The 125,873-nt window shown below is 42.5% G+C and overlaps 1 long non-coding RNA gene across 1 annotated transcript; it reads right to left on the minus strand.

Moving 5' to 3' along the window:
• Positions 1–37,202: 37,202 nt before the first annotated feature.
• Positions 37,203–99,060, minus strand: LOC103888168. The gene is made up of 7 exons (XR_002515257.2): positions 98,298–99,060; positions 94,748–94,885; positions 92,915–93,091; positions 84,347–84,627; positions 42,159–42,291; positions 39,258–39,402; positions 37,203–39,172 (listed from the first exon to the last, which is right to left on the minus strand). It is a non-coding gene; the product is annotated as an uncharacterized LOC103888168 (long non-coding RNA).
• Between the last annotated feature and the right edge of the window lie 26,813 nt (positions 99,061–125,873).

The raw sequence follows: 125,873 nt of genomic DNA on the forward strand, positions 1-125,873 counted from the left end.
CTTTACTGTTTTGAGTAAGTCTTTTCCTATAAAAAGGAGAGACGTTAATTGAAACACGGAATCTCTTCCCAAATGACTAGAGTCACACAAATGCTTGACTATTTTCCACTGATTAGCATGTGGTAACAACAGTTTGTTGCCATTGATAAGCCAGCCAGAGGATGTTTAATTAAACTCTGACCTTTAGCCCATTCTTTTTCCTCTTTACTATATCTAGGGTCTGTCACTGAGGTGGCTGAGGGCACTAACATGCCAGTAAGTCCTATTGGCTCCTTTAGCACTGCTGCATCAGCAGCTGCATCTGCAAAGGAGTTTCCCTTAGCCGCGCCAGTCTCCTCTTTGATATCCTCTACAATGGGTTATAGCTACTTCCTTGGGCAGCAAAACAGCATCCAATATGCTCTGAATTTCTATGTAATGTTTTACAGGGGAACCCTTAGCAGTCAGGAGTCCCCATTCCTTCCAGATAATAGCATGAGCAGAAGTACCAGAAAGGCATACTTAGAATCAGTGTAAATGGTAATTCTTCGGTCCTTTCCCAATTGCAGGGCTCTAATAAGAGCTATTAATTCTGCCTTTTGAGCTGAGGTAGAAGCTGCTAAGGCCTGAGATTCAATTACCCCATGTTGACTGACAATAGCCCCAGCTTTCCAGTTTCCCTGGTGCACAAAGTTACTTCCATCTGTAAACCGTTCTACCTCAGGATTATCTAGAGGCTCATCCTTTAAATCCAGATGGCTGGAGTAAACTAGCTCTATAATTTGTATACAAGAATGATCTAGGGTGCTGGTTCAGGTAAATAGGTAGCTGGATTCAGTCTGGCATACTTTAAGAATTATATAAGGATGTTTAGCAACAAAGCCTGATATTTATTCACAGAAAAGGAGAAGGAGAAATTTCTGTCTGCCTTGTGGTTTATGAAAGATACTACTGTTTGCAGCTGAGTTAACAAATCCCTTCCCAACAAGGTATGGAGCATTCAGGAGAAAACCAAAGTCCCTGATGAGCAGCTTAAAGGATTCATAAAACGGCATCTATGGGATTGTCTATCTATCCCCATGATTATACCTTTTTGGGGTGACAAAGGCCCATTATAATGGGTCAAAACAGAGTAAGCAGTCCAGAAAGGAGTTAATATTCTTACCTGCCCCGTCAAGGGTTACCCACGGCTTCTCTGGAGATATGGCTAGTTGTTCAATGGGAGCTTCAGTGGAAGGTCTCAGGCCCCGTCACCCTTGGGCTTGCCTGACTATTTCGGCCATCATTGGTTCAGGTCCCAGTGACTCCCTTCAGAACCCTAGGGAATTCCTCTTCCTATGGTCAGTTTTCTTACAGTGTGCACACTGATTTATGCCCAAGGCACGGTGACTCAGACTCCCAGCTTTGGGCTTCCCACCTTTCAGCTTCACTTGTCCAGGCCAAGAGCCAGGAGGGCAGCCCCACGTGGGAAGTAAGCTTGAGGCTGCAGTCAAGAGTAGCACCTTGTGGGAGTCCCTTCTTGCTCTTTCTGCTTCCTCTGCTTTGTCCCTGTTATTAAAAACTAAAGATGTCATATCAAAAAGCTGTCCATAGGAGTTCGGGGACCTATAGCTGGTCTTTGTAGTTTCCTATGGATATCAGGGGCGGACTGGGTTATAAAATGTACTCCCAGAGGGTTTGTCCTTGCTTTGAAGCAGGATCAGTGTTAGTATATTTCCTGATTGCCTCAACTAAATGCCCTTGAAAAAAAGGTGGATCCTCATCTTTGCCCTGAGAAACATCCTTAACCTTTTCATAGTTAATGGGATTTTTCATACATTTCTTCATCCCTTCCTACAAACAAGTGACCATATAATTCTCCTCCCCAAGTCCTCATTGGCCTTTGATAGTTTCACTCTGGATCTTGATCTGGAACTGCCATACCTCCTGCCTGATATATATTATAGTTCAGATTGTGAGCCAATACCTCATCTGCATGAGTCCCAGCTGTCCCCAAAATGCATTGTTTCTCTTCCACCGTACATCACAGAGAACACAAAACATGCAGATCTTGCCAAGTTAAACTATCGGTCAGAGTTAATTTCTCAAACTCATCTGTGAATTTTCCTGGATCTTCAGAGAAATGACCAAACTTCTCTTTACATAGAGCCAAATCAGACATAGAAAACAGAGCATGTACTCTCACAGTGCCTTCTTCTCCATCTGCCACCTCCCTAAGTGAACAAAGATTTCCCTTTGGAGGCTGATAGGAGGCTTCACTATGAGTAGTACTTGCTGGGCTAAGTTCCTCAGGGAGTGGTGGGTATAGAGTGGACTAGACAGGTAAGGAGGAGGGGACAAAGTGTTCTCAGTTGAACTTTCAGGTGGACTGGAGAGAGAAAGGACCTCCACATCCGAACCATCAGAGCTGACAGAAGGAGGGTCTACTCCACCCAAAACTGCCTGCTGAATGGCCGACGGGGTGGGGGGTGGGGGGGTGGGGAGGGGTGCATTAAAGAATCATCTGGTATATCTAGCTCTTTTTCTTCTTTTCCTTCTTTTCCTCTCATCAAACATGATTCACATTATCCAAATAACATAAGTGAGTCGAGCCATGAATCACAGATAAACCACAACATGGACTTCGACAAAAATGTCAAATAAGGCAAAGGAAATGAAGAGGATTTAGATGAGAATGAGCAGAGCAAGCAGGTTCTGGGCAATAGCGGCAGTGTGGATTGAACAAGCAAAGCCAGTTTGCCCAAATCCAAGAAAGGAAAGTTTTTTAGTGTGCAAAAAAAACAGCAAGGAGAAAAGTCCGCTGATTTCCATCCTAGTGCTTCTCTATCACACCTCGTCAGGGTAGCGACAACCAAACATAACCACATCTATTTAATATTGCTTATAACTGTTAAATACCAAATCTCAATCAGTAATTTTAGGGACAGAGCCTTCAATGCTTTTTGCTCCCAGTGTTTCACAAGTAAACAGACAGAAATCAGGAGGTACACAGGAGAAAAGTAAGTTAAAATCCCTAAGACCAGTTAAATAAAGTCTCCTGAAAATGACAGCAAAACAGACAGCAACCAAGAAATTGATTCATGCAGCAAGGAGAACAAGGCAGATTAATACAAAGAGCATAGCCTGCGGTGCCAAACTCATTCTTAGCTGAGAGGGACTTTACTGAGAGGGGCCTACAGCCCCCTAAATCTTAGAAGGGACTTTAACCCTCCTAAGTCGGGCCTCTAACCCAAGGTGGTCAAGTGTCCTTGCCTTTCATTAAGAGGGGCCTCTAACCCACTCTGGCTTAGGAGAGACTCTAATTCCCCCATTTGGGCCTCTAATCCAATCCCATTCTTTACCCAAGTACCCCACCACTTGCTCAAAGTTGTCCAATCAGTGCTACAGTCTATATCCTTAGGGTTGGGGAGTTTCTTCAGTATTGTCCATTCCATGGTTTGCCAGAAATGTGTTACAGGACCCCAACGCTTATCTAAAAGTAGTGTTTGGAAAGGAGATTTCCACACTATAGTCCCTTCTGTTGTCGCCAGAAAGATGTTATAGGAAAGAGGTCCTGATCCAGGCCCCAAGAGAGGGTTTTTGGATATTGCACAAGAAAGAATTCAGGGCAAGTCTGCATTGCAAAGTAAAAACAAGTTTGTTAAGGAAATGAAGTGGTGAAAGTACAGCTACTCCGTAGACAGTGTAGGACGTTCCTGAAAGTAAGAGGAGGAATGCATCCACCCTAGGTACAATGCTCGTATATATGGGGAGATGTGTTCTGCTACAAGGGTTTGTGATAAAGGATTAATTTTCTTAATTACTATATTTTGCAAGAATCAATATTATTATCTTCAAAGTGAAATTAGGAATGCCTTTGTTCTCCAGATATTGGGATATCTGGACACTCCCAAGTCTGGGTCTGTTTAGTAAACATTATTAATTTGTTCCCTTAACCATAAACATCTAGAGGCTAGGAATGCCTAACTTTCTGAGAATGAAGTCCAGCAAGGCCCAGCCTCACTTTCCTAGCCATCACTCAAGATGCAGTTGCTTTGGTTCAAATGCCTCTGACAGTATTAAGGTGATATTGGCTTCATAGAATGATTTAGGGAGGGTTCCCTCTTTCTCTATCTTCTGGAATTGTGTCAATAAGATTGGTACCAATTCTTTGAATGTCCAGTAGAATTCTGCTGTGAACTTGTCTGATCCTGAACTATTTTTGTTGTTGGTAATTTTTCAATTACCATTTCAATCTCTCTGCTTGTTATTGATCTGTTCAGGATATCTAATTATTTCTGATTTAAGCTAAGAGGGTTGTATCTTTCCAGGAATTTATCCATCTCTTCTAGATTTTCTAGTTTGTGCACATAAAGGTGTTCACAGTAGCCTTGAATGATCATTTGTATTTCTGTGGTGTCACTTGTAATATCTCCTGTTTCATTTCTTACTGAGCTTATTTGGATTTTATCTCTTATTTTCTTGGTTAATCTTGCTAATGGTCTATCAGTTTTACTCATCTTTTCAAATAACCGCTTTTTGTTTCATTTATCTTTTGTATTTTTTCTTTGTTTCAATTTCATTTTGCTCTGATATTGGTTATTTCCTTTCTTCTGCTGGGTTTGGGCTTGCTTTTTTCTTGTTTCTCTAGTTCCTTGAGGTGTGACCTTAAATTGTCTGTTTGTGTTCTTTCAGACTTTCTGATATAGGCATTTAGGGCTATGAACTTTCCACTTAGCACTGCCTTTGCTGTGTCCCAGAGGTTTTTGATAGGTTGTATCACTATTGTTATTAAGTTTGAAGAATTTTTTAATTCCATTTTTATTTCATTTTTGACTCAACGATCATTCAGGATCAGGTTATTTAATTTCCATGTATTAAATGTTGTATAAAATATTTAATATTCTGTGTATTAATTGCATGGTCTTGAAGGTTCCTTTTGGAGTTGATTTCCAGTTTTATTCCACTGTGGTCTGAGAGAGTGCTTGTTATAATTTCAATTTTCTTAAATTTATTGAGGCTCATATGGTCTGTCTTGGAGAAAGTTCCATACACTGTTGAATGGAATGTATAATTGGTGGTTGGTGGATGGAATGTTCTGTATATATCTATTAAGTCCATTTGTTCCAGGGTATAGTTTAAATCCACTGTTTCTTTATTGACTTTCTGTCCTGATGACCTGTCTAGTGCTGTCAGTGGAATATTGAAGTTCCCCACTATTATTGTGTTACTGTCTATCTCATTTCTCAGGTCTATTAGTAACTGTTACATAAATTTGGGAACTCCAGTGTTAGGTGCATATATGGTTAGGATTGTGATATTTTCCTGTTGGACAAGGCCTTTCATCAATATGTAATGTCCCTCTTGGTCTTTTTCAGCTGCTGTTGCTTTAAAGTCTAATTTTACTGAAATAAGAAGAGCTACTCCTGCTCAGTTTTGGTGTCCATTTGCCTGAAATGTCTTTTTCCACCCCTTTACCTTAAGTTTGTGCAAGTCATTATGTGTTGGGTGAGTCTCTTGAAGGCAGCAGATAGTTGGTTGGTGAATTCTTATCCATTCCACAATTCTATATCTTTTAAGTGGAACATTTAGGCCATTTACATTCAATGTTAGTATTGAGATGTAAGGTACCATTCCATTCATCGTGCTATTTGTTGCTGTTATACATTGGTTTTTTGTTTTTGTTTTTTAAATCGTATTTTTGTTTTATAGGTCCTATGAGATTTATGCTTTAAAGAGGTTCTGTTTTGATGTGTTTCCAGGATTTGTTTCAAGATTTAGAGCTCCTTTAACATTTCTTGTAGTGGTGGCTTGGTAGTGGCAAATTTTCTCAGCATTTGTTTGTCTGAAAAAGACTGTCTTTCCTTCATATATGAAGCTTAGTTTCACTTATTGCAAAATTCTTGGCTGATAATTGTTTTATGTGAGGTGACTGAAGATAGGACTCCAGTCCCTTCTAGCTTGTAGGGTTTCTGCTGAGACATCTGCTGTTAATCCAATATGTTTCCTTTATAGTTTACTTGGTGCTTTTGTCTCACAGCTCTTAAGAGTCTTTCCTTTGTCTTAACTTTAGATAACCTGATGACAGTATTCCCAGGTGATGACCTTTTTGTGATGAATTTCCCAGGTGTTCTTTGTGCTTCTTGTATTTGAATGTCCAGGTCTCTAGCAAGGTTGAGGAAGTTTTCCTCAATTATTCCCCCAAATATATTTTCCAAACTTTTAGATTCCTCTTCTTCCTCAGGAAAACCAATTATTCTTAGGTTTAATTGTTTAATATAATCCCAGACTTCTTGGAGGCTTTGTTTGCATTTGCTTATTCTTTTTTCTCCGTCTTTGTTGGATTGGGATAATTCAATGACCTTGTCTTTGAGCTCTGAATTTCTTTTTTCTTTTTGTTCAATTCTATTGCTGAGACTTTCCAGGGCATTTTGCATTTCTGTAAGTGTGTCTATTATTTCCTGAAGTTTTGATTGTTTTTTATTTATGCCATCTATTTTCTTGAATATTTCTCCCTTCACTTCTTGTATCATTTTTTGGATGTGCTTACACTGGGCTTCACCTTTCTCTGGTGCCTCCCTGATTAGCTTAATAACTAACCTCCTGAATTATTTTTCTGGTAAATCAGGGATTTCTTCTTGGTTTGGGTCCAGTACTGGTGAGCTAGTGTGATTTTTTGGAGGTGCTAAAGAACCTTGTTTGTCATATTACTAGAGTTGGTTTTCTGATTCCTTCTCATTTGGGTAAGCTCTGTCAGAGGGAAAGTCTAGAGCTGAAGGCTGTTCTTCTGTTTCTTTTGTCCCACAGGGATTCCCTTGATGTAGTACTCTTTGTGGCTTCCTGAGAGCCCAGCTGTAGTGATTGTTATCTCTCTTCTGGATCTAGCCACCCTGAAAGTCTACCCAGGCTCCAGCCTGGTACTGGGGGTTGTCTGCAGAGTCCTGTGATGTGAACCATCTTTGGGTCTGTCAGCCATGGATAACAGCACAGTATTTAGGGTGTCTCCTGGGTTCTGCAGGAGCAATCAACTTCCTTCAGGGGGTCTGTGAGTCCTCTCAGGTTTTCTGATTTATTCCTCCAGTCTTACTGGAGCAAAAATTCATGATGCGAGCCTCCCCCTGCTTCTCTGTCCGTCCAAGTTGGAGTTGCAATCTAGTCCTGCTTCCCGTCCACCATGATCTCTAGTTTTTACATATAACATTGGTCAAAGCTCCAACTTCATTCTTCTGCACATGGATATCCAGTTTTCCTAGTATCATTTGTTAAATGCCTTCAACAAATGATAATAATTCTGCATTGAATAGTTTTGGCAACCTTGTCAAAAATCATTTAACCTTATATATGGGGTTATATATTCCTGGGCTCTCTTTTCTGTTCCATTGAGCTATATGTCTGTGTTTATGCCAGTACCACAGTTTTGATTACTGTAGCTTTGTAATGTATTTTAAAAATCAAGAAGTGTGAGACTTTCAACTTGGGTCCTTTTCAAAATTGTTTTTGGCTATTTGGAACCCCTAGAGATTCCATGTGAATTTTAGGACAGATTTTTCTACTTCTGCAAAAGATGCCATTGTGATTTTGATAAGGATTACATTAAGGCTGTAGATTGTTTTGTATAGTGTTGTCATTTTAATAATATTAAGTCTTCTAATTCATGAACATAAATATCTTTCTTTTCATTTATGTCTTCTTTAATTTCTTTCAGCAAATTTTTATCATTTTCTTTCATTTGTTTGTTTGTTTGTTTTTTGAGATGGATCTTGTTCTGTCACCCAGGCTGGAATGCAGTGGCACCATCTTGGCTCACTGCAACCTTGACCTCCCAGGTTCAAGCGACTCTCCTGCCTCAGCCTCCTGAGTAGCTGTGATTACAGGCACATGTCACCACACTTGGCTAATTTTTGTATTTTTAGTAGAGACAGGGTTTCACCATGTTAGCCAGTCTGGTCTTGAACTCCTGACCTCAGGTGATCCGCCCACCTCAGCCTCCCAACGTGCTGGGATTACAAGTGTGAGCCACTTGCCCAGCCAACTTTTTATCATTTTCGGTGTAGAAGTCTTTCACTCTTTGGTTAAACTAATTCCTAAGTATTTTATTATATTTGGTGCTATTGTAAATGGAATTGGTTCTTTTAATTTTATTTTTGAATTGTTCATTGTTAGTGTATGAAAATGCAATTAATTCTTGCATATTGGTTTTGTATTCTGTAACTTTGTTGAATTTGTTTATTAGTTTTAAGACTTTTCGTGGAACCTTCAGTGCTTTCTACATATAAGTTCATGTCATCTACAAACAGAGATATTTTAATTTTTTCCTTTCCTGTTTGGAGCCTTTTGTTTGTTTTCCTTGCCTAATTGCTCTGGCCAGAGCTGCCAATACTACGTTGAATAGAAGGGGTGAACGTGGGCATCCTTTCCTTATTCATGGTCTTCAAGGAATTTGTCAGCCTCCTACCACTGAGTATGATCCTAGCTGTGGATTTTTTATATATACCTTTATATTGTTGAGGTAGTTACCTTGAGTGTGTTTTTTTAATCATAAAAGGATGTTGACTTTTGTCAAATACTTTTTCTAAATCAATTGAAATGATCCTGTGGATTTTTTTTCTTTATTCTGTTAATGTGGTATATATTACACTGACCAACTTTTTTATTCTAATAATATATCATATTTAGCCCAATTGTATCCAAATACCATCCCAAATATTATCATTTTAACATGCAATCAATATAAAAAATGTTGAAATCATTTGCATTCTTTTTCACTCCAACTTGAGAATACCTTTATATTCACGTATATTTTCTTGCTTTTTAAAAATGGCTTAAGCTCATTGGAGAAACAAAGCAAAATAAAGACAGATCCACACTGACCCATTTTTGCATATTGAACCATCCCTGCATTCCAGGAATAAACCACATTTTGTCATGGTATATAAACCTTTTAGTATGCCGCTGCATTTAGTTTGTCAGTGTTTTGTTGAGGATTTTTACATTAAAGTTTATCATGTATATTGGTCTGTACTTTTCTTTTATTGTAATGTCTTTATTTGGCTTGGTATCAGTCAACACCAGCCTCACAGAATTAGGTAGGAAGTGTTCCCACCTCTTCAATTTTTTGGCAGAGTTTGAGAAGGATTAATGTTAGTTCTTTAAATGCTTAAGAGAATTCACCAAAGAAGCCATCAGGTCCAGGGCTTTTCTTTGTCAGGAGGTTTTTGATTACTAATTCAGTCTGTTTACTAACTACAGGCCTATTCAGATTTTCAGTTTCTTCATGATTCAGATTTGGTAGGCTTTGTGTCTCTAATTTGTCACTTCGTCTAGGTTATTTAATTTGTGGGCATACAGTTGTTCATAGTGCTCTCTTATAATCTCCTTTATTTCTGCGGACCAGTTAGTAATGTCCCCACTTCCATTCCTGATTTTAGTTATTTGAGTCTTCTATCTTCTTTCTTAGCCAATCTAGCTAAATGTTTATCAATTTTGTTAACCTTTTGGAAGAGTGAACTTTTGGGGTTTTTTTAATCTCTATTATTTTTCTCTTCTCTAATTTATTATCTCTGCTTTAATCTTTATGATTTTCTTTCATCTGCTAACTTTGGGTTTAATTTGGGCTTTTTAGTTTCTTAGTTGTAAAGTTCGTTTGTTGACTTGAGATCTTTCCTCTTTTTTAATATGTTCACAGCTTCATTTATTTATTTATTTTTTTGAGATGGAGTCTCGCTCTCTCACCCAGGCTGGAGTACAGTGGCATGATCTCAGCTCACTACAACCTCTGCCTCTCAGGTTCAAGCAATTCTCCTGCCTCAGCCTCCCAAGTGGCTGGGACTACAGGCATGAGTCACCATGCCCAGCCAACTTTTTGTATTTTTAGTAGAGACGGGGTTTCACCACGTTGGTCAGGCTGGTCTCAAACTCCTCACTTTAGGCTATCCACCTGCCTTGGCCTCTAAAAGTGCTAGGATTATAGGCGTGAGCCACCACCTCTGGCCTAATGTGTTCACAGCTTTAAATCACTACTTTTACTGAATCCCATAAGTTTTGGTATGTTGTGTTTCTATTTTCATTCATCTTTAAGTATTTTCTAATTTCTTCTGTGATTCCTTCTTTGATCCTTTAATTGTGTAAGAGTGGCTTGTTTAATTTCCATGAATTTGTGAACTTTACAGTTTTTCTTCTGTTATTGATGTCTAAATTGACCCCATCATGGTTGCAGATGATAGTTTGATATATCTGTTTCTTAAAATCCACCGAAATTTCCTGCCTCAGCCTCCCGAGTAACTGGGACCACAGGCACCCGCCACCATGTCTAGCTAATTTTTTTTTGTATTTTTAGTAGAGATGGGATTTCACCTTGTTAGCCAGGATGGTCTCCATCTTCTGACCTCGTGATGTGCCTGCCTCAGCCTCCCAAAGTGCTGGGATTACAGATGTGAGCCACCACGCCCAGCCAGGAGAACCGGGGAAGCTAAGTTTGCAGTGAGCCGAGATGGCGCCACTGCGCTCCAGCCTGGGTGACAGAGCGAAACTCCATCTCAAAAAAAAAAGAAAAAAAAATCCACTGAAATTTGATTTGTGGCCTGACATAAGGTCTGTCCTGGAGACTGTCCCATGTTCACTTGAGAGGAAGTTGTTCTGTTGTTGCTGAGTAGAGTGTTCTGTATATATCTATTAGATCTAGTTGCTTTACTGTGTTGGTCAAGTCCTCTGTGTCTTTACTTATCTTCTTTCTGGCTTTTCTGTCAATTGCTGAGATTGAGTTTTGGAGTCTCCAATTATCACTGTGAGGTTAACTAAGTAATATTTGTGATGAATGTTTATAAGTAGCAATTTGTCACAGAACAACATAGAATGAGTCAGGGATGGGGAGCAGGTTACCTTCTCAGAAGAGAAGATAACACATACAAAGGAACTGAAGTATGGACTCATAGAGAATAGGTGTGTATGTTGTAGCAAGAGAAGTGCTCCTGGGATAAGTAAGCAGGGCTAGTCAGATGGTAAAATGTCTTGCACGCCATGCTAAGGAGTTGGAATATTGCCCTGAAGGCAGTGGATGTCCATGAGCTTATAACAATAACATGGTCAGGGTTTCATTTTAGAAAGATGATTATGATTCCAAGAGGGAGAACAAGTTGAAAAAGTGATGCAGGAAACAGGTATAGGAGACAAGACCACTGGCATTATCCAGCTAAGGAAAGATGTGGGCCTGGACTAAGGGTGACAATGGGGTGGAAGGTTAGGTTTTCCAGATAGGAAGTGAATGATCACCTTTAGCAGGTGCAAGACAGAGAAGAAACAATAATTTCTTCTACCTTAGAAATCTTAATGCAACCACAGCGAACCCCAGAAAAACAATCAAAGTGGATTTAAGCAGAGCATCCCACAAGAGGAAAATTATTCCTCTCAGGGAGCCTGAAGAAGCCTCCACACTAGGCACCTGTGGAATATGCATCAATTGTGTTTGTGCTAATCCCAGGGATCTTGGAAAGCAATACAGATTACTGGTGTCCTGTTAGGTCAGAGAGGCCTCCTGTACGTCTTTCCTTCTCCTGTCTTTCCCCTCAGCCCCATCTTTCATTGTATTCCTAGGAGACAACTGTTTTCCTTCTCTCATCTTCTTCCCCCTTCCTGGGCTGCCCCAGGCTGACTGACAAGGGAGCCTTCAACCGTCATGCACATGAAGCCGAAATTTAAGTCCCTGCACAACGCTTACCCAAGCTCCTCCAAAAAAACTTGTCTTTGCATGTTCATAGTAGACAATAAGCTGTTTGTTTTGGCTAACACACACACACACCAAAAAATGCTGATGGAACCAAGCACGCAACACTATATGGCAGGTTTATTGCCCTAAGTTTTAAGGTCAGTATGAAGCTGGGTTGGAGAGGACAAGGAGAAAGAACAAAATTGGTTTTCTTTATCATTTTAGGAGAGGACTTATTATTTGGGTATTTTTATATGCCTGACATTCCCATGGTGACAACAGAGCAGTTATTAGGGGAGAAAATGCCACAAATGAAAAAATAAAATGCATCAATATATGGAATCGTGTTGCTTTTCATGAACATCTCAAGGTGACTTCTTTCATGCAGTCTCATATGAGTAAAACTATGTTGATTTTCGAAATTTTCGTATTATTTTTATCTAGCCCATTCCTATGTAGTTCAAAAAAGTGATGACTATTAGACAATAATTTAGAATCTGATTGACACTATAGCCTGGCCAGTATTTTGTGAAGGGTTCTGCTGTGACGTATTGCTGAAACTTGTTAACCTGCCTGTATTTCATTTCTCTGTTGATTTTACTGACTCAGGGTTGACTGTAAGATATTAACAAGCAAAATTTTTCCAAAAATTAGCTTATCTTATGAGACTCAAAAAGCCAATCTATTGATAGAAAGACCTTTCATAATTTATTAAAAGTTTAGGTTTATAGGTTTTTTTGAAGAAAGGAATATGCTTTTATTATCACTTCCAGCCTGTTGCTGGAAGTAGGCTGGTAAAAAGATTATTGTCTAACAGGAGGCCTCAGGGAGCCCTATCAGATACCAACAGGTGATGCTCACATGTCCCCAGCACTGAGCTCATGTTACAGCATTCTCTCCTCTGGTCTTTTCAGTCACCCTGTGATGTAGGTACTGTGATTATTGCCCCATGCAGGTAAGGAAACTAAGGCACAGACAGTCGAAGTTATACAAGTTCACAAAGCAAAGACGTGGAGGAGCTGGGATCCATGCTCAGTGTTGAAAAGTTGGAGTTCTGGCTTTTTAACTATTTTGCTGCACAATGCCCAGAAAGACACCAGGAGCTGTAAAAGACACCAGGAGCTGTAAACTGCACATCCCTCAGGAAGAGTTCATGGCATGGGTATCACAAGCCTATTTTAGGCCATACTGCCTGCTCCTTGACCTTAAGGTTTTAAAAATACAGTTGGGGAATGGGGGAGAAACACTCCCAAAGAAAGCAACCAAGGCAATTACATGCTAAACACATAGCATTCAACTCTATGTGAGTAAATCAAATCCTTGCTTCTAGGCTTTCTGTCACTGATTTTGTCTTAAGTCCTACAATTTGTTCTCTCAATCTGCTGAGCACTGCTCTTTCTTATCAAGGCTACAAAGACAAACTTCTGCCCAGTCCCCAGTCAAGTGATCACAAAAAGCAGGTTAATGGGGGCCTCTGAAGCAGTGAGAATTTCTGGTTTTGGAAGTCAATCCAGAGGTGTCTTGGTCGGAAAAAAAGATACAAACTGTAAAAATAAAACTGCTTGGGTCATCAGATCCATTTTAGTGTGTCACTGCCAGCTTTAAATATATATATATATATATATAATACAAGTGAAAATTGTTTCAAGAACTTTTAATTTCAATTACAAATTACACATTAAAATGTGTATACCGGGTCATATTGTAAAATGTATTTTTTGTATAACTTGTGGTCAATAACATTTGAAAGACATTGTTCTTAAAAAGCAAACCATTGCCCCCAAGTTGGGACATCTCTGGTCTTTTTATCCCAGTGGGGTTCTTCACAGTGTGCATCTGTGCACATCACACCAAACAAGATGTATAGAACACCTGCAGTAATAGGGGTCAGGGGAGCTGCAGGAGGCCACCTAGAGACTGCGATAGAGTCTTTATGGTGCCACTTTTTCTAATAAAGACTTGAGTCTAGAAAGCTCTGAAGGCTCGAAAGGTATTTATTCACAAACAGGAATGTGGGATGAAATGTGTCAGACAAGTCAAGCCTTGTGAGTGCCTCTGAATCTGGTTTGCTGATGACATTCAGATTATCTACACTGATGTGGCTGCCCCTCCTGATGGGCCATAACCTGGTGCACAGGAATCCCCACACTAATATTTCTCACCATCAGCTCCCGGGTCCCCCCTAGTCAACAACTGCTCTGGTCCGAGACCTCTCATCTGCTGGACCAATCAAAGTCCATCACAGCAGCTCCTCCGATGCTTCCTCCACCTCCACAGTATTTTTTCCCCAACAAGTTGGGTTCCTTCTTCCAAATTCTTCCCAAATTCCACAACTTCACCAAATCTTACTTGAGCAACCCAGCTTCATGCCAATCCCTGCCTCATCATCCTTCCATCATGTCTTTCTCACCCTCACAGCCTCCACATGTCCTCACAGTCAGTGCTTATGGGATGTTTGTGCCTGTGCTTGCCCATCCAACTGTTTGCACGTCTGTGCCTCCCTGCACCTTTCTGGGCTTGGACCACATGCCCAGGGTACGGTCAGCCCCTACCAGGGCAAGGAGCACAATGGGCATGTGTTTCACAACCCCATAGGCTGCACAGCATTTGGCATGTGCTCAGATGCAGCCTGGCTACTCCCAATGTGCCTGGCTACTCCCATCTGCCAAGAAGGTAGCTCTTCTAGCTCAGAGAGATGAAAAATCCTTGGAAAATGGAGTCTGCACTAAGCCAGGCTGTTCTGAGAAGCTAGTGTCTGCATCACATACATTCAGACTTAAAGTACTTCTCTAGAGGTATTCTTTGACTTAAACCACCTAGCTGCTTCTATTGCCTTGACAGCTAGGCTGAACCACCCACTTTAGCAGGTGCTTCTTTGCTGGCCCGTTACTACCATCTATTGGCTCCTGGAGGAAACAAGAATGAGCCACATGTCTGAGGATAAGTGCTTCCATCTGAATTCCCAAAAGGCTTTCAGGGGTTGGAAAATGATCACCCGAGAAGCCACCAGGTAGGGGATTCGGTGCTTGCAGAATGCTTTTGCCATCCTGGCTCTGTCTTCCTGCCCCTCATCAAAGTTGGCTCAGGGAGTTCAAATATAGAACCGACATTTGTTTTAAAAACATAAAGATAGGTAAGCCCTACCCAATAAAAATTGACATAGAGAGGTGAACTACCCCACATTCAGAGAAAAACTACTATTCCAGGCCCACCTTCCCAAGCACCTTGCTTCTGCAGAATTTTTATCCACAAGGCATCTATTAGGTTACCTACCTTTGCCAGGGCCTAAAATCCGGCCCCTTAGCAAAACAAAAACCACATCTAGATGTTTCTAAGATGAAAGATAATCATGTCTCTTTACATAGTATTAGCATAAGGGTGGCCACTGAAGCAGAATTTCACATGATAAACTAAGCTATCTTTGGAAAACACAAGTATTTCCCAAAGTAGAATGTAGACTGTCACAACCCACCAAAAGTGGAAATTTTTGTATTCAAATTTCCTGGCTATGAGCTCAGACCACCGCCACTATGAAACAAAGTCTGGCTAGAATGGACTGCAGGGAGTGAAATTGATGCTGATTTTCTCAGGAGGCCAGGGTTTAAAGTTGGGCTTTCCCTGGTTCCAATTCATTGTCTGCCATTGCTCCAGGAAGAACATAGCCCAATTGCTCCTAATTTTGAAAAACATCAGAGCTGACCATTTGCCACAAGAAGTTAATTTTCAAGAAAAGAGAGGCAAACTCTTTCAGTTGCTTATTGCTGCATAAAAAACCACCTCAAAATGTAGCAGCTTGAAACAATTTATTATTAAACTAAAACAAGTTATTAAAGCTACACCATGTCAGCCGTGGCCACTCCTGTGTTCAGCTGGGTGGGGCTAGAGCCCCCCAGACAGCCTCTGTCAGGTGTCTGCACCTGGATGCTGCTGCATGTGGCTGCTTCCTCCACGTAATGACGCGTCCTCCAGGGCCTCTTCCCATTGCATCACCCTACCAAGATAGCATGGATGTTCTTACAGGACGGCAGCCCACTTCCAGGAGGGCAAACACAGAAACTCCCAGATCTCTCAACCGTCAGGCCTGGAACTGACACAGTGTCACTTCTGCTTCATTCTACTGATCAAAGCAAGTCACAGACCAGCGCAGATTCAAGGGAGCAGGAAGCAGATTCCACTTGTCAACAGGAAGAGTGATAAAAGCCTATGTGGAGGGGAGGACTGTAGGCACCACCTCTAAGACAAGCTAACACAGACCTTGACAGAAGAGAGAACCAGATTGGCCCCATTCTTCCACTCTCTATATGGAGGATCAATGGCTTTATCCATACAATGGCATTAACAATGACTACTTGGAGCATTGTTCAGATCCAAGGAGATAATGACAGTTAATGTTAGGCAGATGGCATACGCTTGTGGCTCTCCAAGTGTAGCCAATTCCCATGAAACGTTGGGCTCCACCAGGAGCCTGTGAAGACCAAACCTAAGAGGAGGTGCCATTTTGGAAGCATTCAGGTTCAAAGCTGGCTCCAAACCACACCCTGCTGTGAGTTTGCCAGGGAATTTTCATGCTTTGGTTGACTTTTCTCACCTTCATTTTCTTCTCCGACCCATCTAAAAAGGCTCCAGATTTTTTTCTTTTGAAATCAAAGATTCAGAGGAGACTAGCTTCTCACTTGCAATAAGGAAGCTACCATACCGAAGGGCACCCTGAGACCAGCACACAACAGGCCAGTGAGGCCATGCATGCAGGACACGGAGCCTGCTGGCCCTCCTACAAGCAGCTCCACTTTTATCCATTTTATGTATTAGGGTTGTTCAACAAAAAATCGGATGTGTGGTTGGAATCCCTGGTTTATTACAAAGTGCCACCTTGGCTAGCAGAATATTAGCAGACTGGAATACCAGATAGCCAAGTTTTGATGGGGACGAGAGAGATTTATACTTTAAGAAAAGTGGGCAAAGAGAAGATGCATGACTGAGGGAAGAGGGCATGCATAAAGTGAGCATCTTGGGAGGCAGCATTCAAGAGACGAACAGAGTATGAGTGTGTAACGGATGCATACAAAAGAGCCTTAACAAAGGAGGAAATCCTGCCTTCAACAACGTGAAGAAACCTGGAGGACACCATGCTAAGTGAAATAAGCCAGATACAGAAGGAAAATTACTGCATGATACCACTTTCATGAGGAATCTAAAATAATTAAACGCGTAGAAGCAAAGAGTAGAATGATGGTTGCCAGGAGCTGAGGGGAGGAGAAAAGAGAAAGGTATTAGTCAAAGGGCACAAGGTTTTGGTTATAAAGATGAGTAAGTCCTAGAGAGTTGCTGTACATCAGAGTGTCCATAGCCAGCAATACTGTATTATGGACTTAAAAATTCGTTAAGAGGATAGATCTTGTGTTACATGTTCTTATCACAAAAAAAATAAATAAAAAGGGGACAAGGACACTTTGGGAGGTGACAGATATGCTTATGGCCTTGATTGTGGTGATGGTTTCACCTTGTGTACTTATCTCCACACATAACAAGTTGCATGTATTAAATATGTACAGCCTTGTACCCATGAAAATTAAAACTAAAAACTTTTAATAATATATATACAGATTATTGTATGTTAATCATCCCTCAAAAAAGTGTTGTTTGTTTGAGTTTTTTAAGAGAGAGATGAAGCAGAGTTGGAGAGTGCTGTGACCTCTGAGCCAGTCTCTGCCAGGCCTGCCACATCTCCCACCGGGAACTGTCCCCGTGCTTATTCTTGCCTTCCAGAATCACTGCATCAGGTCATTCTCCCTGGAAGTGCTGGGGCGTTACCCCTAGTGAGACACTCAGCAACGGACAGGCAGGAGTGGTGGTGAATACTGCAGCTTTCTGAGCCCGCCTTCTTATCTCTGGGGGTGGAGGGAGAATCCCCTAGTTTGTCCCGTTTGTCCTCACCTCCACTACTTGTCCACTTGACTACCGGTTTTAACCCATCCTAGCCACTCTTTCCATAGAGAGGGAGACAAAAATGAACGGAATTATTCAATGCCCTTGTAACTGCAAAGGGCAGAAACCAAACTTATATTAGCTCAAAGAAATAGGAGATTTATTGCTCACTTAACTAAAACTTCCAGCAGTCCTCTAGCTTCAGGCACGATGGGAGTCAGGAGCTCAAATGATGCCATCTCCATCTCTCAGTTCTGCTTCCTTAGAGGGGTTGTATCCTTAGAGGACTGAGATTGATACCCACAGTGCCAGGATTAGTGGTCTCAGTGCAAGGACGACTCTTCTTCCTTGATGGTTCTAGTATAAGTCTAGGATGCAGTTCTCACGAATCTGGCCTAATAATGGGCCAACCCTAAATCTATCATGGTTGCAGAGCAGCAGGGATGCTCTGGTTGGCCAACACCGATTTGTGTATGCACTGCAGGATTTAAGCAACATTGGCTCCACACAAAACACATAGAGGAAGGTTATTTTCTTATTATTATTATTATTATACTTTAAGTTCTAGGGTACATGTGCACAACATGCAGGTTTGCTACACAGGCATACATGTGCCATGTTGGTTTGCTGCACCCATCAACTCATTATTTACATTAGTTATTTCTCCTAATGCTATCCCTCCCCCTTCCCGCCACCACCCAACAGGCCCCAGTGTGTGATGTTCCCCTCCCTGTGTCCATGTGTTCTCATTGTTCAACACCCACTTATGAGTGAGAACATGCAGTGTTTGGTTTTCTGTCCTTGTGATAGTTTGCTGAGAATGATGGTTTCCACCTTCATCCATGTCCCTGCAAAGGACATGAACTCATCCTTTTTTATGGCTGCATAGTATTCCATGATGTATATGTGCCACATTTTCTTTATCCAGTCTATTATTGATGGACATTTGGGTTAGTTCCAAGTCTTTGCTATTATGAATAGTGCCACAATAAACATACCTGTGCATGTGTCTTTATAGTAGCATGATTTATAATCCTTTGGGTATATACTCAGTAATGGGATTGCTCGGCCAAATGATATTTTTAGTTCTAGATCCTTGAGGAATCGCCACACTGTCTTCCACAATGGTTGAACTAATTTACTCTCCCACTAACAGTGTAAAAGCGTTCCTATTTCTCTACATCCCTTCCAGCATTTGTTGTCTCCTGACTTTTAAATGATAGCCATTCTAACTGGCGTGAGATGGTATTTCATTGTGGTTTTGATTTGCATTTGTCTGATGACCAGTGATGATGAGCATCTTTTCTTATGTTGGCTGCATAAATGTCTTCTTTTGAGAAGTGTCTGTTCATATCCTTTGCCCACTTTTTGATGGGGTTGTTTGTTTTTTTCTTGTAAATTTGTCTAAGTTCTTTGTAGATTCTGGATATTAGCCCTTTGTCAGATGGATAGCTTGCAAAACTTTTCTCCCAATCTGTAGGTTGCCTGTTCATTCTGATAATAGTTTCTTTTGCTGTGCAGAAGCTCTTTAGTTTAATTAGATCCCATTTGTCTATTTTGGCTTTTGTTGCCATTGCTTTTGGTGTTTTAGTCATGAAGTCTTTGCCTATGCCTGTGTCCTGAATGGTACTGCCTAGGTTTTCTTCCAGAGTTTTTATGGTTTTAGGTCTTACATTTAAGTCTTTAGTCCATCTTGAATTAATTTTTGTATAGGGTGTAAGGAAGGGATCCAGTTTCAGCTTTCTACATATGGCTAGCCAGTTTTCCCAACACCATTTATTAAATAGGGAATCCTTTCCCCATTGCTTGCTTTTGTCAGGTTTGTCAAAGATCAGATGGTTGTAGATGTGTGGTGTTATTTCTGAGGCCTCTGTTCTATTCCATTAGTCTATATATCTATTTTGGTACCAGTACCACGTTGTTTTGGTTACTGTAGCCTTGTAGTATAGTTTGAAGTCAGGTTTCATGATGCCTCCAGCTTTGTTTTTTTTTGTTTATGATTGCCTTGGCTATGCAGGCTATTTTTTGGTTCCATATGAACTTTAAAGTAGTTTTTTCCAGTTCTGTGAAGAAAGTCAGTGGTAGCTTGATAGGGATACCATTAAATCTATACATTACCTTGGGCAATATGGCCATTTTCACTATATTGATTCTTTCTATCCATGAGCATGGAATGTTCTTCCATTTGTTCGTATCCTCTTTTATTTCGTTGAGAAGTGGTTTGTAGCTCTCCTTGAAGAGATCCTTCACATCCCTTGTAAGTTGGATTCCTAGCTATTTTATTCTCTTTGTAGTAATTGTGAATGGGAATTCACTCATGATTTGGCTCTCTGTCTGTTATTTGTGTATATGAATGCTTGTGATTTTTGCACATTGATTTTGTATCCTGGGACTTTGCTGAAGTTGCTTATCAGCTTAAGGAGATTTTGGGCTGAGACAATGGGATTTTCTAAATATACAATCATGTCATCTGCAGAGACAATTTGACTTCTTCTTTTCCTAATCGAATACCCTTTACTTCTTTCTCTTGCCTGATTGCCCTGGCCAGAACTGAGGAAGGTGATTTTCTGAAGGAAATTCCAGGTACTGTCACCAGAACAAGAGGAAGATGGAGTTTGGTTGGGAAAAAACAACAGTTACCCACCTCAAGAACTAACAATGCTGAATATATATCATGGTTCTGCCACCTGCCAGGCTCTATTTATATGCTGTCATTAAATCCTCAGAGGTAGACATGATCCCCAATCCCCCCATTTTATAAAGCGGAATACTAAGGTCAAAGAGGTGAAACCACTTGCCCAGTGCTGCACCATTAGAAGGGATGATTCGACCCGCGTCCACATTAGAAGTTATTTGCTTCTCTTCCTGAAATTCCTGCCTCTACATTCTGTTGGATTTGGGTATGACAAGCTGGCCCACAAGTCTAGCTTTGTAGTTTGGTGATCATGCACTTCTCTGTCTGTTGGTCAAAGCTGGCATCCAAGAGTAAGTAGCCTGAGAGGCTTCACTAGTGCCTCCAGCTTCACATCCCTATTTCCCAGAATTCAAGAGGCAGATTCCTGGCTCTCCTAGCTCGTGACTGTGGGGATTTCTAATTCTTTTTTTTTTTTTTTAGATGGAGTCTCGCTCTGTCACCCAGGCTGGAGTGCAGTGGCGTGATCTCAGCTCACTGCATCCTCCGTCTCCCGGGTTCCAGTGATTCTCGTGCCTCAGCCTCCCAAGTAGCTGGGATTACAGAATGCGCCACCACACTCAGCCAATTTTTGTATTTTTAGTAGAGACAGCGTTTCACCATGTTGGCCAGGCTGGTCTCAAACTCCTGACCTCAGGTGATCTGCCCACCTCTGCCTCCCAAAGTGCTGAGATTACAGGCATAAGCCACTGTGTCCAGCAGGTTTTTCTAATTCTCAGCCTTATTGCAGAAGAGAAAAGAGGTGTTGCTTCCTCGACTTGACCTGCAGCTCAGTTTGTTTTTCACTTTTCTGGTATAATCTGGGCAACAACTCTGATACTTCATGCATGTCTGTTCTGTTCCACATATGAATGCCCTTGGCATGCCTGTCTGTCATCCACCAATCTGGAGACACTGGGGAACAGTTCAGAGCCCCTTGAGGCCCTTGCCTTCCTACTGACTATCTCCATTTTCAGGAGAAGGGCAGCAAAGGAAGAAATTATGAGTAAGAAATCCACCGCATATCTTCAGCCAGGACCCAGCAAGAGCCCCCGAGAAGGGAAAGTTACTACCCAAAGCCCGAGTAGCCAGAGCACTTCTGAACCATTTTTTGAACACAGGACACTTTTGGTAAAGCCCTTGAATCCCTTCTCAGAATGCTTGTAAGCACATTAAGTAAAATACACAGGAGTACAGAGGAAACCAGTTATACTGAACTATAATTATCAAAATATCTTACAACAAATTTATGATATGCTAATATCTGTGATTATTAATTGGCACACTAAATAGCAGGATCTAGCTGTATGTCTAATCGTTAACATGATTTCGAAGTCACGATGAGTATAAAGAATGTTTTGAAATACCTACAAAACTGTAATGTAATATGAAAATATCTATGGCTTCTATTGATGACAGTCACAGGTACTACTAACACTGCCATGAGTTGTTGTCCACAGAATTGAAGGAAATGCTAAGTTGTACATCACTTTCCATGACAATAAATGTGCAATTATATTTCTTATTCAAGTTTACAAATCTCTTGAATTCTACTCCCAGAATTTTGAGGGACTCTCAGCGGACCCCAGGCAAAGAATCAAATGACATTCTAGAGTGTCTGGCATTAACAGCATCCATGTATGTGTGTCTACAGCCACCCTCTTGGCAACCCTGTGAGTATTTTCATCTCCATTCTTCAGCTCAGGAAACCAAGGCTGGAAAAGGCTAAACCATGGGAAGGCACAGGAGTGAGTGTACCCAGCTCTGGAGCCCATGCCCTTCCTGTTTTCCTGCTTCTGTCTAAGCAGCCTCATCTTGGTGAAGCCAGTTTGTCATGCCTTGTCTCCAGGAAGAGGGGCGATGAAGTGGAAAGTCCACACCCCCAACGGCAGGAACAAAACAAGCAACCCTGCAGCAATTTCTGCTTCTCACTTCCCATGAGCCATTCTCAGAGATGGAGAGAAAAGTGACTACACATGCAAGCCCTTTAGAGGGGAAATAAACATGTGAAAAATTCCACTCAACAAGGCCTGCAGTTAAATTGTGCCACCTCATGTGTAAACCCAAGCCTCCTGGGAGTTAATGCATTTGGGGCTCGTTAATATCAGCATGAGCAGGGTCCAAGGAGCACTGCTGAGGCCCTGCACACTTACGATGTGAAGAACTGCGTCTTGCCTGCACAAGGCATGCGGGCTCCTGAAGGCTGGGCCTTTGGAAATGAAGCATCAGGCTCAAGTCCTGCCATCAGCCTCCCCATAGCCATTGAATGCAGGGAAAGGTAAAACTGCAGCCTCCTGGCCAAGGCCCAGCTCCGGAAATTGCTTTTTACCTACTGGGACTCCACATGCCTTTTCACTTTGCTGGCCTCTGTCCCAGCAGCCAGTGCAATGAACATCTGCCAGCCATTGAGTCCACCTCACTGGCACCCAGGGCCTCGTCTCACATCTCAGCGATTCCTCATGGACAATACTCTCAGTCTGCATGGAACAGAGCAGACCTCTGGGTTGGGAAGGCCCACTGCAGAGATAAACTGGAAATAAAGACTTAACTCAGGCTGTAACAGAGGTATCTAGAGTTCCTGTCAGCTCTGTTGGAGTGTGAGGTTGACAACTCAGCTACCAGGCTTACCCAGCTTAGCTGAAATCTGTTCCAGAGGTGGACTATGCCATCCAGGCTCAATTCTCCTGTGCAATAGCATCCCCGGGGTCGAAGCAAATTGAGAGCAGATTTCATTCAGTTTGAAGCCTTTAAAGGGACTTTGGTTTTTTATTAATCTGAATCTCCTCATGAGGAAACAATCAGACAAATCCAAAATGAGGGACATTCCAAAAATAACAGCCTGGGGTTTTCAAAATTGTCAGTGTCATGGGGGAAGAAAGGGCTGAGGAACTGTTCTAGAATAGAGGAAGCTAAAGAGATAAGTCAGCAAATGCAATGTGTGAACCTGGGCTAGATCCTGGAGCAAAAATACAGGAAAACAGTTATAAAGGACACATACTGGACATTTGGGGAAATTTGAATATACACCATATTAGGTAATAATGTTGTTCCAATGCAAAATTTCCTGATTTTGATGTAGGCAAAGATCCTTGGTCTTAGAGCATCTGCAGATCAAAGGTTATGTGTGCATAACTGCATCTCAAATGGGTTCAGAAAAGATTAGAGAGAGAGAGAGAAACAAAGATAGATAGATGATAGATGGATAGATAGATAGATAGATAGATAGATAGATAGATAGATAAGCACAAATTGAGCAAAATGTTAACAATTGGTGAATCTAGATGAGGAGTAAATGGGTATCTATTGTACTATTTTGCAACTTTCTATAGGTTTAAAAATTTTCAAAACAAAAATGTGAAAGGAAACTCTTTAGAAAAGGAAGAAGGAAAAATAAATTTTGTACTTCCAAATAATGTAATGTAGTAGTTACCTTCCAGGGAAGGTAAGTGAATGGAATCAGGGAGATACATACAGTTAATTTCAACAGCTTTAGTAATGTACACTTTCTTAAGGTGGATGGTGGGTTCAATGTTTATTTTAATACAATGCTTCATCAATACATATGAAACATATTAGAGTCTTTCATATGTATCAATTATTACATAGAAATACATATTTTACCAAATAATTACCTTGCAAAAATGTTTTCATTAATATTTTTCTTTTTTCTTTCTTTTTTTTTTTTTTTTTTTTGGAAACAGGGTCTCACTGTCACCCAGACTGGAGTTCAATGAGCTGTGATCGTGCAGTGGCATAATCACTACTCACTGCAGCCTTGACCTCCGGGATCAAAGAATCCTCACACCTCTGCCTCCCAAGTAGCTGGGACCATAGGTGCATGCCATCATACTAAGCTAATTTTTAATTTTTCTGTAGAGATTGGGGTCTCACTACATTGTCCAAGCTGGTCTCAAACTCCTGGGCTCAAGCCATCCTCCCACCTTGGCCTCCCAAAATGTTGAGATTATAGGTGTGAGCCACTGCACCCAGTCAATATTTCTTTATATTTTTTATTTATTTGTCCTCAGAGGTAGATCAATGAAAGTGTTTTTTGAGGAGGTCCCGAAATTCCATGTGTCTTGTTATTGGCCAAAAAAGCCCACCTCAGCTGGTAGAAGGATAGAGGGTCTTTATTTATAACAACAGAACTGCTTGGCTGTTGATGGCTTGCTGATGCTTGTTGGTGCTTGTTGGTGCTTGTTGCCAAAGATTTTCAGGACCGCCTTCCGAAGTGATCACCAGCTCCCTGCTTTGATGGTTGGTTCACTGCTGGCAGGGACGAAGAGCACTTCTTTTGGCCTTAGGAGTTTTGCCCTGACTCTTTTTTCCCTACAGCCACCCCCACCCCATTGCCACCCCCAATGCCTAAAGTTGGTTAAGGGTGGCAGGCAAGTGCTGGAACCACAGGTGGAGAGGGGGATCCCCCAGGTGTGTGATTTCTCCCAGCAACTTGCTATTAATGGAAACAAAGCCTGGGGAGCCGCCAGACACAAAACCATGTAACAATGGCCACACCAAGAGTACAAACCAGACGGAGCAGCCCCTGCCTAGACCTGTCCACTGTCTTCCCAACACATCTCAAATGAACATCAGTCTCCTTGTTGTGACCTTTAAGGCCCAGAAGGGCCCCTCTAAGCCTCTGTATCCTCATCTTCTACAACATCCTCTCCCTACCTTTTGCTCACAGTGTGGCGGCTGCGCTGCTTTTCTCTGCCCCTCATACGCACACACCTCAATACCCCTTGAGGATTTTGCATTTGCTCTTCCCATCTCCTGGGATGCTTTTCCCCACAATCCTCACATGGCTGATTCTTCTGGTTGTTCAGGTCTCAGTGCCAATATCACCTCCTCAGAAAGCCTCTTCTTGACCCCTTAGTATGAGACAGCCCCATCTTACAGGTACTTGCTTATTTTTTGCATAGTATTTTTTCTATAGTTGTCTGGTTTACTTATTAACTTCTTTATTTTTCATTTCCCACCAGTGGGATATAATGGCTTGTTCGTTGCTGAAGCCCCAGCACGCAGCCAGTGACATCCTAAGGACCTCATTCACACATCCACTCATGTGTGACTTAGGCAGTTATTCTCCCTGCCAGCTTCAGTTTCTTGCTCCGTAGAAAAAGTCCTAACACCTACAGCACCATATCAATGTGAAGAGAATATACATCAAGGGCAGGTACCACCATAGCTACCGTGCACCTGCTACTGGGTGAGCGCTCTATAAATGCTGGTTTCCTTCCTGTCTCTCAGCTCCTTACAAAGCAGTTTTGACCTATGCCGTACCATTTGCCCTTTGTCAAACCTTTTAGTTAAGCTGTGTTAAACCTTTTGCGGTAGCTAGGGAAGCAATTGTTACCCCTATTCCCTAGATGAGGAAATGAAAACTCAGAGAGATGAAATTACACAGAATCACACAGTCAGGGGTAACATGGGCTATTCTTGAACCCAGTCTTCCTGTTTCAAAATTTTGAACCCGTGTTCCTTACACTCCCTCACAATACAATGTGGTAACTTATGGACACACAAAGATAGAAATGAGACATGATGATGATGATGATAGGAGGTATTCACCAGCTTTCCAGATGCGGGAGAGAGAGACGGGGAAGTGCGGCCCTCCTTCGCACATGTTTGTAGAGCTTGCTCTACTTACAGCCAGACCTTCCTTTCTCAGTTGTTGTGGCCCCTGGAGTCTGATTAGGAGAATGGACTTTTGTCCTAGAGCCCTTTTGTCTAGAGCCCTTGCTGGTCTGAACCAGGGGAGATGATCCCCGACACGTCCTTAGGAGCCCACAATTCTAAAAGAGCATCCAGAACAGTCTCTGCATCTCCAGACCTCAGCACCAGGGATGAGCTCAGACAGGTCCAGTTTCCCTACCCACCAGGAGATCAGGTTGCTGCCAGATGTTCCCAGGTTAGAAATGACTGACTTCCTCATTGTCATTGTTCATTGAACAAAGATGTGTTGCCTTGGTCTATCGGCACCATTGCTTCCACATGGATTATCTCTAATCTTTCTCCAAGAGCTGAAGATTTGCCTCATCTCCAAGACCAGAAAGCTTCTTCTTTTCCCAGCCATGGGAATGGACAGGATCCCCAAATCTGGCCTCAACCATCATACATGCCTGGGCATAACCTCTCCTGCTGATGTTACCAAAACACTAGGGTTTTGGTCTAGGTCCCATTGCTTGCAGCACAGAAAGCCAATCACTGAAATGAGTATTGCCGAGAAAGAAGGCTTTAATTCAGTGCTGCAGCTGAGGAAATGGGAAATCAATCTCAAATCCATCTCCTCAACTGACTTAAATTAGGGGTTTATATAGCAGGGAAGAAATGTAACTATGTGTGGGAAAATAGGTATTAGGGAGGGTAGGGGAAAGGAATTGGTCCACAGGAAGCAGGTGGCCGGTTAGGCAGTCATGACAGGTGGGGAGGTCTGGCATCTCATTGTCCAGATGCAGTAATCTGATGAGTTTCAGGTCCTTGATATAATCTAGGAGGCCTGATTATTGGTTTCCTGAGAAATAAACTCAGGTAAGACATATGTAACTTTCTCAAGTTTTAAGACTGGGAGAGTCAATTTCTATGTTTGTTCAAAAGAAACCATAAACATTAGTTATATGGGACAATTGGGCCAGTGTCGATGTGAGCAATTCCTGGAAAGCCACAAGTAAGTAAGAGGGGAGCACAGGTGCAAGTAATTAAATGATGTGTACCAGGGACTCAGTTTTGCTGCTCTGACTCAAACACCAACTCTGTGCATAGCAAGCTCTATGGCAGTAACATCAGCTCACAATGATGCTGATGACATGTGTAACACTAGCCTTTACTCCGCACTTCAGCTGTGCCAGGCGTGATACACATTTGCCCCTGTGCACACTCACCCAGATAAAATCGAGGCTTAGAGAGATTAAATGACTAGCCCAGAGTTGAAAGAACTTTTAAAACTTCTACTAGTTTCTATTTTTAGCAAATTTACAAATACATACTGTTTAAAGAGCCTAACAATTCAAATTTTGTTATAAAATATCATTGCCCTTAATCATCAGCCCCCGTCTCGGATCTTAGCTGATTGTTTTGGCATAGGCTGCCTTTGCTTGAATAATATGTTTTTATTGCCACATCTTGACTTTTACATCACCCCTCTGTACACACACGCCACTTTCCCATAACCCTGGCTTCTCCCAACATAATTATTTCAAAATTTGTAGTTAGAGACAAATCATCAGTGTTTGAATTATTATGAATATGTAAATACTCCTCAGAGCTTATTATGATTTAAGTTTTGTAGTTATTAATACTCCAAAGTTAATAATTGTTTTCTTTTGATTTGCTTAGATTTCTGTGTATTTATCATTCATTCAATCACAAATGCTATCAATTGTCTAAATTTCTTCATAATGCATGAGGCTTTCTATTGATTTTAATTTCCTAAGGAAATCTCCCCAGGAGCCTTCAGAGGGGCTCTAAATTGTCCTGATTTCTATTTCTATGTCACCCACAGAGAAAATGAAAAGAATGGCATGCCCAGAAGTTGAGCAGTGTACATCCTGCACAGCCAAATGCAACAGGTCTTTTCCAGAGTCTGCTGCCACTCAGTTACCCCCTGTGTTGAATCTTCTCATTCCTATACCTTTTGTCTTCCTCTTTTTGGATTTACTCTGCAATTTTGATGGAACACATTCTTGAATAGCTTTTGGAGACCTTGCTTATATGCAAATGTCTTTTATCTACTCTCAGTCGATTGGCGGTGGTTCAGCTGGGAGTAGAATTCTAGTTGGAGATCATTTTTCTTCATTAGTTTGAAAGCATGCTTCATTGCCTTCTAGGTGGCATAGAGAACTTCAAAGCCTTCCTAATTCTAGGTTCTTTATGAGCCTCTCTAGATATAGATATAGATATAGATATAGATAGATATATAGATATACCTCTTCTTTTTGACCCCAGTGGTGATGTGCCTTGTCATGGGCCTATTATCACCCATTATGATAGAAACTTGGGGGACCCTTCCAATCTGAAAACTTATGTACTAAAAAACTTGGAAAGTTTTTTGAATTTTTACCATTTATTCTTTTATCCCATAAGTTTTCTTTACTCCTATTTCTGCAACTTCTGTTAATCAGATGTTGGGTCTCTTGGACTCGTTCTCTAATTTTCTTTTCTCTTCTAGTTTTCATCTCTTTTTCTTTTTGCTCTGTTTTTTGTAAGAATACCTCAACTTTATCTGGAAACTTATTCTGAGGTTTTCTTTGCTGCTCTGTTATTTTCATTTCCAAGAGTTATTTGCATTCTCTGAATGTTTTTTGTAACATCTTGTTCTCTTTTGATTATTGCAGTTTATTTTCTTATCTCCCTAAAGCAGGGGCCCCCAATCCCTGGGCTGCAAACCAGGGGCCATAAGCCAGGTCCATGGCCTGTTAGGAACCAGGCTACGCAGCAGAAGGTGAGAGGCTGGTGAATGAGGATTACTGCCTGAGCTCCACCTCCCATCAGATCACCAGCAGCATTAGATTTTCATAGGAGTGTGAACCCTATTGTGAACTGCATATGCAAGGGATCTAGGTTGTGTACCCCTTAGGAGAATCGAAAGCCTGATGATCTGAGGTGGAACAGTTTCATCCCAAAACCATCCCCACCCCCAACCTCCTCAACCCCCATCATGGAAAAATTGTCTTCCATGAAACCAATCTAAGAAAGATTGGGGACCACTGTCGTAAAGTATTAATAGTCTGTTTCTGGAGTGTCTTCTTCCTATTCTATGCTGCTTCTGTCTGATTACTTTCACCTTTATTTTACTCTAAGTCAGTCTTTCTCAACTACATTCTTCTTTCGAACCACAGATCATAGAAAATTATTTGTGACTATTTTCTTAATTCTGCCCCCTCAAAATGATACATAATAGTATGATTCTAGAATGTCTGGATGCCTTAGGCTTACTTCTTTCAAGGAAATCCTGATTATTCATGAGACAATTGTGATATCCTGAATAATGGGCTCCCCATATCCTAATCTCCAGGACTTGTGTATAACAAAAGGAACTTTTCAGACCAAATTAAGAATCTTGAGATGAGGAGATTATCCTGCATTATCTCAGCGAGCCTTAAATGTAATTACCAGGGTCCTTAAAAGAAGGAGGCAAGATCAACAGAGAGAGAAAGCCATGTGACAACAGAAGCAAAAATTGGAGTGAAGGGGCCATAAGCCAAGAAATCTAAGCACCTCCAGAAGCTGGAAAAGGAAAGGGAACACATTCCTTGGATTCTCTAGCAGGAACCAGCCTGGCCAATACCTTGCCTTCACCCAGTGAAATTGATTTCAAACTTCTAGCCTCCAGACCTGCAAGAAAATAAATGTGTGTTGTTTCAAGTCCCAAGTTGGTGGTAATTCACTATAGTATTCATAGGAAATGAGTCCCATAAGTAACTCTTAGTTCTCTGCTAGCATTTCAGAGTAAGGAACTAAATGCTAATCGGAAGATCAGAGTGCAAGAACCGCACATGGCATCTGCAGCTCCACTGTAGGAGACTCCGGATGGGCCATGTTCCTGGGAAACTGCTAATTTCAGTACCTTTAACGCTTTCTTCTTCAGCTGGACAGACTCCCAAGAGAACACTCTCCAGGTCTCCTGACTGGAAGGTGAAGACCGACTGCAGCATCCTGGGAGCCAGGTCAGGAAAGCGGGCTGAGGCTAGTCAGCATCCAGCTGCCCCTCATCGCACTGCTGCAGTGCACAGCCCAGGTGTCCAAAGACCATGCCTTACCCTCTCCAGCCAGTCTTTGCTGAGAGGGGTGGGCAGTGGCCTGGCTGCCCACAGTAGGGTGTAGACATAGAGATCGGAGTGCTTACTAAACAAATCCTCCTTATTTGAGTCTTTCTGCCTTACCCCCAAATTCAGAGGTACCTGCTGCCCCTAGTTCCCAAGGTTTGTGGAATTTGCCGCACACATCTGCTGTTTTAAAATTTTCCCCACTATGGCCTTCTGAACTTTGTTTTCTTTCATCAGTTACCAGTCATCTATCTGTATTCTGACTCCCAAACCATGTTGTTGTCATTTCTTCTCCCATTTTTTCCATCGTAGTGGGTTTTGCCTTTTTCAAAACAATCCATTCCAGTGGGGCTTCAGGAGGAGAAAAACGCAAACACATACGTTCAATCAGCAAACTTCACCTACAAAGTTTTTAATTCACTTATCCATCTTATGTCTCATTTGTTTTTGTTTTTGTTTTAATTTAGAAACAGAGTCTCACTCTGTCACCTGGGCAAATACGGTGGTGTGATCACAGCCCATCCCAGGCTCAAGAGATCCTCCCACCTCAGCTTCCTAAGTAGCTACGGGTGCACGCCAGCAAACTCAGCTAAGTTTTTTATTTTTTGTAGAGATGGAGTCTTGCTTTGTTACTCAGACTGGTTTTGAACTCATGGCCTCCAGCTATCACCCCACCTTGGCCTCTCAAAGTGCTGGGAGTACAGGTGTCAGCCACCACCCCCAGACTTATGACTCATTTCTATCTTAATAACATCTATAAAAAATGAGTGAAGACCATATTCCATATTCTCATTCCCATTTCATGAAAAGTGAGCCTCAAAGAAGTCATGTGCTTTATCCAAGGATAAGAAGTCTAGGGCTCTGAGTCCTGGTCTGGGATTCCATGGGCCAAGAGGTGCTATCAGTCACATTCTGTCACTGTCACAGAAACCTGCAATACCCCAGAACAGGCATGGAGAAGGTCAGAACATAGAGACAGAGGCAGTGAAAACAGTTGAGGATGCTAAATTGTCTCAGAAGATTCATTGAGGCCAAATTGCAGAAAGAAACAAAGAAAGAAAAGAAACAAGACATGGGGATAGGGAGGGAGGGAGGAAGAAAGCAAAGAAAGGAACGAAGGAAGGAAAGAAAGAGAGAGAGAGAGAGAATCTGGCACAAATGAGAATTCCCCAGTGAGAAAGCAATCTTAGGAATGTCAATAAATTTTTGAATGAAAGTCAAAGCTTGAAATTTTATTGCATGTAAATTTATTCAGTCACTCAAAAATATCTATTGAACAATTTGCCAGTTATTGAGCTATTATCTCTAAGCTCCAAACTTATCCTTTTCTACCCAGCTTTGTAATGCCAGGGCTAGAACTCTGCATCCACCATTCTGCCCAGCCAGCTGCTACCTGTTGGGATCCACCAAGAGGGGGTAGTAAAGGGAGACCCTGAGGCTGGGGAAGGGAAAGTGGCCCTCTTCTTCCTGTTCCTGAGTACTTCCTGCTCCTGAGTACTTCCTGTTCCTAAGTACTTCCTGTTTCTGATTAGCTTCTATTCCTGAATACTTCCTTTTATTGTCTGCATCACTTCCTCAGTGATAACCCAGGCACTGGAAGTTCTTTCCTGTATCAGCGACTCCATCCAGTTTGCAGTTTTTACAGTATACACAGACCCAGTTTCAGTGTGGCCCCACTCAGATATCTGAGTCCCAGCTCCATGGGGCCGCTCCTCTGAGCTTCTACATTTTAATAATTTTCTGTTCTTCCTTCTATTCCCTCACCCCTAGGGGAAGTAGCTATTTCCTGCAGTTGCCACCACCAGGATTTCTTAGAGTTCTCTTTTTGCCTTTCTGCGAAAGAACCCAGTTAACAATTTTATATAAAATTATGCCTGTTAAAAGGTGTGGTTTTTATCTCCTGACTGATTCAAGCACTCACTATGAACCACCACTAAAGCTCTATATTAGGTACAAATTTGGAAGGAAAGAGTCCCCCCTACATAAATGCCGACACATTGCCAAAGGATGAGAAGGTGGCTTTCCTAGATGAATCAGGCTTTGTAGTTATGCTGCATTGACCAAATGTTTGGACCAGTGCAGTTTGTGGTTCCCATGAGCAGTGTCCCTTAACTCCAAGAAAATGACTTCAGATATCAAGTCCCCCGGGGCTGTCTTTGATGTGCCAGGAGACAGCATGTATCTTGGACAATGGTGCTATCAATTTTCTGTAAGTCAGCCGGGATGACGGCTTTGCTCAGTAAACAGATTTCTATTTGAGCACTTTCAAAAGCCAGATTCATTATTTCAGGCATGGTCAGTATATGTTTCTGTGCTAGGCAGGTTATTTTATAGCTGCAGAACGAACAGAACATTTCAGATCTCATCAGAGTTCCCTGGACGGCTGTAAAATGTCTTCCTTAAATGTCCTCAGGATCCACATGTGAGACTGAATCAGTTTTTCAGGTTGGGAAAGCCAGTGTTGGAAAGGAAGAGGCAGTTTCGGGCAGCCACAGTTACTCAGAGCTCAGTTCCGGCCTCTGAAAGCTATCTCCTTCTCTTCCTAGGTCAGACTTACAGGTCATCTTGTTAAGATATATTAATCCCCATGGCTGGTTTTGTCTGTGTCTCCTTCCCGCCCTGTCTCCACCAGAATGAGCTTCTTGAAAACAAGGCTAGGGTCTTGTTTATGTCTCGGGAGTGCAGCATGGTACCTAGAGCCTAGCTGATGCTCTTATTTTTCTTGAGCTGGAACAAGCTGAATTGACCATGATAATTCCTAGTGGAAGTTTTAAGCACTATGTAGGAACATGACTCCATGCTCTGATGACCACACTCTATAATATTTTATGGGTACATACATAGTAGGTGTATGTATTTATGGGGAACATGAGATATTTTTATATAGGCATACAAGGTGTAATAATCACATCAGGGTAAATGGGGTACCCACCACCTCAAGTATTTATCTTTTCTTCATGTTATAAACATTCCAGTTATACTCTTTTAGTTATTTTTAAATGTGTAATAAAATTATTATTGACAAGTTACCCTATTGTGCTACCAAATATGAGATCTTATTCATTCTATCAATTATCCAATTGACAGAATATCAGTCATTCAATTATATTTTGGTACCCATTAACCATGCCCACTTCCCCTCCCCGCCACCCCACCCCCACCACCACTACTCTTCCCAGCCTCTGGCAACCATCCTTCTACTCTCTGTCTCCATGAGTTCAACTGATTTAATTTTTAGCTCCTACAAATAAGTGAGAACATGTGAAGTTTATCTTTCTGTGCCCGGTTTGTTTCACTTAATGTAACCACCTCCAGTTCAATCCATGATGTTGCAAATGATAGAATCTCATATTTTTATGGCTGCATAGTACTCTATTGTGTATATGTACCACATTTTCTTTATCCATTCATTTGTTTATGGACACTTGGGTTGTTTCCAAATCTTGGCTATTGTGAATAGTGCTGTAATAAACATGGGAGTGCAGTTTCCTCTTCAATATACTGATTTCCTTTCTTTCAGGTGTATACCTAGCAGTGGGATTGCTGGATCATAGGGTAGTTCTATTTTCAGTTTTTTGAAGAACCTCCAAACTGTTCTCCCTAGTGGCTGTACTAATTTACCTTCCCACCAACAGTGTACAAGAGTTCCCTTTTCTCCACATCCCTGCCAGCATTCGTTACTGCCTGTCATTTGGATATAAGCCATTTTAACTAGGGTGAGATGATATCTCATTGTAGTTTTGATTTGCATTTCTCTGATGATCAATGATGTTGAGCACCTTTTCATATACCTGTTTGCCATTTGTATATTTTTCTTTTAAGAAACATCCATTCAGATCTTTTGCCCATTTTTAATTGAATTACTAGATTTTTTCCTTTTGAGTTGTTTGAACTCCCTATATATTCTGGTTATTAATCCCTTGTCAGATGGATACTTTGCAAATATTTTTCCCATTCTGTGGGTTGTCTCTTCGCTTTGTTGACTGTTTCCTTTGCTGTGCAGATACTTTTTTTTTTTTTTTTTTTTTTTTTTTTTGTGACAGAATCTCACTCTGTTGCCCAGGCTGGAGCACAGTAGAGCAATCGCAGTTCACTGCAACCTCCGTCTCCCCAATTCAAGTGATTCTCCTGTCTCAGCCTCCTGAGTAGCTGGGATTATAGGCATGTACCACCACACCCGGCTTATTTTTGTATTTTTAGTAGAGATGGAGTTTCGCCATGTTGACCAGGCTGGTCTCGAACTCCTGACCTCAGACGATCCACCTGTCTTGGCCTCCCAAAGTGCTGGAATTAAAAGCATGAGCCACCACACTCGGCCAGAAGCTTTTTAGCTTGATATAATCCCATTTTTCCATTTTTGCTTTAGTTGCCTGTACTTTTAGAGTATTACTCAAGAAATTTTTGCCCAGACCAATATCCTGGGGAACTTCCCCAATGTTTTGTTTGTTTGTTTGTTTGTTTGTTTTTGGTAGTTTCGTAGTTTGAGGTCTTACATTTGTCTTTAATCCATTTTGGTTTGATTTTTGTGGGTAGAAAGTGACAGGGGTCTAGTCTCATTCTTCTGCACATGGATAGCCAGTTTTCCAAGCACCATTTATTGAGGAGACTGTTCTTTCCCCAGTGTATGTTCTTGGTACCTTTGTCGAAAATGAGTTCACTGACGATGTCTGGATTTATTTCTGGGTTCTCTATTCTGTTCCATTTGTCTATGTGTCTGTTTTTATACCGGTATGATGCTGTTTTGTTTACTATAGCCCTGTAGTATAATTTGAAGTCAGGTAATGTGATTCCTCCAGGATTGTTCTTTTGGTCAGGACAACTTTAGGTATTTTGGTCTTTTGTGGTTCCACATACATTTTAGGATTATTTTTTTCTGCTTCTCTAAAGAATGTCATAGGTATTTTGACAGAGATTTCATTGAATGTATATATTGCTTTGGATAGTGTAGGCTACAACCTATAATTGGTTTTGCCCTTTCCACTTCCACCTCCCCTGCTTTTAATCAGAAGAGGGAGACAGAATGGGCTGGACATTCTTTCCCATCCATAGCCTCAATGAAACGAAAATGCCCCCAGGAAGAGCTGAGGATAAGAGTACAAGGGCCGTCAGTGATCCCAGAAATAGATAGAGGCAGCCCAAGATGAAAGACACCTTCAGGCGAGAACACACTTCTCTATCCGCTTCTCTCTCTGTTATAATTGAGCCCTTCTGACTTTCCTAATAATAAAAATGCAAATTTTTAAAGATCATAAATCATCTTTTTCATCTATGAGATTGATAGTTACTTATTAGTATTATTAACAGTAATAGTAATTAATAGTATTATTAACAGTCAATGTATATTGAGATTGACTTTTTAAATTCACCTATAACATTTACAAAGATTAAAAAAGGGAGGCACTGAACATATTTTAAAATGGGTTTAAAAAAAAACAACCTGGCAATATCAAGCACTGGCAAGGATGCAGAGCAACTGAAACTCTCAGGAATTGCTGGTGAAACGCAGACTGGCTTGGCTGCTCTGGAAAACGCTTGACAGCTTTTAAAAAGTGAAACATACACTTAGTGTGTGACTCAGTAATCCCACTCCTAGGCACCTACCCAAGAGAAATGAAAACTTGTGCTCACACAAGAAAACTCTATACATAAATGTTTATGCAGCTCTATTCATAATCAACAAAAACTGGACACAACCCATTTGTCTTAGTGGGTAAATGCACAAGCAAACTGTGGATCATCTGCACGATGGAATACCTACCACTCAGCAATAAAAAGGAATGAACTATTGATGCATGCAACAGCTGAATCTCAAAGGCATTATGCTAAAGGAAAGTAGAAGCCAGACTCAAAAGGTTGCATATTATGCGCTCTCATTTTTGTAATGTTCTAGAAGAGGTAAAACTATAAAGACAGAGATAAGATCAGCAGCTGTCAGGGATAAAGGACGTGTTTGACCACAAACAGGAAGCACAAAGTAGTTTCTGGGCATGAAACTGTATCTTTTCTCCCCAGTTTTACTGAGGTATAGCTGACAATTAAAAATTATATATATTTAAAGTGTGTAACTTGATGATTTGGAGTTGTTCTGTATCTCAATTAGAGTGGTGACTTCACAAACCTATACCTGTATTAAAATTCCTACAACTACACAAAAAAGTCAACTTTATTTTATATAAATTTTAAAACTAATAAGAATGAGATATTAAATATGAGTAAATATATAAACAAAGATGGGAGGGCTCTTGGAGAAATGGCTGATGCCAGACCTGAGGCAAGGAAAGTGCAAGGTGAGCCTGGAGCATCTCGTGCCAGAGAGCAGAAAGGGGCTCAGAGGACACAGGTCCAGCTTGAAGGGGCTGCCACTTGCCAAATTTGGGATGATCTGGCTGTCAAAATGGATAGCGACAGAAATACACTGGATTGAGAAAGAAGCCATGAGTACAATCTGATACTAAAAAAGTTGAGGGGTAGAATAAGAAGCTTTTCTTTATAGAAAAGCGATAACTTTTTTTAAAAGTAGAAAGAATGGGAAATGAAATAGCACTTTATAGTCAGGAAAGAGCAATTGATCCAAGCGAGGATGATCAATAGATTCTAAAATCACTGGGTAAGAGATTGTTGGGAAGCAAGACATTCTGTCTCAAAGTATCACCCAGTAGGTCACTTAATAATCACAGAAGATCAGGGTACATTTCCAATGGAGAAATAGAGCAGGCACTCACTTAACTGAGTGATCAAAGTTAATGTCACAAATTGTGGACAAATTGGCATCTTGTTGTTCCTCCTGATATGATGCCCTGAGAAGGAAGCAACAGCATCTGTATAATATGCCTGCCAACAATATTTATGCTAAATCTAATCCTGAGGCGCAATCAGATAAATCCAGGCCTAAGTACACTCCATAAAACTCTTCAAAATGCCAATGTCATGAGAGACCACAAAAAGGTTGGAGATCTGTTCTGGATTCAAGAGACATGACTGGGAAACGATACATGACCCTTGATTCCATTCTGGATCAAGACAAAATCTGTTAAGTACAGACAGTCCACAACTTACAATTGTTCAACTTACAATTTTTCAGTTTTACAATGGTGCAAAAGTGATAGGCATTCAGTGGAAACCGTACTGTGAGAACCCATACCATTCTGTTTTTCACTTTCAGTACAGTATTTCATACATTACATGACATATCTAACACTTTATTATAAAATAGGCTTTCTGTTGGATAATTTTGTCCAACTGCAGGTTAATGTAAGTGTTCTGAGCACATTTAATGTAGGCAAAGCTGTTACAATATTCAGCAGATTTAATGTATTAAATGCATTTTTACTTACATTTTTTCAACTTATGATGGGTTTATTGGGATGTAATCTCATTTTAAGTCAAGAAGTGTCTTTATTCAATGACTTGATATGAATTTTGTATTAGAAAATTGTATTTTAGCAATTCCCAAGTGTACTGATTATATTATGCTTACGTAAGGGTGTGCTTTTTTTCTTAAGAGACACATGCCGAAGTATTTAGGCATCAAGTGTTACGATGTCTATAGATAACTCCAGTTTGATAAAAACTAACAGATGTGGCAAAATGTTAACACTGGGTGGATCTACATTGGGTGAAGCACTTACAAGCTCACATTGCACTAGTTCCTACAATTTTTTCAAAGGCTATTTTTTTTTCTAAAGAAAAATAAAGGAGAGAAAAAAACTGATGAGGAAGCCTAGCATTGGCAAGGTCGTGGGGCACTGGAAATTCTCCTGTACAGCTGGTGGGAGTGTGAGCCAGCACATGCTGCCTGGAGGGAAGTCAGGCACACAGTAAAGCATAAATTGAGCATACACTTTGACCCACAAACCCCATACCCTACTACTTTCAAATTAACTTAGAGAGAACTCACTAAGGTGCAAAGATGTATATGCCATAAAGTTTCACTGCAATCTTATTTTTTATACCAGAAAAGTAGGAAATAGCTTAATGTCCATCAACGGAAAACTGGTAAGTAAATTATGCTTCATTTCTAGCCTACTGGTCAAGATTCTGGGCTCTGAGGTCAGATACCCTGGCAATGCTGATCGATTTTCTTGTGCCACAGCCTCTTCATCTGCTTAATGGGCATAATACAAACTCCTGTTCGGTAGAGTTGTTATGAGATTATGCAAGATCATGCATGCGCCTGGCATGTAGCAGGTATCAAATCAATATTACATACCATTAGCTTTATGCAATTGATTAAAAAAAAAAACTATGAGGCCAGCCTTTGTTTATTGACCTGGAAAGATGCTTCTGTCATAGTGTTGAATGAAAAAGCAGGCTATGGGATAGAAGAGCACAAGGTCTGATTGCACTTAAGTGAAAGTGCATTTTTAATTTCCATTTGGATATATTTGTAGCAAGATGTCTGGAAGATTGGCCACCTAAAGCATTGATAATGGTTCCCTAAGGTGAGGACGCTTCCAATCTTTCATTTTCTTCTTTGTACATTTCTATATTGTTTGTTTTTTCTTTTTTTCTCACAACACATGTAACAGTTTTACAATCAGATTCTTTTTAATTGTGAAAATATTAATAAATCAGATCCATAGATCTTGCCTGCTCAGACCTGACTTTGTCTGAGGGGTTGACCAGATGCCCTGCTGATTGATTCCCCAGAGGCTACTTCCTTATCTTTGGTACAAGTTACTGTCCCCTTTTCTCAGCCTGAGTGTTCTCTCTGCCAGGCATGCCGGAGGCATTTACATGTTCAGCTCTTTGTTCTCTCCACGGGATTATGTTTTCCCCACATTTCTACCTCATTTTCACGCAGCCTACAGCGTGTGTGTGAAGTATGTGTTTGGCTCAGGGGATGACAACACACCTGCAGAGGATTCACTGAAGCCTACCTTGGGTGGCACTCAGCTCTTTTCTGGGTGTTTTCTAAAGGCATCCACACTGTCCCACAGAAATCCAGTTTGCAGCACCATTTCCTCCCCAAGCCCGGTTTTCTGCAGCCTGGACCCTTACCAAGGTGCCAGGATCGAGCTGACCACGAGATGGCAGTCTTTCCTCGCATCAGGGTGGCCGAAGCCTGCATCCCCAGACCTGTGTGCTTCTGAATCCAGCTTCTGTGCTGCCCGAAGCAATTTCAGCAGAGATTATTTACTAAAGAGACCTTCACTAAAGAAGAGAACAGTAGGATTAAATATTAGGAAACAGAAGAACTCGAAGAAGAAAATACAATTTCCCAACGTCACATGCTCACCCATCCTTTTCCTCTTCAACAAAAGTCGCAACAGTTTTGTGTCCATTTGCAGTCTGGGGTAGAATTAGAATTGCCAAGCATCCCAGTGAGGTCTGAATCCACATTCCTTTATTTCTTTGTGCCACTCAAAGCCAGATATTGATGTCTGAAAACAAGATACATAAGCTTCATTATTTAAGTGTCTCTTCCTTAAACAAGACCGCTTTAATACTTAACAAGGTAGGGAAGCTACATAATTTAAAATCTATGCGACAAGAAATAAGAAATTATTTGTAGCGGGCTCCACTTTTACACCCACCAACAAAGAAAGACATTCACAATTTTTTGCCTTCCCAGGGCCCCAAAATACAACACAGGCCTGTTCTCCTGCTCCGGGCAGAAGCCGCAGCTGAAACTGTTCTTTATCAGCTTTTCTTTCTCAATATTTACCAACCAATAAATCTCTTTTCCCCGAAGACAACTGACATTCGAATCCTGTTCATGTGGATGCTTGTTATCCAAATAATATTAAATAAACTGCTTCATTTTCCACTGAAAAAGTATTAAGATGGATTTTTGTTTCTTTGCTGGTCAATATTGAAGAAGAGAGGGGCTGCTCTCATCCATGGGAAGGGCAGCTGCCTGCCTGCAACGAGCACATCTCAATCTCCGAGCCTCCTGCAGAGGTGCCTCCTCTCTGTCCTGTCCTGGGGCCATGAAAGCTCATTGTCAGGCTCCCACAGTCCCTGCTCTGTGGCACCAGCAGGGTCGAGCCTGTCTGTACCATTGTCACGGTCATAACTGAGGACTCCATAGAATGTCGCCAGAGCTGCAGGAGTATTTTGCCCATTTTCCAAAGTGGGATAAGTCAGTCTTTTGAGAAAAATTCCAATTCTGTTGTTCCACAAGCCAATTCCAGCTTCCTTTTTTTATTATTATTATTTTTATTTTTAGACAAGGTCTCACTCCATCACCCAGACTGGAGTGCAGTTGCGTGATCACGTCTCACTACAATCCCAGGTGATCTTCCCACCTCAGCCTCTCAGGTAGCTTGGGATTACAGGCACACACCTCCATGCCCAGCTATTTTTTTATATTTTTTGTAGAGATGGGCTTTCACCATGTTGCCCAGGCTGGTCTTGAACTCCTGGGCTCAAGCAATCCTCCTGCCTCAGCCTCCTGAAGTGCTGGGATTCCAAGCATGAGCCAGGGTGCCCAGCTCAACTCCTGCTCTTTCCTGGCAGAAGAGTGTGTGGTACCAATGGTCACAGAGCTGGCCAGAGGGTCAGGAGGGAGGAGGTCTGGGCTAGCTCTTCTGCTGACTTCCTGGGAGGACCAGCAATGAGACTTGCATTTCTGGGCCTCAGTTTCTCCATTCATACAACGAAATGTTGGACCTGACTTTCTTTTAAACCTTCCCGTAATGCTACTTATCAAGGACCTGAAATAAAGGAGGAGGCTTTGGAGCTGGCTTGATCTTAGTGGAAATTAAACATCTGAGTCCCTAAAGAAAATTCTAGGGAAGAAAAAAAGAAAAGCTCTTGAAGATTAATAGTAGCAGATAATATTTACGTGGAGATGTCTCTGTCCTAGGTACCATTCTAAAGGTTTGGTCATATGATTTAATTTAACCCCGACAATACCCCCCTATTCTTATACCCACTTGACACTCAAGGGAGCTGAAGCACTGAGGGATGCATGACTTCCCCAGAGATCACATCGCTTGGAAGGATCGGAAGAATGGGAAGCCAGGTGGTTTGGTTTCAGGGTTCATTCTCTTAACTTCCTAACCCCACAGCTGGCAGCAAGCCCAGGAAACCTCTGAGGGTTGCCGCAGCCTGGTGGGTTGTGGGGTGGAGCTGTAGCTGGAGGCTCTGGCAGTTGGAGTCATGGGCCCTGGCCTTGAGCACTACTCTGTGAGTGCTCTTGTCTCTTTCTCTTATCTTTATTTGGCCTTTACTCAGATAGACATTGCCAGGGGTGATAGTCATGCTCATCAGTGTACCCGGATTTCTGACATGATTTTATTACTACATAAATAAGACATGAGTAATGTTTCCTCATTAAAAAAAAAAAAAAAAAAAAAAAAAACAAACTCCAAGAATTACAAGTAAGGCTAAAAATCCCCTTTGAGCACCACCGCTCTCGGTTTCCTCCTCTCCTACTACAGGAGATACTGTCATTGTTTTGGATGGTGCACTACAAATTATTTTCTATGAGGTATGTACCCTTAGAAAACCTGTGGTCACGCTTTATAGTGTATGAGGTTCTGTTTCCTTCAGCAATGCTATCACGCTGCGTGTATTATCTGGAAATCGCTTTCCTCGGTCAACAATGCATCTTGAGACCCTTCCATGTTCCCACTTACAGATATGTCTCTTGCTTTTTACCGCCGGAGAGTATCCCATTGTGTGAATGAATCTGAGTTTATCTGTCCATCCCCCTTTTGATGGCTATTTAGGGCATTTCTAAATTTGTATTTTTCCAGAAATTGCCATAACGTATGTCCTTTCACATACTGCCTCGTGCATGTGTACAAATATTCCTTTGGTCTAAATGATGAAAGTGAAATTGCTGGGTATCATCATATTGTATTAAACTGGCATAAATGTCATATGAGATTTTTATGAATGCTCCCCCCAAAAACGTTGGGATTTGAAACTCTGTAATAATGCCAAACTGCTATAAGTGGTAACAAAACATGAGCAAGATTTAAGGGCCATGAGATGCAATAATGGTGAGAAACGATATGGGTGATGCCTCTGAATTGTAAGGCTATGCTTTTCCCTTCCACCCAAGAAAGCACAGCAGAATGCAAGACGGGTGAAAATGACATGAATCATGAAAACTCCTAAATGCATTAGAATTGGAAATTTTTAAGTAACATACTTGCAAACATGGCCGAGATCTGCTGTGATTTACCTGCAGGGTCTGTCCTTCTGCACAACCCATGCTGCCAACCAGGAGCTATTCTGTCCCACCAACTCAATGAGGCAGCAACCGGTTCTGTACATGAAGATTCCAAGGGATCCCAGATGACATGTTAGAACAGACACTATCCAAGAAGGAAAGGACATATCCATCAGCCATGCTACAAGTGTCATGCCACCATGGAAGTTGATTGCTAGATACTGGGCTGGCATACACAGTATACACATACACACACACACACACACACACACACACACACACGCTGAAGCATCCTCAGAATTCCTGCTACTCCAAGGTTCAAACGTCCAAGAAGAATACCATGGGGTGAGGACTGTGTGCTTGGCCAGGCTCTTTGGAGCCTACTTGGTGTCTCTGAAGGACTGGAAATAGAATCTGCTTTTAATTAAGGGAGCCCTAATACCAGTCTCTGCCAGAATGCCAGAAGTTACAAATCCACGTGCCCTGTCCACCCTCTCTCCAGTGGAGACTCTTATCTGATCTTAAGATCAACCTCAGGCTAAAAAACAAAGAGTGAACAAAGTCAGTCTGTATGGAACCCTAACATTCTCTCTCTTGGCGCTTCCCCTGCTGAAGACAGCTCACTTCTCTTACTTCTTACACCTGGGTCCCACAGATTTGATGGCTTTTTTCCTTCGCACCTTTCCCATTCCAACCCTGCCTTCCTGAAAATAGCTTCTGTTTGCTCTCTAGACCTGTGCTAGTCAGTGGGTGGTCCTGGGCACCTGAGCTGGTGCGCTGAGGATTTGTGCTGATCTGCAGTGAGATCGGTGGAGATTTGGAGGGCAACCACTTAGTGACTTTGATACCTAATTAAGCAGAGTAACTTTAGGTCTGTTAAATCTAATAATAATTTTAGGCTGGAATTTTAGCGTATATTTTTATTTCATTTTCTTAGTAATTCATTGTTACTGCATTGTATTTTTATTTTTATTGTTTTAGAGACAGAGTCACTCTGTAGCCCAGGCTACAGTGCAGGGTTGCCATCATAGCTCACTGCAGTCTCAAACTCCTGGTCTCAAGTGATCACCCTCCTTGGCCTCCAAAGCACTGGCATTACAGGAGTAAGCCACCACACTCAGCCTGTTATTGTATTTTATGAAAATGCTCACCTATGGTGGATTGGAAATGCTTTTAAACATGTATTTTTAAGTCAAGATGTCCTCTCTCTGTCTCTTAATTTTCCATGACTTGACTAGCAGGCACATTCAAGTAACTTCATGTATCATGAAGCAGATGGAACAGGTGACTCTCCATTCTAGAGATCCCTGGCTATAAGGGGCTGTCCCCTTTGCTAATGTGGGAGGTCAGTGTGCCTTGCAGAATGAACCATACGGATTCAAAGACTAATCCCAAATATGCCAGGATTGTCACTTTCATTTCATTAGACTTTCTAAGCCCAAGGAAAGTGTTGTTTATGCTGAATGGCTGTGTTCCCCACACCTGGTAGAAAAGAAGCCAAGTTCATGAAAAGGCAGGACAGCAGGTGGTTCGTATGATAATGTGTTTAGATAAAGCCACCTGCCTGTAAAGAGGCACCTCGGATCCTTTGGATTTTTCCTCTCCAGTTTTCCAAGAGGAGTGCAATTTTTTAAAAGTCTGCATGTGAAGACTTTGCCTTTTGAATAAGGCCTCCAAGAGTAACCAAGATTTCCCAAGGTCTGTCTCAGCCCTTAAGGGCAAACGTGATCAAACATTTGCTTGAACTGATGCTCCAATTGTCTGTTGCTGGGTACCAAACCTCCACAAAACTTGGTGGCTTAAGCCAACAGCAAGTTTGTTTGGTTCCCGAAGATGCCATTTGCATAGGGCTCTGTAGGAAGAGTGCATCTCTGCTCTACCAGGCATCAGCTGGGCAGCCCAAAGACTGGAATGGAGTCATCAGAAAGCCCCTCGATCATGGCTGGTGCCAGCCCTGGGGAGATGCAAACAGCTGGGGCTGGACCAGCAGGGGCTCATCCCTGACCTCAGCATCTCTCTCTGTCCTTGTGTGGTCTCTCCACATGGTCTCTCCAGCACAGCACCTTCAGGACAGTTGGACTTCCCATGTGTGCCAGGCTCCCAAGGCACTTGACCCAAAGAGAGAGCCATGAGGAAACACTACCACCTTCCATGGCATAGCCCCAAGGTCACACATTCTATTCACCAAGGTAGTCAACAAAGTCCTACCCTGGTGCAAGGGGAGGGAAACAGACTCCACCTCTTGGTTGAAATGAGGCAAGGTTCTGGAAGAGCATGTGGAACAAAAATACTGATGCAACTGCCTTTAAAAAATACAGTCAATCACCACAGATACACAGCTACAGAAGAAAAATGTGCAAGCAGTTCACTCAGAGTGTCGAGCAAGGCTAGGTGTGAAGGTGCTCGAGTGGCAGTCATCTCTGTTTCTCCAGCTTTGATGCCTGCGGTGGCCCAGATGTAGCTGAGAATCCCCCAACCCCTGTGGTCATGGCAGGCACTTGAAGCCACCTCTTCAAAGAAGAAGATTCTTTGAATTCCACATGCATTCCACATGCATGTCTGGAGTCAGAGTCATTGTCTGTGGCTCTGATACCAAGCCCAGCTAAAGTGTTCCACCCTGATCTGGTGGAGTTATCCAGATCAAGAGCCTCTGCCTCCATGCAGCCCTCCTTGATCCTCCTCCTCTGGCCGCATGCAACATTCCATTTTTTGTGCCACAGCTGGACCCTCCCATAAGCTCCCTACCCGAGTGTGTTAGCACATCAGTGCCCTGAGTCATTGGCTTATGTTCCCCGAAGAGCCCATAAGTCCCTCAAGGCCTGAGGCCACATCAGCTGTTTCTCATATGCCTCACTGTGCCTGGCACAGTGACTAGCACACACGGGCCGTGGACTTTTGACATGTATGACAAGGAAAGAACGGGTGAAATCCCAGAGATTTCAAGCTGTTTGTTTTGTTTCCATAAAGACAAGTTGAAATTTCATTCGGTTTATATTTGCTTCATTGGGAAACCCACTCATATACACACTCTTATATGTAACCTTGATTATGGTGAAAAGAACATGCATTTGTATGTAAGTGTGTATGTCTGTGTGTAAATGTGTATATGTATATGTGCATATTTTATGTAAGAATAAGTCTGCAATTGTGTGTGTTAAGGATATAAAAAGTGTGTATGTCTGTATATGTGCTTGTGTGGGTGTGGGGATATTTATGTGCCGAATGTGCACGTTTGTGTGTGTCTGCATTGGTTGTTCATGTGTGCTTGTGTGTAAATGTATGTCTGTATGTCTGTGTGCATATGTATTTATGTTTATGTCTGTGAGTGCATATGTGAATGCATGAATATATGTATGCTTGCATGTGTGTCTACATATGAGCATGTGTATTTGTGTGTGTGTGTTTCTGTCTGAGAGCATGCACAAAACCACTCATCCAAGAGGTTGGCAGTGGGTCTGCAGGCCTGGGCCAGGAGGCGTCCTGCCTTCATTGGCAATTCCTCCAGCATCCCAGGGAAGCCATCCTCACTTCCTCTCTGGGACGAGGAGCTAAGCAGAGGTCAAGTGACTTGCCCCAGACCCCACAGCAAGTCGGTGGCGGCTCTGCGAGGGTCTGATTGCCAGGCTCACGCCCCTCTGCAGGCCGAGCTGCCTCGCTGTGGCATGTTGGCACCCAGCCCAGGCTGCGCCGCCCGGCTCTGAGAGCTCCCATTGTGGCCGAGAAGTGGCCGAGTGCCATGGCCCGGCATCCGCAGGTGACGGCCGAGGGAGGAGTGACTCCCGAGGCAACAGGAAAAGGGCACCCCTCATTTTGTGTGGCTAAAGGGTTGGAAATAACAGACATGTAAAAGAGGGAGGGGGAGAGAGGAAACCAAAGCTAATGAGGAATAAAGAAGACGTGGAGAGGAACACACATGGAGAACGGTGGGAGCCGTGGGCAACGCGGGAGCCCCGCACTCACACAGCAACAGGAAGCAGAGCCAGCCGGAGGCCGCCGGCTCAGGAAACGTTTTGTTTCCTCCTTTAATTGGTGACCCCGCTCAGAGTTGCTGGAAATGGGCACAGCCCGGGAGACTCGAGTGTGGCTGTGGCAAACAATGGGCTGCTGAATGGCCTGGAAAGGCAGCCAAGAGTGGGTGCAGTCCCAGCGCCAGTGGATCTTAGAGTGGCTCTGCTGGGCACAGAAAGAAGGCTCTGAAACTCTCCCGAATTGTGCTCCCAGCTGGGCTCTCCTGGAAAGCCACCTGCACAGAGGTGCCCGTGGATGAGAGAGCTCTCCGTGAGAGATGCCCAAACGCCACTGGAAATAGAGTCACATGAAGAAAACTGCATTCAGCAGAGCATGTCTCATCTAGTGTGGGCAAAGGAGATTTTTTAAAATAAGCTTCCAGGGGTAAGGAATCAGGGTCCCAGGGGTCAAGCTTAGGTAACTACAGGTGGTTAATGAACTTCTACCTAGAGCGTCTGGTGCTGGCTAAGAACTGGCTTTTGTTTGATGGACTGGGGCCTGTGAGTTAGGGACTGGGCACAGTCACCTGGGACAGCCAGGGACCCACCAAGCCACCACCAGCCGCTGCTGCCCAGCACCCCTCCTGGACACCTCTCCTCAAATAAACAAATATTGAAACATCAGCTGAAAGGAACACCAAATTATCTCCCATATCTGGGCTTGGTCAAAATTGCAGGACTTGTTCTAATACCAGGAAAATTAACCCAAAGTAGAAATCTCAAAAAGGAGCAAATTGTAGATAGAGACAGGACATACTATTTGTCTTCCTCTTCTCCTAAGACACCTTGAACATGGAGGAATCAAGGAATGAAAATCTCTTAAGAGCAAAGGATAGCAGTAGGGAAACCAACAAGCAAAGGATGAGAGGTTTCTAAAAAATAACGCTGGGGCCTGAGTGGCCGGAGCGTATTGATGAACAAGCCTGTATGAGGGAAACGGTGGCTCAGCAGGCACAGGAGGGGACCACAGGGAAAGGGCCACCCTGCCAGCAGGACACAGGCTCCGCAGCCAGCAGACCAGGACTGAGCAATTGAGGAAAAGGGACTGCAAAATAGGAGAGGAATTAAAAACCTACTCCCAACCTACTGCACCATTCATTTCTTACACCCTGCCCTACTTTTCCTCCAAGTCTGTGCACAAAGAGGGCAGGCTGCCCACCCAGCTTGTTCCTCTAGCTCCTGGGGAAGAGAAAGACAACGGCAACAACAAAGCTTTCTCTTCTAAATTGAACACGCTTTCTAGGAGTTAGGAGCCAGGACTCCTAGAGTGTGTACCAGCACCCATGGCCATGCCCTCCTCATTCTGGCATTTGGGGGTCCCCGGGCCCAAAACCTCCTTCCCTGCCTCTTCTCCCTAACGTGAAGCCCATCCAGTCAGTTAGCCCTGCCCTCACGCAGGTGCCTCACCCAAACCACACAACTAATAGCAGCAAAAGTGCACACCAGCTACCTAGAAAAATGGATCCATGTCTTCCTTCTTAAAAATGAACACCGAAACAGATCACCAGGAATATGGAGAACACTAACTACTACATGAAGCAGAAGCACCAAACAAACAGAACTAAACAACACCAAAGGAAACAAACACAATTCAGGCAACCAAAGAAGAAATTAAGGGAAAAAAAAAAAAAAACACTCTAATTAATGACCTCAGAAGGATTTGAGATTATATCACATCTACAAAACCAGAATGAAATGCCCTAAAAATTGAACAAAAAATAAGAAAGAGCTCTGGGAAATTAAAAATAGGTTTTCTGGTTTTGAAAATCTGATGTAAATGTTGAGAAATAATGTCAAGGCAATTTTCTAGAATGCAGAGCAAATATACAATGGTCAAAATCCTAATAGAGAAGGTACAATGCAGAGAATCAATTCAGGACAATGATCTGAGCATTAGCAGTTTCAGATGAAATGCAGGAGCACAGGGGTAGTGGAGAGGGGATTATCAAAGACATGCAATAAGAGAAGAAAGGCTGCCAGAGAATTTAATCTGAATCTGCATCTTTAAATGGCCCACAGCATGCCAGCAAAATGAGTGAAAAAGGATTCAGAACTGTGTACATAGTTATGAAATATCAGAATCCCAAGGATATAATGAAAATATAAAATGCTTAAAGACAGAAAACTTAAGGCATATACAAAGGATTGAGGCTCATACTAAGATCAACAATACTGGGTGTTATTAGCCAATGCAGAAAAGTACTCAAGTTTCTATCAGAAAATTAATTTACAACAATTTTATACTCAAATTAATGTATACAAGAATTTTATACCCAACCAAACTATTATTAAATCTAAGATAAAATAAACACATTTTTAATAATTCAAGGACTCAGAAAATAAATCTCCTAATATCTTTCTCACAGAAATTACTTAAGGCTGTGCCACAACAAAAGAAGAATAAAAATTAATAGACTGAAAGAGTTGCATACAAAAAACAGTAGAATGAGCCCTAAAGTGCAGCTAAAAGAAATGCAAGAATGAGAGTTGTAAAGTAGGTCTATAAAGCAAAAATCCAAATCAGAACAGAAAATACGTAGGCTCCACAAAGAATATATTCATGAAAGACTGGGATGAAACCAACTGATAGAATCAGTAAGAAGTTTAAAAGTAGCTGTGATGTGGTGACAACTCTACAAGAAAAAAATATGTAGTCGTTTTTCCTTAGTCTCAGGGAATATGTTCCAAGAACCCCAGTGGATACCTGAATCCACAGATGATACTAAACACAATGTATACTGTTTCTTCTATACATACCTATAATAAAGCTTAATTTATAAATTAGAAACAGTAAAAGATTGACAACAAAAACTAATAATAAAATAGAAAAAGTATAACTATATATTGTAATAAAAATTAGGTAAGTGTGTTCTCTTTCTTTCTCAAAATATAAAAACAGTTGACTGTGGGTAACTGACTGCAGAAAGCAAAACCTGGGATAAGAGGAGGAGTACTAGGGAAACAAAATTGCGCAAGAGAATCAAGCTTCCGCTGTGAAACAGACTACACTGTGACATGATTGTGAGAAGTCAATGGTGGGTAAAAAGGGGACTCTATTTGCCCTTGGTGCTAGAAACATCCTCCTTTGAGTGATGTAGGATTCTTGGCATGGAACTCATGAAGAAGAAAAGGCAAATCCATTTGGCCCTGCAATTCAAGGTAGATAAAAAGGCATAATAATGTACACTTAGTTTATTGGTTTTCAACTTTTAGAACCAACTTACAGGGAAAAAAGAACCCAAGATTATTCAAATGTTATTACAGAATGTAAATGTTAGCAATGTAAACACTGTAAAAGTGAAGACAGAACTAGAAATACATATAGAAAAATAGAGAAAAGGTGGAAAAGAAAGGAGGTGAAATATCTGATCTTAGACTGAAAAAAATCAGAAATACAAACTACCATCAGAGAATACTATAAACACCTCTACGCAAATAAACTAAAAGAAACGGATAAATCTAAAAGAAACATCTAAAAGAAACGGAGAAATTCCTGGACACATACACCCTCCCAAGACTAAACCAGGTAGAAGTCAAATCCCTGAATAGACCGATAACAAGTTCTGAATAGTTCAACCATTGTAGAAGACAGTGTGGCAATTCCTCAAGGATCTAGAGCCAGAAATACGATTTGACCCAGCAGTCACATTACTGGGTATATACCCAAAGAAATATAAACCATTTTACTAAAGACACATGCACACATATGTTTATTGCAGCAATATTCACAATAGCAAAGACATGGAACCAACCCAAATGTCCATCAATGATAGACTGGATAAAGAAAATGTGGCACATATACACCATGGAATACTATGCAGCCATAAAAAGAATGAGATCATGTCCTTTGCAGGGACATGGATAAAGCTGGAAACCATCATCCTCAGCAAAATAACACAAGAACAAAAAACCAAATACCAAATGTTCTCACTCATAAGTGGGAGTTGAACAATGAGAACACATGGACACAGGGAGGGGAACAGCACACACTGGGGCCTGTCAGGGGGTGGGGGGCAAGGGAAGGGAGAGCATTAGGACAAATATCTAATCCATGCAGGGCTTAAAACTTAGATGATGGGTTTATAGGTGCAGCAAACCACCATCCCACATGTACACCTGTGTAACAAACCTGCATGTTCTACACATGTATCCCATAACTTAAAGTAAAATAAAATAAAATAAGTATTAGGATATAGTGTCTGTACTTGATGGAACAAGAAATAGAAATCCATATATTTTGCTTAAAATTAACTATAAATTTAAAACTAAATCTTTGTTTGGGCTAACCCAGAAGCAGATTCCAAATTAAGGATTCAGCCGCAGGTGGTTTATTTGGAAGGTGAAGAAAACGTCGGTAGAGGAATAGGGAGGCGGAATAGGGAACGGAAGCAGCCTTGAAAGGGCCTGTGATCAAGTTTACCATCCCTGTGGGTGATCGCTGCACAGGTGGGAAGTCAAGTTCAGATCAATAAATGCAGGTGCCGCCAGCTGGAAATCAGGTCAGTGTGCCCCTAAAGTGGTAAGGGCAGTGGGATATGGGTGTGGCATCAACAGTTGCCATGTATGTCTATTGCAAATTAGAAAGGGAGACACATTTCCAAGTAGGCATGTGCCGTGCCATAGTCTAGGACATATCTAGGTAATAGGTGATGCCAAAGCAGAGGAGGGTGAACCTAACGCTTAGAAGAGGGGATAGAGGAGATAAAATGATTCACCCTGAGGAACTAGTTCAGGCTAAGGGATTGGAGGAACAGCTGTTAAAGAAAGGGGGTGAGGTCTAAAGATCTCATGAAGAAGGTGGAAAACTTCAGAGGGGGGTTGACTGAGTTTGTTTAAAGAGCAGCCAGAATGCTGAGGGGAGTGAAAGGGAAATGGAGTCAGAGTGGAGTGGGAAGGGATTGGGGCTGCCTTTCTGTTTCCCCGGAATTAGAGCTACCTTCCTCTTTTCCCAGCAGTAATTCTAATTTGGATTTGCAACCACTTGCAGCCACTTCTGATACTGAAATCCCTACCTCTGGCTAAGAGTAAGCACTCAATCAATATTTGCTGAATGGCTGAATGAATGAATGTGAACCCTGTCAGAGTATAACCAGGTATTTCAACTGCAAAACACCTTCTATGAACTGAAGCTGGTGGCATCTTGTGAGGTGCCTGGTTGAGACATTTTGTTTTATCATAGCCATTCTGTTGTTAATAATAACCACAAACATACAATAAACCCCATGTCTTAGATCTGAGGCAAGGATTGGAGTGTAAGTAGTTACTTGGGAGATGACTTCAAGAAACATGGGTAGGGGAGTGAGAAAATAAGGCAGGGAAGAATGCCAATGAGCAAGTTAGTGCTATGAGCAATGGAGGCACAGTCCTTCCAGCTTGGGAATTTGGGGAGATGGTGTAGAACATGAAGGTGGATTATTGATCCACAAATTCACGTCCATCATGCTTGAGAGCTGCTTCCAACGGATCAACCCTTTCCTTCTCCCCCTGCCCCACTCCACCCAATCCCCACCTCCAGCCCTCCCTACCCACAGTAGAGCTTGCTTCCCAAGCCCCAGGAAGCCCCAGGTGGAGATGTGCATATATGCTTGAGGAGGAAGCCATTGATAGTGAATGCTAAGGGGATATGAATGGGGCACTGACTGCATTTGCTACAGATTACTGAATGCCAGGCACATTGAACAATAAAAAGAAAAAGAAAAGAGCTAACTGGGCTAAAAAACTGAATGAAGGCCAATATACCAAGAATATAATGAACAAGAGGGAGAATGGTAAGATTAAGCCAGGAAAGTGGTAAGAATCAGGGAGGGCCCTGTCAGCCAAGTGTATTAATTGGGATTGGCTACACTATGCCAACCAGCAAAAATTGGGAGGAAGAAAAAAGAACACAGATATCAGGGAATAGAAAAAATCTTGGAGTCATAGTGGACCCTAAGCTCAATAAAAGTTATAAAGAAAGCATGTGAGGATGATGCCCTTAGGAGCACCTGCACATGTATGAAATGTGGGGGTCAAGGATCAGCCCTTTTGTGTTAAGCAGGCTTGATTGAACTCTAATTGTGTCTAGATTTAGTCTTCTCACCTTAAAGTGTGTGTGGAAAAAACAGTTGAGGAGATTTGGCAAAGAGCAATAAAGAAAGTTGAGTTTGCATAACAAGCCCAGAAAAAGAAAGACAAAATAGCTATCTACAAGCTTATCGATGTTTATTATGAAAGGAACCCCAGCCAGAGGTTGCTTCATTCACAGGAGAGATGGTGAATAGAACCCTGAAGTCTGATTAATCAGAATCTGTCCTCAGAATCCCCATGATGCAGTCCGTGCCACCTTGATCATCATCTCGGTGTTCAGGGTTCCCATGCATTGGTCCAGGGTACATTACTGGACCAACAATTCAGTTCAAACTTCCTTCAGCTTCCCCATGGAGTCATGGGAGATTTTTAGGGGCTTCCCTGCCCCTAGAAGAATAAGTTGCAGCTCCTCCCCTCTAAAAGCTCTGATAGCAGGAGAAAATATCACGTTTGAGTAGTTTGCATGTTTGCCAATCTAAAGATGAGGAACATGGAACCCTTTCTGTTTTTATAATTCCATGAGCACTAAACTGTAGTCATGAGTCAGAATCCTACATTTTTCATTAAGGGTCTATAGAGAAATCTCCAAAAAGATTTCTGTCTTCTGACTTTTTCAGTCCAAATATCTTCATCCGTGGTCAGGAGGGAAGAATGCAGTTTAAACAATGAGAATAATATTAGTAATAATAATCGCTGTGAGCTTTCACCAAGTACGACTAAACGGCAGATGCTGTGCTGCACGTCTGTTCCCACATATCTACTGTGGCATAAATAAACCACTCAAAAATGTAGTGGCTTTTAAAAAACATCATTTATTTAATGTATGAATCTGGCATGTCAACCTGGACCAGTGGGGAACATCATCTTTGCTTCATGTGGTGTCAACTGGGGAAGCTCAAATGGAGTCTAGTTCATTTCCAGGATTGTTCAGTCTGTGGCTGGTGAATTGGTGCTGGCTGAGAGCTCAAGCAGGGTAGGGGGCCAGGATTCTCAGTTTCTTTCTTTTCTTTTCTTTTCTTTTCTTTTCTTTTTTTTTTTTAAGACAGAGTCTTGCTCTTGTCGCCCAGGCTGGAGTGCAATGGCATGATCTCAACTCACTGCAACCTCTGCCTTCTGGGTTCAAGAGATTCTCCCGCCTCAGCTTCCTGAGTAGCTGGGATTACAGGTGCTTGCCACATTTTGTATTTTTAGTAGAGACAGGGTTTAGTAGAAACCTGAGTTTCTACTAAACCCTGTCTCTACTAAAAATTCCACGTTGGCCAGGCTGGTCTCGAACTCCTGACCTTGTGATCAGCCTGCCTTGGACTCCCAAAGTGCTGGGATTACAGGCATAAGCCACCACACCTGGTTTCTCAGTTTCTTTCTATGTGGGCCTCTCCAAGAGCTGCTTGGGCTTCCTCACAATATGGTGGCTGGTTTCAAAAGCAAACACGACAAGAGGACAAGGTAAGAACTGTATCATCTTTTATGACCTAGCCATAGATGTCACATAGTGCCATGTCCACCATACATGCAAGTTCAGATTTAAGATGGTGGAACACAAAGCTCATCTCTTGATGGGAACAGTATCAAAATCACATTGTAAGGCAAACATGGGGATTGAAAATATTGTTGTGGCCATTTTTAGAAAACACAAATTTCCACAGAGGCATTATTCCATTTAATTCTCATGGCATCCCTGTTAGGCAGATAGTGTTAGCCTTCCCTTTACCAATGAAGAGACAAAGAACTTTTGTTACTTGCCACTGATCAAAGCACTATCATGTGAAGACCTAATCCCAATTCTCCGTGGCCCCCAATCCTTCATCCTTAAATGCTATTCTATGCCATCTTCCACAAAACAGTTACAACTTCTGACTTGGAGCAGTGGAATTACAGCCAACTCTGTCACTTAGCTTTGTGATTTTGAGTCAATTCTCCACATGTCTTTGGTTCTCAATTGCCTTTTATATAAAATGGGAGCTAAGAATACCCTTGTTAATAACTCTCTAAGTCTGTTTCATGATTAGATGAGATAACACAAGTAAAGAGTGATGCATAGCCTAATAGGTGATCTTAAATATTTGGAGAGAGGGGGCGGAGCAAGATGGCCGAATAGGAACAGCTCCAGTCTCCAACTCCCAGCGCGAGCGACACAGAAGACCGGTGATTTCTGCATTTTCAACTGAGGTACTGGGTTCATCTCACTGGGGAGTGCCGGACGATCGGTGCTGGTCAGCTGCTGCAGCCCGACCAGCGAGAGCTGAAGCAGGGCGAGGCATCGCCTCACCTGGGAAGCGCAAGGGGGAAGGGAATCCCTTTTCCTAGCCAGGGGAACTGAGACACACAACACCTGGAAAATCGGGTAACTCCCACCCCAATATTGCGCTTTAAGCAAACAGGCACACCAGGAGATCATATCCCACACCTGGCTGGGAGGGTCCCACGCCCACGGAGCCTCCCTCATTGCTAGCACAGCAGTCTGTGATCTACCGGCAAGGCAGCAGCGAGGCTGGGGGAGGGGCGCCCGCCATTGCTGAGGCTTAAGTAGGTAAACAAAGCTGCTGGGAAGCTCCAACTGGGTGGAGCTCACAGCAGCTCAAGGAAACCTGCCTGTCTCTGTAGACTCCACCTCTGGGGACAGGGCACAGCTACACAACAACAACAACAACAACAACAACAACAAAAAGCAGCAGAAACCTCTGCAGACGCAAACGACTCTGTCTGACAGCTTTGAAGAGAGCAGTGGATCTCCCAACACGGAGGTTGAGATCTGAGAAGGGACAGACTGCCTGCTCAAGTGGGTCCCTGACCCCTGAGTAGCCTAACTGGGAGACATCCCCCACTAGGGGCAGTCTGACACCCCACACCTCACAGGGTGGAGTACACCCCTGAGAGGAAGCTTCCAAAGCAAGAATCAGACAGGTACACTCGCTGTTCAGAAATATTCTATCTTCTGCAGCCTCTGCTGCTGATACCCAGGCAAACAGGGTCTGGAGTGGACCTCAAGCAATCTCCAACAGACCTACAGCTGAGGGTCCTGACTGTTAGAAGGAAAACTATCAAACAGGAAGGACACCTACACCAAAACCCCATCAGTACATCACCATCATCAAAGACCAAGGCAGATAAAACCACAAAGATGGGGAAAAAGCAGGGCAGAAAAGCTGGAAATTCAAAAAATAAGAGCACATCTCCCCCAGCAAAGGAGCGCAGCTCATCGCCAGCAACGGATCAAAGCTGGACGGAGAATGACTTTGACGAGATGAGAGAAGAAGGCTTCAGTCCATCAAATTTCTCAGAGCCAAAGGAGGAATTACGTACCCAGCGCAAAGAAACTAAAAATCTTGAAAAAAAAGTGGAAGAATTGACGGCTAGAGTAATTAATGCAGAGAAGGTCATAAACGAAATGAAAGAGATGAAAACCATGACACGAGAAATACGTGACAAATGCACAAGCTTCAGTAACCGACTCGATCAACTGGAAGAAAGAGTATCAGCGATTGAGGATCAAATGAATGAAATGAAGCGAAAAGAGAAACCAAAAGAAAAAAGAAGCAAAAGAAATGAACAAAGCCTGCAAGAAGTATGGGATTATGTAAAAAGACCAAATCTACGTCTGATTGGGGTGCCTGAAAGTGAGGGGGAAAATGGAACCAAGTTGGAAAACACTCTTCAGGATATCATCCAGGAGAACTTCCCCAACCTAGTAGGGCAGGCCAACATTCAAATCCAGGAAATACAGAGAACACCACAAAGATATTCCTCGAGAAGAGCAACTCCAAGACACATAATTGCCAGATTCACCAAAGTTGAAATGAAGGAAAAAATCTTAAGGGTAGCCAGAGAGAAAGGTCGGGTTACCCACAAAGGGAAGCCCATCAGACTCACAGCAGATCTCTCGGCAGAAACTCTCCAAGCCAGAAGAGAGTGGGGGCCAATATTCAACATTCTTAAAGAAAAGAATTTTAAACCCAGAATTTCATATCCAGCCAAACTAAGTTTCATAAGTGAAGGAGAAATAAAATCCTTTACAGATAAGCAAATGCTTAGAGATTTTGTCACCACTAGGCCTGCCTTACAAGAGACCCTGAAGGAAGTACTAAACATGGAAAGGAACAACCGGTACCAGCCATCTCAAAAACATGCCAAAATGTAAAGACCATCGAGGCTAGGAAGAAACTGCATCAACTAATGAGCAAAATAACCAGTTAATATCATAATGGCAGGATCAAGTTCACACATAACAATCTTAACCTTAAATGTAAATGGACTAAATGCTCCAATGAAAAGACACAGACTGGCAAACTGGATAAAGAGTCAAGACCCATCAGTCTGCTGTATTCAGGAGACCCATCTCACACGCAGAGACATACATAGGCTCAAAATAAAGGGATGGAGGAAGATTTACCAAGCAAATGGAGAACAAAAAAAAGCGGGGGTTGCAATACTAGTCTCTGATAAAACAGACTTTAAACCATCAAAAATCAAAAGAGACAAAGAAGGCCATTACATAATGGTAAAGGGATCAATTCAACAGGAAGAGCTAACTATCCTAAATATATATGCACCCAATACAGGAGCACCCAGATTCATAAAGCAAGTCCTTAGAGACTTACAAAGAGACTTAGACTCCCATACAATAATAATGGGAGACTTCAACACTCCACTGTCAACATTAGACAGATCAACGAGACAGAAAGTTAACAAGGATATCCAGGAATTGAACTCATCTCTGCAGCAAGCAGACCTAATAGACATCTATAGAACTCTCCACCCCAAATCAACAGAATATACATTCTTCTCAGCACCACATCGTACTTATTCCAAAATTGACCATATAATTGGAAGTAAAGCACTCCTCAGCAAATGTACAAGAACAGAAATTATAACAAACTGTCTCTCAGACCACAGTGCAATCAAACTAGAACTCAGGACTAAGAAACTCAATCAAAACCACTCAACTACATGGAAACTGAACAACCTGCTCCTGAATGACTACTGGGTACATAACAAAATGAAGGCAGAAATAAAGATGTTCTTTGAAACCAATGAGAACAAAGATACAACATACCAGAATCTCTGGGACACATTTAAAGCAGTGTGTAGAGGGAAATTTATAGCACTAAATGCCCACAAGAGAAAGCAGGAAAGATCTAAAATTGACACTCTAACATCGCAATTAAAAGAATTAGAGAAGCAAGAGCAAACACATTCGAAAGCTAGCAGAAGGCTAGAAATAACTAAGATCAGAGCAGAACTGAAGGAGATAGAGACACAAAAAAACCCTCCAAAAAATCAATGAATCCAGGAGTTGGTTTTTTGAAAAGATCAACAAAATTGACAGACCACTAGCAAGACTAATAAAGAAGAAAAGAGAGAAGAATCAAATCGACGCAATTAAAAATGATAAAGGGGATATCACCACCGACCCCACAGAAATACAAACTACCATCAGAGAATACTATAAACACCTCTACGCAAATAAACTGGAAAACCTAGAAGAAATGGATAATTTCCTGGACACTTACACTCTTCCAAGACTAAACCAGGAAGAAGTTGAATCCCTGAATAGACCAATAGTAGGCTCTGAAATTGAGGCAATAATTAATAGCCTACCAACCAAAAAAAGTCCAGGACCAGATGGATTCACAGCTGAATTCTACCAGAGGTATAAGGAGGAGTTGGTACCATTCCTTCTGAAACTATTCCAATCAATAGAAAAAGAGGGAATCCTCCCTAACTCATTTTATGAGGCCAACATCATCCTGATACCAAAGCCTGGCAGAGACACAACAAAAAAAGAGAATTTTAGACCAATATCCCTGATGAACATCGATGCAAAAATCCTCAATAAAATACTGGCAAACCGGATTCAACAACACATCAAAAAGCTTATCCACCATGATCAAGTGGGCTTCATCCCTGGGATGCAAGGCTGGTTCAACATTCGCAAATCAATAAACATAATCCAGCATATAAACAGAACCAAAGACAAGAACCACATGATTATCTCAATAGATGCAGAAAAGGCTTTTGACAAAATTCAACAGCCCTTCATGCTAAAAACGCTCAATAAATTCGGTATTGATGGAACGTACCTCAAAATAATAAGAGCTATTTATGACAAACCCACAGCCAATATCATACTGAATGGGCAAAAACTGGAAAAATTCCCTTTGAAAACTGGCACAAGACAGGGATGTCCTCTCTCACCACTCCTATTCAACATAGTGTTGGAAGTTCTGGCTAGGGCAATTAGGCAAGAGAAAGAAATCAAGGGTATTCAGTTAGGAAAAGAAGAAGTCAAATTGTCCCTGTTTGCAGATGACATGATTGTATATTTAGAAAACCCCATTGTCTCAGCCCAAAATCTCCTTAAGCTGATAAGCAACTTCAGCAAAGTCTCAGGATACAAAATTAATGTGCAAAAATCACAAGCATTCTTATACACCAATAACAGACAAACACAGAGCCAAATCATGAATGAACTTCCATTCACAATTGCTTCAAAGAGAATAAAATACCTAGGAATCCAACTTACAAGGGATGTAAAGGACCTCTTCAAGGAGAACTACAAACCACTGCTCACTGAAATAAAAGAGGACACAAACAAATGGAAGAACATACCATGCTCATGGATAGGAAGAATCAATATCGTGAAAATGGCCATACTGCCCAAGGTAATTTATAGATTCAATGCCATCCCCATCAAGCTACCAATGAGTTTCTTCACAGAATTGGAAAAAACTGCTTTAAAGTTCATATGGAACCAAAAAAGAGCCCGCATCTCCAAGACAATCCTAAGTCAAAAGAACAAAGCTGGAGGCATCACGCTACCTGACTTCAAACTATACTACAAGGCTACAGTAACCAAAACAGCATGGTACTGGTACCAAAACAGAGATATAGACCAATGGAACAGAACAGAGTCCTCAGAAATAATACCACACATCTACAGCCATCTGATCTTTGACAAACCTGAGAGAAACAAGAAATGGGGAAAGGATTCCCTATTTAATAAATGGTGCTGGGAAAATTGGCTAGCCATAAGTAGAAAGCTGAAACTGGATCCTTTCCTTACTCCTTATACGAAAATTAATTCAAGATGGATTAGAGACTTAAATGTTAGACCTAATACCATAAAAATCCTAGAGGAAAACCTAGGTAGTACCATTCAGGACATAGGCATGGGCAAAGACTTCATGTCTAAAACACCAAAAGCAACGGCAGCAAAAGCTAAAATTGACAAATGGGATCTAATTAAACTAAAGAGCTTCTGCACAGCAAAAGAAACTACCATCAGAGTGAACAGGCAACCTACAGAATGGGAGAAAATTTTTGCAATCTACTCATCTGACAAAGGGCTAATATCCAGAACCTACAAAGAACTCAAACAAATTTACAAGAAAAAAACAAACAACCCCATCAAAAAGTGGGCAAAGGATATGAACAGACATTTCTCAAAAGAAGACACTCATACAGCCAACAGACATATGAAAAAATGCTCATCATCACTGGCCATCAGAGAAATGCAAATCAAAACCACAATGAGATACCATCTCACACCAGTTAGAATGGCGATCATTAAAAAGTCAGGAAACAACAGGTGCTGGAGAGGATGTGGAGAAATAGGAACACTTTTACACTGTTGGTGGGATTGTAAACTAGTTCAACCATTATGGAAAACAGTATGGCGATTCCTCAAGGATCTAGAACTAGATGTACCATATGACCCAGCCATCCCATTACTGGGGATATACCCAAAGGATTATAAATTATGCTGCTATAAAGACACATGCACACGTATGTTTATTGCAGCACTATTCACAATAGCAAGGACTTGGAATCAACCCAAATGTCCATCAGTGACAGATTGGATTAAGAAAATGTGGCACATATACACCATGGAATACTATGCAGCCATAATAAAGGATGAGTTTGCATCCTTTGTAGGGACATGGATGCAGCTGGAAACCATCATTCTTAGCAAACTATCACAAGAACAGAAAACCAAACACCGCATGTTCTCACTCATAGGTGGGAACTGAACAATGAGATCACTTGGACTCAGGAAGGGGAACATCACACACCGGGGCCTATCATGGGGAGGGGGGAGGGGGGAGGGGGGAGGGATTGCATTGGGAGTTATACCTGATGTAAATGACGAGTTGATGGGTGCAGCAGACCAACATGGCACAAGTATACATATGTAACAAACCTGCACGTTATGCACATGTACCCTACAACTTAAAGTATAATAATAATAAATAAATTAAAAAAAATAAATAAATAAAATAAATATTTGGAGATATTAAATCTCATGTAGTTAGTATTACTTACCATTCAGTAGAACTCTTAGAGTGACCACCATTCTGATGATTTCAGTTAGTACCCATCTGTATCAGTTAGGTTGACATTGGACTTTTAGTCAGAGACACAAAATAATAGTGGTTCAAAGAGATGAGCTGTTTGTTATCACTCACATTAAGGTTTGGAGATATTCCATGGCTGATTTGAAGGTTCCCCCGTATCATCAATCCCAGGTTACTGCTCTTTTTTTTTTTTCTGCCATCTGTAGACTACAGCCTCCATTTTCAAGTCATCTCATGGTCACAAGATGGCTTCTGAAGCCATCCACTATATCCAAGTCCATGAACAGAAAAAGGAGAAAGGGGCAAGAACGAAAAGGTAACTCCCAGTTGAATAATCCCTTTAGTGATCTTTCCTCAGAAGTTCCACCCAGTAACTCCTACTCATGTCACATTGGCCTACTTTCTTCTCAAGGGAGGTTGGAAAACATAGTTTTCCAGTTGGATTCATTGTCGTAGAGATTCTATTAGTAAACAGGGGACCATGATAGTGGACATTGTAGGTGACGTGTCAGCTACAATAGCCTGTCACTACTCTGTCCTCCTTAAGTGTTGTCCTACTCTACCCTATCCTGCTCCACTTTTGCATTAAAAATAACTCCAAAAACTAGTAGCTTAAAGCAAGATTTATTTTTCTCACAAATCTGCATTTGGGGCAGTGTTTGGTGGGGATGTCTCATCTCTGCTGCATACCATATCAGCTGGGGTAATTCAGTGGACCACTGGAGGATGGACTCACTAACATGCTTGTTAGCTGAGATCCCAGCTAGGTCGAAGGCTGAGCTCCTTGGCTTCCCTCTATGGAGGCCTCTCTATGAGGCCTAGGCTTCTTTACAACATGGTGGCTGGGTTCTAAGGACAAGGATCATGAGAGAGAGCCAGGCAAAAGTTGTATAACCTTTTACTTCCCAGCCTTGAAAGCTGCATAGCACCTTTCTCACTATGCTTAATTCATTGAGGCCATTGCAAAGGCCCACCTGAGGGGATGAAAATGCTACTTCTTGATGGGGGAGTGGCACAGTGCTGAAAGAGCATGTGAAATGGAAAATATTGTTGCAGTCATTTTTAGAAAATAACATTTTCTGTGATTTAAAAAAATCAAAATGACAAATACAGTTTTCTCCTACACTAGGCCATATCATCTCAAGATTTCAATCAGAGAAACACCCCTCCAACATGACAATTTAATACCATCCTGAGATTCATTTAAATTTGAAGCTAACAATTCCACTGGAAATCATGCTTGTCCTTAGATGGGCTCTAGTTTGAAATTCGCTGAGATATGGCCTAATTTACAATCAAAACTCATGAAACAAGTGATATGAGATCGAATTCTCAACAGCTACATGCAAGTGGTAGTCTTCCTAGGATAGCATAGTGTAGGATTGAGCTAGGATAGAAAAGTGAAAGGTTTATGTGGACAAACAAAAATGCCCAGTGACCAAGAACCATTTACCTTCTTCATCAACCCACTGAGAAAATTTTCCAAAAGCCCTCAGATTAGAGCATGTCCTACAACCACTAAATTGAATTTGATTCAACTGGTTGGAAAGGCAAGCATCAAAAATTCTCTAGCTAAGTTCAATAATTTTTAGCAAAAGCATGACCTTCAAATGTTGTTGGACATACTCTGCAGTAAGAAATGAGATTTATATCACAATGCAATACACATATGCTTTTAATATGATATAAAACAATTTTATAAAATAATTTTTACACTTACCATATATAACAACCCTCATATTTTCTATTTTGTTCTAGTCTGTTCAATTTCATTAGTTAAAAAATTAAAACTGCCCATAATCCAATGAACTGATTTCACAGCCTACTAATGAATTATGGAAATCACTTGAAAAATACTGAGCTAAGCTAGGCATGGTAGCTCACACCTGCAGTCCCAGCTACTCAGGAGGCTGAATTGGTGAAACTGGCCCAATTGTCCCGTAGAATTGATGTTCACTGGGTTTTTGTTGTTGTTGTTGTTTTGCTTTGTTTTGTTTTTTGGATAAACATAGAAATAGACTTTCTTGGTCTTAAAGCTTGAAACACGTTTGTCTTATCTGAGTTCCTTCCTCAGAAAATCAATGGTCAGACTTCCCAGATGGTATCAAGGAACTGAAACTCACCAGATCACTGCATCTAGACAATGAGACACCAGACCCCTCACCCATCATGATTGCCTAACTGACCACCTGCTTCCTGTAGACCAACTCTTCTTTCTTACCCCTCCATAATTCCTGTTTTCCCACACTTAGTTACATTCCTACCCTATGGTATAAACCCCCAATTGTAGTTGGTCAGTGAGATAGATTTGAAACTGAGCTCCCATCTCCTTGGCTGCAGCACCTGATTAAAGCCGCCTTCCTTGGCAATACTCATTGTCTCGCAATTGGCTTTCTGTGCAGCAAGCACCAGCACCTAGAACAAACCCCTGGTGTTTTGGTAACAGCAGGAGGATAACCTGAGTCCAGGAGTGAAAGACAAGCCTGGGCAACAAAGAAAAACCCTGTTTCTGAAGAAAGAAAAGAAAAAAAGAAAGAGAGAAAGAGAGAGAGAGAGAGAAAGGAAGGAAGGAAGGAAGGAAGGAAGGAAGGAAGGAAGGAAGGAAGGAAGGAAGGAAGGAAGGAAGACATTTCGAGCTGTTTTGTTTCTTATTACACCAAACTAAGCCTCACTGCCGACTTGGATTTCGCCAATTCTTAGTAAATGGTGCACCCATACAATGAAGACAAGTCACACAATGATTAAAGCAGTAGAATTTTAACAATAGTTTGCTCTGCCCAAATGCAAAGTATATGTATACTTTTTTCTTTTTTCTGGTCATAAAACATAGGGAACTTCCAGTTAATCCTGGAAGGTTAAACGAAAGTACTTATCAGTGCTCCTTCCTCAAACCCTTCTAAAATGATTTAAAGTGGGGTGGGGTGGGGCAGGAAGGATTAAAAAGAGACAAGGAGAATGGGAGAGTAGATTGCAGCAACAAAATTTGGAGAGGTCGTAGCGAGCAGATGAAGGAGTTGCAACAAATAATAGACTTACTTATGCACACCTGAGAAAGATAACTGTAACCTGGTCATGGGAGTGCCCAGAAGCAAAACCTAAGAACCCATGAAGTCTACAATTCTGGAGGCACCTACTCCAGAGAATGGGAGCCCAGCTGGGCCTGAATTGAACATAGGGGAATTGGATGCAAACCTATGGAGGAAGACGCACTTCCAGAGAGCTGCATCTCCCTCACTGTGTTAGAAGACTGAGCTTGACTCTCCTGAAGATAAAGTAGAACGTTTCTGGCCTGGGAGATATCAGGCACATGGGAGGACAGGTGTCCGTACTACAAATAGTTCATTCTGTGGAATTTCCACACTGAGTATTGGAACCCTCAAACCTATTTACCCCCACACTCACTGGTCAATAAATATACTGCCCAAAAGAAAATGAGAAGACTATTCTCTGGGAAATTTGACCAACACAAGAGAAAGGACCTAGATCCTGACATCAAGAGTTCTCCTACGATGACCTGAAAAGATTACTACACAGTGGAACCCATAAGTGACGAGCCTCAACTATATGCACAAAATTTCCAATCTGCTTTTCAGTGCTCCACTTTTAAATTTGAGCAGACAGCTAAGGATCCCCAGACTTATAAGAAAAGCTCTAGCATGAAGTAGATCCCCCATAAGAAAAAACAGAAAAAAAGTAAATTAGAGGAAACAGAGCCCATGTAGAAAGACAAAAATTATACCAAAAAAGGGTCATTAATATTTTCAGAAAAATCAAAAGAAGCTATTATATCAATGAATCTAAAACAATATTCTGTAGAAAGGGAACAGTCAGAGAACAAAAAACGAGCTCTTAAGAATTGAAAGATATGCTAGCATGGTGGTGCATGCCTGTAGTCCCAGCTACTGCGGAGACTGAGGCCGGGAGACCACGTGAGGCCGAGAGTCCAAGGCTGCAGTGCACTGTGTGATCAAACCTGTGAATAGCCTCTGCACTCCACCTGGGTAGTGCTCCACCTGGGTAGCGCTCCACCTGGGTAGCATAGTAAGCCTCTGTCTCTTAAAAGAATAATTAAAAATATGACAGTAGAAAAAAAACTCAGCAGAAGTTTGGGAAGTATAGTTAACAAAAGCTCATTAAAAAAAAAAAAAAAGAGACATAGAATTTAAACTTTAAAATACCTTTAAAATTAGAAGATCAGTCCAGGAGGGTCAATAATCACCAATGAAAGTTCAAGAGTGAAAACATAGAGAGGAGAATATTCTTTTTTCAAGTAAATAAATAACTCAATAAGGTTTACCAGAACTGAAAGACATGAGTCTCCAGGTTGCAATCCCCTATCAAATATTCTTCAAAATAGGTGAAAATAGATTTATACCAAGGCTTATTATTTGGTAATTTTAGAGTATTGGAAACAAAGAGAAGACTCTAAACATTTCCATAAAGAAAATAAAATTGTGTACACAAAGGATTAAGAATCAAAATGTTTTTGGACTTCTCAACACCACCACCAAAGCTAGAAAAAAAGTGTTTCCAACCTGAAATTCTGTATTCAGCAAGCTGTCAACAAGCACAAGGATAAAATAAAGACATTTTCCAACTTTTCAGGCCAAACTTTTGGGTCTCTTTTAGGCGCCCTTTTGCAGAAAGCAACTTGAGAGGTGCTTCCCCATGTGGATTTTACCAGTTCCTGGTGAATGGTGCATCCACAAAATGAAGACAAGACACAGAATAATTCAAGTAGTGAAATTTGAAAATATAGGTTTCTCTACCCTAATGGAAAAAAAATCTTTATTTTTTTTTTTCTGGTCATAAAATATAGGGAACTTCAGGTTAAACCTGGAAGGTCAAATACAAGTATTGATCACTGTTCCTTCCTCAAACCCTTCTAAAATGATTTAAAGGAGCAGAAATTGAAAAGAGGCAAGGAAATGGCAGGGGTGGAGGCAGTAAATCAAGAAAGAAAGATGTGGCATCCAGAAAACATTCTTTTGAGGTGAGATCCATCCCAAAAGAAAAGCAGAAAGAACCAGATGCTGACAGTTCAGGGAGCTTCCAGGGTGGCCGGGGGAGAAGGTCGGGAGAGAGGCCTGCAATCTTGGGACAAGAGGATGGGGACACCCAGGAGGGGTGTCATCAAGATGATAAAGCTGCTCCCAAAATACTTGAATATCCTTGACGTAGGAGACTGGCAGGACTTATTTTTGAGTCACGACCCCACTGATGGAAGCAGGATCTAGACAGAACAGGATGCAGGGAAGAAGCCACCCAAAACCAAGAGACAGCAACGAAAGCAACCTCCAGTTGGCCTCACTGCTCATTACCATGAAGATACTTCCACTAGTGCCATGACAGCCTGTAAACGCCATGGCAACAGGCCATGGCAACAGCCAGGAAGTTAACTTAAATGGTTCCTGAAACTTCCCGCCTCTTTTCCAGAAACTTCTCAATAACCCACCTGTTAATTAGCATGTGATTCAAAGTGGGTATAAATATAGTTGCCAGTGTACACTGCCGATGCTGGGCACACTGCCTATGAGCCAAGCACTGCTTTTTAAAAGTTGCTTTCTCTCACCACTGACCTTGAATTCTTTCCTGGGTGAAGCCAATAACCCTCCCATGCTAAGTCCCAATTTTGAACCTTCCCTGCCCTGCATCGTCTTGAGAAGAAACAAGATTCCAGCAGAAAGCTTAAAAATGAATGACTGATTTTCTTTTAAAAACAAGCAAAAGTTTTTTAAAAAGAGACTGTTACCAACTTTGGAGGAGAGGTTGTACATGAATGGAAATGTAAGTCTACACAGCACATGGTGTGGCTTGGCTGCAAGTGGTATTGACCTAGAGTCATAATACTGTGCATATCCCACAATGACTAATGAAATGACCACAGTGGAATGATGAGGGATGGAAGGAAGGTACGGAAGGGGTCTGAATCCTCATCTTCCACAGCAGGAAGTCAATATATAATATCTAAAACCAAGCAATAACAATTAACAGTAAAACCACTCAATTTGGGATGGAGTAATAAATATCAAACCTGGCTCTGCTCTTCATTAGCTGTTACTAAATCTCTATGAATCCCAGTCTCCTAATCCCTAAAACGGTGCTCTATAAGAGTTCAGAGTTGTTGCCTTCTAATACTGGTGAGGGTGAGGGAGGTGACAAGGTAGATTATCTCTCTTATTACCAGCCTTATGGGGCAGTACGATTTTTTAAACAATATACCTGTATGACTTTGTATTTGTGTAAAATATATATTTAAAGAAACCATTTACATTTATAAAATTTAAATTTAAAAACTAATAAAAGCAATTCAGGCATATGTAAAATAGAATGAAGAAGCTTTTGCGAAACTCTTACCCCCAGAGATATCAACTAACTGCTTAATACATGTTCCTTCATCTTCTTTTCTGAACACTATTAAACTAAAACGGTATCACATTAAACCATATTGCAAAAATCCATTATTCTCAAAGAACAGTATCTCTTGGTTGTCTCTCTTTGTCGATACATGTGGGCAATCTCAAAAACACTATTGTGAGGACAATATTAATGACTGCTGAGCAGAGCCATTTTGGGGATTAAATGCTCATGAGACACTGAATGTGGAATCACTATGTAAATTATAAAGCAAGATAAGTAGTGTTGGTTATAGCTATAATTATAGTTAAAAATATGGAAAATTTGATCTGCAGCCAAAGTGCTTGATTAAGTGGTGTACTCCATGATCAACAGATATTCTCATTCATCATACCCAGAGATCACAGAAATCACGGGAGAAGCTGCTGGGTTTTCAGAGTACACCTGAATTAGAGCGTGCCATGCATTATTTAAAACCAAGAGAAACAGTCTAACAGATGTTCTAGATAATGGCTGTTTGTCATCGATATTATCTCCTTTGTCTGGGAACATGTACTCATGTTTATAGAAGCCCTCTTGGGTTCCACATACTGAATAATGATGGAAATGATTCTTTAAAATGCAGCTGCTGGACTATATTTTTTCAACTGAGAATCTAGTGTGACCAAAACACAGCTTTGGGCTCACAAGCCAACTGGTCGGCCTGATGTGGTGCGAGAAGCAGTGTGCAAACTGGCTGTGCTCCTTACTAGCTGTTACTAAATCTCTATGAACCCCAGTCTCTTGAACCCTAAAGTTGTACTAACAAGGCTTTCCTTTCAGATTTGTTGTGCGTATAAGAGATAATATGCATGATGTGCCCAGCATATTGGAGGCATTTACTTAATCAAATATATTACTACTTTGTACGTATTTATGTGGAAGTAGTGCTAAGAGATAATTTCATTTGCTTAAGCTAAAGCAGTGAAAACAATTAATTCCTAGATCTGTCAAATTGAATTTGAATTCATCCAATATTAATTTTATGTGTGTACACCTAACGGTGACCAAAATCTATAGCAAGTAGGCCATTTACTTTGGTGTCGTGTCCAACCCAGGTCTGAGTCCAGGCTCAGCAAACTTAGAAACAAGAGGCCTTGGGCAAATTACCTAATACCCTGAAGTTCAGTTTCCTCATCTGTAAAACAGAAATAATAATAGACACCTTAGAGTATTGTTATAAAGACATAGTGAGGGCATACTTGTAAAGTATCTATCATAGTACCTGCTTCATTTTAAGTGTTCCATCAAACATAACTATTGTTATTATAGAACTCAGATCCTCTTAATATAGCTCACTAGCAGGAAGACTCTACTGCAGGCGTTTCCCAAGTGGAAACATACTTGCAGACTAGTAGATATTAAAGAGTTTACATGCTTTTATAAAGAGAAAATAACAGAGGTTTTGTGTCAATATCAGTGTGCTGATGCATTATACTCCGCAGGTAATAAAAGACTGTAAGTAACTTTCTTTTAGGGCTTTAACAGGTTTAAAATGAAAAGGGTCTGACAGCAAATTGTTTTTATGTTAACTAAATTAACCAAAACAAAAGCAGCAAGAAGGAATAAAGGAAAAAGAAGTTTGTAAACCTTAGAATCCAGCCTTGACTCTGTTCTAATTCACTGAATGACCTTGGACAGGCCCAAGTCTTTGTTTCTTTGCTTGTAAAATGAAAGTGTCCCTCTGTCCTTGCGAGAATTCAGCATTTTCTTGGAGGTCTTAGTCAATGCAATGAGATGAGGAAAAGAAGTTAAAGGTGTAAGAATGTTAAACAATGGGTCAACATTGCGATTATTTTGCAGACAATATAATTATCTACATAAAAAAATTCTAGAAGATGTGCAGACTATTAGAATTAATAAAAGAGTTCAAGAAAATTTTCCTATGCAAGACACATTAAAAATTACTAATGTTGTTTTATACCAATAATGACCTATTCTTGGAATCAGAAAAGAAAAAAATCTCTTTATCATAGCAAAACACTACAAGACGCCCAGGAATAAATTTAACAAAAGATGCATACAACTTTCATGAGGAAAATTATAAAATGTTATTAAAAGATATGAAATGAGATTGAGAAGATGTTGAGGTGAAATGCATCCATGTTTGAGAAGACTCAATATTATAATGATAGTGATTCTTCCCAAAAGTAATTTATAAATTTGACAGGGTTTCAATCAACAGTCAGACCAAACTGTTTCTGAAATTTGATATACTGACTCTACAATTTATACAGAATTATAGTTTATAACCAATGGTGATTTTTGGCCCCAGTTGACATTTGGCAATGTCTGAAGTCTAGATACAGAGACCAGAGATGCTGTTCATCATCTAGAGCACACAGGACAGACCCTACCACAAAGAATAATCTAGACCCAAGTACCAATGGTACCAAAGTTGGGAGACCCTAATATAAACAAGCAAAGGCTCTGGAATGGATAAGGATTAATTTGAAAAATAACAGAGGGAGACTTGCCTGCAGTTATCAGAACTTAATATAAAATGTTAGTAAATATTAGTAAAACTATGTGGAAGCAGTGCAGGGGTAGACACATTTGTAAATGCAGCAAAATAGAAAGCCCAACCCACACATAGATGGGATATGAAAGAGGACAGCTGGACAGCCACTAGCTGTGTGGCCTTGAGCAAGTCACTTAACCTCTCTGTGCTTCTTTCATTCCCTAACTGCAAAATGAAGATAAAAGTACTACCTCCCTCATAACTGATGGGAAGATTTGATTAGTTAACCCAGGCAATGTGTGAGAACACAACCAGAACTCTGAGAAGGCTGGCTATTGGTAATATTGTTGTCTTCCTGGCCGGGCATGGTGGCTCACACTTGCAATCCCAGCACATTGGGAAGCCAAGGCGGGTGGATCGCTTGAGCTCAGGAGTTCAAGACCACCCTGGGCAACATAATCAGACTCTATCTCTACAAAAAACATTAAAAAATTAGCCAGGTACAGTGTCGCCTGCCTGGGGTCCCAGCTACTCAGGAGGCTGAGGTGGGAGGATTGCTCGAACCTGGGAGGCAGAGGTTGCAATGAGCTGAGATCACGTCACTGCACTCCAGCCTGGATGACAAAGCGAGATCCTGTCTCGAAAAGAAATTGTCTTCCTGGCCTGGCAAGGTGGCTCACGCCTGTAATCCCAGCACTTTGGGAGGCCGAGGTGGCGGATCACGAGGTCTGGAGATGGTGACCATCCTAGCTAACACGGTGAAACTCCGTCTCTACTAAAAATACAAAAAAAATTAGCCGAGCATGGTGGCAGGTGCCTGTAGTCCCAGCTACTCGGGAGGCTGAGACAGGAGAATGGCGTGAACCCGGGAGGTGGAGCTTGCAGTGAGCTGAGTTTGTGCCACTGCACTCCAGCCTGGGCAACAGAGCGAGACTCTGTGTCAAAAAAAAAAAAAAAAAAAGTCTTCCTTATGAATGCTACATGTCCTAATCACCTAAAGGATTAATTAAATTGGGGAGAAAAAAAACTAGTCGATTCCCAGTTATCCATACTATTGGAAACAAGCAGTAACACAGAATTTACATACTACAACTAAGGACAACCTAAAACTGCACTATCCAAGACAATAGCCACTAGCCACGTGAAACTATTTAAGTGTTAAAGTTAAATAAAATTTAAAATTCAGTTCCTCAGTAGCACCAGCCACATTCCACAAGCTCAATGTTACATGCAGCCACCACTACCATACTGAACAGAACCGAAGATAAACATGCATATCATCAGAACAGTAAGCTCTGTTGGACAATGCTGATCTAAAAGCCATATGTAAAAAATGTACCTTCCTACTTCTATATGAAAAAAATATTCATTCTCTAAGAACAGGTAAGTAGGTTTTGGGGAGGCAGATAGGTCGAAGGTGAGGGGTCTTGGGTTACCATTACACATAGCAAATCACATATTCCTAAGTAATCTACTTTGGCTTTTTCTTCATTTAAAAATATTTTATTTTACATTTTCAAAACTTACTTCAATGGAACAGCCCTTTAAGATGCAAATCTGGAAGTCAGGCACAGTGGCTTACGCCTGTAATCTTGTAATCTCAGCACTTTGGGAGGCAGAGGTGGGAGGACTGCTTGAGCCCAGGAGATCAAGACTTGCCTGGGCAACATGGTGAGACCTCGTCCTTATAAAAAATCAAAAAATTAGCCAAGTGTGATGATGCATGCTTATAGTCCCAGCTATTCTGGAGGCTGAGGTGGGAGGATTGCTTGAACCCAAAAGTTCAAGTAAGCCATGATCATATCACTGCCCTCCAGACTGGGTGACAGAGCAAGACCCTGTCTCAAAACAAAAAAGAAAAAAATAAAAATAAAAACTCATTTCTGTGGGGAAAAAAAAAATCCAGTTTAAGACATCTGGGCATTACCAATTAAGATGCCACTATGGGTGGCACTGTGACTCATAAGAGAGGGCCATGCTGCTGGGCTATTTGCACATGAATATCCTGGTCTGAAGTCATTACAAATCCAGTATGTTTGCGACTCAGTAAGATGTCCTTACTTAGTTTTTCTATTACTGTTATCACGGTGGATCAAAACTGATAGATGCATTTACTGGTTCCCCTCTAATGATAATAAAAAGAAACAGTTTATAAAATCAGATTATATGAAAAATTGCCTAATGATAATAATTTATAAGCTCATTGTGGAATAATGATGTATTCAAGAGTTGTCGTTATATGATGAAAGAAAGGTAATATGAAAGATTTTCTCTGTGAAGAATGACTACAGATGAATTGCGCCGAGATACAATTCTCTGATAAGGGACAATAAGAACCTCTAGAACACTTCATAATAGACTACTCAGGGTGAATTGAGGATTGCAATAAAAGCCCATAAATTAAAAAGTTTCCATATGATTTCTGATAAAAGACATGCCAAGGTGAAATAAAGAATCATTGGAATCAACTGATATCCTGCCTGTAGCCAGCAGGTCATAAAGGAAAATTTTCTAGGAAACTATATAAAATATAATTTCTTAAGCTCGGAATTTTCAAAACCTGGGTTTCAACTACATCTTCTTAGAATTCTTTTGCTAGGGAAAAGAAAATTTTAGAAAAGAAGAAAGAATCTTTCAGTGCAATTCAAACTGCATCCATTCTCATATCAAGACCCAGGGAAAATGGATAGATGGTGTCTACAGTATAAGCACATCGTATTAATCTGTCGGAAGTGGATGACTTCAACAAGCTCACAATTTTTTTAACAGATGAAGAACCAGGCCACAAATGAGAAAAACAGGCAACAGGGAAGCTAAGTAAAGGGTCCAAGGTCACATATTTACAAAGGGTGAAGCCACAATTTCAACCCCAGCAGGCTGACAGCAGGTTGAGAGCTTGTGATCACCGCTCTGTAGTTGCCTGAATGCAGCATATCTGTCCCAAGCCACACTACGCAGCAGCCAATAGGATGAGGTGAAGCCAGACATTCCTGGGTATAAAGTTCTTCAAGACACATCAAGCTAAAAGAAAAAGAAAGTGTGAGAGGGGGGATGGAGAAAGGAAGTTGCAAAATAATGCATATGATCACAAGGATTAGACAAATCCTGAAAACAAGACAGACCATGCCTTGTCTACATGCATGTTTGCACATGTAAACACATAGAAAATATATGCACACCAAATATCTAGAATATACACCAGAATGTAACTGCAGGTACCTTTGGGAAGGGCGGTGGGGTTGAAAGTGAAGAGGGACAGGGGTTTAAATGGCATTTTCACTTTTTCTCTGTGTACTTCTTTATTGTCTGATGTTTTCTATGATGATAATATATTCTTGAATTATCTAAAAATTAAATAGCCGATATGTGCATAAATATATAACACCTCCCCACACAGAAATATGTCTAGACAAAATGACTACCTTAAAGTCATAAAATCTTTCAAAACATGACCAATTTGGATAAAAGAGACAAATGCCATTCTATTACTTGCTAGGACTTACAAGTCATTCAGTCAGGTTATTAGTGATTTTTTTTCCAAACAGACTTCCTACGAAAGGAAGAGTGTGGGAGTCCAGGAAAGCATGGACTAGAACAGACCCAAGCTTGTGTCAAGACAAGCGTACCTCCATGTCCTTCTCTGCACAGTAAGGATCAATAATCACGCCCCTGCCCAGGAGGGCTTCTGGCATCTAGTGCTTAAAGGCATTGGATGGCAGCATGAGAAAGATTCCTGGAGCAGTCTGGGTTGTGCTTGTGCATTTCACCAAGCTCTCTGCTTTCCCAAAGATCCTGTCCACTATCTGATATAGTTTCGGAAAACCAGCCAGGTATGGTGGCTCATGCCTGTAATTCTAGCACTTTTTTTTTTTTTCTTTGAGATGGAGTTTCACTCTTGTTTCCCAAGAGTAATGGAATGCAATGGTGTGGTCTCGGCCCACTGCAACCTCCGCCTACCGGGTTCAAGCGATTCTCCTGCCTCAGCCTCCCCAGTAGCTGGCTTACAGGCACCCGCCACCACACCTGGCTAATTTTTTGTATTTTTAGTAGAAACAGGGTTTCACCAAGTTAACCAGGCTGGTATTGAACCCCTGACCTCAGGTGATCCATCTGCCTCGGCTTCCCAAAGTGCTGGGATTACAGGCATGAGCTACCTCACCTGACCCAAACCTAGCATTTTGAGAGTCCAAGGCAGGCAGATCACTTGAGCACAGGAGTTCAAGACCAGCCTGGACAACAGGGCTAAACCTCCTCTCTATTAAAATTACAAAAAATTAGCTGGGTGTGATGGTGTGCACCTGTAGTCTCAGCTACTTGGGAGGCTGAGTTGGGAGGATCCCCCGAACACAGTGAGCCAAGATTGTGCCATTGCATTCCAGACTGAGCTATGGGAGTGAAATCCTGTCTCAAAAAAAAGAAAGAAAGAAATCTATAAATCCAAGTTTCTTAACCTCAACACCATTGACAGTTTGGGCTGGGGGACTCGTTACTGTCGGTGCTGTCCTGTGCACTCTAGGATGCTGAGCAGTGTCCCCATCCTCTACCCACTCGATGCCAAAAGCGCCTATCTCAATTTTGATTACCCAAGTCTCCAGATATTCCCAAATGTCTCCTGGGGGACAAAGTCACCCCTGTTTGAGAACCATTGCCCTAAGTTATTATACTAACTAAAGCTGATATAACTCCATTGTCATGGGACCTTCTGAATAGACAACCCCTATTTTATATACTCCCACAAATAATTATAAAACTGCTTCCAAGTAGAAGTATGTGGAAAATAAAAATAAAATTTAAAAAATACAGTAAGGCAACTGTAGTTAACAATAATATAATGTATATTTCAAAATAACTAGAAGAGAGGTTTCTGATTGTTCTCATCACAAAGAAATTAGAAATGCATGAAGTGACAGATATGATAATTACCCTGATTTGATCATTACACAAGGTATGCATGTAATAAAACATCATATTGTACCCATAAATATGTACAATTATTATGTGTCAATTTTCAAAATAAAACAACACAAAAAGAAGTATTTGTGTAATGAGATATATCCACTGAAGTTCAATTTTAGGAGACATAAGTCATCACATCCTATTTTTTAGCAGAGAGTATTTAATTGGTGGGCTGAGTGCTTACAAAATCTTTGGAAGAGTGGGAGGAGCAGATTGTAGGTTAGACTTCCAGTTACTCTCAGCAATACCATGGGCCTGTTCCTCAAGGACAACCACCAACCATGGGACCATCAGGGAGACAGAGAATCGAGAGGCTCTGGGAACATACCACCTTTTCCGTGATCCACAGATCAGTAAGGAAACCATTATCATCTCAACTATTGGTCTAAACCACAGCACACCAGACAGATACACAAGGGCAAAATAATGAGTGACCTTCCCTCCATTGATCTCTTGGCACTACAAAACTTGACTGCTGGAAAGGAACCACAGAACAACCCCACATCTCCAGATCTGCTTGCCAGAAATGCACAGGAATGCAGAAAGCACAAAGTGGAAAAATCAGAAGGAAGGCTCCACTCCACCTGTGCTACAGAGACACTTTCCAATGACGTCTCAAAAAGAAGAAAGAAAGAAATCCATAAATCCCAGTCCCACGGGAGTCTGGAAAATGTGTTTTTCTGCTGAAAAGCTTCTTGAGGAGCACTGGGCAGGCCTGTCCACCAACGCCCCCTCAGCATGTGGCAGCGGGACTTGCGCTCACCAGGATGCCAGGGCAAGCCTTTCTGAGAAAAACGTGCTTAGATGAGATCTGATGGCTGAGGAGGAGTTATCTAGGCAGATCCTAGAAGTCTTCTAGAAAAGGCAATAATGGTGAGATACTAAAGAGCCACGGCCCAGTGCAAACCGATGAGGAACACAGTGTGTATGGCTGGTACAGAGAGGTAGTCACGGTTTAGACAGAGTATGAAGAAGGGAACCTGGTATGGTCTGCGTAGCAGTCCCTGCAGGTGCCCTGCCCAAACCCCTCAGTGTTGCCCTTGCACACCAAAGGCTGCTTCCTGTGTACTCTGGAATGCACTGACCACAAGCCCGCAGGGTAAGCCAGGCGTCCTGGCGATCTGAAGCTTCCGGACGCAGCCCTTACCCAGCCACAGACAGGGATTGGGAGCACGAGGACCTTAGCTTCTTGGCCTCTTCCTTGCGAGCTCGCCACCATCTCCCATAGTTTCCTAGAGGAACTGTGCTCCAGTTGCCGGTGTAACTGGCTTCCCTTCCCTGTCGCACTGCCCCATCCCCTGAGGATGTTTATCCAGATCATCACTCGAATCTTTGTCTCAGGATCTGATTCTGGGGAAATCCAAACTAAAATACCCTGAAATAGAAGTTGTCTTCTTAGCCCTACCTACTCAAGGGTTATAAGTCAACGTGAGGCAGATGTGGGGAAGCGTCTGAGGGAGTCCAGCCATGACTGGCTTTTGTAGTCAAGACTCTGGTGCTGTCCAAAGGACTCCAAGAATAATACCCAACACAGCTGACAGCAAAGGTGCCTAACTTTACAGGTCTGGCTCTGGTGAGAACTGTAGACAGACAATGCTGCATTTTTTCACGTCTACTCTTAGACAAAACATTTGCTAACTTAGCAGGAGCCTTCAGAGCTTGGAAGCATCCTCAGCCCACCTCCCAACTACTGCATGCATCCAATTAACCTGCTCTGACTTGGACATTTCCAATATTCTTCACAAATATTAAACATTCCTCTTTAAGTGCATCAAGAGTTCACCTACTCACAAGTATCATCAGTAAATTCTGGTGGCTTAGTTTAGGTAACTGGCAGAGTGGCTCTGAGGAAGTGCATGGCCATTTTTTTAAGGCTGCTTACAATGTAAATCCCATTCCCTCTGCAATAGGGAAAACAGCATTGGACTGAGTCTGTAAAGCAATAGCTGCTTGGTCTACATGACTTCATTCTGCAGTGCTATAAAGGAAAACCCCAAACTTTCTACTCCAAAATAATCTTCTAATAAAAACGGCACTAATATAATAATCGGAAAGCAAGAGTTAATTCATATATATGAAGTTCTAGAAAAGACAAAACAATAGTCCCAGAAAACGGGTCAGTGTTTACCAGGTGCTGGAGTTGCAAGGACGGGTTGAATACACAGCAGCCTGGAGAGCTTTTGGAGTAATGGAAATGTCCTATGTCTTGATTGTGAAGATGGTTACATGACTGTGTACATCTGCCAGACTCATCAAGCTATCTACCAAAAGTCTACAGATTCTATTCTATGTAAATTATACCTCAATAAAGCTAATTGAACTACTTTTATAATTTATGAAAAACCATTCAGTAGTTGTCCCAATGATATGTTTTTATCTGTTGATGTATAGTAATATATGTTACCTATTCAATAGATTGTCTGTAGTTAATAATAATACTATAAATATAAGATAAGTCATTTTTGTTAAGCGTATTCTTTATTCTCTGGAAATTTTAAAAACCACCTGATTGAAATTCTCCATCTTCTAAGAGAATGAAAGGAGACAATAAAGATCACTGGTTTTGGAATCAAACAGATTTGGGTTCAAATATTGCCTCTGTTGTTTTTCTAGCTGTATGATTTTGGGAATTTTACTTAATCTTTGGTCAACCTCAATGACCACAGCTAGCTGCAAGGGAATCTGGAAAATGTCCCATTTGTTCTATGCAACCATCTCACCAGCTATAAATTTCTACACAAGAAAAAGCAAGCAGATTTGGGTGAGGAAATGGGGTGCAGCTAGCCATATCCATCACAGGGTGCATTTCCTTTAACACACATTGGCCTTTGGGAATAACCCCACCAAAAGCAAATTCTGTTTCTTAAAAAAAAAAAAAAAAATTACCTATTCTTCTGCTCCACCACTCACACCAAACACAAGAGCCCCATTGACTCGTGAGCATCGGAAAGCATGATCCCTCTGTGCCCACACAGGGAACCTCTCTGAGGGAGGCTTTCTCCCAAGTCACCCATGTTAGAGTGGGATCCGCCTCCCATGTTAGAAGCCAGCAGCCATGGTGCAGTTCCTAGCCCAGAGACCACCATTTTGGACAATCTTTCCCTTTGTTCCATTTGATTTCTCTCCTCAACCAGATGCAACAATGCCCATCTATGCTCAGCTCACAAGCAACCACCAATATGGTCACCCTTGTCAACCTAAGTCCCTTGGAAATACAGTGGGTACCTGTGCCATGTCTACTTGTGAAATCAGAAAATGAGGCAAAAGAGAGGAAAAGATTATTTCAATGTGAAAGAACAGCATGTTACATTTCCTATGTCATCAACCCAGACAGTGGCTTTAAAATCAGAACAGCACTGGGGGTGACTCCAGCCCCTTGCCATTTTGTGGGGCTCCCAGGGAAGATGGAAGGACAGACAGTAGTAACACAAGAGGCAAAGCATTAAATAGGATCTCGCATCCTTTCGGTGCCAGCAATAGCCATGTTTGCTCACGGCTAACCAGTCAGGGAAGGAGGATGATTTATTATAAGCTGTTGCAGAATATATTATGCAGGGTAGAGGCATGGAAAGGTCTTTGATATGTATCTGAAAGAGCTTCAAACCCATAAAAGAGATAAATTTTGTATGAAGAGTGTCACTGAGAGGCCGGGAAGAATCTCCAACACATCTTCATATCACAGGGAATAATGAAGGGCTGCTCTAAGCACACAATCCGGGCATTAATTTCACTTAAAGAGGCCGTCATTAGCATATCGATGCACACAACTTCACACTATAAGCCGTCTGTGCAATCGGGAAACACAGCTAAAGACTTCACGGTCAAGGCCTTGATCCATGGTCAAGGCCTGGAATGTGTGTTTTCTCAATTGTTTCGCCTTGAAATGCTGACCCGATGTCTGGTTCCTTTCTTCTAATCCTCCAAAACCACAATTTAAGAGCAGTAAACTGTCTTCCTTTTCTTTTCCCTTAACTCCCAGCTCCTGTGTAATTCCCAGCTTCTAATCAAAGCCTCCTGGAATACAAGCTCCCCTGGCCTGTGGGCTTGTTCAAGGGCCCGTTCTCTGAGGGGGCTACCAGCATGGCCCTGGCTCCCCATGGCCTGTCTCCTTCAACCCGGCCTCCCCGGTCTGTCCAGGCTTTAGAGAAAGCAGGTAAGAGCTCTTCTGAAGCGGCTCACAGCACCCTGGCACACAACCAGTTACTAGGCAGACAGCATAATATTTGTCGAGAACGCCTCTTGTTCTTGAATTATGGTTTCCTGCTCCAAGCTGCTGCTGTTTGAATTGGGCTGCACCTAATTATGGCTTTATTTGCTTTAATAAAGAGATATCCAAGTGTGCGGAGAGTTGCACACAAAACAATAATAACAATAATAATAGTAAAGTGTCTCTCTAAACATCTGCAATTAAGACATTTGTTGTTAATTGCATTAATTAACCTCCCCCATGAAGCAGCTGGTGAGGTTTCCACAACAAGGAAAAGAGAAAGCCAATTCCCAGAAGTATTGGGTTGGCAGCTTCTGGAGAGCCCATCCCCTGGGTTACCGGCTCCCTGTGCTTTCGGATGGAGGTACATTCCCACTGAGCTGCCCGTCACCCTGGGATCAGGGACCAAAGCGCCCTTCAGCTGGAGCATCATGGCCAAGCTCTTGCAGGCCACTGAAGCCCGATGGGATGGCCGGAGCTTACAGAGAGCCAGTCCTAGTGAAATACCAATCATCGCAACATTAATAATAATAAGAGTGACACTGATTCAGCCCAGTTCTCAAGTCTCCAAAGCAGGATGACCCAATAGAGCAGCCCCTCCTACTATGGTCCAAGGGGTAGTGTCCTGCCCTCTGCAAGACAAAACAGGAAAATTTGGTGGAATCTTGATCCTAAACATGATTGCCCCTTCCACAGTGGACTAATGTGATTTTACCGTTTTGCAGAGACACATAAATATTACCCTATTCTCACAAGTCCTGGAGACCCTAGGGGCATGTGACTGTCCCATTCTGCAAACAAGAATAACAGCATAACCAGGAGGCATTCACCCTTAATAGCCAGGCTCCAGGTCTCCTGCCCCTGCTCTATAAGCCACAGAGCATATGACCACTGTCCAAATTTTTTTAAAAACTGAGGTGACATGAGTGAGCCTTTGTTTCCCGCCCAAGGAACTAGATGTCCCAGATTTATCAAAATATTTTCAAAAATCTGAACCACAGCTATTACAGTAATTCTCCAATTTTGGTACCTTGGCTAACATTAATTGCCTTCCATTAAAAAATTAGGAATATGTAAAGAATGAAATTTCATGTATTCAGTCAGCAAACAGTTGTGTGTCTAATATGTGTCAGGCATTTCACTAGGTGTTGAAGATCCAACAAAGGCAAAGGAAAAAAATACTGTCATGAAGCTTCCACAAGGAAGAGGACATTAATCAAAGATGCTCACAGTGAAATGTAAAAGTGTGACCATGCTAAGTATCTGAAAGGAGAGGCATGTGGCGTCATAAGACACATAACATGAGGGAGGCATTTGCAGGACAAGTTGTGCATATGGGGAGGCCTGGGCAGACAAGGAGAGGGGCAAGGGCTTCCTGAAGAGGGAAGAGCATGGGCAGAGGTCAGCGGTGAGAGGAACCACGCCATGATGGGCTGGTGAGGTTGGAGAATAGAGAGTGGTGGGGTCGGAGGGTAGAGAGAGGAGCCTGAAGAAGTGGGCAGGGGCCTGACCCAGAAGATCCTTGCAATCCCTGCAAAGACAGAAGACACTGGAAATCCACTGGCCGGTGTAGGCAGGGGAGCATCAGAACCAGGCTAGTGTTTTGAGAACAGAACTCTGGCTGCTGGGTGGAGAATGCATGTTGGGAGGGCGTCAAGAGGGTGGGAGACCCAGCTAGATATGAACCCTGACTATGGTGGTGGAGAGAAGCAGAAGTCGGCATCAAGACAAAATTGTGAGAAGCAAAATCAATACAATTTGGCAGTGGAGGAGGGGCCAGTGATGCCCCCTGGGTTAATGGTAATGCCACTCCCTGTGCTGGGGGAATCGTAGAGGAGGACGCTGTGATTTGAACATGGTTTGTTTCCACCAAATCTCCTGTTGAAGTCGATTCCAGTGTGTCAGTGCTGGGAAGTGGGGACTAGTGGGAGGTGTTGGGGTCATGGGGTAGATCCCCCATGAATAGAGCAATGCCCTCCCATGGGAGTGAGTGAGTTCTCACTCTATTAGTTCCAGCAAGAGTTGCTTGTTAAAAAGAGCCTGGCACCTCCCCACTCTCTTTTGCTTCCTCTCTTACCAGTGATCTCTGCGAGTTGGGGTTCCCCTTTCACTGTGAGTGGAAGCAGCCTGAAGCCCTCACCAGATGCAGAGATGCAATCATGAACTCTTCAACCATCAGAATCGTGAGCCAAACAAACCTTTTTTTCTTTATAAATTACCCAGCTTCAGATATTCCATTCTAGCCACACAAAATGTACTAAGACAGAGAACAAGTGTGAAGAGGAAAGATTGAGTCAGGTTTTGGACATGAACATGTTAGGTGCTTCTGGACCATCCAAGAAGGAGCGTTGAGCTGGAATACAGGCCTAGAGCTGCAGGAGAGATGCCAAGCAGCATGCAGATGTGAGGGTTGTGGGTAGGGGGCAGGAAATGGAAACCACAGAAGAGGATGAGATCAATGTCTGTGAAAATATGGAGTCAGAAAAAAAGTGTGGAATTGCTGAGCCCTAAGCAATTCCAATACTTAATTTCAGACGAGAAAATGGCAAAGGAGACTTCAATGAGAGAAAGAATGTGGCCAGAAGGCTGTGGGGAAAGCCCAGGGAGCGTCACACCCTGCAAGTCAGGCAAGGGAGTGTGTCCGCAGGAAAGGTGCTTGAGGTGCCACCGAGAGCTAAGGAGAGTGACGACTAGAAAATATCCCTTGATTTGGTGACACAGAAGGAATTGGTAACCTCAGTGAAGATGCCAGGATGGGTAGGGAATGGGCCAGATGGGTGCAGGGAGAGGCTGGAGGGAAGAAACGGGGACAGTGCTGTCAAAAAGTCTGATTGGAAATGAGGAGGAGCATCTCGGGGCAGTAGCTGAATAGGCCTGAGGTGAGGGCAGATTGGGCTTGATTTTGTAATAGAAGAGATTAGTAGATGTATTAAAAGCCAATGGGGGAAACTTGCCCAATGCTACATGTGAGAATTATGCATTTCACTGTAAATTTTTACTTAACAGAAAAGAAACAAAAATGAATCTTGAAATCTGGTCAGTGGTGTGCAAGCTGAAGTGTTTAGGAAGTGAGTGTAAAATGTCTGCAACTTGCTTTGAAATGCATTTTTTTAAAGTCTTGGCGGGTGGTTAGAAGAATGGACAGAAGAGCAGATGTGTGATCCGGCACATACAGAAAATGCCAATCGTGGCATCTGGGTGGTAAGTGTGTGACGTTCTCTGTACAATTCTTTCAACTTTTGCAACATTGGTGAAAAAGAAAACAAGAAGGGTCCAGTTGACAGAAAAAGACTAATCAAAAGCAAAAAGAAAACAGATGTGGTAAGTTTCCCAAGGAGCTGGAAGGAGATGGGGTTGATGAAGACATCTGGCTGAGATAGGAAGGTGAGGAGCTTCACAGAAACAAAAGAAAAAGGAAAATGACAGCAACTCTCCCTACTCAGCCATGATTAATCAAGCGGTAATCCACAATGGCCCTCCCCTGGCATCACTAACAGGCGTTTTTGTTTTTGTTTTTGTTTTTTTTACATTGATAATGAATTTGCAAAAATCCCCATGATTTAAGGTCAACCCTACAAGGTGATTCCAAACACACTGCTAACCAGGCTAAAGTTCTTTGAACTTCCCATCAGATGCTCTGTCAGCCTGATGACTCCCACCACCCATGTCTTGAGAAAAGACAAGTGAAATGAGTTCCTGCCACATCCAAGCCACTGCGAGTTCTATCGTCTCTTGAGCCTCAACAAGCACAAGCTTTGGGATCCACAGACTTGAGCTAGAGAGTCCCAGCTGGATCCTTCACTAGCTCAGGGACCTCAGTCTCCTCCCCTGTAAAATGGGGGCAAGAACCACTCCTGCCTCTCCCAATCACTGGAAGGGTTTCATGAATGAGGTCCTGCACACAAAAAACCTCTAGGCCCACACTGGGTCCATAGTAACCAGAAAACACAGATTGTCATTTTCCAAAAATACGAAGCTTAAGTGCAATTCATGCACAAGGATGCACTGTTGTCACTCAGAAGACACTTTATAATGTCGAGAGAGCGGCGGTGCTCATCTTTTGAAATCTCTTTTGCTCTCTGCTCACATCTCAAGCTGCATAAAAAGTGTCCTTTCTGGTGTCCCTGGTGCCTTAGGTCATGTTGCTCGTCCACATAAAAGCCCATTCGAGAATCATTATCACCCAAGCGGCTTCCAGACTGGCGGCTCATCACTTCTGAATGGTCCCAAGGCGGCCACAGAGAAGTGCCCCAAAGCCTTGTTTGTTTTCTTGGGCCAAAGGTCCACCTGTGGTAATTAGCAAGATTGGTCCTGGACCAGACCGAGTTGGTAGAGCTACAAGACCAAACGATGCCCTTCAAAATGCTGCATGGGAAAAGTGTCTCTGATTATCTGCTCCCAGATCTGAAAAGCTACCTTCCGTGAGCTCAGTGGAAAACTCCAATTCATTAACCGATTTCAACAGAAAAGACAATCTCAAAAGGCTTGTTGACAACCACTGTAGCCATGGTGTAACCTTATCCTTATCTTTCATTATTCTGCTTTTATTAGGAAAAGAAAAAAAGGCATTTGTTTTCATGGACATAACCTCCCAGAAAGCTTTCACACACAAGATGCACAAGATGAAAAAAATACACTTATTGGAGGAACGCTCGATATACTTGAAAGTGCTAGGAACATCTTCATTCTCTCTGTAGAAGTCACATTTCCTTTAGGATTGTGTAGCCTCACATATAAAAATATTGTTAATTCAATTCATATGAACCCTTACAATATCCCACTGAAGGTAGACTTTGTAACCGACTGCAGCTCAGCCCTGCCTTCAGTATAGACAAGACTCACCCACAGTAGCAGAACTTTCTCCAAACAGAAATATGTGGCAGACAATGTTAATGGGTCCAAGCAACAACACATAGAATGGACAGGCAGTGGGTAAGGGGGTTACCTGCACCTGCTGTCAGCCTCTCACCTGTATCCCAGCTGACCAGGCACCTAGGAACATAGTTGCCCATGTTTATTATGCCTGTTTCATTTGCTTGCACAATGGTTGGGGATTTTCGATTTTTTAGTTAGCTGTTTATATTTTTAAATCCTGACATTTCTAATTTAAAAAAAAAAAAAAAAAAAAAAAAACCAAAAAACCTGGATTTCCAGCTTTCTCATGAAATACCAGGAACTCTGACAAAATGGAGTCCCAGAGGTAGCACCAAGGGAAGACATAGGAAGCCCTAGACCTTCCAGTGCCCTTCAGCACCCCAAATTCACCCTCCAAATAAACAGAAAATCTCGGTCTGCAACCTCCTCTTCCAGAGACATCCCTGGCCACACTCATACAGATGCCATCATGGGCCCCTCCCAAGTAAAAATCATGGGGCCCCAACCCCTGCCAAGCTTGCAGGAGGAGAGGAGCTGCTGCCTCATTTGGACAAGGCCAGTGACCTCTGTTCCACCTGAGTCACCACCGGACCCTTGCACTGCCCACCTGACCCCTGGGAGGAATCACTTTTGAGACCTGGACCACAGTGAATGGACGAACTGGAAAAGGACATTGTTTTTAAATGGCAATTAACTCAAGATGCAGGCAACCCTTATTATTTGTGGATTCCATATTTGCAAATTCAGCTACTCGATAAAATTTATTTGTTATCCCAAAATCAATATTCTCAGCAATTTCCTGGTCACTCAAAGACACCGGCAGAGTGGAGAGAAATTTGAGTCACCCAGTGCTGAGGAAGAACACAATGACATCCTACCTTCTGGTTCCAGTTCTCATACTGCAAGTAAGCATTCTTTTTGTGGTCTATTTAGTGCCATGATTTTCACATTTTTGTGGGGTTTCTTTGGTGATTTCACATTTATAATGGCCCCAGGCATCGTGTTGCAGTGCTGGCTAGAGTTCCCAGGCACAAGAGGCTGTGAGGTGCCTTACGGAGGAAATTCATGTGCTAGAAAAGCTTCCTTCAGGCCTGAGTTACAGCGTTGCTGGTCCTGAGTTCAGTGCTAATGGGTTCGCACTATACCTCAAACAAGGCATCTGTCAACAGAAACATACATAGAACGAGGTTATGTACTGATCAGTCGACAAAACATGACCAGAGGCTAGCAGGAATCTAACTCTATGCTTCTCCTAGGGGCAACGATTCAGCGTCTACTAGTTCAGTGTTCATGGCAGCTTTATAGAACACAACTACCATGAGTGATGAGACTTTAAGTCACTGCTGCCACAGGGGGCCACCAAGAAAGGGTTTACAACAGGAGTGATTTCCCTATGTGGTTTCAGGGATGCCAAGTTGCAGGGATGATTCAAAGAAAGGGTTAAGAGGAATGAACTGTTTCTTCCGATTCTGGGTGCAGAAGGGAGCAGAAGTACCCCCTGGTCCCAGGCTTGGGGTCAACTTTGAGGCTGCCCTGCCCTTTGACTAGGGCCCCCTTTTCCCCCATTCTACCTGTGCCAGGCCCTGTTTTACTGTGTCTGGAACCCCATGCAGAACCCACTTCCCTGCGACTGGTGTTCCCTCCTTCCATGGATGGAGTCTGAAGAACCAGGTCTTTGCACCTACAGGGAGCCCCCAGATCAGAGCCGCCGGGGAAGATCTCAGTGTCTGCAGGAGGGAGAGGTGCGGGAGTGAATAGATTGCTTTTTATGTCTTCAGGCTTTTTGAGCTTTCTCTTTTTCAAAGACGCTAACTCTACATATACAATGCATTATCTCCGTATACCTGCTAGCAAATAGCCTTCCTTAAACAAATCAACCTATCCAGGGCTGGAGTATACAGCTGCCCAGGCTGGGCACTGCACAACCCCAGGCAGGAAGAATGCCAATTCACATCAGAGTCTATGTGCAGCACAGAGTCCTGACAGAGTGGGACATACTGTGAAGCTACATCTTCCACTGCATAATGTTCTCCTTTGGAAACATGAATCTAAGTATCTGCCTTCCCCACCCAAGTCAATGGGAAGTGGTTTCATTGGCCACCAGATTTCACAGAAAATAAAACGGGAGTGTTTTCCCTTTCCTCCAGAAAGACTTTTTATCACCAAGTCACCATCTTACTCCAGTGTTTCTGGAACTCGCTACTCTTCTTGTTGGTTTCCAAGCAGCAGCTGGAAACCTCCCTGGGTCAACCAGCAGCTGGATGGAAACCCAACTCAGGTTAGAGCTTAACTCCAGCAAGCACAGCGCTGCCTCCTACCAGCCCCCACATAGCATTTGCCTCCCAAACTACAGTGAAGCAGGATCCCATAGGCCTCCCTGTAACAATCTCTCCATGGAAAGGAAGGGAGGAAGGAAAGGAGGGAGGGAGGAATCTGCCCCAAAGCTGTTCTTGACCATTTTTTGAGTGACTTTACATTATTTTAAGCTTTATGCAGAAAGTACAATTTTATTAATATTTGTATCTTGCTATTTCATATTCACTGCAATTCAATGTGTAAAAGCTGCCACGGTGACACTAAGTGGTAAAGAGTTAGTGGTCCTCCCATCCACTAAGTGCATGGAACCAGAACAGAACAGGGCCCTGATTCCCACTGCCTGAGGCCAAGTTTCCATCCTCCTATGGACTTCTCTTCCCTGTTTTTCTCATCATTAAAAGAGAGAGTGACCATGCCTACTTCAGAGGAAGGTTATAGAGATTAAACGACACTATTCAACCTGTCTCAAGGGGCCACTGGGGAAAGTTTTCGATCTATAATAATTGCGTTTCAGTAACCTCACAAGCTAAGAAAGCCATCAATGTGGACAGATGAATCCTGAATTCACAAACAGCACCTTCCAGGTAGCAGGAAGACAGGTGAAAGCTAGCTTCTCTCCAGGAACTCTTTGCTCATCCCACCTCTTTAAGTAAATGCTTGGGCCAGGTGTAGTGGCTCAGGCCTATAATCCTAACACTTTGGGAGACCAAGGCTGGAGGATCTCCTGAGGTTAGGAGTTCGAGACCAGCCTGGGCAACATAGTGAGACACCTGTCTTTACAAAATATTTTTTTAATTAACCAGGCAACTCAGGAGGCTGAGGCTGGAGGATCGCTTGAGCCCAGGCATTCGAGGCTGCAGTAAGCTATGATGGCACCACTGCACTCCAACCTGGAAAAATGCCTGAGCTATCTCGGTTATTAACCACCAACCAAAAGCTGAAATCAAATAGGTTTTTGGTTCTATTTCTTTATTTCCCTCCAAAATGTGATGGAGCTTTTTCCCTGGGGTGCTGGAAGAAGCAAGGGCAGAGAGATAATAGCAACTGAAAGTGGAGATGCTGAAAAGCATGCTTGGCATGGATGGAAATTTGGCCTCGGGCAGTGGGAATCAGGGCCCTGTTCTATTCCGGTTCCATGCACTTAGTGGATGGCAAGACCATTAACTCTTTACCACTTAGTGTCCCTGTGGCAACTTTTACACATTGAATTGCAGCGAATATGAAATAGCAAGATACAAATATTCATAAAATTGTACTTTCTTCATAAAACTTAAAATAATATGAAATCACTCCAAAAACTTGTCGGGAACAGCTTTGGGGCAGATTGCATTTTCTCTTTCTTCCCTTTCTTCTGTTAATTTTGCATGTTAATTTTCTTCTTAACTGTTTACGATGTGCTATGATTTGATGACACAATTTTCAAGAGAAACAAGAGGCTAGGAAATGTTTCCTGGTGTGGCCACCAGCTACGAAGACAGCTGGTGCCACAAGAGCGTGTGTAGGGTAAGTTCATGTGCCCGAGGGTTGACCTGCTGGAGCAGGCAGCCATGCACCCATGCCAGACTCAAGGAGGGCATCACACATGGAGGGGGCAGCACAGGCCAGGATGTAAAGCTGGGAAAGTGCAGGGCTTGCCTGGGGGCATCCAGCTGGAGTGGCTGTTTGAAAATTGCTTGTGCTATCGGACGGAGAGGTCACGCACATGGAACGAGAGAGGATCATGGGTCATAAACCGGGAGCCAGAGCACCAGAGCCCATGGAGGGAGGAGCACAACACCCAGGCCCCTTGCCACGTTCATTCCAGTGAGGTAAAGTCCCTCTGGAATGGCTTGTGCACCCGGCTTGTGGACAGGAGTGGGATGGCGTGGCTGAGACAGAGACAGGAGGGAAGCAAGGGGAATGGGAAGATGTCAGCCTCGGAGGCCACTCCCAAAGGAAGGAGAGCAGGATGAAAAAAAAAAACCCAAATCCATGTAATGCCCTAAAGTGCACTGGGGACAGCTAAGGTAATGCAGATTGAGGAAGAGGCTCTAAGTCAGTAAGACCAGCACCCAAGATTCCTCTAAAGAAAGGCACTAAAACTCATCAGTGTTTGAAAAGATACTTGACTGCACTCGTACTTTAACATGTCCCATAACGCGCCCTGAGATACCATTTTTCACTTATCCAGTTGACAAATAACATAACACTCAATGACTCCAGTGCTGGTAGAGGTGAAGCGAATCACACAAGTGTACAAACTGGCAAGGCTTCCACAGACGGCGACTTGCAGTTCTTTTCAAAAAACACTCTGAGCCAGGAATTCCACTACCAGGACTATATCCTACATGTGTCCCCACACATGCACATAATGACAGTTGTACAAGGCTACTCACTGTGGCACTGTTGTCATAGAAAAGATTGGAACCAACCAAGGTGTCCTTCAGGTGGGGACTGGTTAAATAAATAACAGCTCGTCCACATAACGGAATGCCAGGCAAAGGGAATGAAGAAATCTGATTCCTCGTAATGACATAATCTCCCATTATTTAATGAGAAAAGGGGGCAGACTATGTATAGCAGGTACAATTATTGGTGGTTTTTGAAGGGAAAACAAGAAAGAGAAAGAAAGTTTTTTGTTGTTGTTGTTTTGTTTTGTTTTTTGGTTTTTTGCTTATGCATGAGCTATCTCTGGAAGGATGCAGAAGACACCGATTGCTTTGGTTGGCTCTGTGGAGGAGAATGATGTGGCTGGAAGACAGAAGGATGAGTCTAACACCTTTGCCACTTAAACCGATTGCTTCACGCTTTAAACATAAAACAAAACCCCAGGGCCCACCACAGCTTTGTGAAACAATGCCCCACTCTCCCACCTCACCCATCCAGCCTCTCCCTTCCAGCCACACCATCCCACACTCCCCACCCCTCAGCCATACCCAGCCTCCTATCTCCCTCAGCCACGCCATCCCACACTTCCCACCCCTCACCCACACCAGCCTCCTCTCTCCCTCTCAGCCACGCCATCCCACACTTCCCACCCTCACCTACACCTTAGCCCCTCCCTGTAGCCACGCCATATCCCCATACTTCCCACCCCTCACTCACACCTAGCTCCTTCTCTTCCCTTCCTTCTAGTAACGCGACCGGATTTTTATCTTTGCTTTTTTATTGGCGCTGATCCGGATGACTTTATGATCCTCGATTCTTCGACCTTTGTGACCGTGGTTTTCCTGATCTTCGACAAGATCCGATCTTCCGCGCGACTTTTACCGACTTCTTTATGACAAGGATCCGATTTTCTGACTTTATGATTTTCCTTTTTCATGATATGATCCGCATATCTTCCGACTTTGACGATCGGTTTCTTCCTTTTCTCGTCTGATTTTCGACTTTACTGACTGAAAGATTGTCCGGAGGATTTCCGGATTCCTTTATCATGATCCGAGATTTTCTGACTTTTTACCGATTTCTTTAGTGATCCGGATTTTCTCTGACTTTTATGATTTATTGGCGATCTCGAGATTTTTTCAAGCGACTTTTATGATTTATTTTGACTTTAAGATTGCTGATCCGGATTTCGACTTTATCTTTTGATGATTATGATCCGACTTCTGACCTTTTATGATCTGATTTTTCCGGACTTTACCGGAGCTTTATCTCGACTTTACCGGAGATATGATCTGAAAGATTTTCTCTGACGAGATCGATAAGCGCGATCCGGATTTTCCCCGACGTTTGTCCTGATGATTTTCCGACTTTATCGGATACCGGTTTCTGGATCTTTATTGATCCGCATTTTCCACTCTTTTGATTGAGATCGCCCTTTTCTGATATGATCCGGAAGACTTCCGACCTCAATCGACTTCAGCTACATCGACCTGACTTCCACCCTCAGCTTCCAGCCTCCTTCCCCAGCCACGCCGCGATCCGCATCTCCACGACCCCACCCAGCCTTCTCCCTCTCAGCTTCACGCCATCCCATCTCCCGACCCTCAGCTTCATACCCAGCCTTCCCCTCAGCCACGCCATCCTGACTCTGTCCGCCTTTTCCTCCGCTTCATGGAACCTTCACTTCCACCCTGCCGATGATTTCTAACACCACTTGCTTTGCATTTCAGATTTGAGTTCTGACTTAAAGCGTTTCTGAAATTCACATAGATTTACAAAGTATTCTTGTAATGGAAGATAAATGAAAGCCGTTTAAATGTCCATCTGTAGGGGAGAAAAATCAAACCAGTCAGGTTATTTCCACGCTGCACAACACCATGCAGCAGTGAAACAGTCAGATCACTGCTGTTTAAAAACCTCAGGCTGGGTGTGTGGCTCACACCTATAATTTCAGCACTTTGGGAGGCCAAGACGGGAGGATTGCTTGAACCTAGTAGTTCAAGACTAGCCTGAGCATCACAGGGAGACCCTGTCTCTACAAAAAATTAGCCAGGCATGGCAACTTGCACCTGTAGTCCTAGCCACTTTGGAGGCTGAGGTGGGAGGATCCCTCGAGCCCCGGAGTTCAGGGCTTCAGTGAACTGTGCCATTGCACTCCAGCCTGGGCAACAGAAAGTGTCTTAAAATAAATAAATAAAAATAAAAATAAACCTATACAATATATTTTCAGACTTTATATAGTACATAAAAATATATTATCAATATAAGCGTAAATTTTATATAAACCTATTGTATAAAGTATATAATTAAATGTATTATATTTTTATACATTTATATAAAGTTTTAAAATTTTTTACACTTGTAAATATAAAATAGATATACATATATGCCATACAAAATATATTTTATGCTTATGTATAAGTACCTAAGCATATGTGCACATTTATGTTTCTACATGTCTACATCTCTGTGTAACATATAGAAACAAATATATAATATACATATATATCATTTGTAAATGCATAGGAAAGGAATGGAAATGTTCTCTCGGGTGTAATAAGATTGGGATGATAAAAGGAAATGCAGGAAAGCTTGAGATTGTTACTGTATAAACCTGCATGAGCTTGTGTGATGTTTTTAAACAATAAAAATTAAACTAACCATCTTTTGGTGCCTGGCATGACAAGTATCTGCCACTAGAGGGCACTGGAGATCGCTAAATATTTCCCAGGATTCTCTTTGAGGGAGGGGCACGGATGCAGGGGATTTGAAGGAGGTTCCTTTACCTCTTCTATAAGGGTCGCTTTTCACGCTCGGGGACTGGGCCCTGAACCTGAACTTTCAGTGAGGGTAAAGCTTGACTGGAAGCCCACAGCCCTTCTCTCTCCACTCCCCTGAATGGACCCCTGCGGCCATCTGGGGTGGGAGTCCTTTATCCAGCCCACCGCATTTTCACCCACCACAGTTTCGCCCACCACAGTTTCGCCCACCAGCCCTGGCCTGCGGGACGCTGCTGCGGTGTGGAAGGTGGAATGCACCTGGCGTCGGGTGCATTTCAGTGAGCTCACCGTCACTCCTTATTCCACATGAGTGTTCAACGGGGAGCTCTGAGACATTCGAGGGGGCCGTTTGTGATTGCTCAATTATAGTGAAGACATCTTCGCATTTGGGCAAAGGAAGAGGGAAGCTAGAATTTCTGAAATGCTCAAAATTCAGCCCGAAATGCATGTCGATGAACAACCAGTTGGTAATTACCTACCGTAGACCCTAAATTTCTGATATGTAATCATAGAGCAATATTGCCTGGTACTTAGTATGAGCGGAATATGCAGGAACGCAGAGTCAGTCAACGTGTGTTGTTGTGTCCAGAAGTTTACCGAGCGTTTTTCACCAGTATGGAAAACCACGGCACCATGACACCAAGCCGGTGGTGTCTGAGTCACTGGTCCTGTGCTCCAGGCTTGGCCTGGCTCTGGGGCTGTGGGGATCACATTCTTAAGGACAAACACCTGGATACTTTATTACATCTTCTAGGGAACTTGTACCCAAGCATTCACCTATAGAATATGTGTATGGGGGGGGAGGGTGTGTATGTGTGGGTGTGTGTGTGTCTGTTTACCAAAAGTTACCTTTTTCAACTTCTCTTTTGTTCCTCCTTTATATTACAGAAAGAACTTTTTTTAATGATGCGTGTAAGTAGATTATACAGTCTGTGAATTTCATTTCAAGATAGGACAGGAAGCGTTACAAAATATTCGTGGTCTCCAAAGTGATTCTGACACCTCATGATGACTAAGACCTTTGGTTGCCGTTGCCTGAAATAATTTCCTCCCAGAGCAGCAGTTCTTCACCTCGGCTACACATTGAACTATGTGGGAAGCTATTAAAAATACAGATGCCTGAACCCCATAGCCTTCATCATCTTGTGAGCATCTGGGCCAAGTTCAGGGCTGGTGCTCTCGTTCAGATGGATGTAGCTGGTGGTGCAGAGATCCGTGAGCTTGCTTTTAGGTGACTTTCTGCTGTTGTTGGTCTGGGATGCAGTCAGGATACTAGGGCTTGTTTAAAGCTCCCCAGTTGTCTCTAATGCAGCCAAATGTGAGAACCATTCTCTATTCAATACCTTCAAAAATGGAAAACTAACAACTCAGTGCCACCCCAGGTATGATGTGCAACCAGCGGCATCGGCATACCTGGGAGCTTGCTAGAAATTCAGAATTGGGGACCTATCCCAGACCAGCTAAATCCAAATCTTGGGAAGTGGGGCCCAGGGACCTGTATTCCACTCCATGCCTCCACAACATTGGCTTACTTTTAATTTAGCTTTAAATTGCAATTTTAAAATGGAATTAACCAGAAGGCAAGGGTATAGGGGAAATTTTTTTTTAAACACTTCTCATGTAAACTCAAGTCTTTTATTCCTTTTTCGGGGTTAAAACAGGCTCTTCCGTTTACAAGGTTATTCGTGAGTTTCAAAAATTCCCACCCTTCCTCCATGCTTTTGTAATTCCTACATTCCCGCATGTAAACTTGGTGGCCACAATCAAACAGAAATCATGAGGGCCCTTTCCTCTTGCATCTGTAGTGGCAGCCTTTGCAGCAGAGAGTAACTGCTCCAGATCTGTTAAATAAATGCAAGTATCTGTATTTCTAAATCGCCTCCCAGGAATACTTTTGCATACTGGAGTTTTTACTTTGGCATGCCCTAATCCTTACACGAGCACGAATTCCTCTAAATCCCAGCCTGAATTTGTTTAACTTACCAGAGAAGCCTTGCCCATTGAAGACTGGTTCTTCAGCCACTGCTTTTCATTCTCATACCAAACAAGTGCATTTTTAAGAACTTGCAAGAGTCTTGCCACTCTTCAACAGAGAAAGTCCTCTCCAAATTAATCCACAGTCAGGAGCACTTCATGCTGCTTTTATATATCATTAAAGTCCTGCAAAAGCAAGCTCACAGATCTCTGCACTACCAGCTAAATCTATCTGAACGAGAGCACCAGCCCTGAACTTGGCCCAGATGCTCACAAGATGATGAAGGGCACCCCCTCCTCCAGCCTGTTCTTGTCCACTCTCCCAGGGAGGCTCAGTCTTTTGGCACAAAAGCAGTGGTGGCCATTCATTCCTTGCCCTAGTGAAGCCAACTTCCTCCACATTCATTCTGCCCATCAGCATCTGATGCCCCCACAATGGCAAACACTGCAGGGGGCCAAAGTCTGACTCCACAAGGAGGCAGAATGCCAGATCTTCTGCAGTGGTGCCCTCGAATGGCCATCTCTCACTGCCCAGGGTTAGCCTACATTGAGATCAATGATTAGCAGGTAACTTGTGAAGCCTACCCCTAAAAGTCCCATTGCTCCATCTTAGCTCATTTGGGAAAACAGTTTTTCCAACACTTTTTACATAAACTCAAATGTTACATTCTTTCTTTGGATTTCACAAATAGGACTAATAATTGATCCACTCATGTAAATATGAATACAGTGAATTGCACATAGTAGGCACTAGATTATTTGTTAAAATGTTGAATTAGGCCAGACACAGTGGCTCACACCTGTAATCCCAGCACTTTGGGAGGCCAAGGAGGGCAGATCACTTGAAGTCAGGAGTTCAAAACCAGTCTAGCCAACATGGCGAAACACGAAAAATACAAAAAAAACAAACAAACAGAGGCCGGGCGCGGTGGCTCAAGCCTGTAATCCCAGCACTTTGGGAGGCCGAGGCGGGTGGATCACGAGGTCAGGAGATCGAGACCATCCTGGCTAACACGGTGAAACCCCGTCTCTACTAAAAATACAAAAAATTAGCCGGGCGTGGTAGCGGGCGCCTGTAGTCGCAGCTACTTGGGAGGCTGAGGCGGGAGAATGGCGTGAACCCGGGAGGCGGAGCTTGCAGTGAGCCGAGATCGCGCCACTGCACTCCAGCCTGGGAGACACAGCGAGACTCCGTCTCAAAAAAAAACAAACAAACAAAAAACAAAAAAAAAAAAAACTAGCCACGTGTGGTGGTGGTACACATCTGTAATTCCAGCTACTAGAGAGGCTGAGGCACAAGAATTGCTTGAACCCAGGAGGCAGAGGTTGCAGTTGCAGTGAGCCGAGATCGCACCACTGCACTCCAGCCTGGGTGACGGACTGAGACTCTGTCTCAAAAAAGAAAAAATGTTGAATTAATACATGTATGTGAATATGCTATATGTATGTGTACATATGCATCTATCTATAGCTGTATCTCCATCTATATGTTCATGGATCTGTGTATCTGTATATCTACAGATAGACTGCCCCACTTGACCCAACAAGCAGTCCAATAAATGAGCCCTTATTCCGTGCTGCCAACCAGACATCACAGCATTCCTGACATGTCTCACTGAGTCCTCACACAAAGCCAAGAGATAGGTATTATTCCTGAGGCCTCATAAAGCCATTTGAGAAATGTGTAGCAGAGAATCAAAGCCATGTATAGCCAAAAAAAAAAAAAAAAAAAAAAAAAAAGGTACTGGAGCAAAGATTTCCAGAAGTACTGGAAGAGCCATGGACCACCTGAGAACTATTGATATTGATTTCACAAGCTCAGATGCAAGGGAGAGAAATTACCTGGTGTAGGGGAAGATTAGACCTTGGCCACCTGGATTGAGTTTCCAGTTTGCCAGGGCCTCAGCAAGTTCTTCCTTTTGTGCACCTGTTTCCTGGTAAACTCCCTGCAGCAGAGAAGCTGGTGGGGCCTGGAGGAAACTGTGAAAAACAGGGACAATGAAAACAGTCCTTTGTATGACACATTTAGCCCTTGTCAAGAAATACAAACGGGGAACCTAGCTTAGGAAAAGCAAGTTGTCTTCATTCATTTCCTAAAGGAAGTGGCCCTTGCCTATGACTGCTATGAGTCGGTTTCCAAAGAGCTCAGTATTAGGCTCTGATTGCTCCCTAGCAGAAATGGCTGCTTTCATTTATTCTTGCCCATCAGGCACAAAAGCAGTACGCAGAGCTCTAAAGAGGTACACAGAGGTGGCACGGTAAACATCGGCCTCCATTTCATTTCAGTGGGGGTGGGTCATGGATCTGCGGGAACAAACGCTGAATCCTTGCTCCAGGTGCGTGAAAGGCCACATCCAATTTTGCCTCCCGTTGCTTCCCCAGTATCCAGTGTGCTGGCCCCACAATAGATGCTCAATAAACACTTGAGTGAATAATTAAATTATTAACATATAATCATGAATGTTGTTACCAAATATTAAAGATCTTTTATAGACCAAGCTCAGGGCGAATTGATTTACATATCACTGTTTCATTTACTCCTCCTGACATCTGAAAGAGGTGGAGGAACCATTAGCAAACCCACATGGTAGATAAGGACATTGAGAACTCAGAGGTGTAGAGATTGGCACAGGATTGCACAGCCTGTCCTCAGCGCCAAAATCCATACAGAGACGGTCTGACTCCAAAGCTTGTTTTAGGGAAGGTTTTGTCATGTAAGTTTGTAATGTATCATGTAGTTTTTGTAAAATTGTAATTTATGTGATTTTTCTCTATTTGTAATTTTAAATTTTTTAATTAGGTGGCTGTAATTTTACATGATTATAATTTATTACAATTGACATTTTATGTAATTGTGTAAATTTTAATGTAATTTGGAAGATGGCCCTTTTTAGGTAATGAAGTTGCACATGTATACATTTCACAAAATATTTAAGTGAGAAATAATTCCAATCTTTTAGACTCTCAGAAAATGGAAGAAGGTATATTCTTCAACTCATTTTTGAGACTAACATAGACTTGAAACCTTAATTCATAGTAGAAGGGAGATGAAAGATGAATATTATGTATGACTGCAGATGCAAAAAATCTAAACAACAGCAGTCTGAATCCGGGGATATGAAATAGGAGGATACTTCATTACTAAATTTAGTTTATCTCAAAGACACAAAGCTGGCTTAATGTTAAAAAAATCCATCAGTGTAATTCATCACACTGAGAATATAAAGCAAAAACGTGATTGTTTCACAGATGCGAAAAAGCAATTATAAGGCATAACAGTCATTTATTATTTAAAATAAACACTATCAACAAACTAGAAAGAAGAAGGGGACTTATTAATGTGATATTGTTTACCTACAATAAATCTTCAGCAAACATCAAACTTAATAATGAAATATTAAATACTTTCCTCTGGAAATCATGATAAGGACAAAGATGCCCATAATAACTATTTCCCTTCAACATTTAGAGTAGAAGTTTCAGCCAATAGAGTAAGACAAGAAAAATATACTAAAAAGCATAAAGATTTAAAAAGGAAAGAGCAAAACTATTGTTATTTTGAAGATAATGATTGACTACATAGAAAACAGAATAAGATATTAGAAATTATGAGTTTTACAAGGCTACTCAATATACAACAATCAACTACATTTCTCTGTTAGTAACAAACAGCTAGAATATTAATTTAAAAGAAAAATATATCATTTACATTTGTGTTGAAAGGAATATCAAGTACCTAGGAATAAATCTAACAAAACATTTCAAGACCTGTATGCAGAAAACTGTAAATTTTTCTTAAGGAAGACCTAAATAAAAGAGAAACAACACCGTATTCATGCACTGAAAGATTCAATGTCATAAAAATACCAATCCTACATGAACTTGGTGTATAGATTTACTGTAGTCCCAACTGAAATCCCAACAAGCAGATTCTAAAATGTATATGGAAATGAAAAGACCAAAAGTAGTTAAGCTATTCCTGAAAAACAAAGAAGAGAGTGGATTTCCTCTGCCCGGTATCAAGACTTAAAATAACACTACATTAATTAAAGCAGCCTAGCATTTGTTCAAGGACAGATAATAGATTAATGGAATAGGATAGAGTGTTCTTAAAGAGACCCAGATGTATATGGACACTTGATTCATGACAAACATAAAATTGAAGGAGGATAGAGAGAAAACTATTTTAAAAATGTATGTGGCTGGGACAATTGAGTATCCACAAGGAAAACATGAAATGAGGCCCCTACCGCAAACCATATACAAAATTCAATTCCAGGCACAGTATATGTGAAAAGCAAGTTGAAAAAATCAAGAAAAAAAAAAGCTTTTAGAAGGTTAAACAAAACTGATAAATTTGAGTACATTAAATATAAGAACTTTGTTCATCAAAAGACAGCATTAAGAAAACGAGAAGGCAAGCCACAGAGTGGAAGAAAATAGTAGGGGCACATAAAACTGACAGAGAGCTCAAACTACATAAAGAATGTCTATAAATCAGTAAGGAATAAACAAAACATAGAAAAATGGGCCCCCAAAAACCCTGATATGCGTTTCAGAAAAAGGGAATCCAAATAGCCAACAGACATATGAAGGATGCCCAACCCTGTTAGTAACCAAGGAAATGCAACTAACATAATGTTCCTATTAGCCCAAATCTGGAACAACTCCAGTGTTCATGAACTGTAGAATGGATAAATAAATTGAGGTATAGTCATATAATACAATACCATACAAACAATAAAAATAAATAAACTTCCCAGGCACGGTGGCTCATGCTTGAGTAGCTGGGATTACAGGAGTGCACCACCACGCCTGGCTAATTTTGTATTTTTAGTAGAGAAGGAGTTTCACCATGTTGGTTAGGCTGGTCTTGAACTCCTGACTTCAAGTGATCCACCCACCTCAGTCACCTAAAGTGCTGGGATTACAGGCATGAGCCACTGTGCCTGGCCTATTTCCACCTTCTTAATATAAGAATTTTTGAGGCTCATCAGCAGCCCTCATCAAATACCCGTGGACTCTTTTAGCAGTGGGATTTATATGTTGTAGAAAAACCAGTAATAGCTAATATCAAGCCCTCTTCTAAGTGCTTTAATTGTTTTAATTCATTTAATCCTCATAACCACCTTGCGAGTCAGTGATCTACCAAGGGCAGGTCCTTGGGGGCATTGTCTGTAGAAAATCCTGATAAAAGTTTTCTGCTTTTTATTATCATGGTCCAGCAATTCTTAAAGAGATCAGGAATAAAATCCTCCTCTCTAAAAAAAAGTACTTTGTTGATCAAAGGTCTAAATAATTCATGATGATTACTGATGAGTTATAATTTTATATAAATTAATGTAAGTTTCAAACTAGCATATTTTTATTACAGATTAACATTGCATCCTACCCGGAAGTTGATTCAGAGAATTCTCAGTTCTACAGCCGGTGCCTGACCCATGTGGACTCAGGCTGTTTCAAAAGTGGGTTTCTATGGCTGTCCGAGCTGCCTTTTCTTCAGGTGCAATCACAAGACAAGCCCTGGGATGCCGCAGATTCACCATGAACGGTGGATTCCTGATAAACAATGATAGCAGGGTGCCTAGAGAGGCGAAGATGCAAACTTTGAGTTATTTCAGTTCTGTCTCCATGAGACCTCTTGGAGTTTTGTGCTTAAAATTCCAAACGATGAAACAGAATGCAAACTATGAGATGACTAATTTAATACGAAATGGGCAAAACTGAGTTTGTATCTGAAAAAAATAGTACTGCATTTGAATAATATCTTTAAAATTAAAATGTAAACCAGGCATTCTCCTTCCCCCTCGTAGCACTCTGGCGCTGCAGGAGCCTCTGCACAGAGCAGAGAGCCTGGACATTGCACTCCTGATGCCCCTGGACGCACACCCGCGGGCACGGTCCCAGACCCCGTGGGGCACAGGCATACTTGCCTACCGGGCAGTGTTTTGTGCCAGTGAACTCAAGGGGAAGTAACTTAAATAAACACTGACCATGGCTAAAATGCCTCGGTGTGAGAACAGGAGGTCAGAGTCCAACGGGGCACATGGTGAAGTGCAGTCGACTGGAAACCTGGGGCAGAGCCTGCGTGTTTTCTGGCACTCAGCCCTGGAAAGACTCCATTAAACCAGAGTCCCTGGGGGACAAGCACCCTGTCCCTCCTACACGTTATCCCCTGTCATTCGCACAGGTGTTTCCCCCAGATCATCCCATTCCACAGGTTCCCCTCTGTTGACCCTGCCACCGCCCACCCATCCAGCTCCCTGAGCTTGAAATGCTGGTCTTCAGCATCTCCACGCTAAAACAGTCGCTCTCTCCTCAAAGTCACTTGAGTCTCTTTTTTCCTTCCTTTTTTTCCCAGTGTAAACACCCAGGAAAGGCCTCCACTGCCTGCCATCTGGGCTCTCCAGCCCCTTTCTTGGGTTCCCTATGTCATCTCTGCTCTGAGCCTCTCCTGCATTTCACACTTTGTCTGTCACACGTCTGCTTCAGGAGCTGACTTCCTGCCTGAATTAAGCCAAATCCAAAACTCTTTTTTCTGGATTCAGTCAACTCCTGCATATTCTCTCCATCCTGCACCCTCAGTCCTCGCCAGCTCGCCAGTGTCATTTCTTCCTCTTTTCCACCTGAGATCCTTCCTCCACAAAGACTTTTGCAATTCTCCACAAAACTGAGCCCATCAAAAGTAATAGACATTCTGGTGGGTCAGGCACAGTGACTCATGCCTGTAATCGCAGCACTTTGTGAGGCTGAGGCAGGCAGATCACTTGATGTCAGGAGTTCGAGACCAGCCTGGCCAACATGGCGAAACCCCATCTTTACTAAAAATACAAAAATTAGTTGGGCATGTTGGCATGCGCCTGTAGTCCCAGCTATTCAGGAGGCTGAGGCAGGAGGATTGCTTGAACCCAGGAGGCTGAGGTTGCATGCACCTGTAGTCCCTGCTATTCAGGAGGCAGGAGGATCGCTTGAACCTGGGAGGCTGAGGTTGCAGTGAGCTGAGATCATGCCACTGTACTCCAGCCTGGGCAACAGAATGAAACCCCGTCTCCAGAAAAAAAGAAAAGAAAAGAAAGCAACAGACATTCTGTAATTCTTTTCTAACCATCCCACTGCTTGTTTGTATTTTTGGGTTTCATGCTTATCTTTAATGGCTGTCCCCCCTCATCGTCTCCCCTGAAGCCACCACCTGTCTCTCTGTTTGGGGTTTAAAGGTGCCTGAGATCTTTCCCATCATGCAAATAAAGAGAGACTGCATGGCTTCTCCAAGCTATCATAGAACTTGGCTTTCAACTTCCAGTCTTCTGGATTCAAGTCCAGTGTTCCTTCCCCTACACCAGGGATACTTAATAGCACACAAGGTAACTTTAGCTGGTACTCAGAAGAAATTTTTATCAATTCTATATTGATTTTAATGTGTATTAGAAAAACTAAAAACCGTCACATCCTCGGCTCAAGTTGCCACCTCCCAAGTCTAGTAATAGCTCCTCTAATGCACCACCATTCTCAACAGAAAAACTGTCCACAGTCTTGTTTACTGCCATTTCATAAATGAGAAGTAGCAGAGAACAAGAGTTTGTTTAAGCTAGTGGTTCTGTCAACCTTGGCTGCCATGAGAATTATTTGGAGAAACATTTTTTTAAAACACCAATGACTGGATCCCCTTCCCCTCCCTGCCTTGGTAAAATTGGTTGGGAGTAGAGTCTAGATGGTGTAAAATACCCCAAGTGATTCAAATTGAAATCAGGGTCGAGATCTTCTGGTTTACGTCAGTGACTGCACAGCTGGGCCTGAGGATTGCATTTCTTTCTTTCTTCTTGTTCCTTTCCTTTTTTTTTTTTTCTTAGAGATAACGTCTCACTGTGTCTCCCAGGCTAGAGTGTAATGGCACAATCATGGAGGAGGCACTGCTCAAGCAATCCTCCTCCCTCCACCTCCCAAGTTGCTGGGACCACAGATGCAGGCCACCACATCAGCTAATTTTTAAATTGTTTGTAGAGATGGGGTCTTGCTATGTTGCCCAGGCTGGTCTCAAACTTCTGGCCTCAAGCTATCTTTCCACCTTGGCCTCCCAAAGTTTTGGGATTACAGGCATGACCCACCCCACCCAGCCATGAATCGCATTTCTAAGAGCTCCCGTGTGATGTTGATGCTTCCCATTCAATCCAGGGAACACACTTTGATCCCCACTGATGCAGATGAATTTGGGAGGACCACTGTGGGTTTTTACCTTCCCAGCATATTTTTGTTCTCTAGTAATAGCTCCTGACAACATGCTTTGGAGAGCCACGCCTCATCGACTCTTAGGTGTAGCTCATACCTCACCACTCAGGAGCAGGAACCACACCCAAGTCTGGCCAATGCCCAGAATCTGTATCTGTTCCAGTGAGTAATGGGTTCAGTGATGGGTGCTTAATACAGTCCAGTGAGAGTCAGTGCTGGGAATTTTGCTGAAACCCTTGAGAAGAGGTGCTAAGTTGGCAAGACATAGACCTGGAGCTGCTGGTGACTGTTTTGCCTTTGCCTGGGAGGAACCTGCCTGAGGGTGGAGCAGGCAGGTGAAAGCAAAGGAGACTGACAGACCAAGAAGATGGTACCCTTTTACTCCCTGGATCCAGCCAAACCTGAATCCAGACATACATTTTTCAGTCACATGAGCTAATAAGTTTCCTTTCTTGCTCAAGCCAGTTTGAGGTGGATTTTTGTCAAGTGCAGTTCAGAAAGTGCTGATACATGAAACATCACAGTGCACCTGCCACCCCGCAGAGGGGGCTTCCAGCCTCTCTTCGGGAGGCTGCCTCCATCAGGCAACTATCTTCAAAAAGGCCCCAGGATGGAGCAACAGAACCCTTAGATGTCAGTCAGTGTCATCACCTCCCTGCTTATTGGGAAGACTGGGGGACAAAGAGGGGTGAGGAATTGCCCCAAGTTGTGCCTTCAACAAAGCCAGCTAGGATTTCAGCCCTTGGCTCTATCAGTAGGCACACCCACACCAGGGGGCGGGTGACAGCCAGCAGGCAGTGCCACCATGTTGCTCAGGTCTCCTTCGCAAGGACACCCACTGTAGGGAGAGGGTCTCACCGCTTCACGAAAAGTGGCTTTATTATTGCCCACTTCTCAATGTCTCAATGTTTCTAATTGCAATCTAACAAACACATACTTTTTTTTTTTTGAAACAGAGTCTCACTCTGTCGCCCAGGCTGGAGTGCAGTGGTGCACTCTCAGCTCACTGCAACCTCCACCTCCCAGGTTCAAGCGATTCTCCTGCCTCAGTCTCCCAAGTAGCTGGGATTACAGGCTCCCACAACCATGCCTGGCTAATTTTTGTATTTTTAGTAGAGATGGCATTTTGCCATGTTGGCCAGGCTGGTCTTGAACCCCTGACCTCAGGTGATCCATTCACCTCGGCCTCCCAAAGGCTGGAATTACAGGTGTGAGCCACCGCCCCCAGCCAACACACACCTTTTTAAAAAGCCATATCAAATCCATGATTTCTGGGATACTATTGCTTAGCAAAGTAGTTGTCAAACTGTAGCCCTCTAATTAGCAATATCAGAATCACCTGAGAAATCGATAAAATGCAAATTATCAGCCCCTCCCCAGACCTACTGCACCCTGAGAGAGAGATCCAGCCATATAGCATTGAACAAGACCTCCAGGTGATTCTGATACATGTTCAACTTTGAAAGCCACTGGCTATGGCTAAGTAAATTTTTTAAATGGGTTTAAAGTCTATTTAATGAAAATTACAAAGTAAATGTAAATGACTTGTGAATATAGCAAAAATGTAGGAAGCTATACAGAAGTGATTAAACATGAAGAAGTGCCATCCTATAACATTGAAGCCTCTAGGAGTGCGAAGGAAGGAAGGTCTACCCCAACCCAGGGAGATTAAGCCCACCCCTAAACATTGCAAGAGTCCCCCTATGCTGGCAAAGGGGGCTTTGTCACTTGTTTATTTGTGTTTTGCTGAGGGACAGAGAGTTTACCTGTTTAACTCCGACCATTTATCCCTCACTATTTGGAAAACTATAAAATAGAAGAGTCCTCTCTTAAGATGATCCACCCAGATGACTTGGGGACTTTCCCTTTGTTACAGATAGAGAAACAGGTTTTGGCCCTAAGGCTTTGAACATTTCCCAGTGAATAACAGTCACTGCTGGTTATACAAACCCAGCTCACCTTGAACACACGAGACCCAGTGAAACCATCCCGTCACGTGGGAAGGGTGGGCCTGAAAGAGCCTTCACAATCACAGAGCATCCATAACGACCTTGAACGTAGATTCTTAAGAAGGACCAGGGATGCACGTGGTTTCCTTGATAATGAGAGCGTGGATTTCAGGCGGGGCCCTCAGAATGCTTGAACCCGGCCCCACCAGGGGCTGCAATCCCTCGTGAATCTGACGCATCTGTTCACAACAGCCTTGAACCACATCCATGAAAATCATTGTCGCCACTGTTGGACCCACCTCCCCACTGAATAGGTGAGCAGAGTGCTTTGTTGAGACCCCTTTCCTAAAGGGTTCGTATGTTTCTTTAACCATGTTTATGTGGGATTCTCTGACATTCAATAGATAGCAGTCTTGCATTTAATGTCTTTCTAGCATAGCACTGTGTGTACCCTCGGTTCCAAATGCAAAATGTAACTCATGAGCATAAAAGCTCTAAAGAAACCTTGGTCACTCATGAGAATGGCATAAAATCCAGAGGTGCTGTCTCAAGACAGGGTTCATCTGTCCCTGAAATGAAGACACAGTGGTGGTCTTAAATCAGAAGACAGCCCCAGGGATTAGCTGGTGTGAGAATGATGAAAAACAGCATTTTGTTTCTTTGTAGTCTATTTCTTTTTCTTGTAATTTTTGATTTTTTAAAATTGGGATAAAATACATATAACATAAAAGCGACCATCTGAACCATTCTTAACCATGCAGGCGTTAACACACATTGTTGTGCAGTCATCACCACCATCCACCTCCACAGCTCCTTTCATTTTGCAAAACTGAAACTCTATGAGTGAAACAACTCCCCGTTTCTCCCTCCCCCAGCCCCTGGCAACCACCGTTCTACCTTCCGTCTCTCTGAATTTGACCATAGTCTATTTCTGAGTGAGACCTTTACCTGACTCGTTACTGGGTAAATCCTAATGAGAGTAAAATTGTCTCAGCCCCTCAGCGAGCAAGTTTTGGATTCAGGCATCTCTGGGATACTCAGTATGACCATAAAGCAGAACTCACAGAATGTGGTCATAAGTGGGGATTTTCTGTTCAGTATTTTGCTCTGGATTTGTTTATGTGAACATCCCTGGGGTAGCAACAGGCACATTGGATTTAGATTCAGAAGAATTGGGATTGAAAACCCAATGCTTCATTATCTTGGAGAAGCCACCTCCTCTCTCTAAATAAATCTCTTAGATTGGTTCTCATTTTAATTTTAATTTTTATTTTATTTTATTTTATTTTATTTTATTTTTTGAGACAGAGTCTCACTCTGTCGCCAGGCTGGAGTGCAGTGGCGCGATCTCGGCTCACTGCAACCTCCGCCTCCCAGGTTCAAGAGATTCTCCTGCCTCAGCCTCCTGAGTAGCTGGGATTACAGGCATGTGCCACCACACCCTGATAATTTTCGTATTTTCAGTAGAAATTGGGTTTCACCATGTTGGCCAGGCTTGGCTCAAACCCCTGACCTCAAGCAATCTGCCCGCCTTGGCCTCCCACAGTGCTGGGATTACAGGTGTGAACCATTGAGCCTGGTCTGGTTTTTATTTTTAAAAATCAGAAGATTTCATGTAAAAATCTCAATTTCTGGACTCTCTTGAAAAAAATCAAAAATCAAAACAAGCACCCATTTTTTTTAATGTCCAAAAACTTCAACTAGGCACTTTACCAAAGAAAGATATACAAGAAGTCAATATGTCTAAACAAAGATGCTCAACGTCATTAGTCATCAGGGAAATGCAAATTAAAATCACAGTGAGATAGGCCGGGTAACATGACTCACGCCTGTAATCCCAGTACTTTAGGGGGCTGAGGAGTGTGGATCATGAGGTCAGGAGGTCGAGACCAGCCTGAACAACATGATGAAACCCCGTCTCTACTAAAAATACAAAAATTATCCAGGCTTGGTGGCACACGCCTGTAATCCCAGCTACTCAAGAGGTTGAGCCAGGAGAATCACTTGAACCCAGGAGGCAGAGGTTGCAGTGAGCCGAGATTGCGCCACTGCACTCAGCCTGGGCAACAGAGTGAGACTCCATCTCAAAAAAAAAAAAAAAAAATCACAATGAGATACCACTTGGAATGACTTAATCAGTAAAGCTGACAATAACCAAGCGCTGACAAAGGCACAGAACAACTGGAATCTGCATGCATAAGCAGCCTGGAAACTTCTTACAAAGTTAAACATGCACTTACCACATGTCCTCTCCTGGGTATGTACCCTAGAGAAATGAAAAATTATCTTCCCACAAAAATACACACCCAAATGTCTATAGCAGGTGTATTCGTAATTATCCCAAAATAATGCAAATGTTTGTCAACAGGTGAATGGAGAGAAGCACTTGTCCGTCCATGTCCTGGAAAACCACTCAGTAATAAAAGGAACACATGACTGGTACGACCAACATGAGTGAATCTCAAATGCCTCATGCAATGGAAAAGAAGCCAAACTCCAAAGACTGTCCACTGTCTGATTCCATTTTCATGACTTACTGGAAAAGGCTAAACTGCAGGTCAATGGCCACCAGGGGCTGGGTTGGGCAGGGTGTTGGTTGAAATGAGCATGAAGGAATTTTGTGGGGAGTGCCAGAACTGCTCTGTATCTTGATCTTGGTGGTGGCTACACAACTATTGTATTTATTTGCTGGAAACTCATAGAACTGCACACTAAAGAGTGAATTGTGCTACCAATAAATCAGACCTCCGTAAACTTGACCACTGCACCTCACCCTAAAAAAAAAAATCTAGCACTCCTGGGCCCACCTTCCTGCACAGCCACAGTTGGCTAAACAGGAGAGAGCTAGACAGTTAGGCAACCTGCGCTCACCTCCTTGCTTAGCTTGGGTTCCCTCAGATGCGGTTCCTGTGCTCAGGACAGGCAGCTCACCTGTGACGGGGTGTCAGGAAGCAAGAGTGGCGGAAAAGAGTAGATAAAGGGCGCATTGATGGTTTGGTTCATCTGATCGGGGAGCAGTCACCCTGAGGCACTTTGCAGAACCAGCCCCCGCATCCTCCGTGTTCCTCGTTCACAGGTCAGGAGGCTACCACACTTACCCGGTCACATTCCTCGTTGTTGGCGTCACTCTCCATGCCATGAGCAGCCCCCACCATTGTGCTGGGTTAACAAAAGCTCCTGCAACTTGGGAGAAAGCTAGTTTCCAAAATGTGGGGCCGTGCAGCAAGTTCTGCAAGGTCAGAACTGAGTATGGCAGGTGTGGCCAAGAGCAGCGATGCCACTGGAGGATGACACAGGCTGCAAAGCATGCCCCCCACCCACCTCCATGAGGAACCCCACCCTCAGCCCTGCGCCCGCTTGTGTCCTTGGGCCAGTCCAAGAAGGGGTATGAGCTCATCACTCTGCTAGGCGTGATAAAGCGACTGCTTATAAACAACAATCAGGGAGTGGATGGGGAGTGGAGACCACGAGGCTGAAAATGAGTAAACCTAGTTTCTATTTCTAGTTCTTCCAACAACCAGTTCTGAGACCTTGAGCAAATCATGTCCCTATAATGGACCTCAGTTTTCTTCTGTGTCAAATGAAGACAGACAGAATTAGGTAAGCTCTCTAGTCCCTGCCATCCCTTAAAAAGCTATCATTCCATCATGTCTCCAAGAAGTGTCTCTCTCTGCAAAGTAGTCACTTTAGGAAGCCATGGTACGTGGTACAGTTCACTGGAATTGTTCAAAACATGTCAAGGCTTAGAACACATGCTTTTGGTTATATCCAAAGGTGAAGAGCTCCCAAGTCTGGGGGACGGATTATATTTTGGAATTTCAATGTTTATGAACCATATGGGGATCAACCTGGAAAAAGCTTGATCCAAAACCAGGTATAAAGCAGTGCTTCCAAAACGTGGTCTGAGGACAGCCTGTATCAGGGGCACTCAGGTGTTTGTTACAAAGCAAATGTGCAACAGACCCAAACTGAAGGACCTTCTACAAAATAACTGACCAGTACTCTTCAAGACTGCCAAAGTAATCAAAGACTAAGAAAGACGGAGGAACCATCACAGATGGGAGGATACTACAGAGACATGACTGTGAATGCAATGTGGGGTCCTGGATTCATTCCATCTGAGAACAGGGAAAGAACATAGCAGAAGAGCTGAGGGAATCCAGATAAAACCTGGAGTTCAGTCACTAGCATTGCCTCCATGGTAAGTTCCTGGTTTTGACCATTGCACTGATTGCATAAAACGATAACAGAGTGGGGTGAGCTGAGTGAGGGGTAAACAGAGCTCTCTGTACTGTTTTTGCAACTCCTCTGTAAGTCTAAAATTACTACAAGATACAAAGGATTTACAAAAAAAGAAAAATATATTGCTGCAACTACTGTTACAGTTCCTACTAAAAGCTAACACTTCTTGAAGGTTTACAATCCACCAGGAGAAAGAGTAGATGTGGATCACCTCTCTACCACCACCATCCTATTAAATCCATTTCCTGGACTTGGAACTCAGAACCTTCCTTTTCACAGTTTCTCCAGGGGGTTCTAACACAAGCTACAGTTTAAGAACACAAGCAGTAAAATAAAAATTAAAAAAAAAAAACTTTGTGTGTGTGAGTGTGTGTATGTGTGTGTGAGAGAGAGAGAGAGAAAGAGAATGGGAGATCCGAAGACAAGACAGGGGGAATATTAACATCAGTCAGATTAAGCTGGTGGGTACATGGGTATCAATCATTTTCTGTTTGGGTAAAATATGAAATCCTTTTTTAAATTAAAAAAAATTTAAATTAATAAATTTTCTGAACTGATATGGCCTCTCAACTTTTCCAGCCTTCAGCTCATCACGTGCGCTCAAGCTGCAGGCCTGAGAGACACGTCTGGGAGTCGTCATCATAGGGGAAAGGAAAGGGCATGAGGGCAGTCTTGAGCGTTGCCATGTATCCTGACTCAGGACTCAGAAGGATCAGCAAAGGGAAGGAAGGAAGGAAGGACGGAGGGAAGGAAGGAAGGAAGGAAGGAAGGAAGGAAGGAAGGAAGGAAGGAAGGAAACAGGGATAAGAAAACAAGGCTGAGGAAGTCAAACAAACCTCCACTGAACTGAGCACGATGACTGGGGTTGAAAACACAGTGTTTTGTGTAGATATATGTGTGGATTGTACGAGTCTACCCAAAGGTTCTGCTTCTTTGTGGATAGACAAATTTTTGTGGCTTATGTCCTGTACCTAATGTCAAAAGCCATCCTAATTTGTTCCAACTGTGGGCCCCGAGGGCCAGGGTTGAGCAACCCAGGAGGGGAGTTTTCACAATTTGTTGTGTTCTGAGTTGGCAGTCATTTCCAACGAGAGGCAGAAAGGAATAGGAAGAAGACTCACAAAAACTCAAATGCCATCTTCTTTTACTCCCTCTGTCTCTTAAACTCAACTCTGTAATCATGGGGAGAGCCAAACATTCCACACTGCCATCCTTTCAGCAAGCTCGTTCACTCTGAAAATGTCAGCTCAAGGTCAAAATCACTTGAGTCCTCAAACACTCAATCCCAAAAGCCCGGTCTTCTAAGAGCAGGAGATCCCGAGTAGAAAGAAAAGACCACCCAGCCTCCCCTCTAAGTGCACAGTCTAGCTCCTGGACCACCTGCCCTGGTGGCCCACCAAGTCCCCGGGCTGCCTGCACTGGACCAATGCCAGGGCGTTGGAACAAGCCCTCCTTTGAACAAAAAGATGCCTAACAGTACCATTGAACAGACACACTGCTAGGATCCCTGCATCCACTTCCTGTGAAAATTACTAGGATGTTTGCATCAAAATCACAACAGTATTTAACTGGAGAGAAGGGGCAGAAAAAACAAATACGACGGTTCAATTGTCTTTTATTCTGTATTTCTTGCATTTCAGAACCAGAGAAAGTGGCGAGGAAAAGAAGAAGCACTTGTATATGCAGCTTAAACTTTAAAGATCATATTATTCAAGACACAGCTTTATTAGGGGAAAAAATAAGGGTAAAACAAAGCCAGATGAACTTAACGCGAATGGGATGCTTTTATAGAATCAGCAACGTTTCCATTGTTCAGCCTGAATTGCCCATATTTTTGTATTCACTGCAGACAATGAGTTCTTGTGACATTCTGGCATACATTATACTGGGGGAAGAAAACCCAACCTGCTTTATTTGTTCCATTTTCTGCTTTTAGACGTAATGGAAATGTTAACATGCTTAACATCCGTGGCCTCTCTTCCAGCCTCGCTTCACTTTTCGTAGTTATCATGAGTCTTGGTGAGGGTATGCGGTGCTTCCAGACAAGAGGTGGTGCATGCTAATGTGAGCTCAAAGCCAGCCTGCTCTATACCCTTCACCGTGCAAACTCTCTCGCTCATTCTTTTAAAGACTTTCACGGCATATAGTCTCCATTATGATTAAAATGATCTCAACTGTCCTTCAGAAAAGAATGTAAGGCTTTTGACTACGTGAACCAGTTCAAGGAAAATCTCCCAGGAGTCCAGGACATGAAGATCACATTGTTGAACCTCTTTTATAAGCATTCAATTCCACCTGGTTTTATAGCTGCCTCACTCCCCTCGCTGGATGGGTTTCTCTTACATTAATTGATAACACTATGTTTAATTTGAAGTTCACGCCTAAGGTAGGAGCTATATAAATAAACTATTTCAGCTTCATGAGAGTAGGAGAAGGCAAAGGTGCCCTTATTTTTTTAAATCCTGTACAGGACTAGAATGACCATTCTATCTCAGTTGCCTGCTTTTCCAAAGAGGTGTGCATAAATTTCTTTCTTTAAAAAAAAGTGTGCAGACGGGGGTGGTGGTTCATGCCTATAATCCCTCAGGTGGATCACCTGAGGTCAGGAGTTCTAGACCAGCCTGGCCAACATGGTGAAACCCTGTCTCTACTAAAAATATAAAAATTAGCTGGGTATGGTGGTGAGTGCCTGTAATCTCAGCTACTGGGAAGGCTGAGGCAGGAGAATTGCTTGTTCCCAGGAGGCAGAGGTTGCAGTGACCCAAGATTGCACCACTGCACTCCAGCCTGAGAGACAGAGTGAGACTCCATCTCAAGAAAAAGAAGTGTTCAAACTCTACACTTTTTTTTTGAGACAGGATTGCCCAGGCTAGAATGCAGTGGTACAATCACAGCTCCTGGGCTCAAGCGACCCTCCCACCTCAGCCTCCTGAGTAGGTGGGACAGGTGCATGCTACCATGCCCAGCTAATTTCTTGTATTTTTTATAGAGATGGGATCTCACTATGTTGCCCAGGCTAGTCTTGAACTCCTAAGCTCAAGCAATCCTTCCACCTCAGTCTCTCAAAGTGCTGGAATTACAGGTGTGAGCCACTGTACCCAGCCTACATTTTTTTAAAAGGGGAATTTTCACCTGGTAATAGACATTTTCCTGTATGGTTACCCTTTGTGCCTGTCTTTACTATTTCCATACTGTCACAAGAGAACCTATTATATGGAGAACCTATTATATGGAGAAAGAGATTTGACTTCTGAAAAGCTCTGAGTAAGTGGAAGGACACTTCCCAGCCCACCAAACCCTCCTCAGATGAATCAGGAGAGGCCTCCTGGTCTCCTTTGGGGACCTGAGAGGGATGGAAGGGGAGGACAGTGAGGTAGGCCCTGCAGCTCAATCCCATGAGGTTTTCCCAGGTGGGTTCATCTTAGGTTGGGTCCCCAACACAATGCTGGCACTTCCATGAACATAGAAGCCTCATAAGTCCGCAAAGGGGGCTGCAAGAGTAAGCAGAATATGATTCAGCCTTAAAAAGGAAGGAAATTCTGACGCATGCTACAACACGCACAAACCTTGAACACATGAGTGAAATAAGCCCATCACAGAAGGACAAATCCTGTAAGATTCCACTTATATGAGATAACTAGAGTGGCCACACTCATAGAGACAGAGCCTCCATTCATAGCATGGAGTTTGCCGGAGACGGAATGGACCAGGGAATGGGGAGTGATTGTTCAGTGGATACGGAGTTTCCATTCTGGAGGATGAAAGGTTCTGGAGATGGACGGTGGCCATGGTTGCACAATATGGATGAGCTTAGTGCCACTGGACTGTACACTTAGTAATGGTTAAGATGGGAAATTTTATGTTATGTATATTCTACCACACACACACACACACACCCCCAAATTTTTTTTAAGCAAGGAAGAGTAGCAGACAGCCACTAGACAGTGTTTTCACTGGTACTTCCCAAGGCATCTTAATTTCCAACCATGGCCATTTGTTCTGTGGGGGGGCCCATAGATCCAGCCTCAGAAGTCACCCACACCTTTACAGTAGCCAGAGTCTGGAAAAATGCCACCTTTGTGGACGAGGCTGGATGGTGCTGGCTGCCCCACCACGGTCTCGTGGCCCCTCGAAGGCCCCTCCAAGACTCCAAGGGAGACACTCCTTCCTAGATTTCACTTCAGGCTTCTCTCTAGACCCACCGAAGCCCACAGCTTCCTTCTCATCCATTCATGAGAACCATGATCCAGCAAGTAGAAGAAAGAGACAGGACAATATTCTTTTTTGCTTGGTTTTGCTGTGGGTGCTTTATATAAAATACTAATTTAATATGATAAGTATAGTAAAATACATTAAGCACATTTTTTAAAAATCCAGTTACATTAACAACAAAATAAATGAAAATTAAAATAATAAACCAAGACAGCACAAAAATTTCAAATGATGCCCTGTGTTGTCAAAAGGGCAGAAAACCAACACTTCTCATAAACTCTTTCTGGAAAACAATTTGGTTAATATACATAAAATATCTTTAAAATTTGCACTTACTTTAACCCAATACCTTTATCTTTTAAATTGTTTTATTTTATTTTACTTTAAGTTCTGGGATACATGCACTGAACATGCAGGTTTGTTACATAGACATACATGTGCCATGGTGGTTTGCTGCACCCATCAACCCATCATCTGGGTTTTAAGCCCCGCATGCATTACATATTTGTCCTAATGCTCTCCCTCCCCTTTCCCCCACCCCTTGACAGGCCCCAGTGTATGATGTTCCCCTCGCTGTGTCCATGTGTTCTCATTGTTCACTTCCCACTTATAAGTGAGAACATGCAGTGTTTGGTTTTCTGTTCCTATGTTAGTTTGCTGAGGATGATGGTTTCCAGCTTCATCCATGTCCCTGCAAAGGACATGAAATCATTTGTTTTATGGCTGCAAAGTATTCCATGAAAACCCAATAATTTTAAAGAAATAGCTTTTAGGCTCTGGGCATGGTGGATCACACCTGTAATCCCAGCACTTTAGGAGGCCAGGGCAGGTAAATTGCTTGAGCCCAAGGAGTTCAAGACAAGCCTGGGCAATATGACACAACCACGTCTACAAAACATGCAAAAATTAGGTTGGCATGGTTGCTTGCCCCTACTGTAGTCCAGCTACTTGGGGGTGCTGAGAGAAGAGAATCACTTGAGCCCAGGAGGTTGAGACTTCAGTGAACTATGATGATGCCACTGCACTCCAGCCCCCTGGAGTGACAGAGTGAACCTGTCTAGGAGAAGAAAAAAAAAGAAAAGAGAAAAAAAAGAAGAAAGAGAAAGAAAAGAAAAGAAAGAAGAAGAAAGAAAGAAAGAAAGAAAGAAAGAACTTGTAGGAATTTACAGTGAGAAAATTATCACTGGATTTATATTTCTGCCACCAAGCACAGTGCATGGCACACAGAGGTGCTCAATAATGTTTGCACAATGAATATTATTTACGAATAATATACATTTTATATTTGTAACTTACAACTTCTCATAGCTGTGTTAGAAGTTGAAAATGGCTTGCAAAAGAGGAACATCTACTATCTTTACTTAGCAAATATTATTTATCCAAAGAAAAGCAACTACATAATGCATCATAGTTTTGTTTTTCTTGTGCTGTTTTTTGAGACAGAGTCTCTCAATGTTGCCCAGGTTGGCCTCAAACTCCTGGACTCATGCGATCCTCCAGCCTCAGGCTCCCACGTAGCTGAGTACATAACAGTTTTCAAAGCAGTTTCATATGCATCACTTCCTTGGCCCTCACAGCAACAATGAGGATATTACCATCCCATTTTATAGAGGAGGAAACTAAGGCCTCGGAGAGATTAAGTGACTTGTGAAAGACATTTGAAATGGAAGAGTCCTTGAAACAATGTGTTCATTCAGTCCAAGCTCCCCAGCTTCCCGACAGCCTGGGTGGTAGGTTTTCTCCACCTCTTCCTTAAGTCAGCTCCAGCTCTCTAGATTAAACCAGCAAGCACCTAATTTCCATTCTGACTCCAGCCACTGTCTCTTCTTTGCTTCTTGTGGAAATGATGTAGGAGTGGCTGCCTTGAGCACTCACTGTAGCTTTAGATGTGCTTTCTCTCTGCAGCACGAGCTACTGGGCCTTACTATTCGCCGCACTTAATTTGAGAATATTTGTTCAATTTGAGTATGTTTTTGACCTGCCAGGTATCTGTGAAACAAAATAACTCCTACTGATAGCTTCTTATCAAGAGTAATTTAAAACATCCATCATCTACTGCTGAATGTCAAAATAAAGGTTGAGAGAAATTCCCGTTTCCCTAAATATGTTTTCTTTTCACTCTTGTCAGCATCATTGTCAATCCTGAAATTATAGGTGTGCCATGGAAGACCTCAGAAATTGAGGCTTCAGAAATTGTTACAATGAGAACATACAAATCAGCTCATGGTTCCCAGAGGCCCTGGACAGAGTCGCCCAGGCAGAGGAGCCTGGGACCCGCCTGTGCCAGGATCCAAACACAAAATGAGCACCCTGGAGGGGCGACTGTCCCTCCTTGCAATCCTGGCTGGAAGTTTATAGCACTCAATTAGTTATTCCAGAGCCTTGTCAGTGTGCAGACTATGCTACCACCCTCCTGAGGGAGGAAAGGACAAATCTATATTAATAGCCCCCTCTGTTTAAACAACTCTGTGATTTTCATCATGTGGAGGTTGGAGATTGTGTTTTTTCAGTTCTTTCTGTCACCAACTCAGCTACTGGATGTACCTGGGTACACACACCTGCCAACAGAGACCCAGCAAGGGATGGAGGCTGGAGGGAGAGGCATGAGCTTAAAGCACCAGCCATAACAGAGAACTTACCGAAAGATAATGTCATTCTCTGTTATCTGGAAGAAAACTCCAGTGTTCCTAAGATCCAGCTGAAGTGCTCCCATTCTCCATTCCCAAGGTTCACCCATGGAACAGTCTGGAACCGTCTTTAGAAGAAAAGAATTCAATCACTTCAGAAAATCAGCAAATATATATTAACCACAAACAAAATTCAAGGTATGGTGTATCTGCGAATAGATCGAGATACACAAATTTTCCCATCTTTAAGGGATTTATCATTGCAAAGGAAGTTATTAGGAGTAAGACCTGGGACGTGGATGGTAGGCATGGGCTGGCTGTTCAGAGGGCTACGCACAAGCATTCCCTGCCACAAGGGTGGAGCTCCATTTCCAGCTTGTGACTGCTGGAGAGACAGTGGTGTGTGGAGAGGGGACATTATGTGGATGTGCGCCCCTTTAAGAAGGTTTTGATGGGCGGGGCGCGGTGGCTCACACTCGTAATCCCAGCAATTTGGGAGGCCAAGGAGGGTGGATCACTTGAGGTCAGGAGTTTGAGACCAGACTGGCAGACATGGTGAAACCCCGTCTCTACTAAAAACACAAAAACTAGTTGGGCGTGGCAGCAGGTGCCTGTAATCCCAGCTACTCGGGAGGCTGAGGCAGGAGAATTGCTTGAACCGGGGAGGCAGAGGTTGCAGTGAGCGGAGATCGCACCACTGTACTCCAGCCTGGGGTGACAAAGTGAGACTCTGTCTCAACAAAAAAAAAAAAAAAAAAAAAAAAAGAAGGTTTTGATGACTAACTGCAGTAGCCTTGTTAACTGCCTGAGCAAGCCCACTCCAAAAATACCCTCTTCTCCCCCAGCCACTTTGCAGCTAGCAGTGGTCATAGGGCAGGGTTCTGTTTTGGGCCAGTGAGATGTCTGCTAGGAGAGGCTTCCAGAAAAACTTTGCATTCCAGATGAACACGCAGACTCAGCTGGTACATTTGTTTGCCGTTTAGCGTGCCCCCACCCTTCTCCCTACCTGGAAAGCAATTGTGAGACCTGCAGGGATGGGGGACAGTAGCCATTTAGCCTCCACGAGGCAATATGAATGCGTTCATATTCCAAAGCCCTAGGGATGGTGGAATTGTTTCAATTCCTCCACCCAACCTCAACTACCTACTCAAGACTTCTTGTTATGCAGAAGGAAAAAAGTCCCTATTAATATCTTCCCCAGCAGTCAGGTGTTTTGTGGTTTGCAGCCAACTTCACCGCTAACAGAGATACCAACACGCTTAAGTTATGCAACCAATAGACACAGAAGAAGAAAGCCGTTGCAAGAAGTTTTCATTGTCTTGATCTCGAACTGACCTCAACAAGAATATCTTCAGCTTTCAAACTTCTGACCAATGGAAGGGGATTTGCAGATTCTCAGGGCAAAACCAGATGAAATGATTGGCAACTGTAAGGTTTTGATTTTACGGCAGGCGGCATTTTTGGCCCTGAGCTGAGCGGGCACCTACGCTGCAACGGAGTTGAAACAAATGGCATAAAGTAAGTCCTCTGGTCACTGTGGAGTGGCTTACTAACTCAACTGCTCCAACCAACAGGCTGCATTTGGGCTTTTCTAAGACAGGAACCCTATCTTCCCCAGATATTTGCTTTCCTCCTTTTTTTTTTAATTTTTTTTTTTTGAGAGAGAGTCTCGCTCTGTTGCCAGGCTGGAGTGCAGTGGTGCAATCTCGGCTCACTGCACCCTCCACCTCCCAGGTCCAAGCAATTCTCCTGCCTCAGCCTCCCTAGTAGCTGGGACTACGGGCGCGTGCCACCACGCCCAGCTAATTTTTGTAGTTTTAGTAGAGATGGGGTTTCACCATGTTGGCCAGGATGGTCTGGATCTCTTGACCTCACGATCTGCACGCCTCAGCCTCCCAAAGTGCTTAAATTACAGGCCTGAGCCACCGTGTCCAGCCTTACTTTCCTCTTTCAAAGGGTCTCCTGATTCTGTTCTAACTGGGAAGCAAGGCTTCCCAAACTAAAGGCACAGAAGTAGTCCATGGCTGGGAACTGCACTCTGGGATAAGACGTCTGAATGAATGCACTACGTTGTTTTTTTTCCCATTGATCAAGTTCGTTTTTTGGTTTTTGGGTTTTTTTTTCATGTTTAAATTTTTAACTGTGGTTAAAAAAACATGAAAATGTACCGTTTTAACCATTTTTGAGTGTACAGTTTGTAGGGTTAAGTATATCTACATCATTGTGCAGATCTCCAGAGATCTTTCATCTTGCAAAACTGAAACTCTGTGCCCACTGAACAACAGCTCCCCATTCTTCCTCCCCAGACCCTGGCAACCATCATTCTACCTTCGGTTTTTATGAACTTGTCACTCTAGGTAGCTCGTATAAGCAGTCACACAGTATTTGTCTTTTAGCAACTGATGTATTTCACTTAGCATAATGTCCTCAAGGTTCATCTATGTTGCAGCATGTGACAGAATTTCCCTTCTTCTTTAGACTGAATCATATTTCATTGCATGTGTCTATATACCACATTTCCTTATCCATTCATCTGTTGGTAGACATTTGGGTTTGCTTCCTTGATCATGTTTTTATTTCTTTTATCTTCCAATCATCAATCCCTCCTGCAAATATCATTCAGAGTGCCTTCACTTGGATAAAAATTATTGGTTTCCATCTGTTATTTCTACTTGAGCGTAATCATTCCAAAGGGAAAAGCCTAGGCATTTGAGTGTTCAGGATTATATTTTAGCCACCACAGGCCAAAAATAGGATGTATAGAGGTAAGAATACCATGAATAGCAGCTATGAACATTCTAAAGAAATTACCCACAGACCACCAAAAAATTAATCCAACATTTCAAGATGGTATTTGAGACAATCCCTAAACTATTCTCTGCCCTGTTCTGTGAGGTTAAACGCATGCTTTACAATAAATGGAAGGTTTTTAAAAACATAGCTGTAATGTCATGCAGCTCCTCCCATCAAAAATTTAAGTCTATTTCCCCATCCCTCAAGTCAGCTGGCTTTGAGCCACAGACCGTGGCATGGTTCAGAGCTTAGGCCGCAAGGGAACTTACAGCTTTCACCCTTGCCCCTTGGAACACTCTTGGATGGTGTTGAAAGCTACTCTGTAAGGAAATAGGTGAAACCTCCTGGAGGGCAAGGGCCACGTGGAGAGTCTACTCCAGCTGACAGTTCCAAGTGCCAGCACTGAGTGAGGCCATGCAGAGCTTCCTGTCCCACTGACTTCAACTTGAATACAACCACAGAGGAAAGCCCTGGAGAAGCCAACAAAGGAAACACCCAGCCAATCCACACCATCCCAGGAAGTAATAAACCACTGCTGTTTTAAGTCACTATGTTTTGGGGGTGGATTCTTATGCAGCAACAGTTGATTGACACTCTGTGTAGGCACTGAGTTACCTCAGGGCCCATATTACATTCTTAAGTTACTTGTTTGTTTTGTTGAGTAAACAACAATTTGAAAAAAAAAAAAAGGACAAATAGGAAAAAAACACACCTTTAATTCTACCAAGAACTATTAACTGATGTTAATGTTTTATTATTAATATCCTTTCTTCTGTACAGAATTTATTTTTACTTTCATTGAGATATAAGCCACCCAAAAACAGTGTTTGTTTTTTTAGAAACTAACATGTGCTTGAGGCAATTTGTTCAATCAACTAGTATTTACTGAGAATAATTTTTAAAAATCAAAACTAAATTGTCCCAGTTACAAGCTTTGGAATCTGACAACCTGGACCCATTGATTCACTGCACTTACCGGAACCTGAACAACTTATCTGGCTGAGTCTCAGTTTCCTTAGCTGTAAAAAGGGGGATAATGTTACCTGACTTGCAGAATTGCAATAAAACGATAAGTGTGATTGTGTGGGGAAGGCATGGAGCTGAGCCCCTGGAACAGAAGAGGCATGTGATAAAGAACATCTTCCACACCAGGGAGAAAGGCCAGCCCCAGCAATTATACAGAGTATCTCAGCCAGGCGACCCTGAGCTGAATTCTTTTTTCTTTTTTTTTTTTTTTTTTTTGAGATGGAGTCTCGCTCTGTCGCCCAGGCTGGAGTGCAATGGCCGGATCTCAGCTCACTGCAAGCTCCGCCTCCCGGGCTTACGCCATTCTCCTGCCTCAGCCTCCCGAGTAGCTGGGACTACAGGCGCCCGCCACCTCGCCCGGCTAGTTTTTTGTATTTTTTTTAGTAGAGACGGAGTTTCAACGTGTTAGCCAGGATGGTCTCGATCTCCTGACCTCGTGATCCGCCCGTCTCGGCCTCCCAAAGTGCTGGGAGTACAAGCTTGAGCCACCGCATCCGGCCCCTGAGCTGAATTCTTAGAGTAACAGGGGATTTACTGCCTGCAGGCATCTCTGGACAGATATTTCTATTCAGAAGTTTTTCCTAACACAAAGTTAAAATCTATCCTGCTCTAATTTTCAGCGATCTGTCATCATTGTTTCAACCCTCACATCTAAATAAAGCATGGAGATAGTAAATTATCTCCCAAGTGGGAGCCTTTCCAGCACTTTCCAATGGAACTTCCAGTGACGATGGAAATATTCCACATCTGTGCATCCAGTAACAAAGCTACTAGGCACATGCGGCAGTTGATCACTGGGAATGTGACTACTGCAACTAAGAAACTGAATTTTTATTTTGTTTTATTTTAACTAGCTTTAAATAGTCCCATATGGCTAGTGGCTTTCAGATTGGTCATAAGTGTTGGATATTAAAAAAAAGCAACAAGAGTCCCCTCTCTTTTATTCACTAAATTAAACATCATCCATTCCTTTACACATCATCTATATGTAATCATCTGAGTCCTCCACATCCCAGTTCTGTCCTCAGGGATTCATTCTAATTTTCCACATCCCCATGAAAGGGTAGTATCAGAACTGAACCCCTCTGCAGGTATCCCACGAAGGAATACCAAATTCTGATTAATAGAGACAAAGCAGCATCTCCAGGGCTGGCCTTGTATCCTTCGTTTCTGTATTCCTAGCATCCACTCCAGGAGATAGCTCATTCATAATTGATGAGTGGATGAATACATTTTCTCAGCAGGGTGGAATACAGTGGAACTCTCACTTCCTTTGTTCCAGATGAAAATTTCCATGACCGGAATCTAAGAACACATCCTCTTTTTTTAAGTTAATTTGGTGGGGGGAGACATCTTGACCTATATTGATCTTACTGTCAACTAAAGCCCCTCTTTTCCATGTTATCTCTCCTCCAACCTTGTGCTGTTGGGTGTGGCTTTCCAAATGCAAGCCTTTACATTCAACTCTGTGATATGATTTGGATATTTGTCCCTGCCAAAATCTCATGTTGAATTGTAATCCCCCGTACTGGAGGCAGGGCCTGGTGGGAGGTGATGGGACCATGGTTTAGCACCATCCCCTTGTTGCTGTTCTCACGATAGTGAGTGAATTCTCCCGAGATTTTATTGTTCAACAGTGTGTGGCACCTCCTTACTCTCTCTCTTGCTCCTGCTCTCACCATGTGAAGTGCCTGATCCCCTTTGCCTTCTGCTATGATTGTAAGCTTCCTGAGGCCTTCCTAGAAGCCAAGCAGATGCCATCACCATGCTTCCTGTAAAGCCTGCAGAACTGTGGGCCAATTAAACCTTTTATATATACATTACCCAGTCTGTAATTGCTCATTATAAAATAATGCAAGAACGGCCTAACACACTCTGAATATCTTTTTCTCTGATGTCCCACTTATGAAGACCATGAGGACTCTGATTCACATGTCCACAAGTATCTATGGGCCTCCCTGCCAACTGGAGATGGCTGCCCCTCTGGCTGGACAGCTCATGGCTTGACCATGGATAGTCACCTCTCTGGGAGGATTTGGAAAAAGCACTCACTCTGCTGGGGAACAGCCTTGCCGGTTTACTAAGCAAATCCCATGTCTGTGAGAATAAACAGTTATCCTTATTCTCAATGGATGCCCAGGTCTCTAGACAGCTGGACTTGGGAATAGGAGCAGGGGCTGAGTCCTGGCTCCCTCCCCACAGCCCTTCTGTTCCAATCCATCTGATAGTCCATCCAGTATAGATGGTCCCTGACATATGATCGTTGGACTTATGACTTATCAACTTTACAATGGGTTTGTTGGGGGATAGCCCCATGATAAGAGGGGAAGCATGTGTACATTGCTCCCTAATTTAACACCCTTATTTTCTATAATAGCACTATACAAACTATCTGAGGGTAAGAACCAGGGTTTTCTAAATTTTTAATCATCCTCACTCAGATTCACACTTTTGCAAAATACAATAAAAATAAATTATCAGAAAAATAAAATTTTAAAAATACAAGCCCAAACTTTATTTGTAGGTTAATCAGATGGAACATTACATTTCAGTAAAAATAAACATAATGAGAAAAAAAGAATTGTAAAAACTGGACATGCTCCTTTGAGAAGATATGTATAGGCAATTATCATATAAAATTGCAATTACACTCATAGTTTTTTGCTGCTCAGCAGTTAAAATTGTGGGACAGTTAATCTGGGCAATACCTCCTTTAACAGTTCTCCCATGGGAGGTGGGCTATGTCCCCTCCCCTTGAATCTGGACAGGTTCTGTGACCACACTGACCAATGAAATGTGGGAGAATCATGGTTTACCACTTTCTGGACCTGAACCTCAAGAGGCTGGGAATTTCTACTTCCTGTCTCTTGGAATCCTATAACATCAAGTAGAAAATCTAGAGACCTTGTTGGAGCAACCACAAAGAGAAACCCTGATTCTATCTGGGGTACAGCCCAGTCTTCCAGCCATCCCCTCCAAGGCTCCAGCAGGTGAGCAAAAATTTCTTAGACCTTCCAGAACAGGGTAGCCACTGGCTGAATAATACCCAGGGATCCCAGCCAATGCCAGATAAAGCAGAATTGCCCGTTGAGCCATATCTGAATTCCTAACATAAAATATCACTAGATATAATAAAATGGGCCAGGCATGGTGACTCAAACCTGTAATCTCAGCACTTTGGGAGGCCAAGGTGGGAGGATCACTTGAGCCCAGGCATTCAAGATCAGCCTGGGCAACATAGCAAGACCCTGTCTCTAAAAAAAAAAAAAAAATAGCAAGGTATGGTGGCATGTGCTTGTAGTTCCAGTTACTCAGGAGGCTGAGGTTGGGGGATTGCTTGAGCCCAGGAGGTTGAGGCTGCAATGAGCCATGAGCCATGATTGCATCACTGCACTCTAGCTTGGGTGACAGACTGAGATCCTGTATCAAAAAAAAGATAATAAAATGGTTCTTATATTTAAGCCATTAAGTGTTGAGGATTGTTTGTTCTATAGCAATGCATAACCAAAAAGAGAACTAAAGAAAAATATGTAAAGTTTTTAACACAACAAACGAGTCTTCTCATTGCTTGTTAACATATATAACCCAGATTGGATTGACAACAGTTCTGCTCACAGGGCGTAATATACAGTTAAACTGTTTCTAGTTTGGCTTGAATAACACAGTAGAGAAACACATCCACAAAGGTACCTTTTTAGGAACTTCTTTAAACAATTTCAATAAATTTATAATATTCAATAAATGTATAATATTCACTTTAATTTTTTTTTTTTGAGACGGAGTCTTGCTGTGTCGCCCAGGCTGGAGTGCAGTGGCACCATCTCCACTCACTGCAAGCTCCGCCTTCTGGGTTCACGCCATTCTCCTGCCTCAGCCCCCCGTGTAGCTGGGGCTACAGGCACCCGCTACCACTCCCGGCTAATTTTTGTATTTTTAGTAGAGACGGGGTTTCACCATGTTAGCCAGGATGGTCTCGATCTCCTGACCTCGTGTCTGCCCGTCTTGGCCTCCCAAAGTGCTGGGATTACAGGTGTGAGCCACCGCGCCTGGCCTAAATTTTTATTCCAAGTGAAGTAAGACTGTATTTCAGTGAAGTAAGACTGTATTTTCAAAATTCATCTTCAAATCTTCATCAGAGGCCAGTTACAAAACTTTATCCTGTAAAGTTACAGGATATAGCAAAGATGATGAGATGCTTCTTCTGTGATTAGATTACATAAGGTTGTGACTCCGTTTTGCTAGTAGACTCTTTTCCTTGTCAGTTCTGATGAAGCAAATTGCCATATTGAGGAGGCCCGCCTGGTGAGAACTGTGGGTGGCCTCCAGCCAATAGCCAGCTAGGAGCTGGAACCATCAATTCAATAATCCAGAAGGAACTGAATCCTACTTGTGTGCCAGGATGTGGACGCTCCCCTGGTGGAGACTTCAGATGAGACCCCAGCCCCGGTCTGTACTTTGATTCAGCCTTGTGAGAAACCCTAGAGCAGATAATCCAGGTAGGCCATGCCTGAATCCCCAACCTTCAAAAACTGTGAACAGCCTGGGCATGGTGGCTCATGCCTGTAATTCCAGCACTTTGGGAGACTGAGGAGTGAGGATTGCTTGAGACCAGAAGTTTCAGACCAGCCTGAGCAACAATGTGATACCCTCCTTATCGTTACAAAAAAAAAAAAAAATTAGCTGGGTGTGGTGACACGTACCTGTACTACCAGCTACTTGGGAGGCTGAGGCAGGATTGTTTGAGCCCAGGAGATGGAGACCAGCCTGGGCAACAAAGTGAAACCCTGTCACAATACAATACAATACAATACAATACAATACAATACAATACAATACAATACAATACAATACAATACAATACAATACAATAACCAAAAAGCTGTGAGGAAATAAACGTGTTCTTTTAGGCTGCTAAGTTTACTATAATTGGTTATGCAGCAATAGAAAACTAGTATAGATTTTGGTACCTGAAAGTGGGGTGCTTCCATAACAAATTAAAATGAGAGAGTGGCTCTGGAACTAGGCAGTGAACAGCAGCGGGAAGGATTTTGAGTGGCATCATAGAAAAAGCCTAAAGACTGGTCAGTAGCAATCTGGACTTTGAGGGTGCCGCCAGTGAGGGCTCAAAAGGAAGTAAAGAGCATGTTCTTAGAAGCCGGAGGAAAGGGATCCTTGTTATGAAGTGACAGAAAGCTTAGCAAAGTTGTCATCTGCAGCTACGTAGAAAGCATAATATGCATCTGATGAACCTGTTTGTCTAAAGAGATTTCCAAGAAAAGAGCTGAAGATACCATTTGGTCTCTTCTTGCAATTTATAGTAAAATGTAAGAAGAGAGATAAACTGAGAGAAGGACGATAGCAAAACACACCTAACTTTTATCTTCCACTGGCCCTGTTCACTATATTCAGTGAGGGGGGGATCCTTCCCCACCACAGATGGAAACTCCGCCAGAGCCTCTGATTTTTCAGCTCATTCCTGGGGAGAAGAAGTCTTATGAACACTTTAAGCCAAAGTCTGTGTCGTAAATCAGGGTGTCCAGTTAGTTATCAAAAGCCTTCCCTCAGTCAACAGTAAGACTTCTCCCAACCTTTCTCATCTTTGTCTTCATGTCCCCTTTAGGCACAGGTGTGGGCAGCCTCTGCTCTCCACCTGTCTATGCCCACATCCTCCTCCATTTCCTGTTCATTGTTTTTGGCCAACCTTCCTCCCTGGAACCCACCTAGGTGAATATGGCTGGCATGTGAGGAAGAGGCCAGGCACTCAGCAATCCTTACTCAGCTAGGAGTTGCTCCCCTCCGTCTGGCAGGTACGCATTGGACATTCTCTCTTGGACATTGCCTTGAGTCCTGTGGAGATTCCCACAGCCACTCTCTCCTGCACATCCCTTGGCTGAGGCAAGCGCAACTCTATGCTAGGAGGCCACTTGAATTGTCCCCACAGGCCCCTGGGATCCAGAGGCGAAGTTCGGTGGATTTTGCACACAGCTAACAAAGCTTAGGCCTCGAGGACACCCCCCCAACATTGAGCATTACAATTTATTAAATGACTTCGGACAACTCTTGAGATTCTAGTATAATTTTTCTTCATTGCTTTATTAATAGGTTGAACTACATGAGTAGGTTTTGCACAGCTCTCCATAACAATTATTTTTAAATTAAATCAGTGATAATTTTCTCTACATCACTGATTATTTCAAAGAACCAGTGTTTGAGTTTATTCTTCAACATGATTGTTTTTCTGTTTACAAATTCACTTATTTCTGATTTTTTATCTTCTTTAATCCCACCCTTCTGCTTTATTTAGATGTTTTGTTGATCTGTTTTCTTAACTTCTTGAATAGGATACTCTTCATTTTCATTATTTCTTGTTTAGTAATGAAACTGTTTACATTCTTTCTGAAATGTATGGAAGTTTTGTTGTGGCTTAAAATGTGGCCCCCTTTTTGTGACTCTGACATGGGAGTCTGAATAAAAGTATAGAGATTTCAACATAGATGCATGATGTGGCTAGTCTGTCATATGTAAAACTGATCTGTCTTATTAGTTATCAATATTTTTACTTTTTATTTTGAAGAAATTCAAAACTACAGGAAAATCATAAGAATAATGTCAATGAACTGCCATATATGCTTCACCAGCTACTCACACTTTGCCATTTGTATGTGTGTACAGGTGTGTATGTGTATGTGTGTATGTGTGTATATCTGTGCATGTATGTATGCGAATGTGTATGTATGGATATGTGTATTATGTACATGTGTATATGCAGATGAGTATATGTGGATGTGAATGCATGGGTGTGTATATGTACACATGTGGATGCATGCATACATGTATGTATGTGGATGTGTGTATGAGGCTGTGTGTGGATGGATGTGTGTATGTATGTATGTGTTTTTTGCTTGCTGTCTATACTTTGATGCTATATCCATGTATATGTATTGGGGCACTGCGTTTGGTAATGAGATGTCAACCATTCAAGCATGCGTCCTTCCACCATAAGGACTTTCCTGGAGATGAGGACACTTCTTCAGCTGACCCCTCCTAGATTTTCATGCTGAGTAGACGGGTTTGGAGAGCTTGTGCTGAAGAAACTGAGAGCCACCACATTTTCCCTAGAGGACTCCATTTAAGATCAAGAAGATCCCTGCATCTAAAACTCAGTTTCTGGGGCAAAAGGGACTTCTGAAGATAAACTCTTATTGAGATATTTCCTGCTCAGTAAGAAAAAAAAAAAGGCTGAGTGTTGTGGCTCGTGCCTGTAATTCTAGATTTTGGGAGGCTGAGGTGGGAAGATCACTTGAGGCCAGGAGTTTGAGAACAGCCTGGGCAACATAGCAAGACCCCATCTCTAAAGAAAAAAAAAAGAATAAAAAGGGTAATTTGAAAAGGATAAAAAAGAAAATTAAAGTAGGATAAACCAAACAGAAACAAATGAATCTAATATTACTTCAGGGAGAAAACTATGCCCCCGTGAAAGTCCCCATTATTTTTCAGTCGGGGAATACTGGGGCTTAATCTCTTGGAGGGGGGTTGTTCCATACCAAGGGTCCTTCCATTGGTATTTCTAATGGGGGTTTCTGCCTGGAAGTAATTTTGGCCTCAGCATCTGCCCGACAGTTTTCTTCTGCCTTCTCTCCTTCACCTTTCTGATGGCTTTGGCAGTGTAAGACTGCTACCTCCTTGGGTTTTTGCACTGCGTGCAATAACTCTATAATTTCCTTGTGGTATTTAATGGGTGTTTCCCCAGAGAGTAGGAACTCCCTTTCTTTCCATATTGCAGCATGTGTATGTAGGATTAGATAAGCATACTTGCTATCTGTATACACATTTATTCTTTTTCCCTTTCCCAGTTCTAAGACTCAGGTAAGTGCCACTAGTTCTGCTAACTGGGCA

Source organism: Papio anubis, chromosome 16 (assembly GCF_008728515.1).
Source record: "Papio anubis isolate 15944 chromosome 16, Panubis1.0, whole genome shotgun sequence".
NCBI classification, from domain to species: domain Eukaryota; kingdom Metazoa; phylum Chordata; class Mammalia; order Primates; family Cercopithecidae; genus Papio; species Papio anubis.